The 142,196-nt window shown below is 39.7% G+C and overlaps 15 protein-coding genes and 2 long non-coding RNA genes across 18 annotated transcripts; 11 read left to right on the top strand and 6 right to left on the bottom strand.

Annotated features, from left to right (window-relative positions):
* Positions 1 to 5,938: 5,938 nt before the first annotated feature.
* On the bottom strand, positions 5,939 to 23,458 carry LOC6051135 (exportin-6-A). The gene is made up of 4 exons (XM_038259811.1): positions 23,062 to 23,458; positions 19,469 to 19,861; positions 11,579 to 14,275; positions 5,939 to 7,197 (listed from the first exon to the last, which is right to left on the bottom strand). The coding sequence occupies exons 1-4, from the start codon at positions 23,062 to 23,064 to the stop codon at positions 7,120 to 7,122; spliced, it is 3,171 nt and encodes a 1,056-aa protein (XP_038115739.1). The 5' UTR covers positions 23,065 to 23,458; the 3' UTR covers positions 5,939 to 7,119.
* A 7,716-nt stretch (positions 23,459 to 31,174) lies between these two features.
* Positions 31,175 to 32,258, top strand: LOC6051118 (mitochondrial GTPase 1). The gene has a single exon (XM_001867567.2). It carries the CDS (start codon positions 31,254 to 31,256, stop codon positions 32,199 to 32,201), a length of 948 nt encoding a protein of 315 aa, XP_001867602.2. The 5' UTR covers positions 31,175 to 31,253; the 3' UTR covers positions 32,202 to 32,258.
* Positions 32,194 to 33,052, bottom strand: LOC6051117 (chromobox protein homolog 3). Its single transcript, XM_001867566.2, has 2 exons — positions 32,954 to 33,052; positions 32,194 to 32,898 (listed from the first exon to the last, which is right to left on the bottom strand). The coding sequence occupies exons 1-2, from the start codon at positions 32,958 to 32,960 to the stop codon at positions 32,279 to 32,281; spliced, it is 627 nt and encodes a 208-aa protein (XP_001867601.2). The 5' UTR covers positions 32,961 to 33,052; the 3' UTR covers positions 32,194 to 32,278.
* A 16,208-nt stretch (positions 33,053 to 49,260) lies between these two features.
* LOC6047067 lies at positions 49,261 to 58,556 on the top strand. Its single transcript, XM_038249159.1, has 9 exons — positions 49,261 to 50,212; positions 50,276 to 50,667; positions 50,730 to 50,844; positions 50,926 to 51,016; positions 51,082 to 51,472; positions 57,258 to 57,762; positions 57,814 to 57,990; positions 58,078 to 58,171; positions 58,235 to 58,556. The coding sequence occupies exons 6-9, from the start codon at positions 57,658 to 57,660 to the stop codon at positions 58,246 to 58,248; spliced, it is 390 nt and encodes a 129-aa protein (XP_038105087.1). The 5' UTR covers positions 49,261 to 50,212; positions 50,276 to 50,667; positions 50,730 to 50,844; positions 50,926 to 51,016; positions 51,082 to 51,472; positions 57,258 to 57,657; the 3' UTR covers positions 58,249 to 58,556.
* Positions 53,687 to 54,117, top strand: LOC119765331 (histone H3.1-like). The gene has a single exon (XM_038249007.1). The coding sequence runs from the start codon at positions 53,707 to 53,709 to the stop codon at positions 54,115 to 54,117; it is 411 nt and encodes a 136-aa protein (XP_038104935.1). The 5' UTR covers positions 53,687 to 53,706.
* On the top strand, positions 55,677 to 56,133 carry LOC6044819 (late histone H2B.L4). The gene has a single exon (XM_001862232.2). The coding sequence runs from the start codon at positions 55,677 to 55,679 to the stop codon at positions 56,130 to 56,132; it is 456 nt and encodes a 151-aa protein (XP_001862267.2). The 3' UTR covers position 56,133.
* An 8,843-nt stretch (positions 58,557 to 67,399) lies between the features above and the next one.
* LOC119771114 (bromodomain-containing protein DDB_G0280777-like) lies at positions 67,400 to 69,093 on the bottom strand. Its single transcript, XM_038266508.1, has one exon. The coding sequence runs from the start codon at positions 69,091 to 69,093 to the stop codon at positions 67,798 to 67,800; it is 1,296 nt and encodes a 431-aa protein (XP_038122436.1). The 3' UTR covers positions 67,400 to 67,797.
* Positions 69,094 to 73,816: 4,723 nt separating this feature from the next.
* Positions 73,817 to 75,130, top strand: LOC119771113 (putative uncharacterized protein DDB_G0271606). Its single transcript, XM_038266507.1, has one exon. The coding sequence runs from the start codon at positions 73,817 to 73,819 to the stop codon at positions 75,128 to 75,130; it is 1,314 nt and encodes a 437-aa protein (XP_038122435.1).
* Positions 75,131 to 78,037: 2,907 nt separating this feature from the next.
* On the bottom strand, positions 78,038 to 79,788 carry LOC119765408. Its single transcript, XR_005276706.1, has 3 exons — positions 79,393 to 79,788; positions 78,999 to 79,334; positions 78,038 to 78,937 (listed from the first exon to the last, which is right to left on the bottom strand). It is a non-coding gene; the product is annotated as an uncharacterized LOC119765408 (long non-coding RNA).
* Positions 79,789 to 83,489: 3,701 nt separating this feature from the next.
* On the bottom strand, positions 83,490 to 83,882 carry LOC119771112 (late histone H2B.L4-like). Its single transcript, XM_038266506.1, has one exon. The coding sequence runs from the start codon at positions 83,880 to 83,882 to the stop codon at positions 83,490 to 83,492; it is 393 nt and encodes a 130-aa protein (XP_038122434.1).
* A 68-nt stretch (positions 83,883 to 83,950) lies between these two features.
* Positions 83,951 to 84,488, top strand: LOC119765356 (histone H2A-like). The gene has a single exon (XM_038249094.1). It carries the CDS (start codon positions 84,059 to 84,061, stop codon positions 84,461 to 84,463), a length of 405 nt encoding a protein of 134 aa, XP_038105022.1. The 5' UTR covers positions 83,951 to 84,058; the 3' UTR covers positions 84,464 to 84,488.
* A 6,973-nt stretch (positions 84,489 to 91,461) lies between these two features.
* LOC6051120 (E3 ubiquitin-protein ligase TM129) lies at positions 91,462 to 92,115 on the top strand. Its single transcript, XM_001867569.2, has one exon. The coding sequence runs from the start codon at positions 91,462 to 91,464 to the stop codon at positions 92,113 to 92,115; it is 654 nt and encodes a 217-aa protein (XP_001867604.2).
* Positions 92,116 to 92,167: 52 nt separating this feature from the next.
* Positions 92,168 to 93,176, bottom strand: LOC6051119 (probable DNA-directed RNA polymerase III subunit RPC6). The gene has a single exon (XM_001867568.2). It carries the CDS (start codon positions 93,104 to 93,106, stop codon positions 92,189 to 92,191), a length of 918 nt encoding a protein of 305 aa, XP_001867603.2. The 5' UTR covers positions 93,107 to 93,176; the 3' UTR covers positions 92,168 to 92,188.
* A 5,255-nt stretch (positions 93,177 to 98,431) lies between these two features.
* On the top strand, positions 98,432 to 99,968 carry LOC6051125 (DDB1- and CUL4-associated factor 13). The gene has a single exon (XM_001867574.2). It carries the CDS (start codon positions 98,580 to 98,582, stop codon positions 99,918 to 99,920), a length of 1,341 nt encoding a protein of 446 aa, XP_001867609.2. The 5' UTR covers positions 98,432 to 98,579; the 3' UTR covers positions 99,921 to 99,968.
* A 2,629-nt stretch (positions 99,969 to 102,597) lies between these two features.
* LOC119765254 lies at positions 102,598 to 103,184 on the top strand. Its single transcript, XR_005276599.1, has 4 exons — positions 102,598 to 102,728; positions 102,793 to 102,868; positions 102,926 to 103,000; positions 103,062 to 103,184. It is a non-coding gene; the product is annotated as an uncharacterized LOC119765254 (long non-coding RNA).
* Positions 103,185 to 103,743: 559 nt separating this feature from the next.
* LOC6051124 (centrosome-associated protein CEP250) lies at positions 103,744 to 141,750 on the top strand. Of its 2 annotated transcripts, XM_038256703.1 has the most exons (7): positions 103,744 to 103,988; positions 104,055 to 104,984; positions 112,262 to 117,469; positions 131,951 to 132,046; positions 132,104 to 132,493; positions 132,746 to 133,135; positions 141,518 to 141,750. In XM_038256703.1, the coding sequence occupies exons 1-7, from the start codon at positions 103,932 to 103,934 to the stop codon at positions 141,566 to 141,568; spliced, it is 7,122 nt and encodes a 2,373-aa protein (XP_038112631.1). In that variant the 5' UTR covers positions 103,744 to 103,931; the 3' UTR covers positions 141,569 to 141,750. The 2 variants fall into 2 exon arrangements, with proteins under 2 accessions (XP_038112631.1, XP_038112636.1); XM_038256708.1 differs by lacking the exons at positions 131,951 to 132,046; positions 132,104 to 132,493; positions 132,746 to 133,135; positions 141,518 to 141,750 and adding an exon at positions 117,671 to 117,956.
* On the top strand, positions 125,008 to 125,988 carry LOC119767660 (repellent protein 1-like). The gene is made up of 3 exons (XM_038256714.1): positions 125,008 to 125,353; positions 125,441 to 125,643; positions 125,725 to 125,988. Exons 1-2 carry the CDS (start codon positions 125,077 to 125,079, stop codon positions 125,587 to 125,589), a joined length of 426 nt encoding a protein of 141 aa, XP_038112642.1. The 5' UTR covers positions 125,008 to 125,076; the 3' UTR covers positions 125,590 to 125,643; positions 125,725 to 125,988.
* Positions 141,751 to 142,196: the final 446 nt, after the last annotated feature.

Below are 142,196 nucleotides of genomic sequence, written 5' to 3'. Positions count from 1 at the left end.
ATATTTGAAAAAGTAAATTGAAAATATTTAAATGTCCCACCGGTTTATTGTTATGTTATTTTCAAAACATTGTAAAATATCTCAGATATACTTTAACGGTGCACATTAACCAAAGCGTTTAATTTCCAGTAAAATTTATGTTACGCAATTTAGTTTCCTGAGAACTGAGGGAACTATCGATATAATGTTTTGATTCATTCCCCTAAAGTACTGCCTACAAAACTAGTGATATGTGAGTTATTCTAAGTTTCACCTAATAAGCCTGTAAATTTCAACTGACTATATCTCGAAAACTGTTGGTTCAATTTTCAATGTTGAAAAATGACTATTTTGTGCAATTTTCTGATATTTTAAATAGAAATAATTTTAAAAAATGATTTGGCCTAAACTAAGAAATGAGGAAAGTTATCTTTTTGTAGACCTTTTCAAAAGTTATGCTAAGTAAGTAAGTAAAGTAAATCTTTCCCAGTTCCTGAGGGGAACACCCTTGAAGAGTATCGGGGCCGGCATTTACAAAGCGGATTCAGTGGCAGTTTCATTCTCAACTTAATGTTAACATTCCATAGGTCGCCTCCCTAAGGTGTCGTGATAAGATCCAGTTTGTGACGATACACTACCTTCCCTTTACTAAGCAATCGATTCCAGAAGGGAAAAGATCACCAGTTGTGTTGGTCCGAGCCGGGATTTGAACCCCGATCTACCGCTTACGAGGCGGAAGCGTTACCACTGGGCTACGTGGCTCGGTCAAAATTTATGCTAGACTTTCAAATTTTATAATTGTTTTGTTTGAAAATATCCCAAAACATTCATTTTTTAACACTGAAAATCGAACCAATAGTTTTCTGTACATATCATCAGTTGAAAATTACACTTAGAAAAATTCCTTTCTTCTTGAGACAGTAATTTGACAATATTGTTGAGACAGTAATTTTATTTAGCTTTTAAAAATATTTAAAAAAATACGAAAAAAAAAATGAATTAACTTAACATTTTGTTGATTTGAAAATCAAGATTTTCAAGCAACTTTTTCAAACAACTAAAGATTTTTGTAGAATTGAGAAAATCAAGGTTAGTTTCAACGGAAAATTTTGTTGTTTAGATTCATCAAAAATTTAGTTGAATTAAACCTCGTACAGATTACTCATCGTACTTTTTTCCTGTGTGATAATCTCTTGATTTTTTCGGCTATATTTTATTTAAAATTTTGCTTTTTTCATTCATTTATGACTTTGGAACCAGATTTAGCAACCTCATATTAAACAAAAATAAAAAATAAAAAATACGAAATTTGTGAATTAAACTTAAAGTTACAAAAGGTTTAATGAAAATTCGGATTTTTTTCCATGTACCATCTTTCCGAATAACCCTAATCATAACTTACAACTTTGGAATAACTAATGTTACAAAATTTCTCCTTCTGACATAGGAAATGTATACACAAAGTTTCAGAAAAATCAAAAAATCATTGAGGACTACTCATCTTGAGAACGATTTTTTGTCAATTTGATGTCATTGGTATTGTAATATATTTTTCACAAAAAAAAAAAACATTTCTACTCTGAAAAATAATCACCCATTTATTTAAATTGGATTCTTCGCCCACAAAATTGAATTGGATTTTTGGATATTTTTAGATGACAAAAAATGCCATCTTTTTAACAATGACACAAGATGGTCAAAATTCATTGTTTGCTATGCAGTGTTGGCAATTTTCGAAAAAAAATATTTGTTTAAAAACGTTGAACAAATTAGAAAGGCGCAAACAAACTTTTTGCTACCATCTCAAATTTTAGGGTTGATTTGATTATTTTAAAATATTTGTATGCAAACAATCACAAAATCTCACAATATTTTCATTTTTTGACATTAACATTTCTTGAAAGTTTGACTTCATTTTTCCTGTTTGCTTTTCTTTAAGAAGCAGAGTATCTCAACAACCATTGGTACGATTTCAATGTTTAAAAAAAAAGGAAATTTACAGATTTTTTTCGAATTTTTTTTCGAAAAACTTCAGATTTGGCCAAGTTTGGTCATGAGTTCTAAAGGTTAAAGAAAGTCACATTATATGCAAAAAAATAATTTTATGTAGGTAAAGTACTTTTCGATTGAAAATTAGATTTTACATCTAACCATAAATTATACAAAAAATCGGCTTTACAACTTTACAACGTTTTGATTTTTTTGAAAAATTTACAGCACTGGCAAATGATTTTTAACCAACTTGTGCAATAACTCGAAAGATGACATTTTTTTTACCAAGAAATAGAAACTTCAAAAACGGTTATTTTGCGCATCTTCGGTGAATCGGGACACAAAGGGCGAATTGGGACAGCAGTTTTAGAAATGTTGCAGCCTAATACAGTACTTGTTCGTTAACTGGGCTGAGAACTTAGTTCAGTTACCGAATGTTGCGCGCTAACTGGGCTGATCGAAAAATGGTGAGGGGAACGTCAAATGCATTTTATTTTCTTAATAAAAAAATAAAATTTAAAGAACTCATAAAAATTCCAGAGCATACCCTTTAAAAATCCTTTTAATATGACATGAAATGTCATTAAAACTTTAAAATAAAATTTTATTTGTTAATAATTATGTTTGCATCGTCTAACCCCTCGATCATTTTGCTTTGTTGTTGTTTTTTTTACGTTTGGGCTACAGCCAAACAACAGTTATCGAGCGCCCAGTTAAACAACACCCAGTTACCAAGAACTGTATTTTGATACTTTTACACATTACATTCATTTCCCGACTGTAGTCCCGATTCGCCCCAGTTGACGGTATTTAAAAAATGGGTTTTTTTTTTAAACTGGAACTATTTATTTTGTATTTGATTTTATATTGTTTTTCAAAAATGTATAAAAAGTTCAACCTTTTTCATAAACAGTCCAGACTCGTTTATCCGAAGCCTCAATTATCCGAAGTTTCGATTATCCGACGTTCGTTTATCCGAAGTCTGTATGGGACTTCATGAACAAAATTTTTTTTAGTCTCTTATTTTTACCATCACTTTCGAGTTCTGTGACTCTATTTTAGTCAAATTTGAGTTGTTAATTGCCTTTTAGCATCCCAAATATATTTTCTCAGTATTTAAACGCCGCCATTTGACCGCCATCTTGGATTTAAAAAATCTAAATCACTTCACTTAGCATGTTTGGGTTCGAAAAACTTTTTTTTTGTGATTCAATTATCCAAAAATTTGATTATGCGAAGTGATTTTTTTTGGACTGACACACAAAGTTATATCGAGATAAAAAAAAATAAAAAATATCCTTTTTGGAAGTATAAGAAAATAGCTCAAGTATCAAGAATCTAATAAAATCAATCTGTACCAGGTGTTACAAAAAATAACATGTTTCATATCATATACGTTACTAGTTATAAAAATTAACAGTGTTAAAATCACGAAAAGCAATCTAGAGCTAAAGACGCCGCTGACCCTTAGGCCGTTGCAAATATTTTTCAAAGTTTATGTCGCCCCCTCCCCCTTCAAAGTTGGCCTGAATAACCAGGGGGCAAAAAAAATATTTTATCAAAAAACTTCAAAATTTTGAGCATGAGCATGAGCATGAGAGATCACCCATGGTTGCCCCTCCGTTGCTGAACAGAACCGTAATATCCTTTCCGCACTACTGATCATAGGCTTCAACAAGCTAATGGTGTTTCCCTTATCAACAGCATGTATGAATGCGCTGAAAAGATAAAACACCATGATTGCTAAAGCTAGATCAGTTGCGAATAGGTAACAGTCATTGGCCACCAACGGCGCCCGCCATGTCAGTTTGTAGACCTCGATTTTAAGGGACGGGAATGTTAGTTAGCGCTGGTTGCTACTAGGGCAGCTGATTTACTCTGTGCTTACACCCCACGAGCGCCAGGAACCTGAAAACTTGTTAGTAGGATAGGGTGTTTGGTCAGGATTCATCATAGAAGATGATGATGCGACCCAAAATCATAGTGTTTGTTGAACGGTATTATGTATTATTCTCAAGGCAAGCAATCGGATGCTGCGGATGAGACATTTCCCGTTTATCGGTTGTTAAACTTTAAATGAAATGGTTTAGTCTTAGACAGCCGGCTGTGGAAAGATAAAACCAAAATCATTTGAAATTAATGAATGAAGGATTGAACAGTGTAATTTTTAACTTGAGATGATTGTACGAGTTTTAAATGATTGATGTTTAGTGAGGTACTGATTAACGTTGCGAACGACGAGTTACAATGTTTATCGAGCTGAAATGGTATGATAGGGTTTTGTTATTGTTGCACACCGACGACGGACGCGAAAAATTTTGCGACCCAACGAAAAGGCATCACAAATCAAACTCAATTTTTACGACGTGACTTCAAACCGTTAATAGTTCGCGACGACTCGAACACAACGCGGTCAATCTTTAAAGGCGGAAATCACTTCAAACGTTAAAAAAAATAAAACCAAAACCAATAATTTTGCACTAATAGAAAACATTGAAAACTGAAAAGGGGGCCCATATCTCCCCCACAAACTTACAAAACCAAGTAAACACGCAACATGGAACGAACTCACCGGATGATAGTTGATAATCCTTTACTCGCAGATAGGTATTTTCCGCTTTCTTGGATGCCGTAATTCACCTTCCATCTCTGGCACACTACCCCACCCGACACTCAAGCTCGGAAGTCAACACCACCCACCACCGTTACAGCACAACACCAGCTGTCATCTGTGTACCAACAAACCGCGATGACCACACTGACGATGCTCTCTCCCTCACTCAAAACAAACAAACGCCACTGGACGCCACTCCCCAGCCCTGCAGGAAAGTGAAGCCTACGTTTGACACTTGCACAAATGATGCACGGTTGCAACGCACCGACCGCGCTTCGATGGGTGAAAGAAAAAGAAAACACCGAACTGCCGGAATCATTTTTTTCCAAGATTCGCGAAAAATCGCTTATTGTTGGAAAACCTTCAACTTTCCGGGCAACCTCAATTAATTATCCATCTTTTGAGCACACAACCAACACCAAAAACTACAGAAAACACGACAAAACACGAAAATCCCGGCGCACCGCAAAACCGTAAACCGCTCGTGGGCAATGTTGCCAGAACTCTCTATTTTATCAAAAAACTTCAAAATTTTAATGAAAATTAAAGTTTAATCAACTGAAAACTAGTTAAAATGTATTTTCCCGCGTTTATAATCATATTTAGCATGTTTGAACTCCTTTGAAAACATTTTAAATTTTCATGAAATACCAATGTACAGTCACGAAAAGTTTTTTTTTGCGAAAAAAAAAATTCCGTCAATGCCTCGATATTTTTAAAACTAATGATTGGAAAACAACTGTACGCCTGTCAAATGCATTTTAAAACACTTTTTTCATCCAAATGCTGAAACCTTGGCTTGTAATTTCAAATTAAATATTTTTTTTATTTTTTTGGCCCCCCACCTCGACTTTGGTCAGAGCCGAGGGACATAAACTTCAAAAAATATTTGCAACGGCCTTTTTATGTAAATCAAATGTAAGTGTTAAAAGAAAAATATTAAATTTAATTCAAATAAAAGAAAAGAATTTTAATTTAAAAAAATAAAAAAAAATCAATCCCCTATTTCCTTTAATTTCAGGATTAAAATACAGAGAGTTAAGAAAGCTTTCATAAATTTGAATTTCTGTTAATAAAAAAAGAATAAATTCTTTCCTTTCGCTCGATTATGCACTTTTCTTCCAAAGCACGTGGTCAGTGTTCACCGCTTGAATATAAACGCGCGCTTTGCGCGGTTCATCCAAATGAACTTTTCCCCGGCGAGCGCTTTCCGATGAACACCAACCGAGAAGCGATAAAAAGCTCAGCTAAATCTAAAAACCATGGAGACGCATGGTTGTTTAATGGTTGAGAGCTTTTTGCGAAGGAAACTCTCGGACTTTCGGATTGAAGAACGACGAATGCTTTTCACGATTGATCGATAATGTTAATGCATTTTTCTTTATTGCTAAATTTCCTGGAAATTATCTTCATGGAAAATAGAGGCATGTGTATACAATATAATTAAACACTCTAATCGGGCGTACTTGTTTTTCTCTCTTCTTTCTTTTTTTATAGGAAACCATATTTGTAATACTACTTCCTTTTAATATATTTTTAAGTTATACCTTATTTGTATCAGCTAAATTTGATAAAATCCTAATTTGAAAGCGAAGGTTAAATTGGAGAAAGGGTAGAATAATCTGATATAAAACTAAATGTAAAATAGAAACAAGAAACGAAACAACTAAAGTTTAGGGAAAAGATGAAAAGTAGAGAAGCGATAGAAATAGAGCGTTACTTTTTTGATTTGAAAAAAGCGAGATTTTAAACGTAATCTTATAATTCTCAGTATCACATGTTACAACTTGACATTGTAAAATAAAATATCCCTAGTTTTCCATAACTTTACGTACGACTTAGATGTGAAGAGAGTTTGCGTTTTCTTTTGCACACGACTTTGATTCTCCTTTTTTTTTTAAATTAAACTGTGTAAAGCAAGTTTGACCTGATAATATAACTTAAACGCGAAAAAAGTAATAAACACAAAACGTTAAAATGTTTAAAGAAAACCTAAACGAACGAAACATTCTCTCCTTCGAATTCGAGCGAAGCCTTACCTGCCTAACTGACATTTTGTTTTTTTTAGTAGTGTAGTTTTGTCTAATTTGTTTTCACTTCATACGTATTTAATGCGCGTAATTTATTTTTTAGACTTGGTTCGTCCAACGCAAACTTGGACTTTTGAAACGTAAAACTAGCCTATCTCAACGAAGAGTCATCCTCCATTGAATTAAACTTAGCTTGCTTGATTTTGCTTTTTAAAGTTGATCAATTTTAGTAAAATATGGAATTTTCGTGAATTTCAGTACTGTCCCACGCGTTTCCCACGAACGCCAATTTCTCGCAGAGAAACGCTCCGCTAGGAAAGATGTTCTTCTTCTTCTCTTGTGGGCGTGTGTGTGTGAATGTGAGTTGTTTTTTTTCTTTTGTTAGTTTGTGTGAGGCGTGACTGACTTATCGCGAGTGACTGCAAATTAGGATGATGTTTTGTTTTTGCTGCTTTCGCCTGGCGAAAGTTGGCGTCTGACTTATTGTGGGAAACCCCACTAATTTTAGGCCGTTCCGTTGAGCTGACCACATTTGGTGTCCTGGATGAGCTGGTTCATGCGGTGGGCGAACGTGGGGTAGTCCTGTGAAAGGTTGGGAAAGTTTTATTTGAAATTTTTGATAGTATAAACTCGAAGGATCACAAATTTAAACGTCAAACTTCACACACTGAATCACTCACTCATTCACTTACTCACTAAATCTCATCAATTTACGCACTCACTCACGCTCCACAAATGTTTGATTAAATAAACACAAAAATCGAAAACTCGATAGACCAAAAATCACTCACAGACTTACTAACTCTGATAAAATCACTCACTCTTATATACTTACTAACACATTATTTAACTTGCTCACTCATTTACTCTGATACATTGACTTCACTTACTAGCTCTGAAAATCACTCGTTATGATATACTCAATCCCTTTAAAAATCTCACTTACTCTGATACACTCACTCACTCACCCACTCACTTAAACATTCACTCTCTTACTCACTCAATCACTCACTTTGATACGCTCCCTTCGACTCACTAACTTACTGACTCACTCATACACTTACTCACTTTAATACACTCACTCTCTTTAATATTCTCACTCACTCTGATACATTCATTGACTCTCATACATTCACTCAGTTGATACACTCACTTACTCACTCTCAAACACTTACTCACTTACAAACTCGTGCTGAAACTCACTCACCCTGATATATTTACAAACTTTAATGAACTCAAACACTTTGATGCAACCACTCACTCACTCATCGGCGACTTTTGGATTGTTATTCTATTGCGCATTCCGATCGCTCAGCACACGCAAACCCTTATACAGTATTTACTCACACACTCCGAATCACCCACTTCCTTTAATAAACTCACGCACTCATTTACTCAATCACTCACTTCATCATTCACCCTCTTACACTTACACTTCCGCAGTAACAGTTCAATAGGGCGTATCTGCGTTTGTAAACAAGCAGTCTATCCCTGTCTTACTTGACGTGCACTGTCACTTGAGCAAAAGGGATAGACTGCTTGTTTACAAACGCAGATTCGCCCTATTGAAATGTTACTACGGACTTACTATCAACTTACTCACATTGATGCACTAACTCACTCACTCTGATACACTCACTCATTCGCTCACACACTCTGATACCCTCTCTTACTCACTCATTCACTCACTTATTCACTCAATCACTTTCCCGTAGAGGTGGAAATGAATTGGGATTAACATATTTTGATATTTTTAAATATGTAATATCAAAATATGTTATTCCGAACTCATTTCCACCTCTACGAGAAAGTGAATAAGTGAGTTATAAATTTTATAAAGCGGGAAGATCAAAACTTGGTTAACTTGGTAATTCATTTTCAACAAATTTTTGAATTTAAAAAAAATATTAGAAAGAAGAATTCATAAAATTTTAGTTTTTTAATTGTGTTGGAAGTTTAACTTGTTGTGACTTTGCCAATGTTTTTAAATATTGCCCATTTTTTATGACTACTCTTTTCAAACATTTAAATGATAAAAGCATGATATTTTTCGTAGAAGAAAACAGGGTGGCCCCTCAAATGCTATTTTCAAATTCTCTACCCGACTTCTCCAGAATCTTAAATAAAGGGATTTTCCAGCCTTAAAAAATTGTTTCATTTGAAAACTAAATAAATTTCAAAAAGGTTATTATTAATTTTAGTACAAATGGAACAAAACAAAAAAAATATAACAAAAAATACTTCAAAATGAAAGCACTCATAATTTCGGTTTCGAAAAAAAATTAACAGTCGAAATATTTAAAACAATTTATTAAAATCTTAAAAAATACATAACATTGCATGGTTTATTTTAAAAATAATGGTAATAGAAAAAGAAAATAAGAATGGCAAAGAAAAAACAATTAAATTTCAAATATTTTTCTTGGACAAAAAATATCATGTTTTTGGAAATTCCTGTACAAAAAAAAATTATATAAAGTTTCATTTTTGGTTTGGATTTTAGCTAAAAAAAATAATTTTGTTTAATCAATATTGACATTCCAATGCTTGAAATTTCATTGCAATGAAAAATACAGCTTCTTTAAAAGTCATGCTTCAAGCAAATTTTATGACCAGACAAATCCTTTAAAAATATTTGTAATGGCCAAAATTCTTTAAACGTCTTCAACTATTTTGTCATTTTTATAATATAAATATTTAAAAAAAATTCAAAAGGTAAAAAAATGGTCTGCTCGAAAAACGTCTGGTTTAATTTGATAATTATTTTTTTCCGATTAATGAAAATCATCATTCATCTAAACATTACTTAACAAATACTCTTAAAAAAGTTTACGGGTGTCAAGAACTTGAAAAAAATATGAACTGATAAAATCGGTTTATAATTTAAAATTAAAAAATATGACAAACTCAAATTTGAAGATTCCAAATATATTCAAATATTTAAACAATAAGACATAATGAAACAACAGAATAATAACTTTACGCTGGACACACATGGAAATTAAGTATTGTTTTAAAATTGGGTAAAGTTGACTTTTACCTTATATTTCAAAACATAGTCAAAAATATAAAAAAAAAATCTTTCTTTTCCTAAACATATTAAGATTGAAAATAGCCTTTTTAACCTCAAGCAGATTAAAATTATTATTAAATTATCAAAAAACTAATTGAGTTGAAAATTATTGTACCAAATATTAAATTTGCTTCAAAAGATTTAATTTCAAACGAGTATGCTTGGGAATCCGACTTTTCCCAACATTTTGACAAAAAAAAACACAAATTCTAGATTTTTTCTCGATTTTTCTGTGGATTTTTGTGAATTGGGTACTAAAGCCCTATGGCAATTTTTATGTAGAACGGTAAAAACCATTTCTAATCTAATCTAATCTAATCAAACACAAGCGCAGCCAGTCCGAAGAAAGCATCCTGGAAGAACATGTGATTAGATTACGCCCCATGTTCTTTCTTGTCAATATTAATGATTGTAGTACATTCGAGCATCCCCGAAACGTATTACACTCATAAAAGCGGCCAGGCCTACTGCGTTGCATTAACCGCAGAGAGGATTCTGTGAACGGATCACATTTCACAGAATCTACAGGGGAGGAAGGATGCGTGGACATACCGTACCAAACGCTCCGCAACGGTAAAAACCATTTCTGACCACTTTTTTCATTTTAATGCAAAAAAAATTTGAGCTGTCAAGTAGGAGCTTTTCTGTCAAGAAGGACCGCGAGATTAATTTTTCAAAATTGATTTAAAAATCCATTATAAACTCTTTGTGGTCGTACAAAGGGTCATTGTACTCAGAAAAATAAGTTTTATCGCTGTAAACAATAATATCAGCAAACTAAGCTTCATTTTAGGACCCAATTTCCGACTTTTCTGATTTCCGGACTTGAGTGGTCACCCTGACCTTAACATAAGTTGCTCAAAATAATTTCCTGAATACGATAAAATTATAAACATTCTAAAACAAGTTTCGGACTTTAGAGGATCTATTGAAATGGTCAGATTAGCTGATACGCTAATTTGCTGATTCGATTTTCGATACTTCGAATGAAGGAGAAAATCGTGACGTCAGAAATGAACTCAAATCACTCAAAGTTCATTTTGTGAGTGACTTTAACATTTTGGCCTAGTTTGACAGCTACATTCATTGTCCCTAGTTTTATTGTGGGAGAGAAAAGAAGGCGAAAACTTTATGAAAATCATACCTGTCAAAATTCCTAGCCTTAAAATTTTGTCGCGAGTTGCTTTTCTCCTCTAATTGAATCCACTAGTTCGAATGCAGAGATTTTGCTCTATCCAGATTTTTAAGCGAAGATGGCGTTACGAATGGTTCACGCCCGAAACGTTAAAATCTTGAAACCAATTACAGAGGAATGTTAGAAAAATAACTCTTATGGTTATTTATTATTTTGTTTTACTGCAATAAACTAATCAAAAGCAAAAAAGTATAGCAAACGAATTAATAAAACGCGATCCAAGCAGCCTTTAATGTTATTTATAATTTAAAAATTTCGACCAACAACAAACTTTGTAATAATAACAAAAACTGTCATTAAATTTTATAAAGCTAGCCCTTGCAATACTTACAATATGAACGAGAAGATTCAATAACAGTTTTACGCTAGTGAAATTTGGTTAATGTTACGCGACCCATTTGGTTAAAGTTTCCCTAATAAAATCAACAACAAGAACAACAACAGTTTTTGTTATAACAGCGGAACTGTTGTTAAGCTAACATTCAATTTGTTATTTCCACCTCCCAACCCATGATTGATACACTCACTTGCTCACTTACTCATACTCTCACTTACTCCGATGAACTCACTCACTCTGATTATTTACTTATTCTTATTCACTCACTTACTCACTCACTTACTAATCATAGTAAGTGAGTGACTCACTGACTCTCAAACACTCAATTTTCCCGCCGAACCCCCTTGCCGCAACTCACCGTCGACAGGCACACCTGCTCGACCTGCTGCGACACGGCCGGAAAGCCGATCCCGGCGAACGTCTCGTGCAGCCGCTTCATGTCCACCTCGCCCATGCTGTACAGCACCGCCAGAAACAGCTCGTAGTGCAGAATGCCTTCGGGCGCGAGCAGCGCCTTGATGATGGCCGCCTCGAACGATTGGAGCAGGTTCTGGCGGAAGAACTCCCTTCCGTAGAGTTTCCACCGGTCGTTGAGGGCCTGGAGGGATTGGAGGGTGGCGCGGGTGACGTGCGGATCGTTGGCGCACACGATGGCCTGGCCGTACGCGTTCATGATGGCGGTGAACTGATCCGGGTGGTCGAGACTGGAGGTGGGCTGGTGGTTGCCGAGGGCGGCTGACACGGTCGGGGTGAACTGTTTGAGCACGCTGGATTTGTAAAAGTATTGCCACCGGTGGAGCAGGATGCCGTTGAAGAGCAGGTAGAGGGAGAGGCTGGCGTCGGCGTGGCCGTTTTGGTCGCTTTTGGCGGGGGTGTGTTCCTGGGCGAAGACGAGCGGGAGGACGTGCTCGATGGAGAAGTTGAGGATGTCGGGGAGGAGGGAGACGTTGCCGGGTTGTTCGACAATCAGGAGGAACATTTTGAGCAGGATGTCGAGGGAGCGGAACCGTTGGGCGGTGATTTGCTCGGACTTGGTCTTGCCGAGGAACAGGAGAATGATGTTCTTGAGGAACAGTTGGCCGAGCTGAATCTGGAGGGTGCGGATGATGCCGAGGCAGAAGTCGAAGATGCGCTCGATGAGGGCGCAGTTCTTGCTGCTGGCAGCACTGTAAATGGTGAGAGTTTTCTCTATCACAGGTCGGAACGCGGCCGCCAGCATCTGCTTTACGGAACTGCTCTGCTCCTGGTAGTAGTCGAGCAGGTCTCGCAGCATGCCGAGCACGGACGTGGCCACCGCAACGATCTTCTCCTCCTGGCCGTAGTCTAGGGAGGGGTTGGTGGTGCCGCCGTTGCTGAAACCATGGCCAAGGTCAAGCCTGATCAAATCCCCGGCGATAAATGCAATGTACTCTTGGAGTAACGCCGCTCGACCTTCGTAGTTCTGTTCCGGCACAGAACATCCAGCCCATGGCAACACAAAGCAGTTGCAGATCGCTCGACGAACGGTCAGTGCCGTTGGCCGCTCCAAATGCCTTAGGTCACTGTGCACCAACGGTTTGATAGCTTGTACGAGGTATTTTGGTCGCAAATTGGCACTTACACTGAGCAATAGCTGGGCCGCCGCGCTCGTCAGCATCCGCAGCTGGTCCCGCTTGACCTTTTGCGGCGGCAGCAGGAACCTCGGAATGCAACCCACGAAATGCATCATTTCAGCCTCCCCAAACGGGATGTGCGCCACCAGCAGCAGACTCCGCAGCGTGATCATCGTCTGACTGACCACGTCCACCATCTCACCCGCCAGGGCCGGTAAATGCATGAAAAAGTACTCCATCGGATCCCCAGCCGCACCCGAAACCGTCTCCACCAGCTTCACCAACGACTCGATCAGCTGACCCAGCGTATCGCCGACCTTCTCCGATCGCTCGTGCAGCAACGGGCTGATCCGCGCAATCAACTGGCACAACGATATGAAATCACGAAACTTGCACCGCAACCCGTTACGACCATCCTCATCGTAAGCCGCCTGCAAATGGCCACCACTAATCAACCCAACCGTCGAAAGCACCGTCGCGTACGGACCCGCCACATCCGAAGCAAACTCCGAAAACACCACATCATACACCCTCACCGGCTCAATCTCCGCAATCTGCGCGATCGTATCGATGCACTGGTTGAAAAAGTGTTGCAACTCCGTCTCATTATCATCGTCCAGCTCCTCCCCGTCCAACATGTCCAGCTGCTGGTCAAAGTCGTACTGGAACAACATCCGCTTCACCGTCCCCGAAGCCAACGCCAGCAACTTATCCGCGTGCTTCCCACTCGAAACCGTACCCCCACAATCACTCGAGAAGCCCCTCACGATCGGCGTCCAGATCGTCAACCGCTCCGTAAACGCCAACGCCCCGTACCCATAAAACGTGTACTGAAACAGGCAGTTCAAATAACTTATGGCAGGAAAGTGTGGATCCTTGCTCCACCGAACCCACTGCTGCGTCGTAAACAACCGCAACAGCTCCGTCAGCTTGTCCTGATACAACTCATTGGACAACTTCAGCGTCGGCTGCTGCAACAGCTCGATCACCCCCGTCGCGATCACCGTCGGCAGCGGCAGCGGCTTCTGCCGGTAAAACAGCTCCGAAATGGTCGTCAGCGCCGATATCGACACGTCGTTGTACACCTCGTTCCACCGCGCCAGCAAGAACAAACTCTGGAAAAACTCCGGCGCCGTCACGTTGTCCAGCGGTGCCCACGAGAAGATCTGCTGCACGCACACCAGCAGATCCGTCGTCGCCTGCTCCAGCCGAGAGTCGTCGCCGAACGGCGCCGGCAGATGGGCCATACTGGCAATTCCATTCTTACTAATAGTTCGGCTGATGCACAGCTCGGCGTAACGCTGCAGGATCTCGAACGTCGCCGGCAGGTACATCGAGACGCAGTACGAGAGGTACTTTTGCCGCTCGCTCGTGATGTCCGCCTTGGTGCTGGTGATCTCGTCGGAGGTGGCGCGCAGTAGCGTCACGCCCAGCGTGAACTTGCTCTTGAGCAGCTCGAGGACCTGAAAGGAATGGGTTTGTTTGAATGTTGTTTTTGAACAAAATTAGTTTCCTGTGCGAGGGATCGTGATGATCTAGGCTTCTCTTCAAATTCTCTAGAAGAACAGACGTATTTAAACGATCATACCATGAAGAATTGCTCTGGTATATGCGGTCCAGAGTGATCCCATGCGAGTGCGTACCGATAATGAAGATGGCCGACCTTTATAACGTGCCCTTCCGGACAGTACCATCGTGGGTCACTTCTATTCCATCTTGTTGATGTTTTGCTACCGTCTTTGCAACATCTTGAAGCTGGTTGTAAAGTTTAAATCCTGTGTAACAAAGCGAGTTCTGCGTACATGCCATTTTCCAGTTGTGCAATCAGAGATCGTCAGCTCCTCTAGTGTCATACGCATGGATATCCCTTCCGCGTACCATGGCTTCCGTCAAGTATCGTGGTACCATCCTTTCCTTCATACGAAAAACAAAAAAAAAGGTGTTGTACTCGATTCGTTGCTTCATCGACATCCACTGCAAACATTGGAGCATGCTCCGCTGTCAGCCGATGACATCTTAGGATAAGTGACATGATTTTACTCTGCAAAACTTGCATTCTTTGAAGTGGCCATTGTTTTGCCAAGAATAAGTTCCGTCTGCACCAATCGTAAACAGTCAGCGCGCGACATTGTTTTTGTTTACGTTCTCGCACCAACTGTCAAACGTATCTTGCGTTACACTCTAAACTGTGTTCAGTTAAACAAAGGGTAAAACCATATATTGATGCATTTCGATTTCTCTTCTCTTCAATTTTTTTGTTTTCAACTGTTTTCTTCATGTATTACTGCAACTCCGTTTCATTTTCACTTCCAGAAGTGTTTTCAAAAGATTCCATGTTTTCAGAACATCTTTGGACATCCTTTTGTGTTATTCATACACGATTTTTGAATTCTCTTCTATCTTGAAGTGGTTTCCAAAGTTTTCAAATTTTAGCTCACCTTATCAGTTTTCATATACATCATCAGTTTTCAGAAATTTCATCGCCAGGAACTTGTTGGCATTTTTGTGTTTTTCAAACACTGAACTCAGGACCTTCATCATATGGAACAAGGTTGTTAACGATAAAATTATCGAGGCTCGATAACGATAGTTCTATCGTTATCGTTAATTCGATAATTCTATCGGCGATAATCTTATCGCCGATAATGGACGATGACTCATTTTTTAAATCTTTCTAAAATAAAATCGATTAATTCAACCATATCATGTTAAATTTTCAATGCTTTCACTAAGAATATATTTTTTGAGAATGTAGTATGTTTAAAAGTATAAATTATGTGCTCAAAATTGTTCACAAAATACCGTATTTTTGAGCATGAGCATGAGCATGGTTGACTGCCAATGAGCTGCTACTCCGTTATTGACAGATCAGCTGAAGTTAAACAATGAATCAAAAATGATCAGTGGGAGCCAACCATCCGTTCACTGTTTAACCTCTGAAGATCCCTACTTTATTAGTCAATACCGGCGCCCTCCCAAGAAGCCTGCAGTTCAACGAAAGGGAGGAATGTTAGTCCGATAGTTGAAGTTGCAGACTCATCAAGCACACAGTTTTTCGCTATATACTTGTTGATAACGCTTAAGACCGTTGAATCCACAGCATCTCCTTCAAGCATCACGTGATTAATATTTTTTTGGGTTAGTAGGATAAGGTATTGGCTTTTCGATGCCTCCCGAGCTACGATGCCAGGGGGGGACTTTCATAACAGACCCGTCGGCGAGCCTTCCGAGCAACGATGCTATGGGAAGGTCTTTCTGGTTAACACACAAAATCACTCACACACAATTATTTCACTCCACTATTAATTAATCCAAAATGTCAGTGCGTCTTTCGATCATTATATAGAAATGGCTTTTTCACCATAAAAAATAAAACCTTATTCGAAAAAAATATACACAATTTACCCGACGCCGTGCCTTCCGATCAACGATGATATAGGAAGGGCTTTGAAAATCACAAAACAATTAATTAAGATCACAAAAAAATCACAGAAAAACACCAATTACTCAACGAAAAACACGCTCAAGACACAAATAATTCAGTAAGGCATGCTATTATTCGATTACCACAATCACTCACCCCATACGAATAGCGACACAAAAGCACACACAAAAATTAACCTGCATAATCACGACTTCGCGTCCCCACTTCCAGCGCACCAATCTTCACAAAATACCGTATTTTTTTCGAAAAACTCAAATTTTCATAATTTGCAAGATGGGTATCAAACGAAGCGAAATTTTGTATGTTTTTTTTTCACTTTAGTAAAGTATTTTTGTAAAATACTAAAATTTTCACAAAATACCGTATTTTTCGAAAATACTCAAAATTTCATAATTGGGTTCTAAAATGAAGCTTAGATTGCTGATATTATTGTTTACAGCGATTAAGCTTATTTTTCTGAGTACAATGACCCTTTGTACGACCACATAGAGTTTAAAATGGATTTTTAAATCAATTTTGAAAAATTATCCTCGCGGTCCTTCTTGACAGAAAAGCTCCTACTTGACAGCTCGTTCCTAGGGGACCATAGTTAATCCATCGAAAAAATGTTGTCTTGTCAAAAAAAAAATTTGCGTTAAAATGAAAAAAAAGTGATCAGAAATGGTTTTTAATCGTGTTTTTTAACGTTGTACATAAAAATTGACATAGGGCTTTAGTACCCAATTCGCAATATGTATTTCAAACGAATTGAAATTTTTTATGCTTTTTAATTTTTTTTTTCCTTTTTTTCATCTAATCCCAGCGTGCCTCTAATGTTGCCATATCAGCACTTTGACATTCAATTACATCTCATTAAAAGCGTTTTCAGCTGAAATCAAGTGATAAATAGCTCAATAAGGAGTTAGCAAGCAAGTTTCAAAAGTTTTGCAAATTTAGTTGTTTGAATAGTGAAAATCAGCAAATTGGATGGAGTTAGGAGCGAGTGGTTAACCTGCCAATCACGCGAGAATTTCCCCTACTATTTTTTTACAAAATACCGTGTTTTTTCGAAAGTACTCATATTTAAATAATTTGCAAAAATGCAGATTTTTTTTCACTTTATTAGAGCTTTTTTGGTAAAATACTAAAGTTTTCACAAAATACCTTATTTTTTCAAAAATACTAAATTTTTTAAAAATAAGCAATATGGGTTTCAAGCGACGCAAAATTTTGTATTAAGCATACACAATTTGTATGTATGTATAAAACATGCAAAATTTTGCTTCGTTTGATACCCATATTGCATATTTTTAAAATTTGAGTATTTTCGAAAAAATACTGTAATTTGTGAAAATGTTGGTACTTTTAAAAAAAACACTGAAAAATTGAAAAAGCATCCTAAATTATAATTCGTTTGATACCCCTATTGCAAATTATGAAAATTTGAGTATTTTCGCAAAAACACGGAATTTTGTGAAAATTTTAGTATTTTCCAAAAACAATCTAATAAAATGAAAAAGCATGCAAAATTTTGCTTCGTTTGATACCCATACTGCATATTTTGAAATTTTGAGTATTTTCGAAAAATATGGTAATATGTGAATTTTTTTGTGTTTTCCAAAAAAATCTAATAAATTGAAAAAGCATACCAAAATTCGCTTCGTTTGAGTATATTCGAAAAAATGCAGTATTTTGTGAACATTTTTGAGTACATATTTATACTTTGAAACTTACTACATTTTTAAAATATATATTCATTGTTGGTTGATTGGTTGAATTAATCGATTTTAGAAAGATTTCAAAAATGAATTATTATGGTTATCGTCGATTCCGGATAAAATCAACGATAATTTTATCGATTAACAACCTTGATATGGAACTTGTTTGATTATTGTGTTTTTCATACACGAATTTCGACTGTTTTTTATGTGTTAGTACGTCTTCAACCGAAATTTGTTTGCATTCTCGTATTTTTCGTACACGAATTTCAACCGTTTTCATGTTTTAGTACATCTTGAAGGCTCAGGAACGTCATCATCTGGAACTTTTTTGCAATTTCGACACTTTCCATGTTCTTGTACATCATGGGTGCTCAGGAACTTTATCATCTAGAACTTGTTTTCATGTTTTAGTACATTATCAGCACTCACAAGAACTTTATCATCTGGAAGTTGTTTGATTCTTGTGGATTTTTCACACACGAATTTCGACTATCTTCATGTTTTAGTACATACTTCTTCAATGCTCAGGAACTCCATCAACCGAAACTTGTTTACATTCTTGTTTTTCGTACAAGAATTTCATGTTTTAGTACACCATCTGAGCTCATGATCTTCAGAATGTGGCACTTGTTTGCATTGCATGTTTTAGTACATCATCAGAGGTCAGGAACTTAACCATCTGAAACTTGTTTGCATTCTTGTGTTTTTCATACACGAATTTCGATTGTTTTCATGTTTTAGTACATCTTGAAGGCTCAGGAACTTCATCATCTGGAACTTGTTTGCATTTTTGTCTGTTTTGCGTACACGAATTTCTACAGTTTTCATGTTTTAGTACATCTTGAAGGCTCAGGAACTTCACTATCTGGAACTTGTTTGCATTGCATGTTTTAGTACATCATCAGAGCTCAGGAACTTCACCACCTGGAACTTTTTTTTCATACACGAGTTCCGACTGTTTTCATGATTTAGTACATCTTGATGGTTCAGAAACTTCATACTCTGGAACTTGTTTGCAGTTTTGTCTATTTTTCATACACGAATTTCGACAGTTTTCATGTTTTAGTACATCATCGGTGCTCAGGAACTTCATGATCTGGAACTTGTTTGCATTCTTGTGTTTTTCATGCACGAACTTTGAAATCAACTCGCATTCAGCGTCTTCCAACAGTGTTTTAGTACATCTTCAGTGCTCAGGAACTTCGCCATCTGGAACTTGTTGGCATTGTTGTGAGTTTTCCATACACAAATTTTGAAATCAACTCTCATCCAGATGTGCTTTTCAACAGTTTTCATGTTTTAGTACACCTTCAGTGCTCAAGAACTTCACTACACACTATTGTTACTTGTGTTTTCGACCAGCTCTCGTCCAGATGTTCCAACATTCTGCTCACTCCACAGCAAGGATCACGATCACCACCGTCTGTCTGTCTACCCTCCAAGGCCGCGCATAAATCAATCATCACGATCCCCCCCTCTTCCACAACGCAGAAGGTCACCATCAGCCTCACCTGACTCATGTAGTCCGGATGCTCCTCCGGAAACTGGCGCTTCCCCACGAGCGCCACCAGCTGGGCCACCTTGTCGCGCTGCATGCCCGGAATGTCGTGCGAAAAGGCCGCGTACGTGGCCCAGAGGGCGTCCCGCAGCTGCACCCGGGCCGCCTCATCGAGCGCGGGCCATCGCTGCTGGATGGTCACCTCCACCGTGGACACGTTGAAGAACCAAAAGTACTGGTTGTTGAAGCGCGGTAGGTTCTGCAGACACAGGAGCCAGGAGTGCGGGGTCCGCTGGAACTGCTGCAGCTGGCCTTCGATGGTGTGCTTGCGGGCGTTCGAGGTGCCCGGATGGTAGAACTCGTTGACGAGGGCCTCGATCGCGAGCAGGTCGCCGGTAGGCTCCGCCTGTTGGGAGAGAGAGGAGGGAGGGGATTTAGGTTCTGCACGTCGAGATGAGTCCACGGTCAACGCTACATTCCGACTCGCAGTGTCACACCCAAACGGAAACATGCGCTGCATGTCTGGCGATCGTCGCGATCGCGAATCAAATGACATAATTTCACGATCAACAAACAACAACGTAAGGTAGATGGTCTATACGACACCCATATTATTACAGCGAATTCCACGTTCCCTTTCAACCGCGCGAGAGAACTCGTAATGAGCATGCAAGAGGGGGTTTGAGCACTACAACAGAAAACCTTGACCAGAGCGCGATCGAGCTGCTGCTGCACATCTGACCCGTCCCCGGATCATCACACCGCCCGTCAATGAACTATTTTTGCGCAAAATTTCTCCCCGTCCGAACCTGTTCGGCCGCTCGGCGGTGCGTCACCGCCAGCCCCAAGCTGCGCTTTTATCAGTGGAAAAAACAGCTTTCCTCCCGCCTTGTATTATCGCATCTGCGTTGTCGTCGTCACTTTGCGGGGAAAAAATAAGTAAATATTTAGCTCTCTGCCGCGAGATTTGCGAGTGTTGGTGAGCTTAAGCTGGTTCTGCGACGGTGTGTACACGATAACAAACCGCACACAACAAGAAGAAGCGATTTTCAATGTCTTTTTGGCTGGTTTTTTCTTGTAGACTTGGATTTGGCGACTACGACGTCATCACGTCGATCGCGCAGTGGTACCAGGTTTCGGGGCGAAGGTGCTTCTTCCTTATTTGCGGGTTTGTCCTTGAGTCGGCTGACCACATGACCTAGAATGGTTGGTACTGGGCTAGAGATCCGCGTAGCTGCTAATTATTCTAGCAATTTGCACATTTTTTTACCGGATATGAAACCACTTTGTCAGGAACCTCAAAATTTTAACATTCATTACTTCTTTATCGGGAATCTTTCATCAACTTCCAATAATCACTTCATTTCAACAATGTTTTTGGACCTTACTTTTACTCAGGAACCTCTTCTTTTGAACATTCATTACTCCTTAACCTGGAATTCTTCATCAATTTCCAATAATCACTTCATTTCAACAATGTTTTTGGACCTTACTTTTACTTAGGAACTTCAATATCAGGAATCTCTTCATTTGAACATTTATTACTTCTTTATCGGGAATTCTTCATCAATTTCCAACAATCACTTCATTTCAACAATGTTTTTGGACCTTACTTTTACTTAGGAACTTCAATATCAGGAACCTCTTAATTTGAACATTCATTACTCCTTAACCTGGAATTCTTCATCAATTTCCAATAATCACTTTATTTCAACAATGTTTTTGGACCTCACTTTTACTTAGGAACTTCAATATCAGGAACCTCTTCATTTGAACATTCATTACTCCTTAACCTGGAATTCTTCACCATTTTCCAATAATCACTTCATTTCAACAATGTTTTTGGACCTTACTTTTACTTTGGAACTTCAATATCAGGAACCTCTTCATTTGAGCATTCATTACTCCGTAACCTGGAATTCTTCATCAATTTCCAATAATCACTTCATTTCAACATTGTTTTTGGACCTTACTTTTACTTAGGAACTTCAATATCAGGAACCTCTTCATTTGAACATTCATTACTCCGTAACCTGGAATTCTTCATCAACTTCCAATAATCACTTCATTTCAACAATGTTTTTGGACCTTACTTTTAATTAGGAACTTCAATATCAGGAACCTCTTCATTTGAACATTCATTACTCCTTAACCTGGAATTCTTCACCATTTTCCAATAATCACTTCATTTCAACAATGTTTTTGGACCTTACTTTTACTTTGGAACTTCAATATCAGGAACCTCTTCATTTGAACATTCATTACTCCGTAACCTGGAATTCTTCATCAATTTCCAATAATCACTTCATTTCAACAATGTTTTTGGACCTTACTTTTACTTAGGAACTTCAATATCAGGAACCTCTTCATTTGAACATTCATTACTCCGTAACCTGGAATTCTTCATCAACTTCCAATAATCACTTCATTTCAACAATGTTTTTGGACCTTACTTTTAATTAGGAACTTCAATATCAGGAACCTCTTCATTTGAACATTCATTACTCCTTAACCTGGAATTCTTCACCATTTTCCAATAATCACTTCATTTCAACAATGTTTTTGGACCTTACTTTTACTTTGGAACTTCAATATCAGGAACCTCTTCATTTGAACATTCATTACTCCGTAACCTGGAATTCTTCATCAATCTCCAATAATCACTTCATTTCAACAATGTTTTTGGACCTTACTTTTACTTTGGAACTTCAATATCAGGAACCTCTTCATTTGAGCATTCATTACTCCGTAACCTGGAATTCTTCATCAACTTCCAATAATCAGTTCATTTCAACAATGTTTTTGGACATTACTTTTACTTAGGAACTTCAATATCAGGAACCTCTCCATATGAACATTCATTACTCCTTAACCTGGAATTCTTCATCAATTTCCAACAATCACTTCATTTCAACAATCACACCATGATAAATAGATAGCTTTAATGGTTTTTAACCTCAATTGCTTTAATTTTTTAAACATCTAAGAGATTCAACTTACCGCAATGTTTACACTCCAGGAGTTTTTTTTGAAAAGGTCCAATAACCCAAATGTCCAGTTTTTGCTTTTTGGGTGTTTTTGAAACCGCCTTGAGTATTGAAAAACTCCCAAAAAGCAAAAACTGAAAATTTGGTTTATTTGACCTTTAAAAAAAACTCCAGACTTGCTTTCTGGAGTTTTTTTTGAAGTCCAAAAAACAAAATTTTATTTGTTCGATTTTTGGGTTGTTTTTAGAAAACCCCTTAAGACGTTTTCAAAAATACCCAAAAAGCAAAAGAAATAAAATGTTGGTTTATTGAACCTTAAAAAAAAGCACCAAATTGTATTCGAAGGTTCTTGAAGCTTGAAGTCGACGTCCGCAATAGGGAAGTGCAACAATTTATCACAAATATCCACGTCGCTACGTTATGAATTTGAGCAAAAGTCGGTATTCGAGAAACGTTGAAGAAGTTGAATCTTTTTAATGTTTTGTTTTAATCAAAATTTGTAATTTTAACTCAAACTCAAATCCCCAAACCCAAACCCTTCTGGCAGCACTGCCGCGCCCCGAACCTGCCATCTCCGCGAGACGACAAGACTTCCCAAGGAGCAGCAATGGCTACTCACCATCTTTCTTTTCCTCCTGCGGAAGGTGGTGCCACCAGTGCCAAATCAGCGCCCCAATCTTCCGATCAATCGATCTCTGAACCTTCTCCCCCTTCCGGAAAGAACTTCCCTGCGCGGACACACCACGTAAACGCCCCCGTTCCGCCACGGAGAAAAAACGTCTCCGTCTCTGCGGGAGGTTCCGTCAAAGTCCGGACGTGGCCGTTGCACTACTTCCGGCCCAGCCCTGCTTCCGAGAACTCACGACCAGGAGTCGTCCTCTTCTTATTGCGTGTTTCGTTTTGTCGCACAAAAGATAAAGATTTTTCTTTGCACTTTTTTCCTGCGACTTTGACGGACTACTTGGACTTGGAGCTGTAAATGAACTGACTGCTTCGGACCAACTCTACGCACACACTAAACGGGGGGGCCTTCCGTCAGGCAGAGTCTGAAACAGTGACGACAACACAGGCAGAGACTACTATGATGGCAGGGTTGCCAGCTGAGATGAACAAGCGTAAGAGGTTGTTTCAGATGACATCTCTGTAAAAAAATTGAGGTTAATTCAGTTAAATAAAGTTTCATACAAATTCAGCGGCTGTTTGTCTAAGAAAACGTTTCAAATTTCAACAAAATTACAGTCCCCAACATCAAATCTTAAATCTTAATCGAAACTAGCAACACTGCATGCGTACGGTTGTGTTGATACATTCAAAGCCAGCACACACTTACACACTGAAAGAGAATACGACACACATACACGGGCAACTCGCACGTTGAATCATTTTGCCTGATGGCTTCTTTATGTTGCTGCTGAAATCATGAATGAATATGTGCTTCACTGGTGTGATCCTGCGTGTTTGTGTGCAATGTTTTGGTTATCGCGAAGGCGAACTGTCAAGACGGGATGAGTCATCTTGCCAAATTTGTACGTGAGCAGGGATGTCAATGATATAGTTTATAAAAATTTGGTCAAGATATTTTTATTTTCTGGAGAATTCTAAAAAAAATCGGAAATTACAAAATTACAAATAAATTGTAAGATAACATACCCGATCCAAGTGTTAGTTTGACAGCTTGCACCATCAGGTTTTACGCCGACTCGATTTGGTCGTTAGAATGGCGTGCACTGTTTACATGGACGACCATGTAAACAGTGCACGCGAGCTGTCAAATGAGCTTTATGACGTTTCTGCAAGCGTTCCTGTAAAAAAAAAAACATAATGGCGCACCATTTGATTTTGCTTGCCTAACGAAATTTTAGCTCACATTTAATTTTTCGTAGACCTACACGCAATACTTTAATTCTCGATTAAATTTTCAAAAGGCCCTATCTGCATAGAAAACCCATGAGGGATAGGTTGTTTTGAAAATTTAATCTAGAATTGATGTTCTGAATTCTGAATGCTGAAAATTTTAAAATTAAAAAAAATATTTGTTCAATAATTCTTAGTTAATTTAAGAAATTTACTCTTAGATTTTAAAATTTTACCATTCTATACTTATGAATTTCTAAAATTATATCATTTTTAAAGATTTAAATTCTTAAATTATAAAATTTCAAAATTATAAAATCTCAAATCTTTTTTTTAAATACACATCTACACTTATGCATTCTTCTTCTTTTTTTAAGCTTAAAAATAAATGAATTATAGAATTCAAAAATCTTAATTTCTTAAAGTCCAAAATTTAAAAATTCTAAAATTTAAAAAAATGTGGACTCCTGAAATTTTAAAAGTATTAATATTCCAAGTATGTATTAAAACACTAAAATTCTTAAATTTTCAAATATTGAAATTCTAAAATTATAAAATTCGAACATTCTAAAATTTCGGACTTCTAAACTTTGAAACGTATTTAAATTTTAAAATTCTATAATCCGAAAATTCTAAAATTTTAAAAATCGAAAATTCTTATAAAATCCTAATTTTTTTTTAGTTTGTTTAAAATTTTAAAGATCTAAAACTGTATACACAGTCATTTTTGATTTTCGAGCTCGGCACAATTCTGCCGAAAACAGAACAACTGATTTTTTCGGCAGAAAAATGCCGAACTTCGGCATATTAACTGTCATTTTTCGCCGAGAGTTCGGTATAATCACTCCCATTTTGCCGAGATTCGGCATATATTCCTGCCGAGCGATAAGTTGTTCTGATTTCGGCAGAATTTTGCCGAAGTTCGGCATAAAAATCTAAGTGTGTACAATTTAAAATTCGCAATTCGCAATTCGCAATTTTCAGTGTAAGAACGGGCCTTGACCGATCTTATGCACCAGGTTCCCGACGAACACGCACTGCCCTTACACCTACATCTCACCCTTGCTCTGAGTCAGTACGAGCAACACGCTAGAACACGCTTTGAGTGTTCGTGCCAGGCATGCACACCTTCTTTTCCGGTTACGCATTTTAACTCGGCCGGGGGTGGTACATTACGTAGGGTTTGATGTAAGTATAAGCGCCTAACCATTTATAGTGTGCCTATCAACTTTCATAAAGCAAAAACTGTTATATTTTTAGTTTGAATTCAAAAACTAATTGTTATTTACTGGGTATTGTTTTCTCCTGAAATCTTCCCTATTGTTGAGTCGTGTTTATCTGTTGATATTTCTTTTGTCGCGGTGTTTTGTTACAATATTTTGGTTCTAAGCATTTTATAAAAGTTTTTCAAAAGTACAATAGTAATATTTGTGTTAATCCTTTAATCATTCCATAAATTGAGTCAGGGCTCGAACCTCACTTGCTTAAGAAAAAGGTGAAGTATCAAAACAATGGACAGTGAAAGAAATATACTATGTAATAAAGAATCAATAGTAAAAGAAAGATAGTAATTTATGAAGAAGATAAAGAAATTAACAATAGTTAATAAATAGAGGTAACAAACATGCTTAGATTGTATTGAGGGCAATTTACAGGGAAGATGAGAAATTATTGAAATAGATAAATAAAGAAAAGGCACATGATAAACAAAATTGACATCGCTGCCAAATTAAGGGAAAGCAGACAGTTTGTTGCAGCAGCATCATTTAGTAAAATAGAGTGGAAAAGCGTTGAGAAGTAAGAGAATAAAATAAGTAAAATCGAAATCAAATGGAGGATAGGAAACAGAAGCCGTTTAAGAAAATCAGTGAAACAAAATAAACAGATGATAGATGGTAGCTGGAAATGGAAAGGAGAGAGGAAACCCCGATCTGCAACGTTCAGGTACATCCACAGCAGTTGACTCAACATACTGCGAATCTAAACAATACCGTCTACAATCACAAATTACTTCCTTTTCCCACATTGACGCGCCCCTTTCTTCTAGCCGTCTCTACTCTGACCCTCGCTGGTCAAAGGTTTACGAGTCGTTTCCACAGGCCACCAGCTAGGTCATCATGAAAACCAAGCCAACGTGGAGGTAAGAAAATAGGACACTCGCAAGGAACCAGAGCTATACTGTTCTGATCAAGATAATTCGGATGATCTAACAGAACTACGGATGTAGTTAGTTGCGCTCCTTCCAGGATGTTCCTTACGTGGACGTCAACCGAAGAGCACGCAACAAAGTCAGTGCCATTGCATGCTCTTAGGTATCAATCCTTGGCCTGCATGTACAATTTAAAATTCTAAAATCAAAATTCAAAAATTCTGGAATTTCAAAATAATATTTTTAAGACTCAAAATTTTCATAAAACTTAAAAAAAAATCTAAAAATCATAAACTCCAAAATTCAAAAAATTCTCAATTTTTAAAATTCGAAAATCTAATTTCTTCAAATGAAAAAATCTAAAATTCTTAATGTTCTAAATTTGTCAATACTAGGGTTTAAAAAATGTCATATAAACATAAGAAACACAATAGCTTATAGGACCTTTAAAAAAACTATAGAATTAAAACATTCTAAAACTTTGAAATTTCAACAAAAAAATAAAGAAATAAAATAAATTCATAAAATCAAAAAATCGAAAACTTTTTAATTTAAAAGAAAAATCTTCAGCCCTAATCTTCAAAATTTTAAAATATCTGGAATTCCAAATTTCTTTAAAAAAATATTTTTTGGGATATTGAAATTATTATTCTATTAAAAAGGGGGTCCAATCGATGTCAAAGTATCGGGGTTTCAGGGTTTTCTATAATTCTAAACGACTACAATATTTGTGTGCTTCTATTATAGTATTCTAAAATAAATAATTTTTCGCGAAAAATATTTTTTTTGCGGTGCTGTACTTTTGAATTTCATAAAAATTCAAAACATTTTAAAACAAGCCCAAACATGCTAAATATGATTATCAATGCAAAAAAATGCATTTTAGATTGTTTTCAGTTGATTAGACTTCTATTTTCATGGAAATTTTGAAGTTTTTTGGAAAAATATTTTTTTTTGCCCCCTGATTTTTCAGAACAATTTTGAAGAGGGGGGGGGGGGGGGCGACATAAACTTTGAAAAATATTTGCAACGGCCTTACTGAATTCGGTGAAAAAAAATCGAAGTGTTTAAGGATTTTTTTTTAATTCTTAAATTCCAGAATTAAAAAAAATATTCAAGGGTCCAAACAATTTAAAATTAGAAAAAATCAAGAAAAACTAAAATCCACTCGTCTGTGATATTAGTTTTTAGAAACCCCAAGTTTCGATCTCACTAGGTTTTTTGGCCAAATTTTTCCTAGTTTTTGTTTAATTTCATTTGAAGAACCTTCTGTTACCAAGCGGGTAATGAAAAGGAAATAGTTGCAAGGAACACCAAATCTCTATGAACCAGCCATTCACACAAGTTGTAAAATTGTTATTTCGGTAAATAAAATGAATTGAATTGAATTGAAAAAGAAAAATTAAAAATCAATTCAAAAAAATCTCAATTTTAAAAATTGCAGAAAACCTGCCAAAAAACGCTCTAAATTTGTATGTACAACTACAAATGGCAAATATGACTTTCTAGGCCCAGCGAAAAAACGAACCAATTCGAAGAAGAAGATCAACAAAAACAAAACGCGCAATGGGATTTGACAGCGCGCATTTTCCGACAGTGCAGCGCGTCGTTTCGAGGCTGGTATGTCGCGTGTCTTTTTCGGGAATACGCGCAATAGCTCTATAACAATAGAGCTACACTGAAAATATGCCACACTTTTTATTCAAGTGCCCAAACACTTGAATGATTGAATAAAGTCACATCGTAGATCTAATTGGTTTGTGTTTCAACATCAATCCAAACCACTATCAAATGCAAGTGTTTGGGCGGTTGACTTTTTGGTATTTTTGCCTTTCTTACTAAAGAAAGGTATAGGTTTTACTTTAAGCCAGGACGTCATTTCCATCTTCGTAAATATGTCGATTCAGCATGAATTTTAAGCGGAAAAATCGCCAAAAAAATCACACTGCATCGATTTTCGACGCTCTATCGATTCACCTTGACAGAACTCGTCTATCTCAAATCCTCGAATTTTGAGAAAATAAATTCCGTGGAGGTCGAGTGATGTTCGTATGTGGTAAAATTTTGCAAAATTTTGTGTCGCGCCGTTCTCAGCTCCCATAAATCCGATTTCGATTCTTCTGAATGCAGATGAAAGCTAGTGTGCTGAACCTGGGCGAGTTGCCGCGCAAATTTCGAAATATCCATCTGTTTTCGGATGTGGCCGGACTTTTCAACAAAATACACAGTTTTCAAATGAAAATATGGTATTTTTTTCATTTTCATATTTTTTATTTATCTCAAAAATTGCATTTTTCGAGTTCTACAACCTCCCAAATTATCATCCAGATCCATAATCTGGTTCTGGAGTTAGAGCCGTTTGATTAACCTACCAAAAGAAAAAAAATCCCTAAAAAAAGGTAAAAGCCCACCTGGTGACCTTCGCCAACATTTTTCATTTCTGATTTTATTCGAAATTTCTTGCTACATTCATAGTACAGACCATGAGTGAGCATCTGAAACAAATTCGACATCGATCGGCAATCCCGATCAATTTTTAGAACGATTTACTTTTTGCCTTTCTTACTAAAGAAAGGTATAGGTTTTACTTTAAGCCAGGACGTCATTTCCATCTTCGTAAATATGTCGATTCAGCATGAATTTTAAGCGGAAAAATCGCCAAAAAATCACACTGCATCGATTTTCGACGCTTCGTCGCCAAGTCGCTTCGTTGTCAAGTTGAGCTTCGAATACTGGCGCGAGAATGCTGGCGCATATATTTTGAGGCTCGACTTATACTCGTTTTGTAGTAGCTTGTCTACCGATGTTTTCTACAACATGTAAGTTATCGTAGCTTTTCGGTTTCTTTTGCCCTGTCCGTTTTTGCATATTTGTCCAATGTTTATTCAAAAACTTTTGTGACATAGGACATTCATCCGGCTACAATCAATTTGTTTCCCGTGCGCTCCTAAAAACGCCTAAATGTAGACTTCATTTGTCGTAAGTTTATCTAACAGGGTTCATTGGATTCCAAGCTTTCCAAGCTTTCATCGTTTATATCGTTTTCAAAGTTTTCAATGCTGGCGACGCCAATGGCTTTCTACCTAAGGTTCTCGCGATTGAGTGTGTAGTGGTGCGGTTGTTGAAAATAGCTATTTCTGACTCTGTCACTTCCCTGCACCGTGCGGCACACGCGGTTCACCGAAGCTAAAAAACCAAAACCGCGGTGTGCATTGTAGCGGGCGCATGGGAAGCTGGCTATGATCGCGTTTGTCATAAACGCTTGTTTGATTACAAACGTACAAGCATATTGTACGATTGAATATTGCTTATTGCAAGATAAAATCACGTTTCCCTTTCGCTGTGAGTGACAGGAGATTATTGCCGCTTAACTACCGCAGTGTAAAAATCAGCTAGTTGAACTGAAATTCTGCGTTGATTTGGCTGTCAACTTGGTTTGTTTTGAATATTTTCCAAAAAGTCAGCTGAAAACTCAAGGCAACCTTTGACAACAGCCAAAAATTTGTTCTGCGGTTGTCATGCGGCTGTCATGCGACCATTATCTTGCGGTCGTATCACCGCGCGTGAAATCTAATTATTGACGCCCGCAGTAATATATTCTTTTGGTGAAAATTGCGTTTTTTATTTCTTTTGGAAATCATATCATTTATAATACTTTGCTTTCATCATAAGACTTTCTTTTGTGCTGACGTTATAAATAAACAAAGTCGATGTTATGAATTGAAAAAAGTTCTACCATTGCTATATTCTTTAGTAAGAAAGGCTCTATCTCACCCCAGGTGGGATTAAATCGGGTTTTAACATGTTATTTTCATTCGGGTGGCTCAAGCTTTTCAATTGTTTGCTCATGAATTTGTCCCACCTTCTTGAACTATTCAAAATGATGAGCAAAACACTTGAAAATGATCTTAAGATCTACCCAAAACAGGCACTATTCAAAGTCAACGTGATTATCCACATGAATTTAATGTGTTTCACTGATTGATTTTTGCGCGACTTTCATCGAAGGCTAGAAGCGAGGCAAGAACCAATAGCACAAAAAACACTCCCATCTTCAACTGGCCGGCCGGCGCAGTGGTAGCGTGCATGACTAGCAAGCGAGAACCTGTGAATCGCTTGACGTACTTTTTTTTTTCAACATCATTTAAAATTCAAGTGTTTGGCTATTGACATTATTTCATGGCCAATCACCGAAATTTCAAGTGTTTTGCGATTGATATTTGAGTGCTCTGTACAGCAGGGCCAGATCATGTGTAGAACACTTCGTTGAGCTGTGTAAGTTTTGCTCAGTGTATCTAAGCCCGATCTCACACACACTAGCACACCATTTGTTTTGCTGGCTGGTACAAAATTTAACCTCACTTTTTTCGTGTACGTACACTCAATAGAGCTTTATGACGTTTCGCGTACGCACACTAGCGCACCATTTGATTTTGCTGGCCGGACAAAATTTAACATCACTTTTTTTCGTGTACGTACACGCAGTACATGCGCACTTAAATAACTCTATACATGCGCACGTAGATAACTCTATGATCGAGCTTGAGCTGTCACATCAAAAACGTGTAATCTGAGTTATGCAATTGAACTCAGAATGAGTAGAAAATCCAAACTGTGTAATTTTTGGTTAGTGTGTCTACTGGCAACACGGTTCTTGTTTTGATTTTGTTACACTCAAAATCCAAACTACTAATTTCAAATTATGTTGTAGTTCAGTACCATCCCATCCCAAAACAACGTTGCCGGCCGCCAAACCGAACCGAACGAACCTGTGCTGAATCGCGGTCACCGTCCCCAAATCAATCACAATGAACCGCTTCCGCGCGTCCTTCCCGGTGGTCAACCGGGAGCTGCTCAACTGGTTCCCGGGCCACATGGGCAAGGGCATCAAGCAGATGCAGCAAAAGCTCAAACAGGTCGACTGCGTGATCGAGGTGCACGACGCCCGGATACCGCTGTCCGGGCGCAACTCCGAGTTCCGGTACACAATCAGCGGCGTCAAGCCGCACGTGCTGGTGCTGAACAAAAAGGACACGATCGAGCGGAGGTCACAGCGGGCGATTTTGGACCGGTTGCAGGGGGAAGATTCGGAGGCGCGGCACGTTCTGTTCACGAACTGTAAGGACCAGAGCTGTGACGGGATTCGGAAGGTGATGCCGCTGGCGCAAGATTTGATACTGGGGTCGAATCGGTTTAATCGGGCTGATCAGAAGGAGTACTGCATCATGATTATTGGTGTGCCGAATGTTGGGAAGTCATCGCTTATTAATGTGCTCCGGAATCGTCACTTGAATAGGAAGGGCGCGTCGCAGGTTGGCGCCGTGGCTGGGATTACGCGCAGTGTGCTGCACAAGATTAAGATCTGCGAAGATCCGCTGGTTTATCTGTTGGACACGCCGGGCATTTTGAAGCCGAACATCGCGGATACTGAGACGGGACTTCGGTTGGCGTTGGTGTCCTGTCTGCAGGACCACCTGGTCGGGGAGGAACTGATTGCGGACTATCTGCTGTATTTGCTGAACAAACGGAACAACTTCCGGTACGTGGAGATGATGGGACTGCAGGAGCCAACGGACTCGATAGCGGAAGTGCTGGTTTCGGGCGCGCAACATCTCAATCGAACGCTCAAGGTGCGAAACTTTGACGGCAGTATCGTCGTTCGACCGGACGTGACGCTGGCCGCGAGGCACATGATCAAGTCCTTCCGGACGGGGGCTTTCGGCAAGATCTTAATCGATAGCGACAAAATAGAGTGATCGTGTTGGTATAATTCTAGTCCTTAGCAAAAAGTGGGTAAAATAGAATCTTAAAAAAATCTAAAATATACCTTTCTTCAATCCTCCATCATGGCTTCCAGCGTTCCGCTGGGAATCTCCGTGCCGGAAATGGTCTCCATCCCACCCCCACCTACCCCATCAACCTCAACGCCCCCCTCCCCATCATTCCCGCTCGCCACATCCACCCGTTCCTCCTCGTAAGCGGCAAACTTGGCCCGTTCCTTCGCCTTCTCCACGACCTTACTCTTGGCCTCGTAGTACGCAATCACCGTCGCCGGATCGCGCTCGTTAACCGTCGCCGCCGCCAAAATGTCCATCTCGTCCGTGCCACTCCACTGAACGAGAAACATCAACTCCCCGCCGCAATCCGTCGCCCCGACAATCCGCGCCAGTGCCAAACCCCGCTCGTACCCCCGCGGCTTCGTAATCTCCTCCAGCTTCTTCTTGCCGGCCTTCTTCTTCGCCTCCTTGAACTCCTTCATCCGGCGCGCCTCCTCGTACTTGGCAATCAGCTCCGGGCAGTCCAGGTTCTCGTCCGGTTCCCAGGTGTTGTCCGCCTCCGAGTAGCCCTTCCACTTGAGGTAGTACTCGATCTTGCCGGCCGACGTGATGCGCCGGTCGAGCACCTTCTCCACCACGTACGGCGCCTCGTTGCTGTCGTCCTCGTTCTGGGTGGCTGGATAGAGTTTGAATTAATTAAGTTTTTCATTAAAAAATTGAGAAAAACTCACTTTTCATTCTAGAATGCGAATGCTGTTTTGCAAAAAAAAGTTTCAGTGCGGCTTGTAAACAAACTTCTGTTTTGTTTTTGTGCGCAAGCGAATTTTGACAGCAGTGATGCCGACTCACATAAAAAGTACAGAACATCGCGCTAATTCGAAACCCACACGCACGTTCAAAATCACTCAGTTTTCGTCAAAACCGAACCTACTCAGAAATGAGTAAAGGGGGTGTTGCGACGAGAATCAAAGATCTGCATGTCCCCAGTGAATTTAATTCGAATTCTGAAACGTAATCTCGAACGTAATCTAATTAGATTCCGTTTCAGAATTTGAATTGATCTGATTGATGGGACATTTTGAATAACTCTGTTCATTGCCAACTGCTGAAGATGAAGAAAGATTAACATCAAAAAGTACTCAAAAAGAAGATAATCAGTTGCCCCAATTTTTTCGCAATTCGCAATTTTCAGTGTAAGAACGGGCCTTGACCGATCTTATGCACCAGGTTCCCGACGAACACGCACTGCCCTTACACCTACATCTCACCCTTGCTCTGAGTCAGTACGAGCAGCACGCTAGAACACGCTTTGAGTGTTCGTGCCAGGCATGCACACCTTCTTTTCCGGTTACGCATTTTAACTCGGCCGGGGGTGGTACATTAAGTAGGGTTTGATGTAAGTATAAGCGCCTAACCATTTATAGTGTGCCTATCAACTTTCATTAAAGCAAAAACTGTTATATTTTTAGTTTGAATTCAAAAACTAATTGTTATTTTACTGTGTATTGTTTTCTCCTGAAATATTCCCTAATGTTGAGTCGTGTTTATCTGTTGCTATTTCTTTTGTCGCGGTGATTTGTTACAATATTTTTACAATGTTGTGTGTGACTTTGATCATTCAATCACACAAAAAAATATTATGGTAATGACAAAAGTAACTTACAATTAAATTGAAAAGTGGTTAAAATTTGCTACATTAAAAGTTTTTTTCTTGTTTTGAGAATGAAAACTTTTACTGCTACAGTTTTTGAAAATCTCCTTGCTAACTGATTTAAAAGTTTTAACTTTTAATTCGACTGTATAATTTCTTTCATTTTGTCGTTCTCGTGAAACCGTGTACGTCTAAGTCCAAAATGTAAACAAACGTTTAGGTGATTCCGGTGGTTAGTGAGTGGTGGTCCACGACGTCAATCAAAACAGAAAGCGTCCGCAGCCAGGACTTGAACGCGGATACCTTCGAAGGAGGATGGTGCGGAACAAGGATGAGGGATTAGGGGAAAGTTGGTTTTCCAAAGGATAAGGCCAGCTTCTTGCCGGATCTGCAGCTGTTTCACGACCGAAATGGGTAAGAAGGAAGCTTGGGTGTTTTATGGCGTTTGTGTTTGATGTTGTTTGTTTTTGTAGGACGCCGTGTATGCGGATGTGAATTTGCACCGGTTGTATTCGGTGGTGGTGGCCCGGGGTGGGTAGACGAGACTGATGTTGGAGCAGATTTTCATCCGCTTTCTGAACAAGTACGACAAAGCACTAGCGTGCCCAGGGTGGGGCAACATGAGGCAGTTGCCCCACCATCCTCGAAAATTTGTTCTAAAATTGGGCAGGGGGTGTCCATAAACGACGAAATTTTCAAAACTCTAATATTTTTGCCCCACCTTCCTTGAGGACCTGGGCACGCTAGTGCGACAAAGTAAATTTTATCGGTGAGGAGAAGGATCCGACGGAAGAGGGAAACGACGAGAAGCGATCGGAGGTGGTCAGCGCGAATGTTGCACTCGGTGCCGGCGGTTTGCGACCACCAGCAGCATTATGTGCCGGAAGTGATGACGGGACACTGTGGGATGTCCTGAGGGTCCGCAGTCCATTTCTCGCTGCGGGACATGTTTGACGAGTATTACCGAGTAAAGCCGCAGGTCCTGAAGCTGTCGTACTCGGATTACTTCTAGAGGTTGGAGCGATATCCGACGAACCTGATCAAGAACATCTATCTGGAATACCGAAGAATTCACCGGTGAGTATTAAGAATGTGTTCAGTGTCTAGCCAATTTAATTTACTTTCAAATTCTTTCAGCAACTCCCGCCCGCAAACGCTCAACTCGCGACTGCGCGGCTTCAGACGGATGAACTGGCAACATCTGTGTCATTCTCGAAGGATGACCAAGTGATCTGGAACTATCGTCGACTTCCTTTCCCGAATCAACACCCAATGGCCAACTCCTCCAAGCCTGTCCTGATGATGGCTGGCAACGAGACCACCCTGTTCTCTACATCGTTGTCGCGCTCCAAAATGAAGTCCGCGATTTTAAGCAGCATAAGCAGCAGTTTTAGTATTAAAATAAAAATAGAAATAAAATCCATCACATTTTTCGAAAATCATCACTGTAATGTTAAATGTTATTTTTTGTTGCCATAAAAAGTTTTTTCTTATAATCAAAGTAAAAAACTTTTACCGATACAACGATTTTGCTCCAGAAATGCATGGTAGTATCAAAAACTTTCCAACTTTTAAATTAAAAAGTTTGAACTTTCTACGAATATTCACCAACGCGAACTTTTAATCCAACGAACGATCTTTTTAAATTTACAGTATTTTTTCTTTGTGTGTGCAGTCTGCAAATTTACATCGGCGGCAAGGAGTCTCAGAAAATCGATCGCGTTTTTTACGCGCTGAAGACATTCCGAGAACTTGTAGGATCGATCGACGGAGGATCAAGACGGAAGACGAGGATTTTGCACGTTGAGGCCAGAATGAACAAGTCGGCCATCCAGGCAGAGGACCAGTCAGTAGAGTGTATTTAATATTATTCATATTTATTGTACGATCAGTTCCTAACTGGACTCGGTCAGTGGAAACGACCGTCGGCTCAACGACCGACGAAATAGGCGGCGAGATAGGATGCGGGCATAAAAATGTCAAAACACTTCGTCTCACCATCCAGCTGCAGCTTTGTTGACAAACAAACGGAGCACGCGGTCGCATGATGGCGGCATCGAGCCAGAATAAGGGGTGATCGCAAGGGTGATCGTGTGGTTAAAAATAAAACTTTTTTTAAGAAAAATAAAAATTTTCCGTCTGAATAAAAAAATTTCCGAAAATTTTCAAACAATTATTCCTGTCGGAGAAGTGATTTAAAATCACAATTATAATCCATAATTTTTCTATGAATTGAACTTTTTCACACCGATTGAGAACCCCTAGGTCTATCCACGACCGTTTTCAATGACCGTGAGAAGATGCCAGAAAATCCAGCTACTAGCTAAATCCACAATAATGAAAATAAATCAGACTGAGTCTAGGTTGAGTGTATAGTAAATATTTAAGTTTTAAAGAAATGAGTGCAAGAAGTCTGATTTGACTGAAAATAACTCGAAAATAAGTAATTTGAAGCAAGCGTGTAAAATTTGTTCAAAACAAAACGCCTTGACGTTTTGCTGGCGTGTTGATGTCACTTATTTCTGCCATAAAAAGGCATTTTCTGTGATTAAAATTGTGTTTCAACAAAATCGGTCCTGCCTTCCGCAATCTTTTTTTTTTCAAAATCTTCCCTTGTGAAATGTTTTAAAATATTTATCTACCATCGTCCTCCTTCGCAAGCACCGCACAATGTCCCAGGAAAGCGCGATCGTGTTCACCATCTTTTACGCGCTGCTCTGCTTCTGCATCGTGTACCCCTCGACGGAGTTTGTGTCCGCCGGGCTGACCGTGGACCATGTCTTCTCGTCGACGCTGGGCTCCGAATCGATGCAGTTCGTGCAGCACCACATCCGGCGGACGAGTTTGAACCTGATGGTGCACTCGCTGCTGCCCGTCATGTACATCCGCGTTTACTTTATGCAGTTTGGGACCGCGCTGAATTCCGCCGTTTTGGGGATGCGCCGTTTTTCTCTAAACTGCCACCAGCGCCACTGACCCTAGTGGTGAATAGCGGAACTAACGGATATAGAATTTCCATCCAAGTGGAAGGAAATAAATGAACAATTTGTGCAATTTCGATCCCTTGAGTTAAATATAGTATAGTATCTTTTACGTTGTAATAGAAAAAAAATATCTATCGTTATTATTTGAGCAGCAATAAATTAAAAGAAAATCTTATATAAAAAAAAACTATCTATCCCAGTCGGTTCTTTTTAAAACGACCCATGCGACAATGTAAACGCTCAAATCTGATTTAAACGTCAATCCATCGAAGCAAAATGATAAAATTAAGTTTGACCGGAAGATTTGAAAACAAATAACCTACCTGCGTTCAAGAAATGTAACTATTTTACCATATTTTGGCAAAGTTGCCAATTTTTGGCCACACAGAATCTTGCTCAAATTTCGCATGGAGTTAGTACACATACTAACCAACATCAGAAAAATATTTTCGAGTGGGCGAATTGTAAACAAAGTACCCGCCGTTTGACAAATATTGCTATTTTACCATATTTTGGCAAAGTTGCCAACTTTGACGATTTTTCAGAATTTTTGGCCACACAGAATTTTGCTCAAATTTCGCATGGAGTTAGTACACATACTAACCAACATCAGAAAAATATTTTCGAGTGGGCGAATTGTAAACAAAGTACCCGCCGTTTGACAAATATTACTATTTTCCCATATTTTGGCAAAGTTGCCAACTTTGACGATTTTTCAGAATTTTTGGCCACACAGAATGTTGCTCAAATTTCGCATGGAGTTAGTACACATACTAACCAACATCAGAAAAATATTTTCGAGTGGGCGAATTGTAAACAAAGTACCCGGCGTTTGACAAATATTACTATTTTCCCATATTTTGGCAAAGTTGCCAACTTTGACGATTTTTCAGAATTTTTGGCCACACAGAATCTTGCTCAAATTTCGCATGGGGTTAGTACACATACTAACCAACATCAGAAAAATATTTTCGAGTGGGCGAATTGTAAACAAAGTACCCGCCGTTTGACAAATATTACTATTTTCCCATATTTTGGCAAAGTTGCCAACTTTGACGATTTTTCAGAATTTTGGCCACACAGAATCTTGCTCAAATTTCGCATGGAGTCAGTACACATACTAACCAACATCAGAAAAATATTTTCGAGTGGGCGAATTGTAAACAAAGTACCCGGCTTTTGACAAATATTACTATTTTCCCATATTTTGGCAAAGTTGCCAACTTTGACGATTTTTCAGAATTTTTGGCCACACAGAATGTTGCTCAAATTTCGCATGGAGTTAGTACACATACTAACCAACATCAGAAAAATATTTTCGAGTGGGCGAATTGTAAACAAATACCCGCCGTTTGACAAATATTACGATTTTCCCATATTTTGGCGAAATTGCCAACTTTGACGATTTTTCAGAATTTTCGGCCACATAGAATCTTGCTCAAATTTCGCATGGGGTTAGTACACATACTAACCAACATCAGAAAAATATTTTCGAGTGGGCGAATTGTAAACAAAGTACCCGCCGTTTGACAAATATTACGATTTTCCCATATTTTGGCGAAATTGCCAACTTTGACGATTTTTCAGAATTTTTGGCCACATAGAATCTTGCTCAAATTTCGCATGGGGTTAGTACACATACTAACCAACATCAGAAAAATATTTTCGAGTGGGCGAATTGTAAACAAAGTACCCGGCGTTTGACAAATATTACTATTTTCCCATATTTTGGCAAAGTTGCCAACTTTGACGATTTTTCAGAATTTTTGGCCACACAGAATCTTGTTCAAATTTTGCATGGAGTTAGTACACATACTAACCAACATCAGAAAAATATTTTCGAATGGGCGAATTGTAAACAAAGTACCCGCCGTTTGACAAATATTGCTATTTTCCCATATTTTGGTAAAGTTGCCAACTTTGACGATTTTTCAGAATTTTTGGCCACATAGAATCTTGCTCAAATTTCGCATGGGGTTAGTGCACATACTAACCAACATCAGAAAAATATTTTCGAGTGGGCGAATTGTAAACAAAGTACCCGCCGTTTGACAAATATTACGATTTTCCCATATTTTGGCGAAATTGCCAACTTTGACGATTTTTCAGAATTTTTGGCCACATAGAATCTTGTTCAAATTTTGCATGGAGTTAGTACACATACTAACCAACATCAGAAAAATATTTTCGAGTGGGCGAATTGTAAACAAAGTACCCGCCGTTTGACAAATATTACGATTTTCCCATATTTTGGCGAAATTGCCAACTTTGACGATTTTTCAGAATTTTTGGCCACACAGAATCTTGTTCAAATTTTGCATGGAGTTAGTACACATACTAACCAACATCAGAAAAATATTTTCGAATGGGCGAATTGTAAACAAAGTACCCGCCGTTTGACAAATATTGCTATTTTCCCATATTTTGGTAAAGTTGCCAACTTTGACGATTTTTCAGAATTTTTGGCCACACAGAATCTTGCTCAAATTTTGCATGGAGTTAGTACACATACTAACCAACATCAGAAAAATATTTTCGAGTGGGCGAATTGTAAACAAAGTACCCGCCGTTTGACAAATATTACGATTTTCCCATATTTTGGCGAAATTGCCAACTTTGACGATTTTTCAGAATTTTTGGCCACATAGAATCTTGCTCAAATTTCGCATGGGGTTAGTGCACATACTAACCAACATCAGAAAAATATTTTCGAGTGGGCGAATTGTAAACAAAGTACCCGCCGTTTGACAAATATTACGATTTTCCCATATTTTGGCGAAATTGCCAACTTTGACGATTTTTCAGAATTTTTGGCCACATAGAATCTTGCTCAAATTTCGCATGGGGTTAGTACACATACTAACCAACATCAGAAAAATATTTTCGAGTGGGCGAATTGTAAACAAAGTACCCGGCGTTTGACAAATATTACTATTTTCCCATATTTTGGCAAAGTTGCCAACTTTGACGATTTTTCAGAATTTTTGGCCACACAGAATCTTGCTCAAATTTTGCATGGAGTTAGTACACATACTAACCAACATCAGAAAAATATTTTCGAATGGGCGAATTGTAAACAAAGTACCCGCCGTTTGACAAATATTGCTATTTTCCCATATTTTGGTAAAGTTGCCAACTTTGACGATTTTTCAGAATTTTTGGCCACACAGAATCTTGCTCAAATTTTGCATGGAGTTTGTACACATACTCACCAACATCAGAAAAATATTTTCGAGTGGGCGAATTGTAAACAAATACCCGCCGTTTGACAAATATTGCTATTTTACCATATTTTGGCAAAGTTGCCAACTTTGACGATTTTTCAGAATTTTTGGCCACACAGAATCTTGCTCAAATTTCGCATGGAGTTTGTACACATACTAACCAACATCAGAAAAATATTTTCGAGTGGGCGAATTGTAAACAAATACCCGCCGTTTGACAAATATTACTATTTTACCATATTTTGGCAAAGTTGCCAACTTTGACGATTTTTCAGAATTTTGGCCACACAGAATCTTGCTCAAATTTCGCATGGAGTCAGTACACATACTAACCAACATCAGAAAAATATTTTCGAGTGGGCGAATTGTAAACAAATACCCGCCGTTTGACAAATATTGCTATTTTACCATATTTTGGCAAAGTTGCCAACTTTGACGATTTTTCAGAATTTTTGGCCACACAGAATCTTGCTCAAATTTCGCATGGGGTTAGTACACATACTAACCAACATCAGAAAAATATTTTCGAGTGGGCGAATTGTAAACAAAGTACCCGCCGTTTGACAAATATTACTATTTTCCCATATTTTGGCAAAGTTGCCAACTTTGACGATTTTTCAGAATTTTTGGCCACACAGAATCTTGCTCAAATTTCGCATGGAGTCAGTACACATACTAACCAACATCAGAAAAATATTTTCGAGTGGGCGAATTGTAAACAAAGTACCCGGCTTTTGACAAATATTACTATTTTCCCATATTTTGGCAAAGTTGCCAACTTTGACGATTTTTCAGAATTTTTGGCCACACAGAATCTTGCTCAAATTTCGCATGGAGTTTGTACACATACTAACCAACATCAGAAAAATATTTTCGAGTGGGCGAATTGTAAACAAATACCCGCCGTTTGACAAATATTACTATTTTACCATATTTTGGCAAAGTTGCCAACTTTGACGATTTTTCAGAATTTTTGGCCACACAGAATCTTGCTCAAATTTCGCATGGAGTCAGTACACATACTAACCAACATCAGAAAAATATTTTCGAGTGGGCGAATTGTAAACAAATACCCGCCGTTTGACAAATATTGCTATTTTACCATATTTTGGCAAAGTTGCCAACTTTGACGATTTTTCAGAATTTTTGGCCACACAGAATCTTGCTCAAATTTCGCATGGGGTTAGTACACATACTAACCAACATCAGAAAAATATTTTCGAGTGGGCGAATTGTAAACAAAGTACCCGCCGTTTGACAAATATTACGATTTTCCCATATTTTGGCGAAATTGCCAACTTTGACGATTTTTCAGAATTTTTGGCCACATAGAATCTTGCTCAAATTTCGCATGGGGTTAGTACACATACTAACCAACATCAGAAAAATATTTTCGAGTGGGCGAATTGTAAACAAAGTACCCGCCGTTTGACAAATATTGCTATTTTACCATATTTTGGCAAAGTTGCCAACTTTGACGATTTTTCAGAATTTTTGGCCACACAGAATCTTGCTCAAATTTCGCATGGAGTTTGTACACATACTAACCAACATCAGAAAAATATTTTCGAGTGGGCGAATTGTAAACAAAGTACCCGCCGTTTGACAAATATTGCTATTTTCCCATATTTTGGCAAAGTTGCCAACTTTGACGATTTTTCAGAATTTTTGGCCACACAGAATCTTGCTCAAATTTCGCATGGAGTTAGTACACATACTAACCAACATCAGAAAAATATTTTCGAGTGGGCGAATTGTAAACAAAGTACCCGCCGTTTGACAAATATTACTATTTTACCATATTTTGGCAAAGTTGCCAACTTTGACGATTTTTCAGAATTTTTGGCCACACAGAATCTTGCTCAAATTTCGCATGGAGTTAGTACACATACTAACCAACATCAGAAAAATATTTTCGAGTGGGCGAATTGTAAACAAAGTACCCGCCGTTTGACAAATATTGCTACTTTACCTCATTTTGGCAAAGTTGCCAAATTTGACGATTTTTAAGAATTTTTGGCCACACAGAATCTTGCTCAAATTTCGCATGGAGTTTGTACACATACTAACCAACATCAGAAAAATATTTTCGAGTGGGCGAATTGGCGCCGTTTGACAAATATTTCTATTTTACCATATTTTGCAACAACTGCATAGCAACGTATATCAGCCCAGCAAATTTTCTAAGTTGATTGTAGATGACGGCCGTTTTACTTTACTTAACTATTCTAAGCTAAGTGATTGTAGATAGGCCATTGTTACTGCGTGAAGTACTCGCTTGCTATTTGCTTCTAATGCTTGGTTTCTAGAAATGTTAAATGAGTTACGTAATAAACGAACGCTCACGCATGCCGTAGTAATGTTTCTACTCGCCACCAGGATGCGTCGCAACAACCGCAATGTCTGTAGGTTCGAAAACCAAATTTTGGATGTACAGATAATTGCATCTGCATCTAGTAGGCGTCGACGGATCTGTCAATGCGTTCCCGCTTAAAAAGTTACGCGGAAGTTTTTTTTTAAAGTGGCCTCAAAAGGCTTTCGCTCTCGAAGTGGCACCGTGCAAATTCCGCGAGGTTTTTGAGGTGCGGTTCCGCGCGTTCGGTGGTGGTGACGTTGTGGCGATTCCGCGTTGCGCGTTTTGGTGGTGGTTGCTATTCGCCAAGTCGGAAGCAGTTCACGAGGTCGGTCGGGAGTGGCGACGCGGGTTTTTGTGGTGGCAAAGTGGCCACCTTGGTGGCAATTCCGCGAGGACGGTCGGGAGTGGCTACGCGGGTATTTGTGGTGGTGGTGAAGTGGCCACTTTGGTAGCAATTCCGCGAGGTCGGTCGGGAGTTGCGACGCGGGTTTTTGTGGTGGTGGCGAAGTGGCCACTTCGGTTGCAATTCCGCGACTTCGGTCGGGAGTGGCGACGCGCGTTTTTGTGGTGGTGGCGAAGTGCAATTCCGCGAGGTCGGTCGGAAGTGACGACGCGCGTTTCGTTGCGGTGGCTATTGGCAAAATCGGAAGTAGTTCCGCAAGGTCGATCTGCGACGCAGGGCGATTTTTGTTGAAGAGGTTTTGTGGCTGGAGGACTTGTGTCTTGTTTCCGGAGGCATATCTGTAAGGTTTACTGTTGTTGGTGGCGGCTGCCAAGTTAAATAGAATTTAAAAAGAAAGCCTGTTAACACAAAAAAAATCTCCAATCTTATCACACTAAACAGATCCGATCCTTGCCCTGATAAAAAGTCGTAAAAAAAATTAATATTACTTTAACTACTATTACTATTTTTACATTGTTACTCGAGTTTGTTTTCTTTTATTTAGTAAATACCTATTTTGTTTGTTTTTTATTATTTAGTAAATACCTATTTTAAGACATGCCTTTCAATACTATTGATTTCACAACACAAATTACCTGTAACAAAATTTTAGAGGTACTTAACAAGTACCCTTTTATTGAATTACCACTCAGTTCTTCGGGAGAAATTTACCATGAACTATGTTCGGCCATTGGAATTGGTAAAAAGATCCGAAAGGAAAGGCATTTTGTAAAAAAATTAAACTATCACGTAGAAAAAATATTTTCCCAAAAAATCTCAGAGAATGGTGCATCATCGACTGCCCACGTGTCAGTGGAATTGATGGATCATGGAAATACTATTCCAACTTCAATTTTGGATAACTTTTCTCCATTAAATACACAATTTCAAGAAGAAAATTCTGATGATTGGCCAGTTGAGATGTTGGACACAGACACGCCTTTCGTATTTGATACAGGTGCCAACTCTAACAACATAATTGATAATGTGATCACTTATGAAGCATATATTGAACCAGAAAATTTTATTAAAATTCAAGATGTAGTAAACGTTATTGAAAGCGTCGAGATACAGCAAACAGGTGAGTCATATGTTGAGAAATTGTCAGAATGTTTGACACCAGCTTTGTTTGAACCGAAAGAACTTTCACAAATCGATATATCGAATTCTTCAAATGTTTCTGAGGAGAAAACGGAAAAATTCCGGCAAATTGAGCTATCCATGGCCCGTAATGAAAACAATCGCAATAAAAATAAAAATGTGGATAATAATCCAAATAACTCTTCAATGGATGTACAAAATAAAGCAAATAAAAAAAAGTGTCGATCGATACCAGGTCATAGAAATAACAGAACATTACCCATGAATCAGAATGATTTTTTTGATTCAGGACTAACAATAACAGTTACACGGGAAGTGTTTTCTAAATTTATTGATGAGGAAACTGGTCGGTTTATCACATATAAAAAAATTAAAGAGTTAAGATCACAATGTGATAGCATCGAAGATGCTAAAAAATTTATGAGTTATCATGACTATTTTAGAAAAAAACATCCCACATGTGTGTTATACTTTAAAGAAACAAGGGAAAAACTTGATTCAGATGGAATTTACAAAACAATTACAATTCTTGGTTATTGTTACCATGTTCCTTGCAAAAGATTTATTTTAATAGCTATATTTAATCAGAATGATAATTCTGACATTGTTTTCAAAGTTTATGAAGACATGCAAGAAATTGTACATCTTGATTGCATGGCCTCTCACGTCAAAGGGTTAGACCGTTTAGAAGCAGGTGAAGAGATGCTTGTTGAGACGCCGATGGGATTTAAACAAAATCAATTAATAGAAATTGAAAAAGATGCAGAGAAACATGAAATCACAAAAGATCTTAAATTGTACATGTCTGATGCCGCTGCTCAAAAATTATCAGCAGAAATGAGGATGTTTCTGAGAATGGATCCTGATGAACTGCAATCCCTTATTAAATTATCGTTAGGAGAAATGTCCATGGTAAGAAGTCTTTCTGTAAAACCTTTTTGTATAATTATTAACACTGACGAAATGTCAAGAGTAATTTTAGAGGCTAGCAAATCAAATCTTTTGACTGGTTTTCTCGATGCAACAGGTGGTACATTTCGAGATCCTAGAAAATCGTTAGGCATTAAGGAAACACTTTACATGTACAGCCTCGTAACTCGATTCCCTTGTCATCCTACGGATATTAAATTGACCACTTTTCCATTGTTTGAAGCATTTACCACTTCTCATACAACACAGAATATTGTTATGATGTTATTGACTGTGATTCACAGTTTACAAAGATTAACAAATCGAAAATTGTATACAATATTTTACCAAGTCATAAGTGATTTTTCAATGGCGGGTATTAATGCTCTAATTAGGGCGTTTAATTCAATGGACGTTATTACTTATTTAAAACATTGCTGGGAATTCATAGAAAAATTGATTAAAGACCCTACAACGACTGTTGATTTTGTTATTATTAGATTATGCTCATCGCACATTTCAAAAGCTGCGTATAATGATATAAATCTAGCTTTCCCGAACAAGCAGGACAAGGATAGATATATTTGTAAGAAAGTAATAAAAGCATTGTTTGATTTTCGAGTGCTAAATGATATTTATTCTATGCTAAAACTTTTGTGGAAGGTTTTAACTGAAACAGATTCTGAATTAAAATTAACACTCTACAAAAAACTCAAAGCTTTGATTGAATTTGAAACTGAAATATTGAATAACGACATTGAAGAGGATGATGTTTTCGTCGAAGATGAAAGATTACAAAACGAAAATATGAAGTTCGATCAAGCTACAACGATTTTGAAAACAGTATATTTTATCGTATGGCTCTAAATGATTACACCAAAGTTGTTGAAGAAAAATACGAATCAATAGATAATTTTAAAGAATCGCATAAACAATTGCATGATTTCATAACTAAAATTATTCGCAAATATATTACATACTTACCACTTATAAGCCCAATAATAGCTTATAAAGAAAATGTAAATCCAAATGATCCCAAAAAAAAAGACGCTAATCGCGCTAACAATGGGGTAATTGAGGCGCATCATAATAACATAAAATCAGCCCTTCGAAATTGCACATTTATAACAAGATTTCCTGTTAGAATTGATGACGCTCTTGTTCATGTATTATTTAAGGATATTAAAGCTAAAATAATCAAATTCAATTTCGGTATTATGAATTCAAAAGCTACCAGGAATTTTAAAGGTATTAAAACACCTACTAAGAAAAACAAGCATCAAATACAAATAAGATCACTTGATAGAGATTTCACTAAGTTTGACGTCCATGCTTCGACTCCAAAATCTATAGTAACAGTTAAGTCGATTGATAACGAAGAATTTATGGAAAACATGGAAATCGATCAAGTAGTTAACACTAAGGAAGGTTATGGAAAAAGACCTATGAGAGGTGAACATTATAAAAAAAAACCTAAAAAACCACGATTTAATGTTAATGCATCAACACCAAATTCAAAATCAAAAAAACTTGGATCGTCACGAAGCTGGCCTACGATGAAACCTTTTCAGTTAGATAACGAGACATCAAGATTAAGTACAATACACGAAGAAGATTCATCTCGCATGGAAATAGACATTTTCGAACCACAACAACCAGTAACATCAAGCAGTATTGATAAAACTAATATTCTTACAAAAAAATCGGAATTTGAGGGATTTTCTTTAGCATCGACCAACTTCAAAGGTAGTGATTCACTTTTGCCAAATAATCTTAAAAGAGACATTAAATACTACATGATTGAACGATCCCAAGACTGTGAAATGTTGAAATTACTGTTTAGTGATAAGGAATATATAACATTCGGATCTTTAAGTACGTTTTGGAAAAATGGTTTCACAAGTTGGATTGACAATTATGGTGCTGATTTTGCTTTACAACTTTTGTGTGGCAAGTATAAGGACACTACATCATGTCTAATGACCTACCACGGACAGTATTTATTTGATCCCGAAAATTCGGTTGATTATGTTAGAGGAACTCTTGTTGAGCATTTAGAGTCTCAGTATATAATTATTCCAATATTTGTCGCAAGCCATTTCTCGGTGGCAATAATTGATCGAAAGAAAAATGAATTTCTATTTATGGATTCGAAAAAAAAAAATTTATCTCGAAGTAAGTACGAGTTCTTGAAGAATTCTGTTATTAATGCTTGCAAAAAAATAACGGATAAAAGAAACTTGAGAAACTCGAAAAACTTGAAAAACTTAAAACTGTTGATGGAACGATTAAATCCTGTCGAGAAAAATATTAATTTTCAAGATGACAATGACCATTGTGGTGTTCATCTGTTTAGAAATGTTAGAAACTTTCTGGAGGAAAAAGAAACATTTTACGATGAAAAATTTAATCCGATTCAGTACCGTGTTGAAATAATAGACTATATGATTAAAAACTCAGATAACGTTGAAAACATATGCCCAAAATGTGGCGTTAAATTAACGGAGTTTACAATTATACATAATTCAATAATTCATGTCAGCAAAACTGATAACTCATTTTGGTGTCAGTGTGAACGGTGTTCTCGGTGGTGGCATTCAGATTGTGCAAAAGAATTGAAAACGTACGATGCAGTATTTGAAAGGTTCATTTGCGTGATGTGCAGAGATTTACCGTTGTCTACACACAATGAATGAGACAATTAACTTTCAAGTAACAGATTTAAGTCTACCTTTACAATTACTATATAATTACTATATACTACAAACATCTTATATGAATTGAATCTACATTTATAATAACAGCCAAGACTTCGAATATTAGGATATTTTTTTGTAGATAATAGAAAAAAAACAAAATCTGGAGATTGGTTCTGAAACGATTCTTAAGATTGCCGAAACGGCCCCAGACTAGAGATGGAATAAATGCTACACGCCAAAAAAAAAATCTCTATACATTTATATATAAATATATGTATATTACTACTACTTATAAATACATTTAATTCCACTCCACACACTCCAAGTATTATGTATTGTATAAATCGTCATTAGAAATGGTTTCCAGACATTTGAATGTATGACACGTATTAAAGCTATAAATTTTGATTGAATAATAAATTAAAAAAAAATATCGAAATATACGAAGTCCTGGCTATTATCATTATTAATTATAGTCGTTATTAAAATAATAAAATCAAAAAAGGTCATTGTGATAAAAATAATATTGTTTAATAATTCAAAAATATTAACTTTAAACATACAATTACTACTAAATAATAAGATATGTGGGTTAGGGTAAATCCGCCAGTATGTGATAAATCTCAACAAATTATAACATTTAAATCAGAAGGTACCATCCACAAACCACGTGAACACTTTTTTTGGGAATCACAACCCCCCCCCCCTCCCCCTTGTGGACAATTGTTTACAAAAAACAACTTTTCTATATGGAGCGGACAATCGTAATCAACACCCCCCCCCCAAGTGTCCAAGTGGTTTATGAATGGTCCCGAAGTAACATACTGCCGGTCACAAGCCCGGATGAAGGACGAGTGACCTAACCTAAAGTAACAATAATACAATGCAATTTACGTCATGTAAATTTATACATTGCATTGCATTGCAGGCATTGCAGGCCAAGGATTGCTACTTAAGAGCTTGCAATGGCACTGACCCTCTTGGGTTGACATCCAGGTAAGGAACATCCTGGAAGGAGCGCAACTAACTACATCAGTAGTTCTGTTAGATCATCAGAATTATCTTGATCAGAACAGTATAGCTCTGGTTCCTTGCAAGTGTCCTATTTTCTTACCTCCACGTTGGCTTGGTTTTCATGATGACCTAGCTGTGGCTGGTTCGAGCCCTTACACAATTTATGGAATGATTAAAGGATTAACAGAAATATTACTATTGTAACGACTGGTCTTAGAGGGTCTGCGAGGAGTTGTACCGTCGATCTTCGCATCAAAGTACAACCATGTTCCTCCAAACAACAGATTTTTCATCGATGGCTCCAAGCTCGACGGCTGTACGGGCTTCGGTGTTTATCATGAATCTTATCAGCTGTTCTTTAAGCTGAAGGACCCGAATTCGGTTTACGTCGCAGAGTTAGCCGCGGTTTACTGCGCACTGCGAATCATCGAGACCATGCAACCTGGCCACTACTTCATCTTCACCGATAGCTTTAGCTCTGTTGAGGCTATCCGGTCTCTGAAGCCGACCAGGGAGTCTGCGTTTTTCCTCACGGAAATACGCAATACTTGAAACAACCTGGCAGCTCAGTCCTTCAGCATCACGGTGGTGTGGGTCCGCGCTCATTGCTCGATTCCGGGTAATGAGAAAGCGGACTTGCTCGCCAAGAAGGGTGTTGAGAGTGGAGACATTTTTTAAATGCCAATTAGCCTACAAGAATGCTACGGTTTTCCGAGGCAGCGTGCGCTTCTGGATTGGCAAAAACAATGGGACGATGACACCAAAGGACGTTGGATGTATTCCATACAACCTAAGGTACAAAGACAAACCTGGTTCAAGGGAATGGACTTGACGCGTGGATTCATAAGAACGATGTCCCGCCTTATGTCGAACCATTACTCGTCCAAGGCTCATCCGCTTTTGGCCAACTTTTTTAAATTGCAATTTTTATTACCAATGTCAAAAACCATGAATATTGATACCAATATTGCCCAAAATCGTATGGTTCGGTAAATGTCCTTCTGGGAGAACCTCCCTGGGGGCACCGGCCACTCCAGGTTGTGGCCAATACTGTCAAAATGGCAATTTTCATCACTAGTATCAAACAGGCCTGATATTTTTGCCTGTGGTTAAAACTGCTGTCCCAATTCACCCCATGTGTCTCAATTCGCCCCAGTTGACGGTATGCCGTAAAATCGAAACTCACATTACCGGTCAGGATTTCCAGTGAAGGAATCTGACTTTGCTGAGACAGACACGAACCCATCACCTTTCGCTTACTAGGCGAAACCCATAACATCTCGGCCACGGTTACTCGGCAAATTATTATTTATTAGAGACGACAGCGAAGGAAAAGGCAGCAGTAGCCAGGAGCGCTTTACGGTGACGATGACCTCATCGAGTACGTGTGGTTCCGTAACGGGAGACGCTGAAGATACCGTACAACCGCGAGTTGAGCAACATCTCTGCAGGGGCTTACCGGTGCAAAGCGAACCTGTCACGCGCGAGTCTGTGGTCACTATCGCTTACCTCGAGCGGCCCAGTACGATTACAGACGTCTGTGGTACGATCATCTCGGACAACAACACCGTAGTAGCAGCCGCCCAGCAACCGCTTGGACTGCACTAAAGGTTGCTTTTGAACTCAATTAACATCTACCAAGCCTTTAATTAGATCACACTTGTTCTTAACAGGTACTACCAACTACAGAGCGGCAGTCTGCTCATGGCCGACGTGTGCCTCTCCAATGCCGGTCGACAACGTCGCAGCGAAAACCGTTCGCAGTTACAATTCAAGCTGAACTGCTCCAACGAAGCGGGTCGACCGCGGTGGACATTCACACCCCGGTAGGGCAAGATTTCGATCAGTTTGGTCATCTTCACCTAGCAGTTGGTTTTCGTCAACGTTTCGATGGACAAGCACAACGGACTCTATAACTGCTCAGTCGGGAGTGACTTTCAGCTGTTCAACGTGACCGTACTCGTTCCGCCGGGTTTCTGGAGCAAAATCACCTCCTGCTGATCCCCAATACGAACAAGCTGGTCGTGAGGATTCTGGGTTCAGTCTACCCCCAGGAGAGCCGATGGTGCAGGGCTACCGGTACATCCAGTGGCTTGGTCGAATTAACTTCTACTTAAATACTTCCAGATCGACGCCGCCCATCGTCGGAGGCGATCAACCGGTGTCTGATGCTGTGCTACAAGAACGTGAACCACGACGTCGTCATCCGCGGAGGCTTGAACCGGGTCAACTGTCTGAACATGTGAGTCTGCACGGAGATTATTGCTTCTCGCTTTCCGTAAAATCTCTTGCTTCACTTACTGATGATGACATTGTATTTCAGTCCGTTACAACAACCTGGCGGGTTTGCTTCCGTTCACGCTGTACAAGGCGTTCATCCGGCGCCGTGCTGGATTTTGAGACGAAGCAGAATGGTACGTTTGGGGGTGATGTTTGTATTGAAAGAACTGTTTTTCACGGTTATTTTTGTTTCTTGCAGACTGACCCGTGACGAACCACATGCTGGAACGAAATCATGCTCTCGTAGGGTCTACCGGAAAACTGCTACAAGGCTATCAGATCACGTGGATCGACAAGGACAACGTGCCCTACACGGCGAATCAGACGGTGGACGCACGACGCTTCCACTTCCCGAACGCGTCCGCAGAGAAAAGGTCAACTTCTATTGGAAGCACCGGAATGGGCATACCGATCTATGTGAATCTCCTCAACAACGTGGTCATCATTCTGGAACCATCCGTAGTTGATCCTGTTCCGAGGGTGGACGTGACGTGACCACCGTGCACCGGGGCAATCACCAGGCCAACGGTGGTTTCGGTGCGTCTTCTGCCACCTTTCCTTGCACGTGTCTCAGCTTGACTCAAACGGAGGTGTGTATCCCTTTTACTAAGGCTACCAACTGTACGGATTTTTTCCTCACCATACGGATTTTCGACCCTCTTCGCGGATTTTTAACAGGCCGGAATTTTTGTAGGGAATTTCACGCATAATACGGATTTGTATGGAAATTTAACCATTTTTGAACACTGAATTGCTTTTTTGATTTGGTCAAAGCTTTTGTTAATTAGACATTTTAATTTAACTGTGAGTTTGATTTAAAAAGGGAGAGTTTTCCGGGTTTTTCTCAATTCAAACCTGATTATTTATTTTATTTTATTTTTTCATTCATATGTTAAAAGAACCTTTTAGAAAAACACTCTAGAATTGTTCTTTTAGACACTCCCAGGGTTACAACTTTATCAAAACCAAATCCGCGAAAACCGCGCCATACTTTTTGCCGCGAAATTTTAAAACAATTCAGGTTTTTGACGAAGAACTTCGTCTTAGGGCAATCCAAAATTTCGCGGAGCGAAATGTAACGAAAAGAAACTAAACGCGACTGCAAGATTTGCAAGTTCAACACACGTAAAAGTGGTACCCACCAAACGAAAGGGGAGATTTCAAGCTTTCTTAATATACCTAATTAATGGCCATGAAACTTAGTTGAAGCACTTAAAAACTGAGTTTAAATTAATAAAAGTCAAAGTAGTTATGTCACAGACATAACCGGAATGGCGTAGACTACGTAAAGTTTAGATGTGTGCGTTTGGTGAGAATCAAATCGGGTAGCAAATTGTTTAACTTTCGACAGTTTCGAAAAAATGAAATTATTTGAAATTTTCAATAGGATTAAAAAGATTAATAAATTTTTAGCATTTCTAGGCAAGAATCAATACATAATTATTGATTTTGAAGGTAAACGAGAGCATTGGATGAATTTTTGCAAGAATGCTAAGAGCAGAATGGGGGGAGGGCAGAGAGGTTGGGGGCGAGAGCAGCCTGTGCATTCCGTCGCCCCCGAAGACCAAAATTCTGGAGTAACATTTGAAAGGGGCGGTACGACAATGCTCTTACGGCCTTTCGTCCCATTTAAACGCCTGTAATGAAAGGCCGTAAGAGCATTGTCGTACCGCCCCTTTCAAATGTTGCTCCAGAATTTGTTCCTGAAATTTAAATTGAAATTAGCTCGCTGCCTCGTCCCGGGTGGGAGGGCAACTCTTTCAACAGTTTGGAATTGGACACGACGTAATTCTTTCAGAAGCGCTCGCCGCGAATGCGACGAGCTAGTTGGATGTCCTGATTCTTTCACAACCACGGTTCGACCCACGAGAGGCTTTTCGGCGGAAGGCAGCAGGCGCGCGCCTCACCTTGTTGATGCCTCGTCTCAGGTGGGACGAGGGACGGGGAGTGAGGCACCTCCGAACCACAGCAACCACGAAAGATCCAAACGGTCCGGCCATCGAGAGGCAACTGGCTGAAGGTGACGACGAGAAGGCGATGCGCACTTCTTTTCCAGTTCTGGTCCTTCTCTCCTGCTGCTGCTGCTGCTCTGGGCTGAGCTTTCCTCCTGCTGCTGCTGCTGCTGCTGCTGCTGCTGCTGCTGCTGCTGCTGCTGCCGGTCCGACGTCTGAGACGTGAATGTTGGCGCACTTTCTTATATATGATTCGGCCCGCTACTTCCCCTCCTTTTTATAAGATATAAGCGTTTGACGGATGACGCAGTTATCCAGGGCCTTCGACCCGGGTTTTTTGGAATGGCACCCCAGTACCTTCGACAAAGACGTAGTCTACGTCAAAATGACAATGACCAATTTCAGATCGAGCATTTAGAGAAGGCACATTCTGTCAAAAAGACCACGAAGCAAATTCTGCAAAACGGCTTAAAATCCGTTTTAAATTTTTTGAGATTTATAAAGTTTGCATAAGAATCTTTATTTTATGAACCTTATTGTTAACATCAACTAATTTAACTACATCTTTAGCTCATTTAAATGCATTGTTTTGCTTTAACTATTTCATCATGCAGACAATAAAAATATAAATTCCATTTTAATCCACATACAATGAAGTTCAAATTGATCCGGACAAGTGTGAAAGAACCTTAAACCTCTTCAGTCCCTTTCCACCATTTTGTTTTTGTTTTGCGCGTTTTTCTCCTTGCTGCGCTGTGATTGGCTGTTCTCCAGCCCGGCTAGCCTATAAAAGAAGTTGGCAGTGCCAAATTCCGTCATTCTCACTGTAACATTCGACGGAGCAACATCGCATCGGAAGCTGACTAAGGACCATGGCTCGCACGAAGCAAACCGCTCGCAAGTCCACCGGGGGAAAAGCACCGCGGAAGCAGTTGGCCACGAAGGCAGCTCGCAAGAGTGCGCCGGCCACCGGAGGAGTGAAGAAGCCGCACCGATTCCGGCCGGGGACCGTGGTGCTGCGCGAGATTCGCCGCTATCAGAAGTCGACGGAGTTGTTGCTGCGGGAGCTGCCCTTCCAGCGGTTGGTGCGCGAGGTCGCCCAGGACTTCAAGACGGATCTGCGGTTCCAGAGTTCGACCGTGATGGCGCTGCAGGAGGCCTGCGAGGCGTATCTGGTGGGTCAGTTCGAGGACACGAACCTGTGCGCGATCCACGCCAAACATGTCACGATCATGCCCAAGGACATCCAACTAGCTCGTCGCATTCGCGGCGAGCGCTTCTGAAAGATATACGTCTCGTACAATTCTAGTCTGTTGAAAGAGTTATGCATCAAATCAAATTCCAATTCGGCCCTTTTCAGGGCCACCCCAAATTTATCACGAAAGAGTTCATCTTGACAATTTCATAAAGAGTAACATTTGAAGAGAGAGCAACGCATTTTTAAGCTATTTTGCAAATAAGTTTGCACGTTTGGACGAAATCCGATGGAGAGGACCATTCCCGTGGAGGATTCGATTGGCTGCCAGAAATCCGTGGCCAACGTGACGGTTCCGGAACAAAACCCCCAGGAGAGGACCATTTCCGTGGAGGATTTGATTGGCTGCCAGAATTCCGTGGTCAACGGACCGTTCCGGATCAACACCACCCAAAAACCAAATAGTCTTTTTCAAGACTCACGAATTCTCACGAAAGAGTTATTCTTTTCAATTAAAAAATTCAATTTCGCGCCATTTGCGCAAGTTAATTAAACATTTCTTTTCACAGCGAAAATTTTCTTCAAGAGCAGCAGACCGCCATTTTGTTTTGGGGTGCCGCTCTTGCAGAGCAAAATTCATCGCGCCATGTGCTCTCCCTCTCTCTCACACACACACGCGCGCAATGTCAAACGAAAATTGCGCGACCGAAACCCTCTCGAGGTTCAGTTGCGATTGACAAGTTGGACGAACAACATCGACGAGGACGAAACGGAAAAATCCGACGGAGAGGACCATTCCTGTCCTCCCCGGAGAACCTCTCTGAGGGCACCGGCCACTCCAGGTTGTGGCCAATACAGTAAAAATGGCAATTTTAAATACCAGTACCAAAAACCAAGAAGTTTGATACCCATATTGCCCAAAATCTTATGGTTCGGCAAATGTCCTCCCCGGAGAACCTCTCTGAGGGCACCGGCCACTCCAGGTTGTGGCCAATACAGTAAAAATGGCCATTTTAAATACCAGTACCAAAAACCAAGAAGTTTGATACCCATTTTGCCCAAAATCTTATGGTTCGGTAAATATCCTCCCCGAAAAACCTCCCTGAGGGCACCGGCCACTCCAGGTTGTGGCCAATACTGTCAAAATGGCCATTTTCATCACCAGTATCAAAATCCAAGAAATTTGATACCCATGTTGTCCAGTCTCGTATGGCCTTCCATCGGAACACCCCTGAGGGTTCTGGCCACTCCGGGTCTTGTGGCCAGAATATTCCGGCTGGCCTGCCTCTGCTTGGGTTGCTCCTTGCTCCAGGCCAGCTGCTTTTCGGCCAACTGCTTCTGGGCCTCCAGGCCATCTGCTTCCAGGTGTTGTTGTTCACTCCTCGGCGTCCAACGATAGAATGATTTTCCTGGGATGATCGAGCGGGGTTTATATTGGCTCGAAATGGTGACGGATGCCCCGCGTCTTTGCGCCGGTTATCCCAAACCTCATCATTCGCTTTTTGTTGCAAACGGCAAAGCGAACAAAAGGGGCGGAGCATACGTTGACGCGTTTTGCGCACAAAACCAGTGAACCGTGTCAAAATTTCATCATATCTCGTTGGACCAGTAAGGAAGACACATCGCACCGAAATTCACCAAGTCATCATGGCACCGAACACCGTTGCGGAAAAGGCGTCTGCTGCTGCCGTCTCGGCCTCGAGTTCGACCGTTCCGGCCAGGAAGATCGGCAAGGGCAAGACTAAGAAGGCGCTTTCGAAGAGCAGCGCTTCGGCCATCGCAAGTGGAGGAGCGGACAAGCCGAAGAAGAGGAAGCCCAGCCGCGGGGAGCATTTTGGAACGTACCTTTACAAGGTGTTGAAGCAGGTCCATCCGGACACTGGCATCTCGACCGATGCCATCAACATCATGAACAGCTTGATGAACGACATCTTCGAGCGGTTGGTCAGAGAAGCGGCGTTACTGACGCGCTACAACTCGCGGAAGACCTTGACATCCCGGGAGCTCAACACCGCCGTCCGGTTGGTACTGCCCGGGGAGCTGGCTTGGAATGCCGCATCCAAGGGGTTGAAGGCCTTTACCAAGTACACCACTTCGAAGTGAAAAGCTGTCGCTGCGACTCAGAAACAAACGGCCCTTTTTAGGGCCACCAAATTTATCACAAAAGAGTTATTTTCAATTTTAATTCGTGGGGCATCAGACTAAAAAGTCTAAACAAAGTATTCATGGGTTCGAACATATTATCTCACCCCCCAGACCCAATGTCACCCCTGATGACGGTACTAAAAAAGAGATGACGTTTAGAAATTTTCACAGCTTCCTTCTCAATAATTGCAATAACATATTTTCAAAATTCTCAGATCATCCCAGTAAAAAATCTAGTAACTAGACTGCATAACCTTTCTAAAGTTGAATTTGAATGCAAATTTAGTTACAAGAAGTGGGAGGCGACTCGCTGGTTGAATCTTCTGGATTCTGATGGAAAAACTTTACAGTCCAGACTCGATTATCCAAAGGCCTCGGAAATTTTTTACAGTCAACTATTCAAATTTAACTAAAATAGGGTCGCTGAACTCGAATTTGAAGATAAAGTTTCATTGCGAAATAATTGACATGGAAATTGATCAAATTGTTAACACTAAAGAAGGTTATGGAAAACGACCAATGAGAGGTGAACATTATAAAAAAAAACCTAAAAAACCACGATTTAACGTTAATTCATCAACACCAAACTCAAAATCAAAAAAACTTGGGTCGTCACGAAGCTGGCCTACGATAAAACCTTTTCAGTTAGATAACGAGGCATCAAGATTAAGTACAATAAACGAAGAAGATTCATCTCGCATGGAAATAGACATTTTCGAACCCAAACAACCAGTAACATCAAGCACTATTGATAAAACTAATATTCCTACAAAAAAATCTGAATTTTCTGGATTTTTTTAGCATCGACCAACTTCAAAGGTAGTGATTCACTTTTGCAAAATCATCTGAAAAGAGACTTTCAATACTACATGATTGAACGATCCCAAGACTGTGAAATGTTGAGATTACTGTTTACTGATAAGGAATATATAACATTCGGATCTTTAAGTACGTTTTGGAAAAATAGTTTCAAATGTTGGATTGACAATTATGGTGCTGGATCCCTTCGAAAGATTGGCTGCGCCAGGGTCTGATTAGATTAGAAAAAAGCCTTTAATTAGATCACACTTGTTTCCATTACAGGTACTACCAGATACAGAAAGGCAGTGACGTGACGTAACCAGTGGACCGTCTGCTACCGCGAATGCAATCGCAAATCCAGCACGTCCGAACGGGACCAACACTCAAGCGGAACTGCGCCAGCGAAGCGGGTCGACCGCGGTGGACATTCACAACCCAGTAGGGCAAGATTCCGATCGGTTCCGTCAACTTCACTTACCAGTTGGTGTTCGTCAACGTTTCGATAGACAAGCACGACGGAGTCTTGTTGCTCAGTCGGTAGTGACTTCCAGCTGTTCAACGTTAACGTACTCGTTCCGCCGGTTTTCAACAGCATCAACAGCCGACGTTGGAGGTCCTGTCCTGTCGATCTTCTTCCCAAACGGGATCTTCATTTAATGGCCAAGATTCCAGAACGTGGAACATGCTGATCCTTAACACGAACAAGCTGGACGTGAGGATTTTGGGATCGGTCTACCCCGACAAAGCGCCGATGGTGCAGGACTACCGGTATATCCAGTGGAAGACGGTAAGTGGCTTGGTCGAATCAACTTCAGTGAGAAAACCTTAATACTTCCAGATCGACGCCGCCCATCATCCCCCGGACACGGTCAATCGCTTCCAGACGGAACACTTGAATGCGCGCAGCGTCCAGTTCACCTGGAGCCGCTTCATCGCGACGGACGCGATCAACCGGTGTCTGATGCCACGACGTCGTCATCCGCGGAGGCTCGATCCGGGTCAACTGTCTGAACATGTAAGTCCGTACGGAGACTGTTGCTCCTCGCTTACGGGAACCGTTAAATCTCTTGCTTCACTTACTAATAGTCAAACTGAATTTCAGTTCGGAGGATGCGACGCACTACAACCTGGAGGGTTTGCTTTCGTTTACGCTGTACAATGCGTTCCTCCGGCGCCGTGCTGGACGAAGCAGAATGGTACGTTCAGGGGGAAGTTTGTGTTGTAAGAACCTTTTTCACGGTTATTTTTCTTTCTGGCAGTTCCCGGACATTGACATGGACAAACGCAAGGAAGGACTCATGTTCTCGTGGAGTCCCCAGAGAACCGCAACGGAGTGCTTCAAGGCTACCAGGTCACGTGGATCGACAAGGTCAACGTGCACTACACGGCGAATCTGACGCACGACGCCTCCACTTCCTGAACGAGTCCGCAGAAGAAAAGATCAACATCTCCCTTCGGGCTATCGGAAGCACCGGAATGGGCATACCTAAGGTTACCAAACGGTACGGATTTAATCCTTCCCATACGGATTTTGACGTAAGACTACGTCTCACTCAAAGGTACTGGTGTGCCATTCCAAAAAACCCGCCGCAGGCCCAGAAATAACTTGTGATATTTCAAACGCTTGTATCTTTGCTTGAATATATTTTTGATACAGTCCAGACTCGGTTATCCTAAGCCTCGATTATCCGAAGTTCCGATTATCCCAAGTTCGATTATCAGAAGTTTGAATTCTGAATTCTGCGACCACAATTTAGTCAAATTTGAAAGGCTGATTGCCTTAAAAATTATTAAATGCACTTTTTCAATATTTTAGCAACGCCATTTTGGCCGCCATCTTGGATTTAAAAATTCCAAATCACTTGAGAGAAGTTAAGGGGCCATAATTAAGCTCGACAATCAAAATAAGACAAAAAAATGTGATTCGATTGTCCAAAGATTTGATTATCCTATGTGATTTTTTTCTGAGGCCTCCGGATAATCGAGTCTGGACTGTATATATAACACATTTTGACGTAGACTACGTCTTTCTCGAAGGTACTGGGGAGCAATTCCAAAAAACCCGGGCCGAAGGCTCTGGAAAACTGCGTCATCCGTCAAACGCTTATATATTCCTTCCCTCAAATCGAATCGGCCCGATTTTGGTTCCATTCGATTCGAAAATTATTCTGCAATTTGCTATTAAATTCTCAATGTTGGCAAAATAGTTGAAACAACTCAATGTTTTAAGGTGAAGCCGTTGATCATTTTCGAAGAAAATTGATCAGCACTCTAAAATGTTCTGTATTGAATTCAATTTAACGAATTTCTGCACCAAAATGTATCAGCATGTGCCGGTTGTTGCCTTCTTTAAGCCACAGAAGAAATTATTGGTCTAAATCAAATGTGTTTCAAAAGTTATATAATTTTGTTGGCAATCATTGATTAATGACGATTTCCATAACTTTACAAGGAATGGGATAATCGTTACCAAAAAGTATCAACACATGTAGAGAACAACTCCTGGAGTGGCCGGTGCCCTCAAGGAAGGTTCCCCCGGGGGGACATTTACCGAACCATATGATTTTGGGCAAAATGGGTATCAAAGTTCATGGTTTTTGATACTGGTAATGAAAATATCCATGTTGACAGAATTGGCCACAATCTGGCGTGGCCGGTCCCCTCAGGGAAGGTTCATTTACCGAAATCGTATGGGCATTTACCAAACCATACAATTTCAGGCAATATGCAATAGCAAATTCCTCAAAACTGAGATAGAAATCCCTTTTTTCTAAACATTAAAACTTTACGTAGTCTACGGCCTACGCCATTCCGGTTATGTCTGTGACATAACTACTTTGACTTTTTAAAACTGTGTAAAGTTCTTTGTCATATTGGTCAAGTGTAACATAACCACCTGTACCTTTTTATTAATGTGTTTAAACATATAACATATTATATTGTACATATTATGGGGTTTTTGTATTTTAAAATTAGTTTAATTAATGTCAAGGTTAGGAATTGATGTAGGCTTTGTTGTAATAATCAGTTTTGCATTTGAGAAAGAAATCTTACATATTTTTGATGTTCCTTCAAACTTTTAAAAATTTCCATCAAAATTTCCATAGAATTTCGATCAATCATCTGTTGAATCAATGATTTTCGGATTTTGGTTGTATCGATCACTGCGAATCGAGGAACTAAAGGTCTTTTGACATAAATGGTCGTATATTTGTCAACTCACGACACCTATAAAGCTAGTAAAACAACAACGATTCATATGTATTTGTTGTTTTTGACAGAAGTAGTACAGTATTACCGCAGGCCAAGGGTGGAATGATATCTCTTTGGTTGACACCTGGCGAGGAACATCATTTCTTTATTTATTTATTTGAAAAACTGTTCACCTGCCCTATAAGCTTTCATTTATATAATCTATTAACTATTGTCTATTTTTCCATCTACTACTCAAAAAGCCTTTTTCCTTAACATACATTTTTTATCTTTCTTTAATACTGATTCTTTATTCTGTACATTTTCCTTAACTAATTATTGTTTACTACTTTTTTGAACTTATGGAATGATTGAAGGATTACGAACATATAAATGTTGTAATTTTTTGAAAAACTGTTATAACATGCTTAGTACCCTGAAACTGTAACAAAAAACCGGGACAGAAGAAATAGAAACAGATAGACACGACTCAACATCAGCCCTGGAGATGGAGCCACACGTTGCCGTCGTTTCAGGGCTAATTGCCAAGATGGTTTCCGACGTTGATATGTATCACACATTTTTTTATATTCTTATGTGGATAGAAATCACACCTTTTATATTGTGTAAAATTGCAAGACATTGAAACTGTTATTTGCATTTCAATAAATATACTTGTTTGTAAAATCTTAAAGGTACAGACTTAAATATCTTTGATAATAGGACATAGTTAGCTTAGGTAGAAGTTCATAATGCAAACCAGCGCTTACTCGCAACAGAAACAGAGGCCTCTTCCAGGCATTGTAGGATCCATATTAAATATTTTGATTAATCACAAACGTATTAAATACGTAATATTTATCTATTTTAATATGGGTGAGGTTAGGATTTGGTATTTGGACACAGATTTTTTTTTGCCGGCACTTAGAACAGTTAGTTTTTTTGTAACTTTTAGGTTGTTAAATGATTCCAGACTTCAGTCTTGTGTAAGTGAGTTAAGTAATTCTATCAGAATCGCTGATTTCCATTCAAGTGTTAAACTAACCATTCTGATTTGTTAAAATTTCTATAGACTCTCGATCAATCAATACTGAAATGATATCGGACAAAATTCGTTGATCTGTTGAACTAACGGTTTTTGGATTATGGTTGTATCGACCACTGTTGCGAATCGAGGATCTACTGGAGTATTGACGAGCAAATGGAGCCTAACATTTCAAAAGGGCACATCGGTTTTGTGAACGGGATTGTGTCTTTTTGACTCAAATGACAGTTTACATATGGTGTGAGAGGGATATATTCGCCACGAAATTGTCGTTTCTTTTCTCATTCACGACGTCTGTTTAATTTGTAAAACATGAACTGTTTATTGGATTTGGAAGTGGCAAGACAGGTTTAAAGGCAAGGTAAAGGAATGTGTTGCTTTATTTAAATTTCGGGGATTTGAGATTAAAGTTACTTTCAGATAGTTTAGGTTATGTTCTCGGTTCAAGTTAGCTAGTTTTCCGTAAATTAATAATTGGTCTTAAATGATTAGTTGATTCAATTGTTCAAATTTGGTGGAAGTGAGATCAAAGATTTATATTCGTTAGACAAGTTAGTTTTCATCTTTCGTTTTGCAATGAGATTCTTTAATGTGCTTAAAATTTTTAATTCTTCTGTATTTATCTCCGTTTCGTTAGTTTTCCAAAAATCGTCAGAAAAATGTATAAAATTTCTTCCGGGCCTTTTTACTTTGAATCATAATTTTAGATTCCCTTTATTCAGTTTTAAACTTAGTTAATCGGTAACGGTTCAAGTAATCCAAGTTCTTACCACTCACACCTACACTAATTTCTTTTAACCATCCCTCTCCCGATCCTCTATAACTTCCGGTGGTGTTCATTTTGTATGCACATACTAGTTCGGCCACTACCCTTTCTTCTTCAAGAGACCGGACTTGGATTGACTTGAAGCCGCATCCCCCACCTTGCTCCGTAAAACGAAAACGAAAACGAAGATAGACACGACTCAACATCAGGAAAAATTTCAGTAGGAAACAATACACAGTAAAATAACAATTATATTTTGAATTCAAACTCCACATATTTTTTGCTTCAATTTAAGTTGATAGGCTACTGTTACACTACATCAAACCGAAAATAATGTACCACCTCCGGAACGAGTTTAAATGCGTAACCGGAAAGGTGCGCATGCCTGGCACGAACACTCAAAGCGTGTTCTAGCGTGTTGCTCGTACTGACTCAGAGCAAGGGTGAGATGTAGGTGTAAGGGCAGTGCGTGTTCATTGGGAACCTGGTGCATAAGATCGGTCAAGGCCCGTCTTACACTGAAAATTGCGAATTGCGAAGTAGTACAAAATTACCGTTTGAAATTACTTTATGCTAAAAGTGACGCTTTGGATCGAAATTTTGAACTGGTAAAGACCGGCCTCTCCAGGTTATGGCCACAAATTTCGAGATTACCATTTTCATGTCCAGTATCAAAAAACCATGAATTTTGATCAGTGTTGAAAATCCGACGACTATGATTAATTTTGCGATTAATCACTGCCTGTAACACCTCACGAATAAGACTGCTGAGAATAGTCTTTATTCTCAAATTGCCACGACTAGCTGTCATTCGTCAAGAGGTCAATCGCTGATTGTAACAACCCATGACTGCTGGCGTTAAATGGGGAAAATTGTAATCAGATCGCAGCAAGTTGACGACTAAACCCAATCATTCAAATATTTATTCGTCTCTGCCACACCCAGCGATCAAGTGGCAGTAATGAAAAAAAAGATCAAAGCATACTCTGAGGGCCTTTCTTCAGGCAATCGTACAGATTTTTTTTCATCCTTGATTTTGATACCCGTATTGCCAAAACTAGTGGTTGGTACTAGCAATAGTAATCACGTAACGTAACGTAGTTTTGAATTTGCATGCATTTTTTTTACAAGAAGGGGGAGGCTCTGCCTAATTTTAAGTAAAATAAATATGTTTAGTTTGCTTTATCACTTCATACTGCGCTATTTGGAATTGCAGTCATTAGCAGCTGTAATTGATTTCCCCTACTTATGTTATTCATAGTTTATTTTGTTTGGTCTTGTTCGCATAAATGTCCCTTATACAAAAACAGCAATCTGAGAAAAACGCGAGAGATGTTTGTCTCTTACCTGTATGATCATCAACTAAAATGTGATGAAAATGCATATGGGACATTTATGTGAACTGTTGTTTAGTTTTATAAAACATGAATTAATTCTAATTTGTATTATTTTGCAGGTCACTATGCATAGGTGCTTTGCAACACGATCGGTCGAGATTTTGGAAAATGCTGTATTCGAGGCACCGAGGGTCAAATGCAGCTGATAAACTGACAGTCGTTATACGAACCAGCGTATGTTACTGGTTAAATCGATATCTAGCAGAAATATAAAAGTTGCTTAAGGAATACCAACGAGCATAGTTAGACTTTACGCCCTATATAATAAGTTACGCTACGGCCAAATAATTTAGATTCAAATTTAAAAATACTTTTTACATGTCACAGTGTTAGTCGGTTACAATTAGTTCGAAAATTTAATTTTAAACAGATTTAAAATGTTCGTTCAGTGCTAAGAATTAAACCATTAACTATTGTTAATTAAGAATAAAACTAGGAACTATGGGACCATCAATAAACCACGTGGACACTTTTTTGGAAAAATGCTTTCACCAAAATACTGCTAAATTACGTATACAATTACCAAAATTTATCTAAAATTCACTATGACATTATCAGGCTTTGTTGATGCAATCAGATAGACAGTAGTATATAGGAGAATTTCTCCTGTGCTGAGAAATGTGCATTATTGTAGAATGAATAAATCCAGCTTTACTGGAGCTGTATTTTTGAACCATACTACATTTTTTACATCAAATTCTCCTCATTTTGGCCTCTATATTGGATTTAACAATTCCAATTCACTTTAGCGTAGTTTAGAGGGGCCATACTTAACCTCGACTATCAAAAAAAGATAATTAATATAAAAATTGTTTTAAAAAATTCACCGTCAAACAGAATAGGAGTATTGGAGAATAGGAGAATCGAAAAAAAAATATTTTTGGATGGCGTCAAAAATAATTTGAAATCATAAAACGATGCTTAATAGGATGTAACAAAAATAACTTTTTGGTGGGCATCCAGGGGCTTGTTCCGGTGGGCCTACTGTGCCCAAATCCTAAATACAAGCTTGATTGGACGTAACAGGACCTGGCGCCCCGCACTTGAATTTTAGATGGGATTTAACCCGTAAAAAGAGATTTTTTCAAAAATGTAAATATTTGAGACACTTTGGCCACTGAAGCGTTTATTTTCAGCATTACTGGCGTGTAGGTCAGATCCTTGCGCAAGTTTTAGTATATATAATTGAAGTTTTGAGCATTCTCTGGAGCTCGGTACAGGTCTTCAAACTTTGTCATATTTTGGAAATATTGACTCCAGCAAAAAAGATATGCGTCGCGACGCCCGAGACGCCATTTGATCTTGCTGGGGCCAATTTTTCCAAAAAATGCCAAACTTTGAAGGCTTGTACCGAGCTCCACAAAGCTGAAAACTTCAATTTTTTATACACTACATGCCAGTACTGCCGAAAATAAACGCTTCAGTGGCCAAAGTGCCTCAAAAATTGACATTTTGAAAAAAAATCTCTTTTTACAAGTTAAGGTGAAGCCGTTGATCATTTTCGAAGAATATTGATCATCACCCTGAAATGCTTTGTATTGAATTTAATTTAACGAATTTCTTCACCAAAATGTATCAGCATGTGCCGGTTGTTGCCTTCTTGAAGCCACAGAAGGAATTTTTGGTCTAGATCAAATGTGTTTCAAAATTCATATAATTTTGTGGTACAATCATCGACGTCCTAGTTGGCAATCATTAATTGATGGCGATTTCCATAACTTTACGAGTAATGGGATAATCGTTACCAAAAAGTATCAACACATGTAGGGTACTTTTCTGAACAATTTGTTGAAGGAATTTTGTCAAAATGTTGAAAGCGACGCATAATTTATATCTTTGAACGAAAAATCATGGCAATGATGGAAGTCTTCACGTTAAATCCCATTTAAAATTCAAGTGCGGAGCGCCAGGTCCTGTAACGTCCAATCAAGCTCATATTTGGGATTAGGGCTTAGTAGGCCCACCGGAACAAGCTCCTGAATGCCCGCCAAAATGTGTTTTTTACATTCTAATACTTAACCCTCTACAACCCAACCCCGCTTCTAGACGGGCTTCGATCTTAAAATTCGCCAAAAATCCATTATTCAACCAATTTTTGATCCTTACAAAGCATTGAAAAGAAGAACTCTTCAAATGTTAGAAAATTTTGGGGTTGTAAGTGGACTTGTTTTATGTGACTTTGCCAATGTTTTTAAAAATGTCATTTTTTTCTGGGGTCAACTTTGGCTGTATTTTTTACTAACATTTCCTTTATTTTAAGTAAAACTAGTATGCAGTATTTTTTTAGTGTCCCAGACTATGACTCTACGCATTTGTTTCCAATTTAAATGGTATTGCTATCATTGTATAGCAAAAAATGTGAAGAACATGTACAAAATTTGTTAAAATATGAAAAACTAGAAAGGCAAAAGGAGGTGGTATAATAAACAAAATACTATCAAAAACAAACATAAACTAAACATGAATAATTTCGCATCTAACTGCATTGTTCCTCTAATGTTGCCATATCAGCACTTGAAAGTCAATTACAGTTCATAAAAAGCGTTTTTAAATTAAATCGAGTGATAAATAGCTCAATAGGAAGTGAAAAAGCAAGTTTGTATAAACAGTTTTACAAAATTACAATAATATGGAGTAAGGAACGAGATAAGATAAGATAAATAATGTTTAAAATTGTAAAGAAACACTACAACTATGTTAGACAATTCAGTGCAACTATGAATAAGTTTACCTTGAGAATCAAATGAAAGGACTTAAAAACTGCAACAAAATGAGGGGAGGAGCATCCCAGTTGGTTAAATCTAAAGGGAGTCATTGGCATTTTAGTGAAAAAATAGCACAATTTTCAAACTCAAATAAAAAAATGTTCCATCCAGATATCAACTCGATTCAACCTGGAACAACCATCGAAGACTGATAACGCTTTGAGTAAGGCAGTTTAACACATAAAATAGACACTTTTACTTTTAGTGAACTTTTTGGTTGTAAATTTTTGCTCGGTGCAATGTGACCCCTTAGATCCATTTTTTGGTGATACAGTCGACTCTTTGGCTGTCGATCTTCTCGATATCAATATTGCTCCCGCTGTCAAAAAAATTTTCAGTCCACTTCAAGTAGCATGCTTTGATTTTTCGTTCTTTAATTTGATTTTGCCGATTGGTGAGGTCCAAACGACGTCCCATACAAAAGGGTTTGCCCTGTTCGCGGACTCGCTCTTAAGCTATAATATATAATGTTTGGGGTGGTTACAAATTTCAAATTTAAAGGCCACGTGGTTTATGCACGAGCCCACGAGCGAATATGTAGCGTTACGTTACAACGGTGGAGAATTTTGTTTTTCATTTTTTAAGGCAAATTTTAACGATTTTGCCTTCCTCACTGAGGTAAGGCTATAAAATCACTTTTTGAACTTTTTAATTAAGCATTCAAGACCCACCTTCATTTATACCTATTGACTCAGATTCTCGAGCTGTCTGTAGGTATTTATACACTTTTTTGAGGCCGGATCTCAGATATTTTGATAAAATTGCTGTCCGGATCGATCAAGCGACCCATCGTTGGATAGGCAATCAATAGACCTTTCCACCAAAAGATTGAAGGCCGGATCTCAGATATTTTGATGAAAATGTTTTCCGTATCTATGAAGCGCCCATCGTATAATGGGTAATCAAAATACCTTTCGAACGCGTCTTAGAGATTGATGATCTGACAACCCTATCAAATGAAAAGAGTAATGAAGCCTATTTTTTAAACGTTTTTAAGGGGATTATGATGTTTTGACTGAATGTATTTACTATACGAATGTGAGGATGGCACCAACCACCTAAAGGCGGATTAAGTAACGTTTTTTATTTACTGCGGAATTGAACGCGGTCACAAAAACTTTGATAAATATATGCAACGGCCTTATTTCCTTTCATTTTTGTTTCAGTCTTTTAAAAACATATTTCATTTTTAGGCAGAAACCTCAGTATATTTGAAAATAGAAAAAAACTGTTTTGAAAATAAACAACTGTTTAGAAACTATTTATTTAACTATTTTTTTAACAAATCGTAATTCTAGCGTTTATCTTGGTGATTATTTATAACGATAAGCTTTAGAAATATCAAGCTTGTATTATTGTCTAAGAGGCTATTTTCGGTTTGAATTTTCGACGGCATTCCTTAATTAATTCGTAATTAATAAATTCGTTAATAAAAATTCGAAGTAATAAATAGTTTCTAAACAGTTTCTGTGGAGTTCTTGCAATCATAAGTTGATAGTCGAAGTTGCCGAAGTGCTATATTAATCTTAATCCGTGTTCAATCCTAGGTTCTCTGAGAGTTTTATGATTATAATAAAATAAATAAATAATATTGAGTTCACAGGAAATGTTTTTTATTCACTTTCATGTTGCGAGATGGAATCGTCGGGAAGTTTTATTATTTTTTTGGTGTTTTAGGCGTCTTGGGTTTTGTCGGGGTTTTGTTGTCCAAGATTGGAGTTGAAGTTCCCGAAGTCGATGGTTGCTGTTGATCGGGTTGTTGCGGTTGCTGAGATTGGGTTTGTACCTGTTTCTGTTTGAGTTGGGGTGGCTGTTGCTGTTGTTGGGTTTGATCCTGTTGCTGTTGGTTGAGTTGGCGTGGTTGTTGCTGTTGGTTGAGTTGGGGTTGCTGTTGCTGTTGTTGGGTTTGATCCTGTTGCTGTTGGTTGAGTTGGCGTGGTTGTTGCTGTTGGTTGAGTTGGGGTTGCTGTTGCTGTTGTTGGGTTTGATCCTGTTGCTGTTGGTTGAGTTGGCGTGGTTGTTGCTGTTGGTTGAGTTGGGGTTGCTGTTGCTGTTGTTGGGTTTGATCCTGTTGTTGTTGGTTGAGTTGGCGTGGTTGATGCTGTTGGAGTTGGGATTGCTGTTGCTGCTGTTGGGTTTGTACCTGTTGCTGTTGGTTGAGTTGGCGTGGGGTTGGCTGCTGCTGTTGCTGGCGTGATTGTTGCTGTTGGTGTTGGTGTTGCTGAACTTGTTGCCGCGGCTGTTGTTGACGGTCATAGCGCTGCCGACTGATTGATCGCGTTCTTTGCAGCGACTGTCCTGCCAGGACCTGGGCGTATGTTCGCCCATACCCCGGTGGAGGCATCGTCCATGGCAATTGGACAGGTTGCCGGCCACCCTGGGACTGTTCCGGAACGTGATGCTGCGGGCCTTGGTTCTGGACCGCAACCTGATGCTGCGGGCCTTGGACCGGAACAGCAGCTTGTACCGGGACTTGGCGCTGAACGGCTTGTACTACGGGCTGTATAGCCGGGTCTTGCAGCACTGGTGCTTGGGCTGGTCCTCGTGGAACTGGTGCTGGCGCTTGGACCGGTGCTGGCGCTTGGACCGGTGCTGGCTGCAGTTGCGACAGTGGCTGAGGCGGCGGTCCTTGGGCTGGTACTCGTACTGCTGCTGGCGCTTGTGCTGGGTTGGCTTGGTAATGGGCCGGCGCATTCTGCAGTGGCTGCAGTTGCGGCACGGGGGGCTGGTACGCTACGACGGGTCCAGGCAATCCAGGCAGCGGCATCTGATAGGGCCACAGTGCTTGCGGTTGTTGTGGCCATGGTGCTTGCGGTGGTTGTGGCCACGGTGGTTGTGGCCACAGTGCTTGCGGTGGTTGTGGCCACGGTAATTGCGGTGGTTGTGGCCACGGTACTTGCGGTGGCGCCCACGGGCCCATGGCGGCCGGGAACGGGAATGATGCGTCCTGCATCCATGGTGATGCCAACCACCCGCAATCAACCAAGTAGGTATCCTCACGGAAATACCGTATCTTGTACGGCGTGTAACGGTTCTGAAAATAGTAGGAAAGAAAAGTGTTAGTTATTTTTTTTTTTCAAAATTTACATTAAAATTTTGTTCAGGCAATTTTATATTCCTCAAATGAGAAAAAACAAACAGCGCGAACTTACCATGGCTTCCAAGCTCTAAACTAAGCTTCCTTTCCTCCTTTGTCGCGTTGATGTTGCTTCACTGACTGTCGGGATTGATATGAGAACGAAAACAAGAAATCAACTTACTTTTATAGCTTCTTGTTTTGGCATTTCGTGGAAGAAATCGTGGTGGCGAATAAAGTAGGAAAACAAAGAGAATGCCGTAGAAACGGCAAGACGAGCAAAGGGGCGGAGCATGCGTTGACGCATTTTGCGAACAAAACCAGTGTCGCTAGTAAAAATTGTACCATTTTCCTATTGACCATCGTGGAATAAACATGGAACCGAACATTGTTGCGGACTGCTGCCGTCTCGGACTCCGGATCGGAAGGTGCAGAAGTAGTTTCTTCCGGACACTGACATTTCGCCACAAGCCTCAAACATAATCATCGAGCGGCTGGCCGAAGAAGCGGCCCGACTGGCGCGCTGCACCTTACGGAAGATGTCCCGCCGGGAGATCCGGAACGCCGTCTGACTGATGCCGGTGCTCCGGTCTATCTAGTAGGAAATGCCGCGTGGGACAACAAAAAAACTCGTATCATCCCGCGCGATCCGCAGCTGACCATCCGTAACGACAACGAAGAGCAGAACCGGCATGATTTCGCAGGGAGGAATGCTACCGAACATCAACACCGTTGTGCTGCTGACGAAGACCCAGGGGAGGCGCAAGCAGGAGGGAGCAGCGAATTGAATTGCTAGCAGGAGCTCTCGTCATTCATTTAAAACTAAACCGTCCTTTTCAGGACGAACAAAATTTTCAAGGAAGAGTTTTGCGAACCAGTCATTTTTTCAGTTAATGTTTCGAAGGAATTTTGTAGATGGCAAAATCCATCCGGATTTTTCACATTTCTCATAAAACAATCTCTATTTTTATGTCCGTAACGAAAATCAATTTAAAACCTAATCACTTCTCGTCGACATTCGGGAACCTTTGCGTCGTAACAGGGCCCTTGCCGGGCATAACGAACGTAGCAGGCCACCAGCTCTTCGTTGGTACGCAGATCCGGAGCAACCGTTTTCTTTTCATCGGATTCATGTCCGCACCCAGCACCCTGGGGGAACCTTTCCGCGTGAACTCTTTCAATCTTCCGGTACAGAACCTTCCGGGAGCACGACATAGCACCAGTAAATTTGACCAGGCAGATGATAACGGTTCTCGGTGACGGTCCACGCAGTCGTTCTTCTCCAGATACTGTCCGGTTTTTCTTTTCGCTTCACATTTTTGTTTGTGTCGAGTGGTATTCGACTAGCTGGTCGAATATTATTACTAAGCCCTTTATTTGTTTGCTTAAGGGCGTCTCCAGCGCTGGTGGCAAACATCGAAGCAAATCAAATTTGCACCCGACGGCAAGCCCATCGCGGTATAGCCGTATAGCATTGAAATGTGCTCTCAGTTCTTCGGGATTTCACTTTGACCCGCTATTCAGCCAGTTTGCTACCGCGTCAAATGAAATGGTGCACGGAAAAATTGAATAATGTACGGAAAAATAAGAAAGTAGGGGAAATTCTCGTATCTTTGGCAGGTTAAGCACTCGCTCCTAACTCCATCCAATTTGCTGATTTTCACTATTTAAACAACTAATTTTGCAAAACTTTTTATAGAAACTTGCATGCTCACTTCTTATTGAGCTATTTATCACTCGAGTTCAGTTGAAAACGCTTTTAATTAGCATTAATTGAATGTCAAAGTTCTGACCTGCCAACATTAGAGGCACGCTGGAATTAGATGCTGTTCCCCTATTAAAATAATTTTAAAACGAAAATAAAATTCAAAGAGTTCAAAAATAAAAAATACGAAAAATCCCTCGACTCATGCCCTTATGTCCCTTGACTCTGACCAACATAATAAAAATATATTAATTGAAATTTCTTAAGAATTTCTTATACATAACCTCAAAGAGCAGAAATTTCAATCGTCCCGCTTCGCTCTGTTCCGCTACTCAACATTAGATGTCGCATGAAGCTTTGTCTTTGGACGCCAATAGGACCTTTTTCAAAAAAAACTCCAAACTTGTCGCCACCTATGAACAAGTAGCGTAAACCTATGATTTTTTTTAAAAAGTCTGTTTTTATCTTCAAAATCATTATTTTAATAAAATTTGTGCCGGAATCGGACAAGAAAAATGACGCCACTAATGAGGATACCTGTCCAAAATCGTATGATTTTTTGCCGGGGTTCAGAACAAAATCGATCATTTCTCACGATTTCCTGCATCAATCTTAACTAAACTGGTTGCAAAAGATAGGAAAAACTTTTTGCTTTAAAGTAATCAGTGTCAAATTTTGTTTGTCAAATTTTGTTTTGGAACAATAAATATTAATTAATTAATTTATAAATAATTTTTCTTGTCAGATTCCGGCATAACATTTATAAAACTGTTGATTTTGAAGATAAAAACACACTTTTTTCAAAAATCATAGGTTTACGCTACTTATTCATAGGTGGCAACAAGTGTCTTTTAGCTTTGCTGCAAAACCTCTAAAGCTACTTAAAAAGTAAAACCAGGGTCGCACTTGGGGTTGACTTCCAACATAAATTACAAACACCCCCTCCAGTTTGGTCAGAGTCGAGCCCAGTCACGAAATATTCTACCAGAGCTGGTTCTGCCAGAATCCTGCTAAAACGGTGGAACATTTCTGCTAGAATGCTCTGGGACCATCCATAAACCACGTGGACACTTTAGGGGGTATGGCGATTGTCCACGCTCCATACAAAAAAGATTTTTTTTGTATCGACAATTGTCCACGAAGGGGGGGGGGGTTTAGATTCCCAAAAATGTGTCCACGTGGTTTATGGATGGTCCCTCTAAGAAAATCCAGCTCTGTAAGAACTCTGCTAGAATCCTGCTAGAACGTCGTGACTGGGAGGGACATGAACTTCAAAAAATATGTGGAACGGCCTTTTAATTTTTTTCGATTTTTAATTATTTTAATATTTTCTGTAAACTAACAGGATATCGTTAATCGATTTTTCCGTGCACCATTTCATATGACAACAAATAAAGGGCTTAGTAATAATATTCGACCAGCTAGTCGAATACCACTCGACACAAACAAAAATGTGAAGCGAAAAGAAAAACCGGACAGTATCTGGAGAAGAACGACTGCGTGGACCGTCACCGAGAACCGTTATCATCTGCCTGGTCAAATTTACTGGTGCTATGTCGTGCTCCCGGAAGGTTCTGTACCGGAAGATTGAAAGAGTTCACGCGGAAAGGTTCCCCCAGGGTGCTGGGTGCGGACATGAATCCGATGAAAAGAAAAACGGTTGCTCCGGATCTGCGTACCAACGAAGAGCTGGTGGCCTGCTACGTTCGTTATGCCCGGCAAGGGCCCTGTTACGACGCAAAGGTTCCCGAATGTCGACGAGAAGTGATTAGGTTTTAAATTGATTTTCGTTACGGACATAAAAATAGAGATTGTTTTATGAGAAATGTGAAAAAATCCGGATGGATTTTGCCATCTACAAAATTCCTTCGAAACATTAACTGAAAAAATGACTGGTTCGCAAAACTCTTCCTTGAAAATTTTGTTCGTCCTGAAAAGGACGGTTTAGTTTTAAATGAATGACGAGAGCTCCTGCTAGCAATTCAATTCGCTGCTCCCTCCTGCTTGCGCCTCCCCTGGGTCTTCGTCAGCAGCACAACGGTGTTGATGTTCGGTAGCATTCCTCCCTGCGAAATCATGCCGGTTCTGCTCTTCGTTGTCGTTACGGATGGTCAGCTGCGGATCGCGCGGGATGATACGAGTTTTTTTGTTGTCCCACGCGGCATTTCCTACTAGATAGACCGGAGCACCGGCATCAGTCAGACGGCGTTCCGGATCTCCCGGCGGGACATCTTCCGTAAGGTGCAGCGCGCCAGTCGGGCCGCTTCTTCGGCCAGCCGCTCGATGATTATGTTTGAGGCTTGTGGCGAAATGTCAGTGTCCGGAAGAAACTACTTCTGCACCTTCCGATCCGGAGTCCGAGACGGCAGCAGTCCGCAACAATGTTCGGTTCCATGTTTATTCCACGATGGTCAATAGGAAAATGGTACAATTTTTTACTAGCGACACTGGTTTTGTTCGCAAAATGCGTCAACGCATGCTCCGCCCCTTTTGCTCGTCTTGCCGTTTCTACGGCATTCTCTTTGTTTTCCTACTTTATTCGCCACCACGATTTCTTCCACGAAATGCCAAAACAAGAAGCTATAAAAGTAAGTTGATTTCTTGTTTTCGTTCTCATATCAATCCCGACAGTCAGTGAAGCAACATCAACGCGACAAAGGAGGAAAGGAAGCTTAGTTTAGAGCTTGGAAGCCATGGTAAGTTCGCGCTGTTTGTTTTTTCTCATTTGAGGAATATAAAATTGCCTGAACAAAATTTTAATGTAAATTTTGAAAAAAAAAAATAACTAACACTTTTCTTTCCTACTATTTTCAGAACCGTTACACGCCGTACAAGATACGGTATTTCCGTGAGGATACCTACTTGGTTGATTGCGGGTGGTTGGCATCACCATGGATGCAGGACGCATCATTCCCGTTCCCGGCCGCCATGGGCCCGTGGGCGCCACCGCAAGTACCGTGGCCACAACCACCGCAATTACCGTGGCCACAACCACCGCAAGCACTGTGGCCACAACCACCGTGGCCACAACCACCGCAAGCACCATGGCCACAACAACCGCAAGCACTGTGGCCCTATCAGATGCCGCTGCCTGGATTGCCTGGACCCGTCGTAGCGTACCAGCCCCCCGTGCCGCAACTGCAGCCACTGCAGAATGCGCCGGCCCATTACCAAGCCAACCCAGCACAAGCGCCAGCAGCAGTACAAGTACCAGCCCAAGGACCGCCGCCTCAGCCACTGTCGCAACTGCAGCCAGCACCGGTCCAAGCGCCAGCACCGGTCCAAGCGCCAGCACCGGTCCAAGCGCCAGCACCGGTCCAAGCGCCAGCACCGGTCCAAGCGCCAGCACCAGTTCCACGAGGACCAGCCCAAGCACCAGTGCTGCAAGACCCGGCTATACAGCCCGTAGTACAAGCCGTTCAGCGCCAAGTCCCGGTACAAGCTGCTGTTCCGGTCCAAGGCCCGCAGCATCAGGTTGCGGTCCAGAACCAAGGCCCGCAGCATCACGTTCCGGAACAGTCCCAGGGTGGCCGGCAACCTGTCCAATTGCCATGGACGATGCCTCCACCGGGGTATGGGCGAACATACGCCCAGGTCCTGGCAGGACAGTCGCTGCAAAGAACGCGATCAATCAGTCGGCAGCGCTATGACCGTCAACAACAGCCGCGGCAACAAGTTCAGCAACACCAACACCAACAGCAACAACCACGCCAGCAACAGCAGCAGCCAACCCCACGCCAACTCAACCAACAGCAACAGGTACAAACCCAACAGCAGCAACAGCAATCCCAACTCCAACAGCATCAACCACGCCAACTCAACCAACAGCAACAGGATCAAACCCAACAACAGCAACAGCAACCCCAACTCAACCAACAGCAACAACCACGCCAACTCAACCAACAGCAACAGGATCAAACCCAACAACAGCAACAGCAACCCCAACTCAACCAACAGCAACAACCACGCCAACTCAACCAACAGCAACAGGATCAAACCCAACAACAGCAACAGCCACCCCAACTCAAACAGAAACAGGTACAAACCCAATCTCAGCAACCGCAACAACCCGATCAACAGCAACCATCGACTTCGGGAACTTCAACTCCAATCTTGGACAACAAAACCCCGACAAAACCCAAGACGCCTAAAACACCAAAAATAATAAAACTTCCCGACGATTCCATCTCGCAACATGAAAGTGAATAAAAAACATTTCCTGTGAACTCAATATTATTTATTTATTTTATTATAATCATAAAACTCTCAGAGAACCTAGGATTGAACACGGATTAAGATTAATATAGCACTTCGGCAACTTCGACTATCAACTTATGATTGCAAGAACTCCACAGAAACTGTTTAGAAACTATTTATTACTTCGAATTTTTATTAACGAATTTATTAATTACGAATTAATTAAGGATGGTTTTAATAAATTATAAAAAAATAAGTATCGTGCTCGCCTTGGCTCACAATAGTGTCCTAAAGCCCTCACGGCATCATGGAGGAAGCAAAACATTAAAATCGAGAACACCCATGGGAGATTTATACGTAGAAAGTTGTGTTTCACCTTCCTGATTAAGAATATGTTCGATTCAAAATATTATAGCGGTGAAAATTGCGTTTTTCAGAAAAAAAAAGTGTTTTCCCATATAAAGTACCATGGGAGGAGGCGCATGGTGACTCAAGTAAATTTTAATAATTTGTTAATAAGCCTTATTATACGTCGTGTTTCAAAATGTTTTACGTTTCTTTTACCTTTGATACGCATAAACTTTCGAAAAAAGTAATTTTTAATCATTTTTTTTTAATTTTTATTTAGTACCAGGCGTCTCCATAAGTATGAAAAAACATTTTTTTTCTGAAAAACGCGATTTTCACCGATAGAATATTTTGAATCGAACATATTCTTAATCAGGAAGGTGAAACACAGCTTTCTACGTATAAATCTTCCATGGGTGTTCTCGATTTATAATATTTTGCTTCCTCCATGCCGTGCCCTATGTCAATTTGTATATACAACGGTAGAAAACACGCTTGAAAACCCTTTCTGATCACTTTTTTAATTTTTATACAAAAAAAAAAGCGATTAAAAAATTATGACAAGACATCATTTTACTATGGTTAGGTTTTTTTGGCCTAATTTTTCCTAGTTTTTGTTTAGTTGCATTTAATGAACCTTCTGTTACCAAGCGGTAAATGAAAAAGAAATAGTTGCAAGGAACACCAAAGCCGTATTGTTAATTCGATTTTGGTTAACCGCGGTAAATTTTCTTGAAATATTTCGAGCTGTCAAAAATCCACCAAAGCATTTACCACATTGATCACACCAAAAACTGTGGTAGAAAAGTATCCACCGCAATCCACCGCGATCAGTTTTTGACAGTTCGACGCCAACGAATTATTTCAAGTAAATCTACCGTAGTTAACCAAAATCGAATTTACAATACGGCTCAAATCTCTATGAACCAGCCAATCACACAAGATGTAAAATTGTTATTTCGGTAAATAAAATGAATTGAATTGAATTTTACTATGGATCAACTACGGTCCCCTTGGAACGAGCTGTCATCTAAGATACTTTATGTCAAGAAAGGCCGCGATGTAAATTTTTCAGAATTGATTTAAAAATCAATGTTAAACCCTTTGTGGTCTTGCAAAGGTTCATTGTACTCAGAAAAATGAGCTTTATCATTGTGAACAATTATATCAGCAATCTAAGCTGAATTTTAGGACCATATTTCTTCTCAATGCTCTAATGAAAGTATTCCTTTCTAAATTTATATTGAAAAATTTTGTAAACATTTGCTCTAGATCCTCAAGAAATGTTGGTCCAAATACCAATTTGCTTGTATACTTGTTCCAATATACGGTTGTAGATTGAATAAATTTCATTTTCTCAAATATCTCCCAAAAGAAGCTCATCCTTATCGACACCTCCACCAAATCTCGGATTAGTTTTCAAAAGGACGTAAGAGCCAATGGTAAACAAAGCCCTTTTTGCATCGGTATTCAGCCTACTTACTAAATACCAATTTCATGCTTGAGATTTTTCATCTACACGTCCTTTATATGCCCTAAACTGAAAATGACGGTAACATTGTTTCAATTTAGAGAAAAACGAAAATAACTGTCGGAGGTCTCTTACGGCTTTTTGAAAACTCACCCGAGAAATGTACACTTAGTTAAAGAATTGATTAATATTTTGTTTTGTTTGTTTCTTGCTTGTTTCTTCAGCAAACGGGAAAAATAAGCATTTCAAACCACGGGTCCCCCACAGACCGTTATTATGAAAAAAAAAATCCACCCAAACCAATGATTGGACATGGTTCCTGGGACCATTCTGCACTTCTGGGCCGAGTTTCAAAATATTTGCCGGCAGGATTTTTGAATACGGTCAGTTTTAGTTTTTTGAGTACAAATTAAGGAGTAATTGCATGTAAAATGCGTAGAAAATGTTAAAACTTTCAATGTTTTAACTCTAAAACGTCATGGTCATGGCTTAAATTGTACTTACATGTAGCAGAATGATATAAAAACGATTTACGGGACTGACTTAGGCGGATGAAGCCTAAGTCAAGTGACTTAAGTAAATAATTTACAAGTTCATACCTGAATTTTAACAAAACTCCTACATTAGGCAATTTTTAATCAAGATGAACTAGATTGCACAAAAATTGTTTAAAATGGGGTGACTTTGAGGCAAGGGGTGATATTGTACCAACAAACGACTTAAGATTGTTTTGATAAGCTTGAATTTTATGTTAAATAATTTGTTTGTTGACGGATTAATTTGGTCCATTTATGTTCCCACAAAAACAATTAAATGAAATTGCTACGTTAACTTGCTCATTCTGTTTAAATAATTCCAAGGAATATACATTGGAAAAATTCTTTTTTTTTACAAAAAATAATTGTTTTCTAGACAAACCTGATTATTACTAACTTGCCTAGCCCTTGTGTATGAAAAGCCCCCTTTTTGTAAGCAGAAAGCAATGATGCAAAATTTTATACAAATAAAAAAATTCAATAAAAGTCGGTTTGCGAAAATTAAATACAAAAATATTATGTTATTTTTTTGTTCAAACTGGTTTATATTTATATTATGCGATTCTACAAAAATGTTTTTAAACTTCTGGCGATTTCACAAATCTCGTTCAATGAAACATTAGACTGTTAGCATGTTTTTGATTTGATTGGACTAACTTTATAAACGTGATCTAACGTTATGAAATACAGGTTGGAAAGTTCTTTGAGCCAAATCCCATCAAATAAACGAATCTTTTCGTAAACGAAATGGCCAGTTTTCTATGTTGGCCCATACCGACCGCACCCTGGATGGAAGGCTTGTCTCAGAATGAGCCGCCTTAGCATGTTGTCAAAACCATAGACAAATTTGCAAAATTGATTGTAGTAGGGTCATACTTTCAGATTTTCTCTTAAATGTAAATGTTAGTTGTTTTTTTAATTCACATTTTGCTTGACGCGCTTTGTAACAAATGTTGTTTTTCCTATTCTGTCTCAAATTTGATGTTTCATGTTTCGCATTTTGATACCTTGCGTTGCCGGCGGTGAGTATAGATTGATCGATTGTTCCTTGCAGCGGACAATGTGGTTCAGCAGATATTCCAAAAGCCCAAGTAGCTCATGAAGATTGACTGGCGCAGTTGGTAGGTTGATATTCGACGTGCTCCCTGGGCTGCGAACAGAGTCGTCGTGGACCTTGACGGAGGGAACCCAGGTGGGCCAGGTGGGCCGGTTTCGCTAAGGGCGTGCTTGATTTGGGCAGTGACCGGCGACTCGCGTGGTTCGAGTCAGAAAATCAGGCGAAGCTTACATGACCCGACCGAGCAGGAACCAAATCGATCCGCCCATTCGTGTTGTACGGATTTGCCGAGCCGGCTTCAAGATGCACTGTTTCGCCAAGGCTCACTGCTGCTGGTAGATGTGATTTTTATGGATGCTCGTGCGTGCTCGATGCGGGACGCGACATCCGAATCGCATGAAACGAGTCTGAAAAGGTAAGAAATATCGTAATCTATGAAGACTTCATAGCTTCTCGGCTAATACTTACTAAAATCATTGCAGGAATTCTCGCACATAACTGCATCTGCAGCACGTGAAAGTGCTTTTCGTGGTCGTGCTCTGTGTCACTGTTGGCCAGATACACCATCTTTTGCTTTTCACGTGAAAAAGGTTCAGGGCTTCGGAAATGTTGTAGTTGAACGCGGACTAGTCATTTGGGTCCAGCTGGACGCAGCGTCGTGTCAGGCTAGCCTCCTGAATGCAGTTGATGGCTTCGTTGGGTTACTCGTCAGCTAGCAGCAGCCAGATTTTAAACTGAATCATCCAGGCTTTCTGCGGCCCAAGCCGCAGCAACGCTTCTACCAGATGACGGGCCACGTATCTTCTGAAATGAACAACATGATTAAGATTCTCAGAGCATCACCTCAAGAATTCCCACACACGGCGATAGGTGATTCTCCGACAGCGTGTTCAGCTCCGCCAGCACGTAGCTCTGCAGCGACTCGTCGTACTGGCCACATGCGTAGAACAGCTTCACCAGTAGCAGGTGCGCGTCCAGTTGAGGTACCGCTTCGCGTTTGTCAGCCCCAGCTTCGTTTTGTGAAAGTTGTCTTCGATGAGCGGTTGCTCATCTAGCTAACTCTCCAGCTTGCCCTCCCCCATCAGGAAATTGGCCAAAGTCTCTGCGCGCAAATCAGGAGAGAACTCATTAGTTTATTCACTATTTAACGCAATTAACCCCTCCCCGCCCAGAGCAAAATCGAGATTTTTTACGTTTTTCCTTGCCATTTATTATTTGTTGTGAACCTTGCCCGCCCGTGTGGATCAATCGGACCGCGCACTGAACTCACAATCCAGAGGTCGCTGGTTCGAATCCCGCGGCGGGCGCCCTAAAATTCTGAGTGTAAATATGGGTATCCGGCGCCTTCACCCCGTGCCGTACTCAAAACACTTAGGAGCCCAGGGTGGCGAAGTCCTTGTAGATAAAAGGAAGACACTAGTGGTTGGTACTAGCAATAGTGGCCGACAGCTATAACGTCAACTTCGTTTTTTTTTTATTATTGTCTTGCCCAAATTGGATGAAATTTGAAATGGTTCTAGTAAACAGCCTAAATGAAACTGTGCAAGAAGAATTAGTTGAATTCATTTGACAGTTTTCGAGAAATTTCAATTTGGACTGAAAATTTAGTGGAGCTCTGGTGCTACCATGGGCGTTAGAGGGTTAAGTACAAGATGTAATGTCAGAGACATGAACGAAAGACAAAGGACAATATAAAGGCTAGCTACTAGAGGGGGGCATTCCCTGTTCAGCTGTCGTTGCGGTCGGTCGTCTCTCGAGCTAGCTGCTGTGCTCAGCGCGTTGGATGGAAGGCTGTTTTACTGGAACGAGGCCATGAAGAAGGTGCAGCAGCTGTGGGAATCCCCACAGCACAGAAAAGTGCAAAGCAGAAGAGGACCAAGCCAAGAAGTGTGTCAACTGATCTGGATCTCACGAAGGTCTGGACCGCAGCTGTCCCAAACGTGCGCAGTTCATCCAGTCGAGGCAGCAGGCGTCCAAGCCGAAACCGCCAGCATGGAAGCAGGACAAACGATCGCCGGCGGTACCTACGTTCAACGCGGCGGATTTCCTCCCGCTGCCGGGAGTGGTGCCGTCTGACACGCCGAAAGAGCCTCGTTCCGGAGGAAGCAGTGTTAAACTGTTTGCTGTATACGCACCGCGGCAGTGTGTAGACAGCAACAATTCATCCGCTCTCTTTGCGGAAGATCTCCGCAAACTGACTGACGCCCAGAACAGGAACGTGGTAGCTGGGGATTTAAATGCTCGCGACCCCCAGTGGCGGAATCACATCCGAAACCAGAACGGCGCACTCTTGGCGGACCACCTAAGCTCCGACACGTGCGACATCCACTTCCCGGACGATCCCACGTTCCTCTCCCCGGCTGGAACTCCTTCTACGCTAGATGTGTTCCTGTCGGATCTGCCTCTCTCGAAACCAACCACAATCTAAGATCTAAGCTCGGACCACTACTGTAGTGTGTAAGCTGGAATGCACCCCAATGCCTGCTCGACCGGCGATGAGGCGCGACCACCACCGGGTTAACTGGGTGTCCCTCAGCCGCATCGTGGACTCCCGTATTCCCGATCAACTGGATCTACCGACGGTAGAGGCCATCGACAACCAACTAGAAGCCCTCGAGAACGCTGTTCACCAGGCGGAGGCCAGGAGGCTTGCATCCGTGAGGTTCCGGTGAGGCGTCAATTCACCGCGATTGACGACTACACCCGGTGGCTCATCCAGGAGAGAAACATCGCGAGACGGCAGTTTCAGAGGAACGGCTGCCTTGACAAGAAGGAGGAGGTGAGCCTTCTGAACGCCGAGATCCGGAACCGTATGCTGCAAATCCGGAACAAGCAGTTCGCAAACAACATCAGCCAGAAGACCGATCACTCCAAGCCGTTCTGGAAAGTAGCCAAGTTGCTGAAGAAAAGACCGAGTCCCGTGCCCCCGCTCAAAGTCTACGGTGACCTCCTGGTGTCCCCTCAAGAAAAGGTCAACGCGATCGCCGGCAAGCTGGTTGAAGCACATCACCTTGGAGCCGGAATGTAAGTCCCCACGAAGCAGCCGTTACGCAATCCATGCGAGAGCTCAACGTCCAGACGAACGCCGCCCCTTTTCCTGGACGGGTCACGGAGGACGAAGTGCGAGCTGCGGTGAAGTGCGGTAAGAACATGAAAGCCCCTGGCGAGTGGCTAATTCTGTCAAAATGGCAATTTTTACGAGCGCACCAGGTGGCCGCCTTGACGGTGATAATAAACGCGCAACGTACTTTTGTACACATTAAAACTTTATACTAAACGGATTAAACCTGTCCGCGTACCACGCGGAAAGACTATCCAAAGAACAATGATGCCACTTGAAGTTCTGCTGTTTCCTGCATCGACTGTTGACAGCTGAACTGCCACGAGTGAGCCCAATGGTGTTGCTACGATGCCGTTGGTGAATAGGCTGATCCATTCGTTCCCAACAGCAATTTTCATTATCAGTACCAAAAACCATGAATTTTGATACCAATATTGCCCAAAATCATATGGTTCGGTAAATGTCCCCCCGGGGGAACCGGGGGGTGAGGCAACTCCGAAGAGTTGCGCAGTCCTCACCCCCACACGGTTGCTGTTCCGTCTGTCTCCCGGTTCTGCTCGGTCTCTCTCCCGCTGTAGCTCTGTCTCTCTCTCCCGCTGCAGTTATGTCTCTCTCCCGGTACGGCTCTGTCTCTCTCCCGGCACGGCTGTCTCTCTCCCGACACGGCTCTGTCTCTATCACGGTGCTGCTTTGGTCTATTATCGGTGCTGCTCTGGTCTCTCTGCTGCTGCTGCTGCTGGTGGTGTTGCCGGTCCGACGTCTGAGACGTGAGTGATGGTTTGAAAACTGGGGCAAATTAATTTATAGTTTCGCGGCCCCTCTACTTCCCCTCCTTTATCGCGCCCGACACCGATCGCGTTGCTCAGTTGATTTTCCCCTCAAAATAGGTACTTGACCTTCCCGACCGTGCAAATTGCTGAATAAATTTCGAATCGAATGGTGCCAAAATCGTGCCATTTCGAATTGTCTGAGAGGAGATATAAGCGTTCAAAATCTTACAAGTTAACTTTTGGACTGCGGCCCGGGTTTTTTGGAATGGCACCCCAGTACCTTCGAGAAAGACGTAGTTTACGTCAAAATTACTCATTTTAATTGCATGTTTTAAATGTTTTAACTATGTTTAGTCAAACTTATTTTGTAGTAAAACGATAGAGTAAGTCTTCCCCTTTCGATTGGTGGTTAAATCTTCTGGATTAATCGATAGGGAAAAAAGATATAAGCGTTGGAAATTTCGAAGCATCGGAAGAGGGCTTTGGTCTCGGAACACGGGTCAATCCGAGGATTGTACCCTTGAGTGAGTGTGGTTGGATGTCTGAGAGTGTGTGGGATCGAGTGTTTTTACTGTAGTTAGGTAGGATTTATTTATAATTTTAAAAGTCAGCAATCTTAAATTGCGCATTGTACACTATAAATACCAAAACTCCACCAGTTCATGTTGAACATTTTAACTTTAAAGTTAGAAAAGCAATTATGCTGAGTCTCTTAACATGTAAAAATCCCCGGACAAACCGACAAAATAAAAAAAATTTGATGTATTGAAAAAAAAGAAGTATTTTCGCACGCGTGTAACGCTTTGAATCGAATTTCTGAACTGGCCCCCAGTATAGTAAGTAAAGACATAGTTCTATGTCAAAACAATACTCTTTAACTGACAGTCACGATGGAGTTCTAGAATAAGAAGGCCATGTTTTTGAAATGTTACGAGGGATTGGGTCCAAAAATATAAAATTTTGCGTTACGTGATAAAAGACGCTCCCTTATATTTCAGCTGACGAAATGTTTTTACAGGTCGAATCCCCCCAGACTTTTCAAGAAATAATAATTTGAGTTAACTCTTTCGTGAGATTTAGTGGCTCTTAAAAGGGCCGTTTGTTTAGATAAGTCGCAGCAACAGGTGTTTACTTCGAAGAGGTGTACTTGGTCACGGCCTTCGTCCCCTCGGACATGGCATGCTTGGCCAACTCTCCGGGCTCTGGGTTCACAATGAATGTCATGATGTTCATGGCTTTGGACGAGGTTCCCGTTTCCAGGTGTACTTGCTTCAAAACCTTGTACAAGAACGTTCCAAAGTGCTCCTTGCGGCGAGGTTTCCGCTTCTTCGGCTTGTCCGCTCCTCCTCTTACGATGGCCGAGGCGCTGCTCTTGCACCTTACCGATCTTTTTGTCCAGAAAGGCCGAGACGGCAGCAGACATTTCCACAACAAACTTGATCCGACGTGTCTTGCTTGGAGGTGCAACGAGAAATGATGCAAATTATGACAGAGGGCACTGGTTTTGTGCGCAAAGCGCATCAACGCATGCTCCGCCCCTTTTGATCGCTTTGCCGTTTCTACGACATTCGCCACCACGATCTCTTCTCTGCACGAAATGTCAAAGTATAAAAAAGACGTATTTCGTAAATAGCGCCCATTTCACGTTTGACAGTCAACGAAGTATCATATCTCTTCAACCAACCAACCAACCCAAGATGTCTGGACGCGGCACAGGAGGAAAGCTGAAGGTGAAGAAGCAGACGCGGTCGTCGCGAGCAGGGCTGCAGTTCCCCGGCGGACGGATCAACCGATACCTACGGAAAGGCAACTATGCCGATCGCATCAGTGCCGGTGCCCCGGTCTATCTGGCTGCCGTGCTGGAATATCTGACTGCAGAAGTTCTCGAGCTGGGTGGAAACGCTTCACGGGACAACAAGAAGACTCGGATCACCCCACGCCATCTGCAGCTAGCCATCCGGATTGACGAGGAGTTGAACCGGCTTATGCTCGGGGTCACGATTTCGAAGGGCGGCGTTTTGCCAAACATTCATGCCGTCCTGCTGCCGAAGAAAACCCAGGAAAAGCGGAACCAGGAGGAATCATTGGCGAAAGCGAATTAAATTCTGACTGCGTCGTTAACAAACCAAACCGTCCTTTTCAGGACGAACAACATTTACAATCAGTTCCTTTTATATCAGCAAATTCCACCACAAAAAAACCCGCTTCACACTCCCGACCGACCTGGCGGAACTGCTTCCTTCGAAAAGCAACCACCACTAAAACGCGCAACGTGGAATTGCCACTACGTAACCACCACCGAACGCGCGGAACCGCACCTCAAATCCTCGCGGAGAGCGAAAGCTTTTTGAGGAAAAAAAAATGAATGGCCTATCTACAATCACTTAGCTTAGGAATTTGAATCAATGGAAATGAAGCCGAGCTTCTACAATGGAAAAGTAATCAAATTAAAAACTGACGTATGGTTTGAAAAATTTCAAAATCTACGGTAAGTTGACGTTTTAATATCAAAGGTAAACAAACAACTGCATAGCAACGTATATCAGCCCAGCAAAATTTCTAAGTTGATTGTGGATGACGGCCGTAAGTTGCGTACTTTCCTAAGTAACTACTTTACTTAGATGTTCTAAGCTAAGTGATTGTAGATAGCCCATTAAAAAAAAACTTCCGCGTAACTTTTTAAGCGGGAACGCATTGACAGATCCGCCGACGCCTACTAGATGCAGATGCAATTATCTGTACATCCAAAATTTGGTTTTCGAACCTACAGACATTGCGGTTGTTGCGACGCATCCTGGTGGCGAGTAGAAACATTACTACGGCATGCGTGAGCGTTCGTTTATTACGTAACTCATTTAACATTTCTAGAAACCAAGCATTAGAAGCAAATAGCAAGCGAGTACTTCACGCAGTAACAATGGCCTATCTACAATCACTTAGCTTAGAATAGTTAAGTAAAGTAAAACGGCCGTCATCTACAATCAACTTAGAAAATTTGCTGGGCTGATATACGTTGCTATGCAGTTGTTGCAAAATATGGGAAAATAGTAATATTTGTCAAACGGCGGGTACTTTGTTTACAATTCGCCCACTCGAAAATATTTTTCTGATGTTGGTTAGTATGTGTACTAACTCCATGCGAAATTTGAGCAAGATTCTATGTGGCCAAAAATTCTGAAAAATCGTCAAAGTTGGCAACTTTGCCAAAATATGGGAAAATAGTAATATTTGTCATACGGCGGGTACTTTGTTTACAATTCGCCCACTCGAAAATATTTTTCTGATGTTGGTTAGTATGTGTACAAACTCCATGCGAAATTTGAGCAAGATTCTGTGTGGCCAAAAATTCTGAAAAATCGTCAAAGTTGGCAACTTTGCCAAAATATGGGAAAATAGTAATATTTGTCAAACGGCGGGTACTTTGTTTACAATTCGCCCACTCGAAAATATGTTTCTGATGTTGGTTAGTATGTGTACTAACCCCATGCGAAATTTGAGCAAGATTCTATGTGGCCAAAAATTCTGAAAAATCGTCAAAGTTGGCAACTTTGCCAAAATATGGGAAAATAGTAATATTTGTCATACGGCGGGTACTTTGTTTACAATTCGCCCACTCGAAAATATTTTTCTGATGTTGGTTAGTATGTGTACTAACTCCATGCGAAATTTGAGCAAAATTCTGTGTGGCCAAAAATTCTGAAAAATCGTCAAAGTTGGCAACTTTGCCAAAATATGGGAAAATAGTAATATTTGTCAAACGGCGGGTACTTTGTTTACAATTCGCCCACTCGAAAATATTTTTCTGATGTTGGTTAGTATGTGTACTAACTCCATGCGAAATTTGAGCAACATTCTGTGTGGCCAAAAATTCTGAAAAATCGTCAAAGTTGGCAACTTTGCCAAAATATGGGAAAATAGTAATATTTGTCAAACGGCGGGTACTTTGTTTACAATTCGCCCACTCGAAAATATTTTTCTGATGTTGGTTAGTATGTGTACTAACCCCATGCGAAATTTGAGCAAGATTCTATGTGGCCAAAAATTCTGAAAAATCGTCAAAGTTGGCAACTTTGCCAAAATATGGGAAAATAGTAATATTTGTCAAACGGCGGGTACTTTGTTTACAATTCGCCCACTCGAAAATATTTTTCTGATGTTGGTTAGTATGTGTACTAACTCCATGCGAAATTTGAGCAAGATTCTATGTGGCCAAAAATTCTGAAAAATCGTCAAAGTTGGCAACTTTGCCAAAATATGGGAAAATAGTAATATTTGTCAAACGGCGGGTACTTTGTTTACAATTCGCCCACTCGAAAATATTTTTCTGATGTTGGTTAGTATGTGTACTAACTCCATGCGAAATTTGAGCAAGATTCTGTGTGGCCAAAAATTCTGAAAAATCGTCAAAGTTGGCAACTTTGCCAAAATATGGTAAAATAGCAATATTTGTCAAACGGCGGGTACTTTGTTTACAATTCGCCCACTCGAAAATATTTTTCTGATGTTGGTTAGTATGTGTACTAACTCCATGCGAAATTTGAGCAAGATTCTGTGTGGCCAAAAATTCTGAAAAATCGTCAAAGTTGGCAACTTTGCCAAAATATGGTAAAATAGTAATATTTGTCATACGGCGGGTACTTTGTTTACAATTCGCCCACTCGAAAATATTTTTCTGATGTTGGTTAGTATGTGTACAAACTCCATGCGAAATTTGAGCAAGATTCTGTGTGGCCAAAAATTCTGAAAAATCGTCAAAGTTGGCAACTTTGCCAAAATATGGGAAAATAGTAATATTTGTCAAACGGCGGGTACTTTGTTTACAATTCGCCCACTCGAAAATATTTTTCTGATGTTGGTTAGTATGTGTACTAACTCCATGCGAAATTTGAGCAAGATTCTGTGTGGCCAAAAATTCTGAAAAATCGTCAAAGTTGGCAACTTTGCCAAAATATGGTAAAATAGCAATATTTGTCAAACGGCGGGTATTTGTTTACAATTCACCCACTCGAAAATATTTTTCTGATGTTGGTGAGTATGTGTACAAACTCCATGCGAAATTTGAGCAAGATTCTGTGTGGCCAAAAATTCTGAAAAATCGTCAAAGTTGGCAACTTTGCCAAAATATGGGAAAATAGTAATATTTGTCAAACGGCGGGTACTTTGTTTACAATTCGCCCACTCGAAAATATTTTTCTGATGTTGGTTAGTATGTGTACTAACTCCATGCGAAATTTGAGCAAAATTCTGTGTGGCCAAAATTCTGAAAAATCGTCAAAGTTGGCAACTTTGCCAAAATATGGTAAAATAGCAATATTTGTCAAACGGCGGGTACTTTGTTTACAATTCGCCCACTCGAAAATATTTTTCTGATGTTGGTTAGTATGTGTACTAACTCCATGCGAAATTTGAGCAAGATTCTGTGTGGCCAAAAATTCTGAAAAATCTTCAAAGTTGGCAACTTTGCCAAAATATGGTAAAATAGTAATATTTGTCAAACGGCGGGTACTTTGTTTACAATTCGCCCACTCGAAAATATTTTTCTGATGTTGGTTAGTATGTGTACTAACCCCATGCGAAATTTGAGCAAGATTCTATGTGGCCAAAAATTCTGAAAAATCGTCAAAGTTGGCAACTTTGCCAAAATATGGGAAAATAGTAATATTTGTCAAACGGCGGGTACTTTGTTTACAATTCGCCCACTCGAAAATATTTTTCTGATGTTGGTTAGTATGTGTACTAACTCCATGCGAAATTTGAGCAACATTCTGTGTGGCCAAAAATTCTGAAAAATCGTCAAAGTTGGCAACTTTGCCAAAATATGGGAAAATAGTAATATTTGTCAAACGGCGGGTACTTTGTTTACAATTCGCCCACTCGAAAATATTTTTCTGATGTTGGTTAGTATGTGTACTAACTCCATGCGAAATTTGAGCAAAATTCTGTGTGGCCAAAAATTCTGAAAAATCGTCAAAGTTGGCAACTTTGCCAAAATATGGTAAAATAGCAATATTTGTCAAACGGCGGGTACTTTGTTTACAATTCGCCCACTCGAAAATATTTTTCTGATGTTGGTTAGTATGTGTACTAACTCCATGCGAAATTTGAGCAAGATTCTGTGTGGCCAAAAATTCTGAAAAATCTTCAAAGTTGGCAACTTTGCCAAAATATGGTAAAATAGTAATATTTGTCAAACGGCGGGTACTTTGTTTACAATTCGCCCACTCGAAAATATTTTTCTGATGTTGGTTAGTATGTGTACTAACCCCATGCGAAATTTGAGCAAGATTCTATGTGGCCAAAATTCTGAAAAATCGTCAAAGTTGGCAACTTTGCCAAAATATGGGAAAATAGTAATATTTGTCAAACGGCGGGTACTTTGTTTACAATTCGCCCACTCGAAAATATTTTTCTGATGTTGGTTAGTATGTGTACTAACTCCATGCGAAATTTGAGCAAGATTCTGTGTGGCCAAAATTCTGAAAAATCGTCAAAGTTGGCAACTTTGCCAAAATATGGTAAAATAGCAATATTTGTCAAACGGCGGGTACTTTGTTTACAATTCGCCCACTCGAAAATATTTTTCTGATGTTGGTTAGTATGTGTACTAACTCCATGCGAAATTTGAGCAAAATTCTGTGTGGCCAAAAATTCTGAAAAATCGTCAAAGTTGGCAACTTTGCCAAAATATGGTAAAATAGCAATATTTGTCAAACGGCGGGTACTTTGTTTACAATTCGCCCACTCGAAAATATTTTTCTGATGTTGGTTAGTATGTGTACTAACTCCATGCGAAATTTGAGCAAGATTCTGTGTGGCCAAAAATTCTGAAAAATCGTCAAAGTTGGCAACTTTGCCAAAATATGGTAAAATAGCAATATTTGTCAAACGGCGGGTACTTTGTTTACAATTCGCCCACTCGAAAATATTTTTCTGATGTTGGTTAGTATGTGTACTAACTCCATGCGAAATTTGAGCAAGATTCTGTGTGGCCAAAAATTCTGAAAAATCTTCAAAGTTGGCAACTTTGCCAAAATATGGTAAAATAGTAATATTTGTCAAACGGCGGGTACTTTGTTTACAATTCGCCCACTCGAAAATATTTTTCTGATGTTGGTTAGTATGTGTACTGACTCCATGCGAAATTTGAGCAAGATTCTGTGTGGCCAAAAATTCTGAAAAATCGTCAAAGTTGGCAACTTTGCCAAAATATGGGAAAATAGTAATATTTGTCAAACGGCGGGTACTTTGTTTACAATTCGCCCACTCGAAAATATTTTTCTGATGTTGGTTAGTATGTGTACTAACCCCATGCGAAATTTGAGCAAGATTCTGTGTGGCCAAAAATTCTGAAAAATCGTCAAAGTTGGCAACTTTGCCAAAATATGGGAAAATAGTAATATTTGTCAAACGCCGGGTACTTTGTTTACAATTCGCCCACTCGAAAATATTTTTCTGATGTTGGTTAGTATGTGTACTAACTCCATGCGAAATTTGAGCAACATTCTGTGTGGCCAAAATTCTGAAAAATCGTCAAAGTTGGCAACTTTGCCAAAATATGGGAAAATAGTAATATTTGTCAAACGGCGGGTACTTTGTTTACAATTCGCCCACTCGAAAATATTTTTCTGATGTTGGTTAGTATGTGTACTAACTCCATGCGAAATTTGAGCAAAATTCTGTGTGGCCAAAAATTCTGAAAAATCGTCAAAGTTGGCAACTTTGCCAAAATATGGTAAAATAGCAATATTTGTCAAACGGCGGGTACTTTGTTTACAATTCGCCCACTCGAAAATATTTTTCTGATGTTGGTTAGTATGTGTACTAACTCCATGCGAAATTTGAGCAAGATTCTGTGTGGCCAAAAATTCTGAAAAATCTTCAAAGTTGGCAACTTTGCCAAAATATGGTAAAATAGTAATATTTGTCAAACGGCGGGTACTTTGTTTACAATTCGCCCACTCGAAAATATTTTTCTGATGTTGGTTAGTATGTGTACTAACCCCATGCGAAATTTGAGCAAGATTCTATGTGGCCAAAAATTCTGAAAAATCGTCAAAGTTGGCAACTTTGCCAAAATATGGGAAAATAGTAATATTTGTCAAACGGCGGGTACTTTGTTTACAATTCGCCCACTCGAAAATATTTTTCTGATGTTGGTTAGTATGTGTACTAACTCCATGCGAAATTTGAGCAAGATTCTGTGTGGCCAAAAATTCTGAAAAATCGTCAAAGTTGGCAACTTTGCCAAAATATGGGAAAATAGTAATATTTGTCATACGGCGGGTACTTTGTTAACAATTCGCCCACTCGAAAATATTTTTCTGATGTTGGTTAGTATGTGAACTAACTCCATGCGAAATTTGAGCAAGATTCTGTGTGGCCAAAAATTGGCAACTTTGCCAAAATATGGTAAAATAGTTACATTTCTTGAACGCAGGTAGGTTATTTGTTTTCAAATCTTCCGGTCAAACTTAATTTTATCATTTTGCTTCGATGGATTGACGTTTAAATCAGATTTGAGCGTTTACATTGTCGCATGGGTCGTTTTAAAAAGAACCGACTGGGATAGATAGTTTTTTTTATATAAGATTTTCTTTTAATTTATTGCTGCTCAAATAATAACGATAGATATTTTTTTTCTATTACAACGTAAAAGATACTATACTATATTTAACTCAAGGGATCGAAATTGCACAAATTGTTCATTTATTTGCTTCCGCTTGGATGGAAATTCTATATCAGTTAGTTCCGCTATTCACCACTAGGGCCAGTGGCGCTGGTGGCAGTTTGGAGAAAAACGGCGCATCCCCAAAACGGCGGAGTTCATGAGGGTCAGTTTGGGGACGATGGTGGGGAGGGGGGTGGGATTGGGGAACTTCCGGTGGTGGCAATTGCTTGGAAGGTGTTTATTGGGGCGGCGATTGCGCTGCCGGGGTTGGTCGCGGGTGCGATTTACTGGTGGTCGAGGGACGGGTGGCAGAACCATCCGATCGCGAAGAGGTTGGGCCGGTTTTGCGACGGGGAGAGATTGCGGGATTGGCGGGCGGTGGCCACCAGTATAAATGACGAGTTTAGGAGGGACAGTAGGGTGGTTATTAGGATGAATCCGTTGTCGCGGATTGTGGTTACGGAGAGCTGGATCGTGAAGACTGGTCCGTATTGGATAAATGTGGCCGGGCAGGAGGACACGGCTTTGGTGGCGTTCAAGAGTGACACTCACGACGTCAGCCAGGAGGCATTTGAGACGGTGCAGTACGTGAACATTGCCGTCAAGTCGACGCGACCCGGGATTCGAGAGTTCAACATCCGGATCAACGCGCTGGACTTTAAGGATCTGCAGGATCGTATCAACCGGCCAATCACGATCCTGTCCAGCGTCAAGTTCCACCGGACCGTGCTGGATCGGTTCGTGGACGTGTTCAAGGAGCAGGTCGGCCAGAATCCACGCTATCGCGGTGCGGAGGCCGTTGATCAGCAGGACAGTTGCTTCGCTTGCATGCAGGTTCAGCCGAACGTGAAGATCGTCAAGAACTGCGCCGATCTGAACGAGAACGGAGAACCGTTGGCGGAGGCGCGCTGCTGTCAACCGTGCAACTGTCGGCCAATGTGGTGCATCGACTGCGTGGCCAGGTGGTTCGCCTCGCGCCAGAACCAGTCCGAGCGGGAGTCGTGGCTGCAGCAAAAGTGCACCTGTCCGATGTGCCGGGCGCGGTTCTGCGTGCTGGACGTGTGCTTCATCGAGGCGGCGCGGTGAGATTTCTGACAAATTTTAATTTGCTTGACGTAATAAAGATTAAAACAAACAATTTTTAAATCACAAAATCTTTTTAATCTAACCATTCGTTGATGTACGAACACAGCTTCGGCGTAATCTCCCCGAAATCCGAACAGTGCTTGATGACCGGACAAATCCCGCACGGCATCTGCACCAGCCCCGGCGACGCCAACGGTGCCTCCACCGCCTTGTACAGATTCTTGCCCTCCACAGTGGGCATCGATTCCGCCTTCCCGTCGTACACGACCGTCTTCAGAATCGTCTCCAAATCATCCTCATCCAAACTGATCTTGCTAATCCCCAAATCGGAGATGAACTTGTGCACGTCCGCCACCGAGCAATAGGCCAACTTCTGCACCGCCAACGGCCCGTCCCGACACTCCTTTGCCATCTCCTTCTTCATCCGCAGAAACCGCAAACACTGCTGGTTCAGCACGTCCACAAACTCGGCCTCAAAGTCCTGGTCCTGGTACCAGGCGCCCCCCGTGATCGACCGGTCCGGTTCCAAATTGTACAGCATGTACACCTTCTTCTTGCTAGCATTCACCGACTTGACCGCCTTAATCAGCTTCTTGTTCTCCAGCTGCTTCAGCACCTTGTTCAGCTGCGTCATGATCAGGTTCGACTTGACCCGAATGTCCCGAATCCAAATCCCCCGATTCCCACCCTCCTCGATGATCGCGTAAATAATCTTCTCCTCGTTGTCAATGTCCTTCGGTGCCGTCGACTTTTTGCCCGGGTCCTTCAGCCGGTAGATCAGCGTTTGGCCCTTCTTCAGGATCTCCAGCACGTCCTCCTGGAGCAGCTTGTTCAGAGCTTGGACGCGCTGTTCCGGCCGCACGTCCGGCAGTGCCGCCATCAGGTCATCGTTGTTGATGCCGCCGGGCTTCTCCTTGGCCGCCGCGATGATCTGGAAGCCGATGGTGGCGATGTCCTCGGCCGTGGACGAGGAACCGGCGTCGGAGGACATCGTTTCGAAGTGTGTTATGTTCCGGCGTGGACCGTGCCTTCACGTTCAGATTAATGTTTTGGTTTGTCAACAAAAACACGCAAATGACGTTTCGCCGCGTTGCTATAAAATCGAGAGAAACGTTTGAAAATGGTTGAAATAGGAATATTCAAGTCTGTCGCACTTTGCTGAGTTCGTTTTCCCATACGATTTTTTCAGTTCAACTACGATTACACTTTTTTGTGTAATCGCAGTCGAACTGAAAAAATCGTATGAAAATGTGCGAAAACGAACTCAGCAAAGTGCGATTTTCAGTTACAGTGTGGCAACACAGTTCTTCCCACTGAGAATTTTGGCTCGAGCCTCGACTCGATTCAGGCTCGATCTCGAGCAGAGTCTCGGCCCGAAACTTCAAACACGAACAAAAGCAGCGAACCGAAGATTGGCAATGACGTTTTGGAATTTTGACAGTTTGGAACGCATGAATTACCCCATTATCGGTTTCCCGCATGGGTGATGTGGAAATTGATGCACATGGCTGAAGTTGGGAATTTTGCAACTTATTCTAATTTATGCTAAATTTCAAAATTTAAACACGAATCTACAGCGAATCGATGTGAAAACTAAAGATACACTAAAACAACGATGATTTGATGTGCAATCTTGATCAGAATCGCAATAAAAGAGGTTTAAATTGAAAAATAATAATAAAGCAAATTTTGGTCTAGAATTTAACGAAACTTTGTCTGTTTTGTAAGACTTAATGCTATTTCACAATTGTTATAGAATTTTTTTCAAAAAAGTAATTTTTTCGGTCCGTCCACAAACAATCTCATGTTTGTAAACAAACGACGCCATATTGCCAATGTTGTTCGGTAGCTCATATCAGGCCATCGCCGGGGCCCTGATCTCGAGCCAGATCGACTCGACGGTTCTTCCCAGTTAACTCAATCCGAATTCTGAAATAGAATCTAATTAGAATCGCAATTCGCAATTTTCAGTGTAAGAACGGGCCTTGACCGATCTTATGCACCAGGTTCCCGACGAACACGCACTGCCCTTACACCTACATCTCACCCTTGCTCTGAGTCAGTACGAGCAGCACGCTAGAACACGCTTTGAGTGTTCGTGCCAGGCATGCACACCTTCTTTTCCGGTTACGCATTTTAACTCGGCCGGGGGTGGTACATTAGTAGGGTTTGATGTAAGTATAAGCGCCTAACCATTTATAGTGTGCCTAACAATTTTCATTAAAGCAAAAACTGTTTTATTTTTAGTTTGAATTCAAAAACTAATTGTTATTTACTGTGTACTGTTTTCTCCTGAAATCTTCCCTAATGTTGAATCGTGTTAATCTGTTGCTATTTCTTCTGTCGCGGTGTTTTGTTACAATTTTTTGAACCTAAGCATGTTATTCAAAAGTTTACCAAAAGTACAATAATTTTATGTGTGTGATCATTCAATATATTAGGTAAGGACTCGAACCATACTTGTTTGAAGAAAAGGGCGTAGATTTAAACAATAGACAATAAAGGAAAGCAAACTACATAAAGTTCGATACTGAAAGAATAATTGTAGTTTGAAGGAAAGAAGAGTAGGAGCCGATGAAAATAACATTTAATAAATAAATAAGAAAATGGGTAAAGGAAAGATCAATGATAAACAGAAGTTATTATCGTTCGCATATTAAGGGAAACTGTTTTTGTTAGGGAAAACACGTTTCACTATTTATTGGGAAATGAGAGCAGAAGAGTAGAAAGATGAGTAAAGCAAAATTAAAGTACAGTACTTGTTCGGTAACTGAGCTTGTTTGACTGGACTACTTGGGCTGTAGCCCACTTAAAAAGCAGACAAACGTAAAATAACCAAACAAACCGGAATGATGAGGGGCCAGTGGATGCAAAAGCAAGTTCAGCAAATTAGAAATCATATTTAAGTTTTAATGAAATGTTAAGTCAAAATTAAAGGTGAGCTCTGAAACAAATTTAAGCAATCATCATTTTACATTTGTAGAGAAAATGTTATGCATCGGTCCCCTCTTCATTTTTCGTTCAGCCCAGTTTCGCGAGCAACATTCGGTAATTGTGCTACATTCTCAGCCAAGTTACCGAACAAGTACTGTTGTTGGAAATGTGCAGAAGAAATACCCCGTGCTGCGATGTTCTAGGTACATCCCCAACAGTTCGTTCAACATGCTGTGAATCAAAACAATACCTTCTACAATCACAAATGACTTCCCTTTCCCACATTGCCGCTTTGTTATTGTTGTCCATGCTCTGCAAAGAAAGGGATGTTAATAAAATATAAAAACTATAAAATAACGATACGAATACTTTCCCGAACCTGAGTGCCATCAGGTTGTTGTTGTTGCTGTTGTTTCCAATGTGATAGATATCACACCGGAGACGTCTTGATTCGGTTGTCCTGGTGCGACCGTCCTCCAGTCGTAGACCCAGGCATGACATGAAAATGAAATCAAAAAAGATGCATTAATACATGATCTTCTTACTCATGAATAACCCAATCCCACCCAGAACAACACAGCTAATCTAGGTATGCACCCAAACCAACTGCGTTGTTCCGTGCCCTCCTCATTCGGCTATTTCAATATGATTGTCCTGGAGAATCCTCCCTAAGGATCGTTAAATTCCGGAGTAACTTCCCAAAAGGGCGCAACCCCTGTTGCAAACAAACAGTTCACTTTGAATGTGACTGGAATAGGCTGCCTGCTCACACCCAAGGCTACGCTCTATTGAAAAATCACTACGGAACTCCCAAGTGATGGCCGTCCACGCAATCATACTTCGTCATGATAGTGCTACCTTGTCACTCGCCTATACGTCAGTTACGTAAATACATGTGACAAGACAGGGCCATCACCACGATTCGAAACATGGACATCATCAACCGCCAGCTAGACAGATGTTCAAGTCATCATCTAACATACGGGGAGGCATGAGGATAGGGAACTGGTGCAGGACCAGAGCTATACTGTTCAGACTCTCATAACCAGGAATACTAACAACCAACATTTGGCGGATCGCTTCCCTGATTACGACAGTCGCGAACAGGACTGCCGGTACAGTCAGTTCCGCTCCTTCCATCCTGCACCTGGGCATCCCTAGTATCCAAAGGCATTAAAACATAGTTCAAACTAGCAGGACTGGGAACTTCATTTATTGCACTGTGGATACTTGGAATCTTGTAGCCCTTGGCCGACAGAATCTAATTAGAATCGTATACAAATTCCGTTTCAAACGCAACAACCGGTTCCGTGTTCGAACCGGTTGTTGCGTTTGAAACGGAATTTGTGTAAGATTCTAATTAGATTCAGTTTCAGAATTCGGATTGATTTGACTGGGTTGTTTTGATTTTAGTGCACGCAAAATCCAGATAACACAGATCTGTGTAATGAAAAACACACAGATTATTGTTCAGTTCTAGCTTTCATAATCTGGGTAATTTCACTACACAGATCTGTGTAAAGAAATGAACAGATTTTTGAAGAGCCGCTTTTCCAAATCGGTGCAAAAACAATTGTCATTCAAGTTTTAAGTTGGGTCAAGTATACTTGTATAAGTTTTATTTCTCTAAATCCAGAGTTTTTTTTGAAAAGGACCAATAAACTATTGTCTTTCATATGTTTATAGGACCTAATCAAAAAAAAACTCTAGAAATGAGTAATTTCTTTATTTAAAATAAGTTTACTATTTCAGACTTTGTCTATCTTCCCAACTTTAACCATGGAACCTAATGAATTGTTTATGCAACCTGGTAAAAAATGTTTCTAGAAACTTTGAATATTCTCGATTATTCTTTGATAGTGCACCATGATCCGGCATATTCTTGCAGGTAAAAGTAAAAGTGGCCAAAGGTTTTGGAAGCCGGCTTGGTGAGGCACTTTACGACGTCATCGTTAGGTAGTTTTCGTCGCCATAGGGAGAAGTCAACTCTTGCCCCAAAATCACGATAAAAGGGCAGTCGCAAAAGTGCATCAAATGTGGTCAACAATATTTTGTTAGCATATTTATTTGGTATATAAATGAAAATAAATGATGTTTTACTTTTAAACTCAAACGGAAATCGTATTTTAATCTAGATTTTATATAATTATTATAAAACAGCAAAAATAAAACAGGTGCAATAAAAATTACCCAGATCTGTATAAAATTTTACACAGATTGCTGGTTGAAAAATTACACGGATTTGACAGACAACGGAACGGAATCGGAATCGTAACACCTTATAATGTGGCCCTCTTAAACCTTGCGGTTTTGTCAACACAGGCGTGTATCGTTCTTTTTGTGACAAGACTCCATCTCCCGGGTCTCCTAAGTGCGAAGGTATGGCACGGGGAGAGGGCACCGAATACCTCTATATTAACACTTAGAATTTTTGAATCTGCCTCGGGATTCGAACCGGCGACCTCTGGAGTACAGTGCGCGGTCCAATTGGGTACTAAAGCCCTATGTAAATTTTTATATACAACGATAAAAAACACGATTAAAAACCAATTCTGATCACTTTTTTTATTTTAATGCAAAAAATAAATTTGACAAGGCAACATTTTTTCGATGGATCAACTATGGTCCCCTTGGAACGAGCTGTCAAGTAGGAACTTTTCTGTCAAGAAGGACCGCGAGTTTAATTTTTCCAAATTGATTTAAAAATCCATTTTAAACTCTTTGTGGTCGTACAAAGGGTTATTGTACTCAGAAAAATAAGCTTTATCGCTGTAAACAATAATATCAGCAATCTAAGCTTCAATTTAGGACCCAATTTGGTCATGTGGAGCATTTTGATAATTTTGTTCAAATTGGTCATTTTGAGCATTATTTACAACGATAAATCTTATTTTTCGGACTACAATGTCCCTTTGTCCGTGCACAAAGAGCTTACAATAGAGTAATCTACGTGCGTATGTATTGCGTGTACGTACACGAAAATAAAGTGAGGTTAAATTTTGTCAGCCAGCAAAACCAAATGGTGCGCTAGTGTGCGTACGCGAAACGTCATAAAGCTCTATAGATTTTTTAATCAATTTTGAAAAACTAACTTCGCGGCCTTTCTTTACAGCTCATCCATCTTAAAATGTTACATATCTTAAGACAATTGTCATGATTTTTTGAATTAATTTAATTGCATTAAAATAAAAAATAAATATCAGAAATTGTTTTTAAGAGTATTTTTAAATACCACGTGCGAAACTTTTCTTGACCACATCCCGGAATCCGAACCCCTTTTTTGTAGCGTCGTCACTCTTCCGCGAGTTCCCCCGCAACAGCAAATTCGAGTTCCCTGTGAGTGCTCGCCAGTGTTGCCAGCTGCTTTAATCCCCCTTAACGTCAAAAGCTGTCAAGTCGCAAAATCCAGCGTGTTTTTATTTACGTTTCGTGCCATCCTAAAAGAACCGATCTCCACCAAATTCGGCCACTTACTACGCCTTAAATTCCCGGATTCCGTCGCGGTCCGACCGCAAAACTAACGCCACACCATGAAGGTCAAAGTGATCAGCCGCAACCCGGACAATTACGTGCGCGAAACGAAGAAGGACATTCACCGGGTTTTCCGGAATTACGACGCAGCGCAGCATCCGTTCGAGGGCGCCCGGGAGTACGTGCGGGCGTTGAACGCGACCAAGCTGGAGCGCGTGTTTGCGAAGCCGTTCGTGGGGAACTTGGACGGGCACAAGGATGGAATTTCGGCGCTGGCCAAACATCCGAAGAGTTTGTCGATTCTGCTGAGTGGGTCGTACGACGGAGAGGTCAAGCTGTGGAACGTTCCGGCCCAGGAGTGTATGCAGAGTGTGCTGTGTCACAGCGGGTACGTGCGGGGGATCACGTTCTCGAACGACGGGTCGCGGTTCTTCACGATTGGGGATGATAAGGCGATTAAGATGTGGGATTCGGGGATTGCGGACAGCGAGGAGGACCAGCACGAGCCGTTGAATACGATTCTGGGCAAGACGGTGGTCACGTCGATTTCGCACAATTACGAGGAACCGTTCTTCGCGACGGCGGGTGAGAGTTGTCACATTTGGGAGGAGACGCGGAACGCACCGATCAAGACACTGCAGTGGGGAGTGGACACTTTGTACGACATCAAGTACAACCCGGTGGAGACGTCGCTGATGGCGGCCTGCTGCAGCGATCGTGGCATCATTTTCTACGACCAGCGCGAGATCAAACCGCTGCGGAAGATCGTGATGACCCTGCGACCGAACCAACTGGCCTGGAATCCGATGCAAGCCTATTACTTCACGGTGGCCAGCGAAGACTACAATCTGTACACGTTCGACACCCGGCGCCTGCAGAACCCGCTCAAAATCCACGGTGGCCACGTTTCGGCCGTGACGTGCGTCGATTACGCCCCGACCGGGCGGGAATTCGTCAGCGGAAGTTACGACAAAACGATTCGCCTGTTTGACGCCCACAAAGCCAACTCGCGCGAGATCTACCACACCAAGCGGATGCAGCACGTGACCTGCGTCGGCTGGTCGCTGGACAACAAGTACGTCTACTCCGGTTCGGACGAAATGAACGTCCGGCTGTGGAAGGCACGGGCCGCGGAAAAGCTCGGGGCGCTTCAACCGCGCGAAAAGCAAGCCTTCAAGTACAACGAAGCGCTCAAGGAAAAGTTCGCCGCCCATCCGCAGATTCGTCGGATTGCGCAGCACCGGCAAGTGCCCAAGATGGTGTACAAGGAGCGCGAGAAGCTGCAGACCGTTAAGCAGAAGATCAAGCGGAAGGAGGACAATGTGCGCAAGAATTCCAAGCCCGGCAAGGTGCCGTATGTGGCCGAGGCGAAGAAGAAGGTGCTGCGCGAGGAGAGTTGAAGGGTTTGCTTATTTTTCTTCATTTCTTTAAATAAAACTGTAATTCTCTATTTGAGACTTTTCATTTATATCACAACAACTTAACATTGATTGACCAAGTCCATTTCATAGTAATGTAGCTAGGGAGGCACATCGACGACAATTTATTTGGTGTCTTCTTCAAATCAAATTCAGCGTGGTGATCATTGCACTCGATCGTAATATTTGGAGGTTAATTTTTCGACTCACGATCGAGATTTCTTGATCGTAATTTGTCAACGGTAAGTCGTAATTTGTCGATAGTAGATTGAGATCATTCGATCGTAATTTATCGATCTACTGGCGATCGATAAGTTTCTCAAAAATTCGATCACTTGAAAAAAAAACTAAAAAAAATTTCTGGAGTTAACATAAAAAAATGTTTTTTAAGAATTTCCAAAATGAATAAATAAAAAAAGAATTAAAAAAAATAAATTTTTTATAAAAAAAAATATTAAAAATGTCAAAGAATAAAAAAAAATAAAGAACTATACAATTTTCATGTTTTTTAAATTTCAAAATTTGAAAATCTTCAAAAAACAAAGATTTTTTTAAAAATCTGTTAGAATCTAACTTTTTATAACAAATCTAAAACTCTACAAAAAAATTTGTATATATTTTAGAAATCTACTATTTTGGGGATGTTAAAAAAATCCAGATTTTATTTATTTTAGCAATTTATGAAGTTTTTTAAAATTGCAATCTTTTAAATTTTAGAATTTTATGAAGGTTATACAATTTTTGAAATGTTTTCAGAAATTCTTTTAATTTCTTTTTAGTTCAAATACGTTTGAAATCTTTATTTTAAATTTAGTTTTTAATTTTTTTTTTCAATTTCGAAAATTCATAATTTTTGAAGGTTTTAGAATAATAGTTTTTTTTTATAAAAAAAAATATCTGTATAAGAAGTTGTTCAACAATTACGTCCAAGGAACGCTGATTGAAGATGTTTACTGCCTCCAATTCAAATTCCATCCAATTTGGTCAATTTTGTAGAAAATGGCAAGGAAAACCGTAAAAAATCTCGACTTTGTTCTGGGCGGGAAGGGGTTAACCCTCTACAACCCAACCCCGACGGGCTTCGATTTAAAAAATCGCCAGAAATCCATTTTTCAACCAATTTTTGATCATTAAAAAGCATTGGAAAGAAGAACTCTTAAAATTTTAGAAAATTTAGGGGTTGGAAGTTTTATTTGTTTTATGTGACTTTGCCAATGTTTTTAAAAATGTAATTTTTTTAGAGGTCAACTTTGGCTGTGTTTTTTAGTAACATTTCCTATATTTTGAGTAAAAAGAAGTATGCAGTAATTTTTGTAGTGTCCCAGACTATGCCTCTACACATTTTTTTTTGCAATTTAAATGATGATGGTGCCATTTTAAAGCAGAAAATGTGAAAAACATGCAAAAAATTGAAAAAGTGACTGTAAAAACGTTTAAAAATTAGGTAGGCAAAATGTAATAATAGGAGGTGGTAGAGTAGGCCAAATACTACCAAAAACGAACATAAACTAAGCAAGATAAATGCAGATTAAAATACTAGAAATTAAACAACAAAAACATACAACAAGAGAAGTAAGGTTTTTCGTAGAACAAAAGTTGCTCAAAATGACCTCCTCAACACAGGAAAAATAAAAATTTTCGAAAAAAAAAATTGGGCAGTAGAGGGTTAAGTTTTGTTGCCTTTCTGGCATTGATTATTTTATGATTATGATTATTTGTATGGATACGAGGTTTATTTAAACATTTTTGTTGGATATGGGATTGTGAGGATCCCTATTCACAGACAGCATCACTACAGCAAGACTCACGAGTGATATTTGTGTATCACCTCGTCGACGTTAAACCAGCTGTTAGATGGTTGTGGACTTCTCCCGCGAGTACACGTCGTGCTTTTATTATCGTTTGTATCGTCTCTGTAATAAATAGTTTTAATGTGTTACTCGTTGTGTTGTTGATTGATTACCCCTCCGAAAGGGCTTTTTCCGCGGACGTAACAATTTTTTTTTGTTGAATATAATCAAACAAATTTGGGTTCACTGAAATTATGATGTTAGTTTCTAATTTCCGCAAAATTCGTTACGAAAAACTTGCTATGATCTTTAGCGTTGATGCAACCGAAATCTTGTTTTTCAATTGCTGTTTTGATCAAACCTTGGATCGTTTTGATTCAAATGCAGAGCGGATTCGCTGATTCGAATGGAACTGCATTCGAATGAGTGAATCTGAATTCGCTAATTGGAACGACTGACAGCTGTCAAAAGCTGAAAACACGTGTTAGGAAATTGTCGAACAATGAGGTTGAAACTGCAACACTAGCTGCAACATCAGTTTGACAACTGGTTTTGAAGGTTGAGTGCTTTTTAATTCAAATATGTTCGAAATTGCGAGCATAAGGCGTTCTAAGTCCATCATTAATAAAAATATATGATTTAACCCAAGATTTAACCCAAAAATTACGAACCTGATCCTGATGCAAACAATGATCGAGGTCGAGCTGTCACAGCCCTGCGAAATATGACAGCAGACATATCGGGCGGTCAGACAAAAAAAAAACAGCTATGTTACGACCGCTGAGATGGCCACACTGCCGAACGGTATAGCGCCGACGGTGTAATCGGCCGACTCCATCTCGACTGTCAACGCGAGCGCAAAGCAAGGAGAAAATCAAAACAAAAAAGAAGGATTCTCCATTTCGAAGTTGAGAAATAGTTTGTGTTCATAAGTTAGTGAAAATTGAGTGCATTTGGGGCTAAATTAACGTAAATTATAGCGTATCCCAAAAGGAAATCTGTAAGTAGGAAGAAATAACAATTAGTTTTAATTAAGAAAACTTTAACGGTGAAATACTTACCAGCTGCACACGTCGACTGAAGAACAGCAACGATTGTCGTACCGTCACATGGTGCTACCTTGGACGGCGATGATTATCTGTAAGTTTACCTGAAAAGAAGGAGAATAATTAATTAACAAGTGTAAAATAAAAACAGGAACGGAAAGGAAAGGAGAAGGAATCGAGGAGGTTCAAGGAAGGAGGAGTAAATCGCGAGGAGAAGACTATTTGAGTGAGTAGGAGAAAAGAAGTTGAATTATGTACAGAAACTTACCTTTTCAATATAATTCCAGTTTTAAAGCTGCTGGAGACAGCTGCTACAAAAAATTTAGTTTTACTCTGGTTCATCCGAACAAAAAAAAAATCAAATACTGGTTCGATGAATCTCAACACGATGAGCAGCTCCAACCTGTACCAGACTTCAGATCTCTGCGGTGCGTGCGAATTTCTCACCGAAGCGGAGGAAATTATCTGCTGGAGACAGCTGCTACAAAAAATTTAGTTTTACTCTGGTTCATCCGAACAAGCTAGAAGTCGCTTGCCAAAAAACTTTTGCTAGAAAGAGATAGCAAATCTAATGCAAACAAACTCCCAGCTGCCATATAAACAAACTTTGAATGTGTTGGTAAATTTAAAGCCTGATTCGAATTAGTGGACATTCGAAGTAGCGAATCCGCTCTGTTTCTGCGTTTAATTTTTGCCTTATTTTCTGCGTTTAATTTTTGATATTTTTTTGCTGTTTTAGAAATTAATTAATTAAAATTTTAAATGTTTGAAAACCATGCGCATTTTTATTATAAAAAAGCAGGAATTTTATTAGTCGCTTGCGTCACTTTTCAAAACATCCACCATCACTCCTTTCCCTCCCGTCACGTAATCGAAGGCCACTCCCTTCGAACACTCACTCACTCATCGTCACTCAACCGCGCCATTTTTGAAGCCACTCTTCAGCGCAGCTGCTCCGACTGTTTCGACTGTTGAAAGAGGCGGCCACTTTTCAGAGCAGAGCCAAAACACAACGACCAAAAGCCGCCAACGGTTGAAAATTTCGAGGCTTCCCATCGGAAAAAAATACAAAAATCTTGAAAAAGTGGTCGGAATTGTAGTGAAATCCAATGAATACTGTTTAAAGTTGTGATTGCTTACTGTTTTATGAGTGTTTGATGAAAAAAGAAGAAAATATGGACGGACTTCGCTGGTCGCGAGTGCTGCTACAATGGGTAAGCGCGATCCGGATTTGGTCCCCGGGGTGGTCACGGGTTATTAATTTTTGGATTGTCCTACAGGTCAAGGACTCCCGGCTGGTCGCGTGCGAGTGCGCCAACATCGAGCAGTGCAACGTGCAGGAGTTTTTCGGGCAGTTTCGGGCCCGGATGGAACCGACGCTGGCGGTCCGGGAGACCGACGTGGTGGACTTTCTGCGCGTTCACTTTCCACACTACGAGCTGTATCTGACCGAGTCGGGCCGGATTGCGGCGCCGGACCATTATTACATATTTTCGCTGTTGTTGTTCTTTTCGTGCGTGCGCCATCCGGAACCGTTCTTCCAGCGGATCTGCAGCGGGTTCGACAAGCCGCAGCAGTACGCGGTGACGGCGTTCCTCAAGTCCATGCTGGAGGGTAGTCACTTGCGGAAGGAGATCGACAGGATGATGATCCGGAAGGCGATTGAGGATTCGATGCCTAAGACGATGATGCCTCCGGCATCGCCGAACCCGCTGACGACCGGCCAGAACCAGCAGCAGGAGCACGGCCAAAGCACGCAAAGTTTCCCCTCGTCGACGCGGATGACCAGCAGCAGCGGCGGCGACGTCACCGACAGTCCACTCCGGCTCGGAACGCGTCCCCTGCGGCTATCTCCGCCCACCCCGAAGACACTGATCCTGGACGAGCGAACCCGCCAGCTGAAAGAGCTCAAAGCGCAGCTGGAGGCGGAACGGTACGAGAAGGGCTACCTGGAGGTGCAGCTCAAGCAGCTGCAGGACAAGAACGAAAAGTTCCTCGAGGACAAGCGCAAACACCTGAAGGAGATCCGGGAGTTGCGGGCGGAGTTGCAGTCGTGCAACCGGGAGAACGAGTCGCCCAACAAGCGGCGCGTCGAGGACAACAAGGTGGCGCGGTTGGAGCGGCAGCTGGCGGAGAAGGAGGAGGCGCTGGACCGGTTGCGAATTGAGTTGGAGACGGTCGGCGAGAATAATCGGAACGCGACGGAGATGGTGAGTTGAACGATTTTACTATCTTTGAACCTGCAAAGTGGGAATGATTGATTTGGCAAACCTCCTCTTATTTTTAAGTCACCTTTTTATTAGTTGAGGAGGGATTAAGCGCCGTTCGAAGGGTTCTGCCTGGTCGTTGTAAAATTATCCCTCAAAATTGTAAAAAAAGAAGTAAAGTAAAATGTTTCAAGACACAGGTTGGCACAGATTACCTGGATCTTCCAGGTAATTTTAAGTATTAGGGTGATTTGGATTCTCTCTCTTGGTTCCAACCGTAGAGTTTGTTTTTATTTTTTGCAGTTGTAATTTTTTTCCACTTTTGTATTTTAAAAACAAAAAACCCCTGGGAATTCTCAGGATTTTTTTATTTTCCTGTTTTTTTTTTATAATTTATATTTTTGAATTTTCTGTGCTTTTTTTTTATTTTTACAGGGTGGCCACTCAAGTCGGGAAATCGGGAAAGTCGGGAAAAAGTCTGGAATTCGCCAAAATCCGCCAAAAATCGGGAAAAAGTCGGGAATTTATGATTTTTTGTCAAAAAGTCGGGAAAAGTCGGGAATTCTGAGCATACTTGTTTGAAAATTATTTTTAAACTCTTGAATAATTTTGTAACATTTTGTAAAATTTTCAAATTGAATTCACTCATTTCTGCTCTAGTAACTTACTTTAAATTTAAGGTTCTTTTCACTAATAATATATTTGAGTATGGAAAAGCTGTTTAAGACATCCAAAATCTTTATGAATATTGGAGTCTTTTTTTATGAATCAAATGGTCGCTATTAATTTTTGTTCATAAAACAAGAGGTGAAGTTAATGAAAAACTAATATAAAAATAGAGCCTAATGGCCAGCTTAGAATTATGATTCTTTTTCATTTTGTCACATAATTGAATATTAAAACTTGAGTTTGGCAATGGTTTTTTTGGGTAAATATTTGTAATTGTTTAGCTAAATTCATTAAGTAATTTAAAATATGTTTTTTTTTTCCAATTGTTGCCCTTGAACTTTTTTTGTGAGTATGGGTAAATTACCTACCATAGATAAAGCTTGATTTTCAGTTTGCGGAAAACTTAAATATCGAATAAAATCCAAAATTGAAAAACTTTTTTACGTTTTGAAAACATAAAGAAAATATTGAAATTGCAAAAAAAAATAATCCAAGAAATTTTGAGTTATTGCTTAGTTGTTTAAAAAATTGTCTCTTCAAACATTTTGCTTCGCCCCAGCAGCTGGACACCGAGTTGCGGCTGAGGACAAAAGAAAAGGCCAGCAGAGCCAACCAAGACCCCTACACAATCCCCCTTCCCATCCCATGCCTTGTCTTTAACATCAATCCCTTCCCTACTAACCCCGAGTAGGCTGCGGGTAATCGGCTCCCCTCCCACTAACATTTACACACAAGATCCTCTGTAATTATTAAGTCAAATGTAATTACAAAAGCCGACTCGGTCCTAACCAGGTCCCAGTACCGAAAAGGACCTAATAAAAATAATTTTATGAAAAAAAAAAACATTTTGCTTAAAATAAGTAGGAAAACATAAAATCATAAATTCAATAAATTCATTGAAAAAAAAAAAGTTAAATACTGCATACCATACCGATAAATTAACATTGATTAAAAAAATCAATATCAAAAATTACAAAATTATACATTTTCTTTTATGAATTCCTTGAATTTTTCCTAAATCCTTTTAATGAATAATAACAGCAATTATGTTTTAATCATTCTTTGATTTAAAATGATGATGAAGTTAAACAAAAATATCAAAAACTATACGTTTGCCAATTAAAAAAATACCATGGAAGTTATAAGTATTGTTGAACTTTTGATTATTTTTTCAAAGTCCAATTGTTTGTGTTTCTACTCTGAATCGTTATAATGAAATTACATTTTTGAAGTTTTCTTTATTTGTTGTTTAGTTTCTGTATTTACAAAAAAATACCTACATTTGGGTTTTTTAAAAATTCATTGAGATTTTTTTTTCGGTGGTTAATATTGACTTTTCTTATAGAAAGTTTTTTGTTTGAAATCAAATTTGAATTTTTTTTAGCATTATGGAAAAGTCTGGAAAAAAGTCGGGAAAAAGTCGGGAATTTGAAAATGGAATTTGAGTGGTCACCCTGTTTTTATGAGTTTTCTTTATTCTGGATTTTATTAAAGAAGGTAAAACAAATAAAATTTTTAGTTTTGTCTTTTTTTGGGTTTTAATAATGGCGTTTTCAACACCTTAAAAGCAGAAAATGGAATTTTGTTTATGACGTTTTTTTTATTATTGTAATACATCTAATATTCAGCAATCCAAACGATGAAATTTGAAACTCAAAATTTCAAAATACAACAAAATTGTCCAGGAGATTCCCTGGCCTAAATAAGTTGAAACATATATTTTGTTCCTCCGGTTTAGGACAGTCCTAGACTAGTTTGGGTAAAAAAGTATTATTTACAAAAAAATGCATTGCAATTTTTTTTATTCATGCACCTTTTAATTTAACTCTCTACTGCCCAATTTTTTTTAGAGAATTTTTATTTTTCTCGTGTTCAAGAGATAATTTTGAGCAACTTTTGTTCTACGAAAAACTTTACTTCTCTAGTTTTATGATTTTCCGTTTCATTTTAAGTATTTTAATTTGCGTTTATCTTGTTTAGTTTATTTTTGTTTTTGGTAGTATTTGGCCTATTCTATCACCTCCTATCATTACATTTTGCCTATCTAATTTTTTCATGTTTTTACAGTCATTTTTTTCAACTTTTTGCTTGTTTTTCACATTTTCTGCTATATAATGGCACCATCATTATTTAAATTTTCAAAAATGCGTAGATGCATAGTCTTCGACACTACAAAAATTATTTTATCTTAAAATATAGAAAATGCTAGTAAAAACACAGCCAAAGTTGGCCCCTAAAAAAATACAATTACAACTCCAAAAATTTTTTCTAAAATTTTAAGAGTTCTTCTTTCCAATGCATTTTGAAGATCTAAACTTGGCTGAAAAATTGATTTTTGGCGATTTTTTAGATCGAAGCCCGTCTTGAGAAGGGATTGGGTTTTAGAGGGTTAGAAAAAACTATGAAAAATTTGATACATTTTTACAAAATTCATCACATTTCTGCCTCCTTAATCTCATTAAACAAACAGGACACATTTACACATTATATGTTTCTCTGAGCACTTCATCAACTTACGCGTTTGGTACGGTATGTCCACGTATCCTTCCTCTCTTGTAGATTATGTGGAATGTGTGATCCTTTCATATCAAGCAAAACAATGTAAAAGGGCCGAAGCCGAAGTGTAAACAAAGAGTCTATCCTGCTCGTTCCTAATGTAAACGTCAACTGACGTGAGCAAGATAGACTCTTTGTTTACACTTCGCCTTCGGCCCTTTTAAATTGTTTTGCTTGATATAATCTTCACTGCGGTTAACACGACGGAATAGGGCTGGCCGCTTCTATTTTTTGCAATAAATCGGGAGATTTTTTTTTCTTTTATCTTTTTGTAATGTTTTAACGGTGCACATATTACACATATTTCAAATTAAATTCCGTAAATTTGACAATTTTGGAATAAAAAGACAACAACTGCATTGGTTGCTGTGCACCCTTAATCACTTTGATTAATTAAAATAAAATTATTGTACATGGTAATTTTTGTATATTAGTTTTTTTACACTTATAAATCGCTTTTTTCTTGTCTTTTATTTTTTTTTTTCATTTTTAACGTTCCAACTACCAAACCACCCTTAAAGCTGGAACGGTGGTAACTTCAACTCGCTTATTCTCGGGCTTAACTCAGCCAATCGGAACTATTATTTTTTGAGTGAATTGTACGGATGTCTAGATGATCCGAAAACTTTGCAGAACTCGATTTGATCAAATCTGTAATTTTTGCAATCAATGGCATTCTCTCTCTATCACTCCTCCGTTTTTCCTTGATTGTGCGCTCTCACCGCTGAGTCTCTCAACCTCTCCGAAAACAGCAATGGAAGAAGACGGCGATTGGGAGCCGACCACGCTTGACGTCCCGTTCAACTACAACGCTTGCGAAATTGGTTTGTGGCGGCTTTTGTGGTTAAAAACTCAACTGTTGCGGTACGATGATCGCGATAGCGGGAATGAGAGAGACAAGGAGAATGTCAAACGCGAGTATGTTCGGCTTTGTTCGGCGCTGAGAATATCAATATGGAAAGAAGAGCAGCTCTTGAGTTTTTTTTTTTTTTTAAAATGACTTATAAGCTATTTTGTTTTATATGAATTGATAATTGTAGTCGAACTTAGAATAATAGGATAATCGAGTCTGGACTGTACTTAAAAAATACGATATTTAGTAAAATATTTCGTATTTTACACCAAAAATTCTTAACAACATTTTTTGTTGTTTGAAACCAAATTTCTTATCATTTTGAAAATAATGAAAATTGGAGTAATTTATAAAAAATAAGGTATTTTGTGAAACTTTTCTAGTACCTATATTTTTGAATCTGCAACATACACTCAAACCCCGATGGTTTGACACCATTTGTTGTCAAACGAACGGGGTTACTTTTTAATTCGACACCCTTTTTACACGGAGTTCACACACACTACCAAACTCGCCGGTGCCAAAGTAAGTATCCAAAGTGACAATTCGTCACTTTTTAGTTTGACTTTATCAAACTAACGAGGTACAAACTTAAAAAGTGTCAAACGAAAAAATTACCAACCCCGTGCATATGTTTCTTGTAAAAGCTTTCCCTTCTATACATTCTGTAAAATGTGTGATCCGTTCACATAATCCTCACTGTGGTAAATACAACGCAGTAGAGCTGGCCGCTTCGGATTTTGACATTACGTTTTCCTGTTATTGTAATTACAGTACTTGTTCGGTAACTGGTCTGAGAAAGTAGCACAGTTAAACCTGGGTGCTGAAAAGACAGAATGCGTAACGTGATTTTCGAAAGCTCCCCAGTGCTCCTCACTAATACAACTGCACTACAGCTGTAAACATTAACAAAGTAGAAGGCTATGTTCAAGCTCAAGCGTGACATATTTTTTGCTGCTGAAGAGAATTGTTTTGAAACATTTTGGATCTAATGATGTTGAAGTTTTCGTTGAAAAATTCGTACTTTTTTCTTCGTAGACTAAACGATGGGCGGCAAAAAGATGCCTTTTTTTTCCACGTGATGAAAAATTGTGTCATAAGTGGATGGAATTTTGTGAATCAGAAAACTACCGAATCGAAGTTCCGAAAATGTGTATCTTTGAAGCGCAGTGATAATGTCGGAGTAAGATTATCCAATATTATTTGGCAGGTACCATTCATAGTTATTGATAATTCGTCGTAACATTTCAAAAAGCGTCATAAAAAAGTTTTTGTGTGAGACATAGCGCTTTTTAAAATGTTAGCGACGAATTATGCCAATCTCGATTTCAACTCTTTCCTTAAGATGTGTTGACTTCGAATACCTCAATAGCTCGACGCCATCGATTTTTTTTTATTCCTGACAAAATAAATTATAGATCGATCACAATACTTGCCACTTCTTGGTATCATTTTGAGAACAGTAAATTGGTTCCGCTTTGACAGTTCTAAATTGAGGCCGCTTTTCTGACCACTATTCTGCACCCAGAGTTAAACAATACCCAGTTACCGAACATGAACTGTATTTATTTTAACAGAAAAAGTATAGGATTACATATTATTTGATATTGACATTTTTGTATTTTTATGTTTTTTTTCGTAATGTTTCAAAAAAAAAATTTCCTCAATGCTAAATCTCAATTTTTTTTTTTAAATAATTTTCTAGATTTCTCAACATGTCCGATCTGCAGAAGGATCCCATGGCACTTAGATAAATTTACAATAGATGGTTATTTATATATTTTTGACATTTTAAATATGTAAACTTTTGTTTTTTTTTTATTCTTTGTGATGGACATTTTGGCAAGGACTTTGGATAATCAAATACGAACAACATATCTGGAGTTTTTTTTTTTTTTGAAAAAGGTCCAATAAACCAAATTTGCAGTTTTTACTTTTTGGGTGTTTTTTAGGCGGTGACTCAAGGCGGTTTCAAAAACACCCAAAAATCAAAAACTGAAAATTTTGTTTATTGGACCTTTTAAAAAAAAACTCCAGATATATATTTAAAATTTTTAAAGTTTCTATTTTTTAAATTACTACATCTGTTTATTTTTTAAATTAGTAAATCCCCTTTAATTTTTAATTTTCTGATTTTTTTTAATTTATTTTTTTTTTAGTTTTTTGCATGTATGAACTTTGGAATTGATTTTTAAAATTTTTGAACTTAAAAATGTTCTAGTTTATAAATGTAATGTTTTAAAATTTTTGATTTTTTTAAGCTTAGATTTAAATTTTCAATGAAGATTTCCAAAGTTTGTGATTCAAAATTATCTGACCATTTAAAATTTGCTGAATTTTAAAGTTTTCTTCTATTTTTAAAAATCAACTTGGAATTTGGAACTTATTTCAAAATTTTAAAATTGCCGTAATGAATTGTGACTTTCGTATGATTTTTTCATTTGATTCACATTGGATTTTCGAAATTTTAAGATTCAATTTTTGAAGTTTTAACTTATAATTCAACTCTGGATTTTTCAATGCTACTATATCGAATACAATATTATTTAAATGTTTAGTAATTTTCCCCCGCATTCAAAATAGCGAATTTGAATTATTTTATTTTTGCTTTTACGTTCCTTTCAACTCCGTACTAGCCTGAAAAGAGAAAAGAAAAGTTAAGGAGCTATTAGACTATGGCAAATAAACTCGCAAACAAGGCAAAATGTATGCAGGCTGACGTTTGTACAAACAAATCCAGGCAAACTGTCAAAAAGTGAGAGTTTGTTTGTTTGCCGTAGTATAATAGCTCCTTAAACGAGCTGTCAAATCGCACATTGGGGTTAAACTCTCTGTGCAGTTGATGTGAAGCTTACCAAGGCTTTTCAAAAAAAATAACTCCATGTTGCACGCACACACTCGCACTTTTAATTTCTCGATACGTCCTTTACAGGGTGTTATGTTACAGACATGACCATTATGACAAAGAACATGGTTAGGTAAAAAAAAAACAAACTAAAAATTGATTTTAGAAAAACCTGTGAATTTGGAATTGTGACAAGTTTTGTCGAAATCTTGCTTTTCAAAACTAGTATCGAAAATCAAGAATTTAGCTCAAACTCGCACGATTTCACAAAGAAAGAAATTCTGTCGATTCAAAAACATTTTTCTGTTAAATTTTCCATGAAAAATCACTCAATCATCCTTATTTTTGTCCTTGCAGATCAACTACCGCAACAACCAAATCCTGGTCCTCAAGGACAAAATCTGCGAACTGGAGGGCTCGATCGTCACGCTCTCCGAATGTCTCGAAAAGCGCGACGAAATGATCAAGTACCTGCGCGAAAACTGCGAAGACCTGCAAAACTTTATCGACGAGAACCGCCTGCAGCAGCAACAACAGCAGGGCAACGGTTCGGAACCGACCCGCTCGGGCGGCGGCGATCTTCTGAACACCTCCTGCGACATGCTCGAGTTGAGCTCAACCGGGACGACTGGATCGCTGATTAGTCCGGAGAATATGGCTTACGCCGTTGTGGACGTTCAGCTGAAGGAGAAGGAGGCGGAGAATGCGCTGCTGAAGCGATCGCTCGAGATGATCGAGCAGGAGAAGGTGCGGGTGTCGGCGCTGGTTGGGCAGTTCTTCCGGCTTTATGGGGACGTGGTGGGGAAGTTGCCCGTTGAGAGTGTGGAGGGGGGTGGGTTCGTGGAGAAGATGCAGAGTTTTAAGGTGTGCTATGAGACGTTGTTTGAGGAGCACGGGAAGTTCCGGGAGGGGAAGGTGGTGCTGGAGGAGCGGAACGAGGCGTTGGAGGAGGATGTGAGGCAGCTGAGGGGGGAGTTGGTTGCGGTGACGGGGGTGTTGAGGAAGCTGGAGAGTCACTCGGCGGAGATTGAGAAGGAGTTGGGCGCGGTGAGGAAGGCTGCTGGCGAGTATCAACGGTTGAGTTCGGAGAGGGAGGAGCTGTTGGTGAAGCAGAAGCGGGACTACCTGAAGTTGATCGCGGAAAAGGACGCGATCAGTGGGGATCACTTGACGCTGAAGGTAGAGCACAACAGCTTGAAGGGAGAGTACGACACGATCACGCAGAAGATCGACTATTTGATGGTATCGTTGAACGAGGACTACGAGGGAAGTGACTTTTCGTCGTGGTTCGACAAGATGGACGAGTTGAGGGAGCGGCTGGCGACGCTGAAGGACGAAAAGGAGCGGCTGGAGACGATGAACATGAAGATCTTGATGGAGAAGGTCGCGCTCGAGAAGGAGATCAGCAACGGGGAGTTGAGCAGGGTGAAGCTGGAAGGGTTGAACTCGGAGGCGGAAGCCAAGATCGCTGCGCTTGAGGTACAGCTGAAGCAGGTTCGGGAAAGTCTGGGTGAGCGGGAAGCCAGCGTTGAATGTCTGGAGAAGCAGAAGGCCGATCTGGAGGAAACTTCGCAGAGTCTCTCCAGCGAACTTGAGGAAGCTCAGAGCGCACTCCAAGGAGCACTTGGCAAGCTGAAGTTCAGCGAAGAATCGCTGCAAGTTACGCAGGATCAACTTGCGCGAGCAGAGCAAGACTTGGTCCAGGCTAACGAAGTCAACGGCTCCGCTGAAAAGCTGCTCGAAGAGCAGCGAAGTACGATCCTCAAACTCCAGGAATCTCTTCAACGAAACTCCGAGCAAGACGAGGAACTCCTGCAGCAGATCGTCTCCCTCGAAGAGGATTTGCGCAGCAAATCGGAGCAGCTCGACCAAGTCAGCGCGAAGATCGCCGACCTTTCCAGCGATCACGCGCAAGCGATCGAGCAGAAGAACCAACTGGACCAGCTCAAGATCACCCTGGAGCAACGTCTCCTCGAATCCCAAACCAAGAGTTCCTCCCACATCGACACGCTCGAAGCGGAGCTTCGCAACCTGCAGCAAACCCTCGAACAATCAGAAGCACGCGATCGCGCCCAGCAAGATCAGCTGGCGGAAGCGCGCGTCCAGCAGCAACTGCTCACCAACTGTAACGACGCCCTCCTCGCCGGCATGAACGTCCTCCAGGACAAGATCGCCTCGCTCGATCGCCGCTACAAGTCCAAGAACGTCGGCCTGACCGCCAAGCTCGATCAGATCGCCGACCTGCTGAAGAAGCTGTCGGCGGTGCAGTTTAAACTGAGGCTGGAGAAGAGTTCGCTCGAGGATACGGTTGAGGAGTTGAGGCGGGAGTTGGAGGCGGCGAAGCAGCGGACGGAAATGTTGGAGGTGAGCGAGAGTACGCTGAAGGAGGTGGTTGAAGGGTTGCGATCGGAGAAGATCGCGTTTGAGGAGGAGCTGAGCGATGCGGCGGATCGGTTGAAACTGGAGAGCAAGGTCGTTGAGCAGCTGCGGGAAGATTTGGAAGCGGTGGGAGTGGAGAAGACGAGCCTGAAGGAACAGCTTGACGGAACGATCAAGTTGACGGAGCAGCTCAAAGAAGAGATCAGCGTGAAGGAAGCTGGGCGATCGCTGCTCGAGTTGCAACTTGCGGAGAAGGCCGAGCAGCTGCGCGACCTGTCCAACGAACGTGACGAGCTGGAGATCAAGTGCAGCAAGCTGGAGGTCGACCTGAAGGACACGATCAACACCTTGGAGACCCAGAAGCAGCTTACCGCCAAGACGTCCCAAGCCAACGTCGAAGTCGAGCAGCAGCTCGAAGCGATCCGCTCGAACTTGATCGCGGTGGAAACCGATCGCGATCGCGTCCAGCAGGAACTCCAGGAAACCCTCGACGAACTCAACGCGAAATCCGCCACCGTCTCCCGACTCTGCTCCGACAAGGAGCAGCTCGAGCAGAAGATCCAGGAACTCGCGGAAGCCCTGACCGCAACCCGGCAGCGCAGCTCCTCGCTTCAGGAGTCGCTCGATCGCGAGCAGGAAAAGTGCGAAGAGCTGACCTGTCAACTCGCGAACCTCAACGCCCAATTGGGCGCCGTTGCGCAGGAAGTGACCCGGCTGACGGACGAGCAGGAAGAGCTGCTGACCGCTCACGAAGCGCTCAAATCGAAGCGGGACAGCTTGGCCGAGCAGGTCGAGGAGCTGACCGAATCGGTGGCGGTGCTGGAGGAAGATCGGGACACGCTGCGCGAGGAAAAGTGCCGGCTGGAGGCCGAGTGCGAGCGGGTTGACGGGGAGCGGGAAGCGCTCGGGGAGCAGTGCGGGAAGTTGCTCGGGGAGTTGGCGCGGAAGAACGAGGCGGTTAGGAAGCTGGAGGAAGGGGTTAAGGGATTGGAGGGCAAGCTTGGGGCGATGATCGAGGAGAAGCTGGCAGTCGACGAGAAGGTTCGGCAGCTGGAGGAGACAAATAGGACGCTGGAGGGTGCGCTGTCGGAGAAGGGAGCGGTCGAGGGGAAGGTCGTTGAGCTGGCTAAAGCCGTGGAGCAACTGCAGGCGGAGAAGAGTACGCTGGAAACGGACAAAGGCGCGTTGACGAAAGAGATTGAAGATCTGAAGAATGAGCTGAACACGCAGGAAACGTCGAAGAAGCAGCTTCAAGAGGAAATCGAGACGATGCGAACTTCCAACGGAAGCTTGACGGAAAAGCTGGAGCAAGTTACCGAACAACTCCAAGAAACATCCAGCAAGGTCGAAGTTCTGGAAGCGAACGTCGAAGAACAGACGAAGATCATCGCCGCAAAGGATACCGAAATGCTGGAGAAGAACGCAGCGGTTGAGGAGATCCGGAAGAACCTGCTTGCTGTCGAGGAATCGATGCAGGCGAAGGTCGAGGAACTGACTTCCGTTTCGGAGCACTTGCTGGTTAAAATCAAGGAGCTGGAAGCGGCTCAAAGTGCGAAGCAGGTGGAAGTTCTACAGCAAACGGCGTCGATCGCGACCGTTCAGAAGGAGTGCCAGGAGGCCCGGGAACAACTGGAAGCAGTGCTGGAGGAGAAGACGAAACTTAAGCTGAAGATCGAAGCTTTGAGCGCTGAACTAGACGGTTGCGTTAAGGAAGTCGGCGAAGCCGAGAGCACGATCAAGCTGAAAGATCAGGAGATCAGGACGACCGTTGAAGCACTGACGGCAGCGGAAGCTGCTTCCGCTGAACTTGTTCAGCAATTACAAGGAGTCAAGGCGGATAAGCAGACCCTGGAAACACAGCTGGAAGCGCTGCGAAACGAACTGGATAGCAAGCAGCAAGACCTGGAGCAGTTCTCGACCAAGCTGACCGACACGGAAGACTCGTCGCAAGCACTAGACAAGCAACTCAAGGAACTCCTCACCGTCAGAACCACCCTGCAAGCGGAAGTCCAGCAGCTAACCAACCAACTCGCTGAACAAAAGAATCTAAACCAAACCCAGCAAGCAACCGTCCTTGCGAAGGATCAAGAGATCGCCCAACTTACCGCAGGACTCGACCAGATCAAGACGTTCCAGCAGCAGCTCGAGGAGAAGGTGACCGACTTCGAGCAGGTCGTGTCCGAAAAGGACGAAGTCGAGACGCAGCTGGTCAAGGCGCAGAACGAGCTGGAGCTTCTCGGTGAAGAACGAGCCAAACTCGCGACGGAACTCGAGAAGCTCACCGAGGAGAAGGCGGACGTCGATCGGCGCTTGATTCAGCAGCTTCAGGACTACGACACGCTGAACGAAGGCTTCATGAGCGAGCGGGACGCCAAGGAGACGATGGTTCGCCAGATGAAGACGCTGTTCGATGAGAAGCAAGCCGTCAAGTCACAGCTGACGGCCAAGGAGAAGCAGCTGGAGAAGGTGAAGCGGGAGATGGACGAACTGTTCGGCAAGAACAAGCAGATGGACTCGCTGTCGCAAGAGCTGATGACACTCAAGGTGGAGAAGACCGAACTGGAAGCGAAGAAGGAGGAGCTGTTCGAGGCGATTGAGCACAAGGAAATCCAGGAGAAGGCGCTGCAGGAGAGCGTAGATCATCTGCGAGAAAGCCTGAAGACGAAACAGCAAGAGATCGAAGCACTGAACTCGGACATGAGCAACCTGAAGGAATCCCTGCACAACATGAAGATCGAAAACAGCAAACTCAAGTCCGCACAGGAACTCCAGCAAACCAAGATGCTCAACCTGGAGATGAAAAACTCCGAGCAGGGTAAGAAGATTGACCAGCTGGAGGCGACCCTCAGCAAGACGGAGATCAGCCACCTGGAAGACAACACCAAGGCGACGTCCCTCCTCAAAGAACTCGAGCAGTACAAGCTGTACGAAACACGGCTCGTACAGCTGGAGGACCTGCACCGCAAGGAGAAGGAAATCAACGCGCAGTGCGTGCGCGACAACGACATCCTGAGCGCGAAGCTGAAGCGCAACCGCAAGCAAACCGAAGAGAAGGAGCAGCAGTGGCTGCTCGAGAAGCAGAAGCTGCTGGAGAAGATGACCGACAGCGGCAAGACGGCCGAGGAGAAGGTCAAGGAGACGCGCATCGAGTACGAGGGCAAGCTGGAGAAGATGAAGGAGAAAATGGTAAGTTTCGCTTTTATGTTTTTTCTGCATGCTCACTTCATCTTTCATATCTGCACGCCGACAAGGCGGGCGCCGTTATTAACCGTCATACCACCACTAGAGACAATAGTAGCACTTGAACAAGCTGGAAATCCTCATTCGAACATTGCATGTTTTGACGTTTGTCTAATCGCGCTTCTTCCTTCTTCCCTCTTCTTCCAGATTGTTCAGTCTACTATTGTCTCTAGTACCACTACCACAACTACCAAGCTGGAAGTGTCGATGGCTTCTCCTACGGCTTCGATGCCGCAGCAAGAGGAAGCGGCGGCGGTTTCGCCAAAGCGAAGCGGTGGTGGTAGTCGCTGGCGTCGGGCCCTTTTCAATGTGATCAAGTACCCGCTGATCATCATCGTGGTCAACATACTGCTGCTCGGGTACATCAAGCGATCGCTGGGCGACGCCGAGCTGGAGTTTAGCTTGAGGCCGGCCGTGCCGCCGTTTCATTGAGTGGGGCAGCTCTTTTATTTTTTTGTTATTGTAGTTTTATCGTACACATTTTACACGTTTTACTGTATTTTTTTTAAATTAGGTAGGTTTTTGAATAAAACAAAATTTTACACTAGAATGGGTTTCTAGTGTTTTCCGCCTTTTGACTGTCGTTTGAAGAAGTGTTTCCCAATCACAGAAATTTTTGAAGGAGATGGATCAAATCAAGCCAAAATACCTAACCAAAGTTGTGAAGGAGATGGATCCAAACAAGCCAGATTGCTTAACCAAAGTTGTGAAGGAGATGAATCCAAACAAGCCAGAATGTTTAACCAAAGTTGTGAAGGAGATGGATCAAAACAAGCCATGCGTAACCAAAGTTGTGATGGAGATGGATCCAAACAAGCCAGAATGCTTAACCGAAAGTTCTGAAGGAGATGGATTAAAACAAGCCAGAATGCCTAACCAAAGTTGTGATGGAGATGGATCCAAACAAGCCAGAATGCTTAACCGAAAGTTCTGAAGGAGATGGATTAAAACAAGCCAGAATGCCTAACCAAAGTTGTGATGGAGATGGATCCAAACAAGCCAGAATGCTTAACCGAAAGTTCTGAAGGAGATGGATTAAAACAAGCCAGAATGCCTAACCAAAGTTGTGATGGAGATGGATCCAAACAAGCCAGAATGCTTAACCGAAAGTTCTGAAGGAGATGGATTAAAACAAGCCAGAATGCCTAACCAAAGTTGTGATGGAGATGGATCCAAACAAGCCAGAATGCTTAACCGAAAGTTCTGAAGGAGATGGATTAAAACAAGCCAGAATGCCTAACCAAAGTTGTGATGGAGATGGATCAAACAAACCAGAATGCTTAACCAAAGCTGTGAAGGAGATGGATTCAAACAAGCCAGAATGTCCAATCAAAGTTGTGAAGGAGATGGATCAAAACAAGCTAGAATGCTTAACCAAAGTTGTGAAGGAGATGGATCCAAACAAGCCAGAATGCTTAACGAAAGTTGTGCTGGAGATGAATCAAAACAAGCCACAATGCTTAACCAAAGTTGTAAAGTAGATGGATCAAATCAAGCCAGAATACCTAACCAAAGTTGTGAAGGAGATGGATCCAAACAAGCCAGATTGCTTAACCAAAGTTGTGAATGAGATGGATTCAAACAAGCAAGAATACCTAACCAAAGTTGTGAAAGAGATGGATCAAAACAAGCTAAAATGCTTCACTAAAGTTGTGAAGGAGATGGATCCAAACAAGCCAGAATGCCCAAACAAAGTTGTGAAGGAGATGGATCTAATAAAGCCAGAATGCCCAACCAAAGTTGTTAAGGAGATGGATTAAAACAAGCCAGAATGCCTAACCAAAGTTGTGATGGAGATGGATCCAAACAAGCCAGAATGCTTAACCAAAGATGTGATGGAGATGGATCCAAACAAGCCAAAATGCCTAACCAAAGTTCTGAAGGAGATGGATCAAGCAAAGCTCTGAGGGCGTTACAGAACTCCAGTGAATCACAACGTTTAACAATGAAGTAGCTTTATTTCGAATATCTATCAACTTACAAGCAATCAGTCAGTCTTTGTTGTGCCCCCCTCTTTTCGCCAAACCCCATTGGCGTCGCACTTGACCCCTCTAATCCTCATCCTCGTGCGACACCAGATCAACGCCGTACGAGCTGTGCGGGCAGGTACTTCCGGGCACGACATTGCCTCCCTCACCACCCTGCTGGTACTCGATGTACTTGGACTGCACCTCGACGGGTTTTTCGTGCAGCGTGCAGCTACCCTTCTTCTTCAGCACCTTCACCAGACTCTTCTGGGGTCGGCACACGTGCACGACCTTCTCGACCAGCACGTACCCGCAGTCGCAGTTTTCACTCTTGAGCGGTTGCACCGAAAGCGCCGGATAGTCGGCCGGTGCCGGGTTGTACTCGTACGGGACCGGCTGACGGCCCGCTTCCGCCCCAAGGACCAGGAAGGTCGCCACCAGAGCCGTGACCGCCGCGGCGACGGTCAGTTGGTAGTTGCGTCCCGATAGCCTCATTTTGAACTGAACAGTGGAGTTGTGGTGGTGGTGGTGCGTTGAACTCTGCGGTTTCCGACGAAACTGATGAAGAACTGCAGGTCGTCACGTGGTTTTATACTCAAGGGCGACTTAAAGGGGAGCGCATGGGGTCGTTTGTTGCGTTTTGGAGGAAAATATTTGGGGCTTCTTTTTGTAAACATTGGGTGCGCGCGCGCGATGCTAACGAACTCCAGGTGAGAACGTGTTGATTGGGGTTTAGAACGTGACGAAGGGTTGAGTAATGTGGAGTGATTGTAAGGGGTTACTTAATTGTCTGGATATGATTATGTCATAAGGGTTAACCTAGTTTTTCGCGCGATTTATGTTTTTTTGTGCAGATGGTGTAGATTTCAGGAATTTGAGGAAATCGTGGATTTCTAGGGAGTTTACCTAACTAATTGAAAGAGCTATAACATGGTGTTGATTTCAGGAAAATCTTAGAATGGAGCACCGGCTTCGAGTGGTAGAAATGACAGTTCTCCCATAAGAAATACATTGAAGAAAAAAGCCAAAACTGCTCGAATGGAAATGCTACATTGTCAGGAAATATTATTTGTCTTAAAAATATGGGAAGTTTTGAAGTCATTTCTGAAAACATAGATTGCTTTACCGAGTGGCAAATGACTTGAATCTGTCGAGTTAGTTGAATAAGACGAGTGCTGAAAAATCGTAGTTTTTTTTATGGATTTCCATTTGAAAAATATAACATGAATTTTAATTATTTTTTTCGAGACGTGTTTTTTTTTTATTGTAGTACTTTTTTGTATTATTTTCTTAATTTTATAGATTTTTAGGCTTAATTTTTTTTTGAATCTTGGTTTTTAATGATGTTGTTTTTTAGTGTTAATGTTTACGTTTTCGAAATAATGACTTAATGTTTAATTTTAACTACAAAAACAGTTTTGTTTTTTATTTTTCAAAATGCGACTCAACACTAGGAAAGATTTCAGGAGAAAACTATACACAGTATAATAACAACTAGTTTTTGAATTCAAACTAGAAATAAAACAGTTTTTGCTTTAATGAAAGTTGATAGGCACACTATAAATGGTTAGGCGCTTATACTTACATCAAACCCTACGTAATGTACCACCCCCGGCCGAGTTAAAATGCGTAACCGGAAAAGAAGGTGTGCATGCCTGGCACGAACACTCAAAGCGTGTTCTAGCGTGTTGCTCGTACTGACTCAGAGCAAGGGTGAGATGTAGGTGTAAGGGCAGTGCGTGTTCGTCGGGAACCTAGTGCATAAGATCGGTCAAGGCCCGTTCTTTCACTGAAAATTGCGAATTGCGAATATTTTTCAAAATGCGTTTGTGTGTGTGTGTGTTCCAATCCAACACCCGCTAACCGGTAGCGATATTATGGGAAAGTATAGTTTGTATCAGACTTTGTATATGCCGAATGCTGATACAACTTATCTCAGTCCCGGGTATTAGGTGGTGATAGCCCTCGCGCTGCTTCCAACGACCCGTTTCAGAACGACAGAGCTCCTTGCGGTCCAATTCCGAGGTCGCTGGGCATTGTTCGGCCCCGCCTTAACATAGAAGCAAGCATCTGAAGGAAACTCGATCTATATTTAGACTTCCAATCCCGTCAGGCAAATCAGGGATCAGCGCGTATTTAATATGAGAAGATAACATGTTTTAACACTACGGATCATTTCACTGCTAGAGTGTAAACCTTCTGATGGCCGACTGCTTAGCGTCCCAGACCACCAATCCAAAGGCATGAGTTCGAATCCCACCTGATTCATTTTCGTTTTTTTTTGTTCATATTCAAAGTTCAAATTCCTGATTCCAAATTTCAAAGGTACCGACCGGGATTTGATCCCTGAACCTTCTGCTTATGATGCAGAAGCCGTAACCATTAAGCCACGGAGCCGGTTTGCGAATATTTTTCAAAATGCGTTTAATACAAAAAAAAACAAAAACTGAGGTTTTTTTTAAAGCTAAGTACGGAGATGGGGAGGAACGTGATCAAGAAAACTTGCGCATACTTTTGGGAGCGGTCTTTTATTTTTAAGGCCGTGTTACGCTCCATACAAAAAAATTATAATTTGTATGGAAATTTTGTCAGGCCATTGCAAATATTTTTCATAGTGTCTTCAAAATTTTTCCGAAAATCAGAGGGCAAAAAATATTTTTTTCAAAATCCTTCAAAATTTTAATGAAAAAAGCAGTCGAATCAACTGAAAACAACCTAAAATGGATTTGATAATCATATTTAGCTGGTTTGGGCTGGATTAACAATATTTTGAATTTCCAATGCACTGCACCGCAAAAACTTTTTTTTTCGCAAAAAAAAAGAAATTTTGTCACTTAGATACTTTGGAAACTAATGATTGCAAAACAACTGGACAAGTATATATGGGCAGGGGGGGCAAAATGATCCGCCTAAGTAAAATGCGCAAAAAACCATAGAAAAACATAACAATTTATGAATTCAGTGTAGTAGGCTTATGCTTTGGGATGTTCCCTTCAATGTTGTATACTTGGTTGAGGAAAATTTTTAGCTTATAACTATTTTTGAGCCACTTTAAAAAAAAAAGTTTTTTCGACTGCTTTTCCAGGGTGCGGGGCAGAATGGGCCATCTTAGAAAACAAGCCATTTTGTCTAGTACAACGATGAAGGGAGATAAGAAATGACTTAAAGGACCTTTCTAACATAGTTTCCATAAAGTTAGACCACTTTTATAAAGATAGTCACTTATCAAAACAAACATTTTTGAAAATAGTGTTAAAATGTTGAAATAAGACACTATTTTTACAAATAAACATCAAAACAAGTGAAAAATCAACTAATGTTGCATTAAACGTGTTTTTTGAAGCTACAAGGAGTGAAATAATCCATTTAGCTCAACTTTGGTAACTTTTGATTGTTTTTATAAGGCAGGAAAAGGGTGGTCCATTCTGCCCCCAAGTGGATTTTAATTTAACACTTCCACCACCAAGCCTCTAAATGATTTTAAGGTTCCGTTGTTGTTTGATTACCTTCGTAATAGCTCCTGCTAACATTTTAAACATTGAACAAACTTTTTCAAACAATCTAACTTTCGAGAAAGCTTATTTAAGAACCTCGAAATAAACAACATTTGCGTGGTTTTGTCAATAATTTACATTTTTGCTCATAATTCGAAAAATATAATGAATTCAAACGTCGTTTTCGGTATGGTGATGTTATTTGACGTCCTTTATAAGACCCTTGCCTTACAGTTGGTCTAAATCCATTCTAAAGCCCAAAATCAAGGGTGGCCCATTCTGCCCCCCTGGTCCATTTTGCCCCCACCCTGCCCCTAATGCATATATTGAAACCATGGCTCGTGAATTCAATTTTTAAACTTTTTTATTTTTGACCGATGTTGACAGTTCGGTTTGAGCGCGTGTGTCAGTGCGTGCGCTTGCGGTTCTTGGGAGAAAAATAAATAAAACAATTTAAAAATGTGGAATAAAAAAATCATGCTCTTAAATTCTAAAATTCTGGAAATTTTTAAATTGAAAAATTCAAAAATTTCCTAGATTCTTAAAATCTCAAATTATAGAAAAATATTATTTTTGGAGTAATTTTTTAGGGTAGTTACTACCCCGAGGTGGCCACCTCGGGAAAAAACCGGGAAAACCGGGAAAAAACCGGGATTTTTATCCACCGGGAGAAAACCGGGAAAAACTCGGGAATTCGACTGACAAACCGGGAAAATATTTTATGTTTAGTTAAAATTTGTCAAAAGCCTCTTTAAATTATTCAATTTGTTCTTTTCTCAATTAGAATATTATTCCTGTTATTCTAAATGAAGAATTCGCAAAAACTATGTTTGAATTTGTGTAATAGACTCATGCTTCTTGGTTATGGACGTTTCTTTTTCTGTTGTATCCTATTATATTTTTACATGGCGATTTTTATTTTAATAAAGCAAAATGTTTCCTCTACCAGCGATTCTCAACCTGGGGTACATGTACCCTAGCGTGGTTCACGTTTCTATGAAAAAGACAAAAGTTGTTATTTTGTCTTGCATCAACCGGAATTTCGTTCTTTTATGTCCCCAGAAGCACTCCTGAAAATTTGAGCCCATTTGGTAAGGTCTAGGAGCTCCAGTTTTAATTTGAAATTTATATGGGATTTTGATTTATTTTCCATGGGAAACTATCTTTTTGCCTTCCTCACCTTACTGAGGAAAGGCTATAAAATCACTCGAAAAATGAACTTTTTAGTTAGACCTCCTAGACCTACCTTCATTTGTACATATCGACTCAGAATCACCAGCTGAGCAAATGTCTGTGTGTTTGGCTGTATGTAGACATGTGTACCGAATCAATGTCACTGGAATATCTCGTCACTGGCTGAACCGATTTTGACCGTATTGGCCTCATTCGATTTGTCTTGGGGTCCCATACCTTCCTATTTAAAATTACACAGAATAATGAAGTACTTCAAAAGTTATACTAAAAAAACTGTTTCATACAAATTTAAAATTATACAAAAAAGGGTGGTTTTTGAAAGATCATCTATGATGTTATATATCAATAGAAAACGTTTCAAAATTCCTTTCGAATAGCACAAGAATTTTGATGATCCGGCAATCCTAACTTTAGTTATTATAATTTAAGTAAAATTTACATAACCTTTAAGTTCTAGGTCGATTGTCGTGAATCGTCACTGTTTGTGAAAAGCGTTGCCTCTTTTGCTTTATGAGAACTCTGTATTTACTTGAGGTAAAGTCTGCAAATAGTATGTATCTTATCAATTTCGGCATCTAATAAATTTTTGTATCCTTTAAATGCAAAGTTGGTTATTAAATTTGAATTACTTTATTTCAATTCAATTTTAAAAGTTTAATTTTATCAAAAGAAATTGATAAATAATTTTAATAAGCCTTATAAAAATCTGTGATGCAGGATGAGAAAAGTCTGTATTTATCTTTTACCTCTAGAACTGGCATGACTGTTCGAGAGCTAATCGAATTTCAAACGTCAAACCCTTCGCATCAATGTTGTTGTTTATGTGTTTACAAGAAAGTTGGAGGAAAAGTTGAGGGAAAGGCATCGGGCATAAAACCGGTCCGAATAACAGCAGTTTATGAATAATACCAGCTCTGGAACGAGAGGAGATCCTGCTGCGCGACAACCAAGAACCAGACGGGAGGATGAGCGGTTCCGGACAGAATCGCCCATAAAGTCAACGGACATCGACTACATGCTGTACAAGCAGAAGAACCTGTCCCCGGTGTGGTTCTCAATACCATTGGAACGACCTGGGTTGTACTCGAATGGCGACACGACCACGACGCTACAGGAGGTAGCGAAACGTGCAGAACCAGAGCCAGCGACTGAACCGGAACCCGCTACGGAACTAGGTAAGATGCTTTTGTGTGTGTCGCGTTGATTTACGTAGCATTTGGTTTAAACCACTAACCCGTTTGAACCACCTCCGTTGTCCATAGAACCGGAAAGCATGACCAAGCCGTCCTCAGAACTAGGCTCTGAACCTACTTCGGAACCAGAACCGCATCCAGAACCCGAGGTGTCTTCAAACCGGAACCGAAAAGCACTTACGAGTCGGAACCATCCGCAGAAAATACCGCGGGGCTAAGCTTGGAACCGAAGGTGGAACCCAAAACGAAGAAGACCAAGCGTGCCACCGGAGGTGAGAGTTGTTTGCGTGTAGTTTTTTGAGTGTTAGTTTTCTGAACATCTTCCAGACTCTTAAATGATCATTCTATTTTAGACTCTCGTCTACCAGCGAGCGAACCCGAGCCAAAAGCCAGTAGCAAGTCGGATCTGACCGCCACCGGAGGGTTCGAGGTGGACGGCACCATGACGATCGTGTTCCGCTGCATGCTGGCGGCCAACGCTGGGCCGAGGAACCATCCAAGTTCACATATCGGGGACCAACTTGATAGGCTGCGGTCGTAAAAGTACTCGATGGCGATGCTCAAGGCAAACTTCCGCTTAATGAAATTAAAATTTGAAAGTAGTATGTGATATTACTGTTGGCAATTTTTTTCTATGAAATAAATTAAAAAAAAAACTTTATTCAAATAAACTGGATTATTTACACTAATTTGTGAAAAGTTCGTTGACGGTCGGGTCCGCTTTTGCCACTGGCCGACCAGAAAGTTAGGAGATTTTCTTGAACTTGGAGGAGTGATTAAGTGGTTCAACACTTTAAAACGTTAATTGTATGATTAAAGTTCTTTCTGATGTAAGAGTATATTTTGTAAGAATTTGAGGAAGGCATCAACCACCTTAAGGTGGATTAAGTTACGTTTTTACATTGTATTAGGATTTTTTTATATAAATCGATGAAATGACTTGATTCTTATAGTAGGAGATAGGTTTTGAACTGGGGAACAACTTTGTAGAATATACTAACATGCTAGGAAGTGACCCTTTAAAGATACAGATACTTTTAGATGGTGGCTTTTGAAGGGGCCAGACACCATCTAAAAGTATCTGTATCTTTAAAGGGTCACTTCCTAGCTTGTTGGTATGTTCTACAAAGTTGTTCCCCAGTTCAAAACCTATCTCCTACTATAAGAATCAAGTCATTTCATCGATTTATAAAAAAAAATCCTAATACAATGTAAAAAAAGATAGTTTCCCATGGAAAATAAATCAAAATCCCATATAAATTTCAAATTAAAACTGGAGCTCCTAGACCTTACCAAATGGGCTCAAATTTTCAGGAGTGCTTTTGGGGACATAAAAGAACGAAATTCCGGTTGATGCAAGACAAAATAACAACTTTTGTCTTTTTCATAGAAACATGAACCACGCTAATGTACCCCTGGGGGTACATTTGTCCCAAACAAAATATTTGAGAGAAAAAAAAAACAAATTGTTTTGAAGCAAAAATTAACAACCATGCTTAAGGTGCAATGAATTACGTGCGAATCTTTTTTGACCAATCAGAAAATGTTTGAAAAATATTTGAATGATAAATATATAATTTGCATTCGTTTAGAAATTTTATGAATTTGAAGTAAAGTGCACCGTTTTTTTGTTTTTTTTTTCTGCAAATATTTGTTTCAAATTTGTATATTGTGCCAACTACCATTTACTACCATGTTGGTAAAAATAATCTTATGTTTCATGATTTGGATACTTTCAATTCGACCTTTCTTTGCTAAAATATTAGTTTTGCATAAAATAAAAATTAGGGTTTTTGTAAGTGGAAATTATGGATGAAAAATGTTCAAAAAAGAAAGCAGAAAAGAATTTTATAGAATAATTTTTCAATTGAAAATAGCTACAACTTCAAAAAAATACTATTTACAAAATTTAAATTTACATAAAAATAAAATTTAAAAAAATATGGGGGATGTTTGTAGAAATGAAAAAGACAACGAAAATTCAATTTACAAAAAGAATTTCTCCAAATTTAAAGGCATTTTCAGTAGATAGTTTTAAAGAAAAACAGGGTACAACATTTTATTTTGAAGCTGGAACGATGTTTTTGTTCACAAAAATTACAAATTTGATCAAATTGAGTTCTGCAAAGTTCTAGGATCATCTAGACATCCTAACAAATCACTAGAAACAAGAATCGTCCTGATTGGTTGAGTTTTGCCCGAGAATCAGTGAGTTGAAGTTACCGTTCCAACTTTTTTGGAGCCTTGGGCGTTGGAATGTTAAGAAAACTGATTTGAAGAAATGTACATGGACGTTGTGTGGCCTATCCAGTACATGTTTTTAAACAACTGTAGAAACAAGATTTACGACATTTTTAATACTTTAAAATTCTTTCTTTCTTCGTGAATTGGAATGTAAAAAAATCTCATGCAAACGAAAAATATCATGTATGAACGCTAGGGGGTACCAGCAGCTTAAGTAACACGAAAAAGGGTACCTAGCCTAGAAAAGGTTGAGAACCGTTGAATTATAATATATTTCAACTTAAAAATAATAATATCATGGAGTTTCTGTTTGTAAATATTATTTTATTTGATAATATTTGAGATTCTCAGCCAGACAAATTATTAAGGACAACTTGCAATGAATTTTTTTTTTTGCAAAGTTTTTTTAAATGTCGTTTGAAATTTATGTCAAATTTTCAGATATTTTAAAAATACAATATATTTAGAATTGTGCTACAAAAAAGTCACTTGAAATACAGGCAATCACTTTTAGGTGGTTACTAAATCAACACAAAAATTGAGATCATGTTGAAAATAAGGCCGATGCTAATATTTTTCAAAGTTTTTGTCCCTCGGCTCTGACCGGGGTCAAGTGGGGGAACAATCCATAGTCTCAACATTTGAATGCAAAAAGTGTTCAAATACTTTTTACACTAGTTTATTTGTTCTGTCTTCAAAAAATGTAAGATTTGACGGTAACAAAAAAAAACTAAAGGTGTAAAATTTAAAAAAAAATAAAAGATTATTAAATTAACCCAAGCATGCTTAAAAATGATTCCAAACGCAAGGGAATGCATTTTATATTGATTTCAGCTGGTTGCACTTAAATTTCAATTGAAATTTTGATGTTTTTTGAAAAATATTTCTTGCCCCCTAATTTTTCGGAAATGTTGATAACAATTTATTTTTGCAATTCTTTTCTTTAAAATTAATAAATTGTAGTAACAATTAATCTCATTCTAAAAAATAAAACGATTTTTTTTTATTTTGAGGTTATACAATCTATGATGATGAAAAATCCCAATCATTATGGAAAATAAATGTTTGGATTTGAAACAGATGAAAACGGCTTCGTTTACAACTTACTTAATTTTTACTCAAGATTTGAAAGCTTTCTTGAGGAATTCAAACATTGAACCAAATGTATGCGTTCAAAAAGTATGTTGGTACTAACGTTAGCCTAAAAAAACATTGTAGTTTGGTTTAAAAACATTTCGGAAAATTCCTTCTGGGCTCGGGAGAAAACCGGGAAAAAACCGGGAAATTGAAAATCGAAATCTGGTGGCCACCCTGGGGTAGTAGCTCAAAAAATTATAGAAACATAACAATTTATTGATTTGATTGGAAATGTTAATTAGGACTTCGGGCAATAGAGTACAAACTGTTTTTATTCTTTTATTTTTATTTTGAAATTTGAATTTCTTGATTTATTAAATTTTAAAGCTTAATTATTGTAGAAATCTGGAAATATCTTTGATTTTTCTTTATTCTAGCGTTAATAATTATTAAAAATTTCAATATTTGAACTTTTTATATTTTTAGACTTAGAATTTTAAGATTTTTTTTTGATAGTTTTGATCATTTTTTTTAAATCTTCAAGTTTCAGGATTTTTAAAACTTAGGTTATTTCCCAAGTAGCAAGAAAAACATCTCTCTTTATTTTTTTGTTGAACAATTGCTGCATAAGTGTTTTTATTCGTTCGTTATTGAACATGTGTCAAAAAATTTGGTCAATTGTTCACATTTTGATCAAAAAACCATTGTTCAACATGGCTGTGTAACACAAATGCCAAATCTAGCAACGGTTTACGAATAGTTCATTTTGAAATTTATTCTGACCTCATTGAAACATGCTTGTAGAACTCGTAAAGCAAAATGACATTTGCAGACATGATGTTTCATTTCAGTTTGCTAAACGTGATAACATAGTAGATTTGACCTTTAACTTCGGCTGGGATTTCTCGTAAACAAGTTGTTTATGTGAAGTTCGCGTTCGTGTTCTAAAATCCGAGCAAGGACAAGTTGACGAAACAAGCAAGGGTAGTTCTAAAAATAGAAACAGCTTATGTTCGAAAGAAGTTTTGGCAAACTGTTAGTGAACTTGGTAAAACCTAGATGACCGCAGACTTCTTATTGACGTTTAGGCCTGCTCATCCATCATAACCCCTCGTGGAAAGAAGCAGACGCGCGCCGGGACTTGACATTTGGAGTGATCTTGGGTTCGATACTTGCCCTGAGTATTCTTCATCAAAAAGGAAAACTGAAAATGCAGCACCGGGAACCAGCAGCAGTAGTAGAGTAGTAGTAGTAAGCGATGTTAATTAGCACTCAAACATAATTGAAAATAAAAATCCCCAAAGGCATAACTGGGAAACTGAATGATTTTTTATGGTTGATATTTTTGTATTATCCACCATTCATATTATTATCATTCATAAATGGCGTATCCCTGTCCAAACTAATAAATTACAAAAAAACTAGCAGTTAAAGTATCGTAAAGCGACATTACTCACAAATAAAGGATTAAATTAAGAAAGAAAACACTTTTGAGCGAACACCATGAACGTATTTTATGACAAGCCTGTTTCAAATTCTTGTCTGCCACGATATGTTCTTGAACAGTTATAAAAACGTTTGCCTAACACCCTACTGAATCTTAGAGGCAGAATGTTGTTAAACGGTTCTAACGACGTTATCCAACCCGGTTCAGAATCTTATAGTCAAGAGTTCTTATGACATGTTCAACAAACGTTCTCTATGCAAGTAGGACGTGCGCTGGTAAAGCTTAATTAAACCACGCACATTTCTAACAGGTTAAGAGATGTTCAACAACAGAAAAACGTGCGCTTTTTCCAGCGTTCAAGAGTTCTCAGGGATGTTGGGAAAACATAGTAAATGAGTTCAACAACAAGTTCGGAAATCTTTTGGCGAACAAAGTGTGCTACTTGGGTTATTTAGTCTTCTGAATTCCTCCATTTTAAAATATTTGTTTTTTACAATACATATTTGTATTTTGAATTTCGAAATTAGCAGTTGTTTTGTACAGTTTTTCTGTTCTCGCTTAATCGATTGAAATTTACTGTATTTATTTCATCCAATGATTGTATTTGAATTAATTTTTAGCTGTAAGTATTTCCAAAACTCTGCATTAGTCATTCGTTAAGCAAATTGTATTATGATTAGTACAACAAATAAACATGGATTGAATTGAATTGAATTTCGAAATTTTCTGTGTTTCCAAATTTTTGAGTTAAGGTTTAGGCTCAACTCGAAGGGAAGCATGAAGTTTGGGGTCTCCAGAAACACATGTACTTTGAATTTAAAAAAAAACAAATTAGACAGGGCCGTATGGCTTTTCTCCAATGTTTGTATCGGCAATTGGGTCCTGAGCTTAAATTTGTGAAATTGTTCACAACGATAAAGCTTATTTTTCTGCGCAGTTATTTTTTAAGAATTTTTGTAGGTCAGTGTAATTGTTTGGATTTTAAGAATATGCGTTTTAAGAGATAGACAATTCGACATTTTCAATAATTTATTTAGCGAATACAAAATTATTGATTGCAAACATTAAACGCCACTTTTCGTTTCTGTTCCTTTTCAGCTGCGCATCGCTTAAGAAATATGTTTTAGCGAAGGAGGTATTAGACTACGGCAAACATACAAACTAACTCGCACATCGTGACAGTTCGCCTGTAGGGCTAACTGTCAAACGTGAAAAAATGCGAGTTAGTTTGTTTGTTTGTCATAGTATAATACCACCTTGACCAGGAATGTAGCCAGAATTGCAGGGGGCTGGAAGAAGAAATGCTCTTCTTCTTCTTTTCTTCTTCCCTATCTCCCATATGTCATCCAAAAAATGGGTTGGGGGGGGGGGCTTCAGCCTGAAGCCCACCCCCTGGCTACGGGCCTGACTTTGACCGTTTCTTGGGCGTTTCATGTATGAAGTTTTGTGTTTCTTCTGAGCTTCGTATCAGTCTTAAAAGAAAAACTGTTTAGCGATATGAAACCTTCTGCAACATTGTTTCTTGTCTTATTTTGCAAATTTAATGATTTGACAAGTTTCTTAAACTAGATGACTGTTCTTTCCAATAAATAATAAAAGGAATTTAAAACCAAAAAACATAAAACATTCCCATCCACTACCCAGTGACCCTATCACTACTGGTCGTGGACGGCGCCGGTATTGATCAGCGTGCTAGAAGCAATTTTTTTTTGTCATGCTCTAATTCTATTCATTATTCAACGATGCCACCCAAGCTAGGTGCTAGAAAGGTAACTCATTTTAATCGAGTCTGTTTTTTTTTAAATTTCCAGAAATCGCTGTACAACGACGAAATGGAAAAGATCCGAACCAAGCACGAGAAGGACTTTTTGGCCCTCAAGGTCGAGCTTCAGCAAGAAATCAAGAAGGTAGGGTTGAGTCAGCTATAGTTATTCTGGAAGCTAACCCACGTTTCCTCATTCCAGTTCGAAAAGCTCCAGCTCCAGGCGACCAAGCTGCAGCAGCAGCTCAGCATCGTCAACGACAAGAACCTGGACCTGATGAAGGAGAACGAGTTCTGCAAGTCGAAGCTGCGCATCATGGAGGAGATCCGGGACGAGCGCAAGTCGATGTTGCCGCCGCCGGCCCACGCCCGGCTCTGCTCGAACCTCAAGATGGAGGACGAAGAGGGGGAGATCTTCAACAACACCTACCTGACGGATCTGAAGGCGGGCCGGATGACGTCGCCGGTATTCGGGGGGCGCGAGTCCGTTCGGTACTCGGAGCTGCAGCAGCGCAACTCGATGCAACCGCCGCACCTGAAGAGCAGCTACCTGCCGCAGTACACCGATGGGGATCTGACGGATGACGATCGGGTTAGTTCGGTTCGGCTTCCGCGGAAGAGTTCGCTGAGGGGAACGGACACCGGAGTAGTTTTTAGAGAGGAGGATGAGCTTAATCTTAGCGATGATTGAGGCCTTAAGTGAGTGTGGGTGTGTGTGACGTCAGGTTCCAGAACTATCTCTGTGTGTGTGTCTACCTTAACTCTCTCCTCTCTAACAACTTGCTCCGGCGAAGACCGACTGGAAATAGCTCAACCCCTAAATCTGTAACTCTTCTCCCCACAGGACGCCGCCTCCGTAAACCTGGACGACAGCAGTACAAGCTTGATCTCGCGCCGCAAGCAGGGCGGTACGACCTCGTACAAGCGGCCCGGCCCCCCAACACCCAGCAAGAAGGCCGGTCGCCTCTCCTTCGGCGGTTCCCTTCCCACCAACGACTTTCAGTACAAGGAGATCGCCAACAACGCCAGCTCCAACTCTGGAACGACTTCGACGTCGTTGGCCAGCCGGCTCAGCTTTGGCGGTGGACGCAAGAGCAACGTGGACTCGTCGACGGTGCTGCCGGGACCGGCGAGTGGGACGCTGGCCGAGCTGAACGCCCGCCGGAAGACGCCCGGCAAGTTTAAGCAGATGTTCAGCTCGTCGAACCTGCTGAACACGCTGCACAAGGACGAGGTAGATGATAAAAAGTTTTTCCCGTTTTACATTTGAGTTGTTGTTGTTGTGAGGGGGCGCCTGAATGTGTGTTTGTGAGTGTGTGGATGGACCAATCAAATCTGTTACGTGTGGTTGAACGTAACTTCACAGTATTCTAGCTGTGGAACAGTTCCTAGGTAACTCTCTAATACATAATACAAAATAAGCCAATCTGATCTTATTTAACTTTTTTTTTAACTTGCATGGACATTTTACTAGTAATATTTTCATGCTCAATGCGACTAATTATGGACATTTTTTGTTTTGTATTCAGCGAAATAGGTGATACTGATAATCCAGAAACTTGAAAGAACAAATTTTGATTTTTGCTCAGAATGAAGAAAAATCAGAGGGAAAAGTCATATAAATAATCATTAAATTTCCTGCCAAAAATTATAAAAATTAGGACACTTTGAAATACTTATATTCAAAAACTTAAAAAAATAAAGCTAGTATAAACAAAAATATAAAAAAAAAACTCAAAACTTTTAAAAATTCAAAGAATTACAAAAAAAATTAGCTGTTGCTGATATTTTTCAACCTAACCAAAATTCTCTCCGAATAATCGAACCAGCTATTTTTTTATTTTTTATCAAAATTCAGATCTCTTTTTTTAAGAGTTGAAGAATCTACGAATTTAAAGATTCACGAATTTCAGAATTTTAAGTTTTTAAGAATTTAAGATCTTTAAAATTTTTAAATTTTATATTTTTGAATTTTAGAAATTTGGAATTTTAGAGTCTTGCATTTAATATGTTTTGAATTTTTATATTCTAGAAATTTGGAATTTTGGAGTCTTATCATTTAATATTTTTAGAATTTTAGAAATTTAGAAAAAAATTTGAACTTTAGAAATTTGGAATTTTAAAGTCTTAGAACTTTATATTTTTTGTATTTTAAATTTTTAGAATTTTAGAAATTTGGAATTTCAAAATTTCAGAATTTAAAATTTTGAGGATTTTGGATATTTTAAATTTTATAATTTTTATTTTTTTTAGAATTTGAATTTTGAAAATTTGGAATTAAGGAATTTTAGAGTCTTCGAATTTTATATTTTTCAGTTTTAAAAATCTGGATTTTTTAAAATTTTAGAGTTTTTAAATGTTAGAATTTTTAAATTTTAGATATTTTTAAATTAAAAAATTCTAGAATTGGAGAATCCTAAAATTTTAAAACTTAAGAATTTAGGAAATGTGGAATAGCATAGCATAGCATAGCATAACGGGTCTGCACCACGCTGTAGGGGGTGCCACAATGGTCAATTCTATATTCTTAGACAATTTGCTTGCTGCCCGGTACAAACAAAAATATCAAAGAACGTAAATTTCCACACTGTGCTCCAAGGCCACGCCCATACAGTCCCGTGGGGATATGTTTAGAATTTAGGAAATGTGGAATTTTAAGAATTTCATAGATTTTTTATTTTTTTAAATTTTAGAATTTTAGAAATTTTGAATTTTAGAGTCTTAAAATTTTATAATTTTTTTTAATTTGAGAAATTAGGAATTTTTGAATTTAAAAAAATTGATTGGAAATTTTACAATTCCAAAGTTTAAGCGATTTTTTTTAAATATTTTTTGAATTTTAAAATTTTTGAATCTTAGAATGTTCATATTTTGTAAATTTTAGAATTTTAGAGAATTTTTTAAATTTTAGAGTCCTAGAATTTTATATTTTTTGAACTTTATATTTTTTGATTTTAGAAATTTAGAATTTTAAAATTTCAGAATTTTTAAATTCAAGGATTTTGGAATTTTTAGAATTTTTATTTTTTTTTTAATTTTTTTTTTAGTTTTAGAAATTTGGAATTTAAAAATTTTAAAGTCTTCGAATTTTTTTTCTGAATTTAAAAAAAATGGATTTTTATTATTTTAGAATTTTCAATTTTATTATTTGTAATTTATGAATTTTAGAGTCTTTTATTTTATTTTGAATTGAAAAATTTTGATTACAATTACAATTTAAGTATTTTTTAAATTTTGATTTCTTAAATTTCAGAATTTTTTATGTTCGGAATTTTTGAAATAAATTCTAGTCTTTAAAGTTTTTTGAATTTGTAAAATTTCAGAATTTTAAAATTTTAGAACTTTAGAATTTAAAAGATTTGTTGAACTATTGATATCTGGAATTTTAAAATTTCGGAATTTAAGGAGGTTTAAGGATTTTGGAAATTTTAGAATTTTTTTTATTTAGAGTTTGAGAAATTTGGAATTTGAGAATTTTATAGTTTTCGAATTTAATTTTTTTTGAATTTTAAATTTTTAATTGTGATAATTTCAGATTTTTTAATTTTAGAATTTTTAATATTTCAGAATTTTTTAAATTTAAAAATTCTAGAATTTGACAATTGTGGAATTTTGGAATTTTAGAATTTAGGAGATTCAAAAAAATGATTTTAGGAATTTGGAATTTTAAAATTACCAAATTTTAAGATTTTGAAAATTTTAGAATATTTTTTTTATTTTTTTTTTATTTAGAATTTTAGAAATTTGGAATTTAAGAATTGTAGAGTCTTTAAATTATATTTTTTTTAATTAAAAAAAATTGGATTTTTATAATTTCATAATTTTATAATTCTAGAATTTTTTAATTTCAAAATTTTGAAATTTCTGATTTTTTTTTATTTATAAATTTTAGAATTTTTAAAATTTCAGGCTTTTGGAAGTTTGAAATTTTAGAATTGTAGTCTCAATTTTTTTTTCTTTTAAAAGACATTTATTTTTAATATTTGTTGAGTTCTAGAAATTTTGATTTTTTTATTTAAAATTTCAGATTTTTTTATTTTCAGAATTTTTTATTTTTAGAATTTTGAAAATTTCAGAATTTTAATTTTTTTTTATTTTAAAATTCTAGAATTTTAAACTTTTTGAATTTGAAAATTTTGGATTTTTTTATGGATTTTTGAAATTTGGAATTTAACAATTGTAGTCTTAAAATTTTATATTTTTTGAACTTTAGAAATTTGTATTTTAAGAATCCCTGATTTTTTAATTTTTAAAATTGGAAAATTTTAAAATTTTCGAATATTAGAATTTTAGCAATTTGGAATGCTGGAATTTGCACCATATAAGTCTCCGTACCATTTTGGCAGCTATCCATATAAGAATTGAATGTTAATATTCAAAAATCTGTATCTTGGGAAGGTATTTTCCGATCGACATGGTGTCTTCGGCAGAGTTTTAGACAAAAACTAGGATAGTTCAGGAAAAATAGTAAAAAGGATATATTTTCCTGCAGCGTTAGATTTTTTTTTTTGGAAGAAATATTACTTTTTTTTGATAAACAATAAAAACAAATATTGATTTCAAGTTAAAATAAAGCTGAGTACGGAGCTAGCAAAAACGCGGCCAAGAAAAGTTGCGCAAGACTTCGAATAATCGGTCTGTTTTTGAGTGTATGAACGCTTTGATTTTTTTTTTCAATTTATATATTTTTTATATTTTTGAAGCTCTTAATTTTTAATTTTTTGAATGGTTGGTTTATTTCGATTTTGTATTTTTGTGTTTTTTTTTCTGTTTTAAATTTTTAAATGTTTAAAAATTTTGAGTTTTTGAATTTTCAATTTTCCAATTTTAGAATTAAGAAATCTTAAAATTTATTTATTTTATTTCAAAATTTTGGAATCTTAATGTTTATGAAGTTTAAATTTTTAGATTTTGCCTTTCATTTTAGAATTTAGAATTTTTGAAACTTTGAATTTGAAAAAAATATGTTCAAAACTGACATGCTGAGAATGACAGTGTGGTGAATTCAAAATGGCCGTGGTGAGTTTAATTCAAATGTACCGTTAAATTGTTGATTGATGGATTCAAAAGAGATTTGCGTCTGTTTGTCAGTACACTTGAATTGTATCGATGATCATAACCTCAACGGGGCTCTACTAATGTCCAGTCCTGTAAGTAACAAGTCGTCGCATGATCTGTGTCCGCCATCATCACCGGTTTCACGGTACAATTCCCACCCTATCAAGCCCACCATCGCTCCAACCAAGATCGCCCGCGCCACCCACCCGGCGATCCACAAAATCACCTGCCTGGACGACACCGACTCGGGCAGTTCGGGGCCCGAAGATCGCCGCGCCGCCCGGTTCCGCGCGCGACGTCGCGAATCGATCGGTCTGCGGGCCTCGTCGCGGGCGCACAAAGTTCCGCACGTGCGCAAGCTGATCGCGCGCTTCGACAAGAACCGCCGGCTGAGCAGCGTGGACAGCGACACGGACGGTAGTCCCAAGACGGGCGGTGGTGATCCGTACGACGGGTTCGGTCAGTACGAGTATGGGACGCCCGTTCAGCGGATCGACATCAACGCGATGGCGGTGTTCGATCGGAAGGAGCTTCCGCTGCCCAAGGTGATCGTGTTTAGCGGGGAAGGGGGGAGGGAGGAGGTTGGAGGACAGAATGATCACCACGATCAGAACAACAACCTGGAGAGCGGTGACTTTGTCAAGCAGCTCTCGATCAAGCGGAGGGCCAAGCAGCGACGCAAGAGTCGCGATCAACGCCGCGAGTCGTTCAACCGGCAGCGGGATATTGACGCGATCGCGATCGCGGACTCGTTCGATCTGGACGAGGCGATGCTGATCGACTCGACCGAGTTCCAGTTCGAGTCCATGCTGCAGGACATTACGCTGGATCGGCCGAGCGAGATCTTGCCGCGGGGTCGTCGCCGGAACTTGATCGCCGATCAGCTGGACAACGTCGTGACCAGCTCGACCGGAATGCCGGCCATGACGGGGATTCCGCTGCTGGAGCGGTTCTCGGAAATCTTCCGGATCGCTACGCAGCAGAGCAAGATCGCGGCCAAGGTGGCGCGAAGTTCCGGAGTCACGATCAGTTCGGCCGGTAGTACGGAGAGCCCCACCGATTGGAGCTACTACATGCTGGTGCTGTTCGCCGGGTTGAGCTTTTCCTCGCTGGTGTTCAGCCTTTATATGCACTATGTGGACTACCGAGTGTCGAGGGAATGATCGTTTTGCTTGTGTTTTGTATGTATGTGTCGTTGTTGTGTGTAGCGATTGAGTCCATCCACACGTCCAAGAGTTGAGTGTACTGTACCGAGCCTTAGTTGTGTAAGAATGTTTTTAGAAAACTCACGATAGCAATTACTTACCCTTTTGTGATATTTGAACGGCGATTGTGGCCAAATTTTACATGTGTACTATTAAACTACTATTAAACCTCGAAATAAATCAAAACGATATAAAAGATCTAACAGAATGTGTATTTTATCCAAATGTGTAGACATAAATTGCATGGTAGAGTAGTTTGTAGACTTTTGTGTAGAATTGTTGAATGTACCCATCAAAATTGGAATTTCTAAGGAAATTTGGTTTGGTAAACTAGCAAAATACGTGAAAAAGGTAAATATCGAGCATTTTAGAATTTCAGAATTTAATTTTTTTTGAAAATTTAGAATTTTAGAGATTTTTATATTTTTTGAATTTGAGAATTAAAGAAGTTTTAGAATTTTATTTTTAGAATTTGAAAATTTTGGTATTTTGGAATTTTAGAATTTAAGATTTTTTTTTTCAATTTTAGAAATTTTTAATTTAAGGAAGACTCCAAGTCTTAGAATTTATTTATTTTTTGAATTTTAGAAATTTTTAATTTTAGAATTCAAAAATTTTAAAATTTAAGAAAATCAGAATTTTCTGAATTTGGAATTGGCAAATTGTAAGAATTTTATAAATTTGGATTTTTTGGAATTTAATAATTTTATTGGAAATAAGTTTATTTTTATTTTATTTAACAAATTCTTATTTATTTATTGATTTTTGAGACTTGATTTTTTTTAAATTGAGCAATTCTCTACGAAATCGGTCTTTTTTCTTAGATTTTAATTTTTGTATTTTTTAATCCGACTGAAACTTTTTTGGTGCCTTCGGTATGCCCAAAGAAGCCATTTTGCATCATTAGTTTGTCCATATAATTTTCCATACAAATTTGGCAGCTGGCCATACAAAAATGATGCATGAAAATTCAAAAATCTGTATCTTTTGTATGAATTTTTTGATCGATTTGGTGTCTTCGGCAAAGTTGTAGGTATGGATATGGACTACACTGAAAAAAAATGATACACGGTAAAAAAAATTTTGGTGATTTTTTATCTAACTTTTTGTCACTAAAACTTGATTTGCAAAAAAAACACTATTTTTTTTTTTTTTTTTTTTTTGGTATGTTTTAGAGGACATCAAATGCCAACTTTTCAGAAATTTCCAGAAAGGGCAAAAAATCTTTGACCGAGTTATGATTTTTTGAATCAATACAGATTTTTTCAAAAAAATCGAAAATTTGGTCGGAAAAATTTTTAAACTTAATTTTTCGATGTAAAATCAAATTTGCAATCAAAAAGTACTTTAGTGAAATTTTGATAAAGTGCACCGTTTTCAAGTTAAATCCATTTTTAGGTGACTTTTTTGAAAATAGTCGCAGTTTTTAATTTTTAAAAATTAGTGCACATGTTTGCCCACTTTTGGAAAAAATATTTTTGAAAAGCTGATAAAAATCTCTATATTATGCATTTTTGAACTTTGTTGATATGACCCTTAGTTGCTGAGATATTGCCATGCAAAGGTTTAAAAACAGGAAAATTGATGTTTTCTAAGTCCCACCCAAACAACACACAATTTTCCAATGTCGATATCTCAGCAACGAATGGTCCGATTCTCAATGTTAATATATGAAACATTCGTGAAATTTTCCGACCTTTTCGAAAAAAATATTTTCAATTTTTTTAAACCAAGACTAACATTTTAAAAGGGCGTAATATTGAAAAATTCATAACTCGCTCAAAGATTTTTTGCACAACCTGGAAATTTCTGAAAAGTTGGCATTTGATGTCCTCTAAAACATATCAAAAAATTAAAAAAAAATAAAAATAGCGTTTTTTGCAAATCAAGTTTTAGCGGCAAAAAGTTAAATAAAAAATCACCAGATTTTTTTTTACCGTGTATCATTTTTTTTCAGTGTAGTCCATATCCATACCTACAACTTTGCCGAAGACACCAAATCGATCAAAAAATTCCTACAAAAGATACAGATTTTTGAATTTTCATGCATCATTTTTGTATGGCCAGCTGCCAAATTTGTATGGAAAATTATATGGACAAACTAATGATGCAAAATGGCTTCTTTGGGCATACCGAAGGCACCAAAAAAGTTTCAGTCGGATTAAAAAATACAAACAAAATCGAATGACCGAAATCTGAGAGAATTGCTCAATTTCCTAAAGTAATTTTTTTTTATTTTCTGTGTTTTTAAATATGAGAATGCTTGAAAAAATAAATTGAATATTTTCAAAGTTTTCAATTTCCCGATTTTTAATATTTTTTAATCTGGAGCTGAGATCCACGAAAAGAATGTGCAACTTTTCTTGAACGCGTTTTTTTTTAACTCCGTACTTAGCTTATGGGTTGAAGTTGAGCAATTCTTCACAAAATCCAGAAATGGATTTCACTTGTTTATTTTTAATTAATTGACTAAAACTTTTCAGGGCGGGCTCCCTATGATCAAAGAAACCCTTTTGCTTTTGCATCATTGGGTTTCCCATATAATTCTCTGTACAATTTTGGCAGCTATTTCAGCTATAAGAATTGAATGTAAATATTCGAAAATCTGTATCTTGGGAAGGTATTTTCTGATCTACTTGGTGTCTTCGGCAGAGTTTTAGACACTGGGAAGGACAGTTCAGGGAAAATAGTGCCAAATTTATTTTGCTGCAGTTTTACGATTTTTTTTAAAGAAATCTTTACTTTTTTTGATAAAAAAAACGATAAAAAGAATATTAATTCCGAGTTTAAAAAAAGCTGAAAACGGAGCTAGCAAAAATGCGGTCAAGAAAAGTTGTTTTGAGTTTTTGAATTTTAATTTTCCAATTTTAGAATCAATGAATTGTTTTTTATACCAAAATTTTAGAGTATGAATAATGAGTATTTTATCCAAATGTGTAGACATAAATTGCATGGTAGAGCAAGTTGTAGACTTTTGTGTAGAATTGTTAAATGTACCCATCGATATCTGAATTTCTTAGAAAATTTGGTTTGTTAAACTAGCAAAATAACAAAAAAAAAGTAAATATCGAGCAAATTTCAAAAAATGTCGGCCCGCCAAGCAGAATTATGCAATTTTTTACCGGGTCATCTGTCATATTTTGCGCTCACGCACACTGCCAACGCAGTGTGCGGTGAACTAACAAATTTCAAGCATGCCTACTAATTCCAACGCGCGTGTGTACGTAACTTTGGCGCCTCACGACAACAACAAAGTGGTTTGTGTGTTTGTGTGACTAACAAACAATGTGCTAATGATGTTGTTTTTTCTCTTCTCTTCTTTCTCCTCTCTTTCTCTCACGACGCGTTTGCAGAACACTCCGCCGCGGAGACGCTTAAGCCTGTTCAATAAGAATAAGAAGTAGAGACGAGGGGCTTACAGGGAAAAGAGTCCCAATATTTCAAAAACTTTTATGTACAAATTAGTGATTTAGCTTCGCTTTAGTGTTAAGGTGTGTGGGCATTACTAGCAATAGGAGCTTTCGTTTGTTACTTTAAAAACACGTTACAGAGTATCGATTCTTTAAACAATAAAAAGAATCAATCTACTGACGCAGTATTGATCTCGAAGAAGATTTAATATGTGTTTTTGTGTTTTAACTCACACCCCTAGTCTTCAAATCCGAAATCACGTGCAGTGTTTATGTTGTGAAATTTGTCATGTCTCATCGCCTGCGTGTTGCTTGTTGCCGTTGTACCTACACCTTATTGTTGACCCGTGTTTGTTTACATTCTTGTGGGTAGGATGTTGTTACTTTATCGCAGAGCGCTTGCCAGTAGTCTTTTTTGTTTGGTTCCTTTGGTTGGGCGGTTGTTAGGGGCATTTCCATCGCAAAAAGCAAAGCGAAAATAGTTTTTCTTCTCAACTTAGAACCATATTTGCCTTTGGCGGTAGAGATGCCCTAAGCTAAGAGACATTAATATGTTAATAATTATTGTTATTTAAAACAATAGTTTCACAACGTTTGTGATGTTCAAAGTCTCGTTTTTCTA

Source organism: Culex quinquefasciatus, chromosome 1 (genome assembly GCF_015732765.1).
Source record: "Culex quinquefasciatus strain JHB chromosome 1, VPISU_Cqui_1.0_pri_paternal, whole genome shotgun sequence".
Classification (NCBI taxonomy): Eukaryota; Metazoa; Arthropoda; class Insecta; order Diptera; family Culicidae; genus Culex; species Culex quinquefasciatus.
This window is presented reverse-complemented; position numbering and strand designations above follow the sequence as displayed.

Excerpts from the sequence above, each read along its gene's own strand:
- LOC119765331 (XM_038249007.1), top strand. The coding sequence starts at position 53,707 with ATGGCTCGCACGAAGCAAACCGCTCGCAAGTCCACCGGGGGAAAAGCA.
- LOC6047067 (XM_038249159.1), top strand. The coding sequence starts at position 57,658 with ATGCTGATCCTTAACACGAACAAGCTGGACGTGAGGATTTTGGGATCG. Across the intron at positions 57,763-57,813 it reads GGTATATCCAGTGGAAGACG|ATCGACGCCGCCCATCATCC; the intron begins GTAAGTGGCTTG and ends TAATACTTCCAG. Across the intron at positions 57,991-58,077 it reads CGGGTCAACTGTCTGAACAT|TTCGGAGGATGCGACGCACT; the intron begins GTAAGTCCGTAC and ends ACTGAATTTCAG.
- LOC6044819 (XM_001862232.2), top strand. The coding sequence starts at position 55,677 with ATGGCACCGAACACCGTTGCGGAAAAGGCGTCTGCTGCTGCCGTCTCG.
- LOC119771114 (XM_038266508.1), bottom strand. The coding sequence starts at position 69,093 with ATGCAGGACGCATCATTCCCGTTCCCGGCCGCCATGGGCCCGTGGGCG.
- LOC6051118 (XM_001867567.2), top strand. The coding sequence starts at position 31,254 with ATGAACCGCTTCCGCGCGTCCTTCCCGGTGGTCAACCGGGAGCTGCTC.
- LOC6051124 (XM_038256703.1), top strand. The coding sequence starts at position 103,932 with ATGAAAAAAGAAGAAAATATGGACGGACTTCGCTGGTCGCGAGTGCTG. Across the intron at positions 132,494-132,745 it reads ATCTGACGGATGACGATCGG|GACGCCGCCTCCGTAAACCT; the intron begins GTTAGTTCGGTT and ends TTCTCCCCACAG. Across the intron at positions 133,136-141,517 it reads ACACGCTGCACAAGGACGAG|AACACTCCGCCGCGGAGACG; the intron begins GTAGATGATAAA and ends ACGCGTTTGCAG.
- LOC119767660 (XM_038256714.1), top strand. The coding sequence starts at position 125,077 with ATGAATAATACCAGCTCTGGAACGAGAGGAGATCCTGCTGCGCGACAA. Across the intron at positions 125,354-125,440 it reads GGAACCCGCTACGGAACTAG|AACCGGAAAGCATGACCAAG; the intron begins GTAAGATGCTTT and ends CGTTGTCCATAG.
- LOC6051119 (XM_001867568.2), bottom strand. The coding sequence starts at position 93,106 with ATGTCCTCCGACGCCGGTTCCTCGTCCACGGCCGAGGACATCGCCACC.
- LOC6051120 (XM_001867569.2), top strand. The coding sequence starts at position 91,462 with ATGAATCCGTTGTCGCGGATTGTGGTTACGGAGAGCTGGATCGTGAAG.
- LOC119771112 (XM_038266506.1), bottom strand. The coding sequence starts at position 83,882 with ATGCGCTTTGCGCACAAAACCAGTGCCCTCTGTCATAATTTGCATCAT.
- LOC6051125 (XM_001867574.2), top strand. The coding sequence starts at position 98,580 with ATGAAGGTCAAAGTGATCAGCCGCAACCCGGACAATTACGTGCGCGAA.
- LOC6051135 (XM_038259811.1), bottom strand. Across the intron at positions 14,276-19,468 it reads ATCCGGACTACATGAGTCAG|GTCCTCGAGCTGCTCAAGAG; the intron begins GTGAGGCTGATG and ends CATTCCTTTCAG. Across the intron at positions 7,198-11,578 it reads AGCAGGTGTGCCTGTCGACG|GACTACCCCACGTTCGCCCA; the intron begins GTGAGTTGCGGC and ends AACCTTTCACAG.
- LOC119771113 (XM_038266507.1), top strand. The coding sequence starts at position 73,817 with ATGCAGGACGCATCATTCCCGTTCCCGGCCGCCATGGGCCCGTGGGCG.
- LOC119765356 (XM_038249094.1), top strand. The coding sequence starts at position 84,059 with ATGTCTGGACGCGGCACAGGAGGAAAGCTGAAGGTGAAGAAGCAGACG.